Below are 144,179 nucleotides of genomic sequence, written 5' to 3' on the forward strand. Positions count from 1 at the left end.
CAGCATGGAAACAAACCCTTTGATCCAACCAGACCATGGCAAACATAATCCCAAACCAAACTAGTCCCACCAACCTGCTCCTGGCCCATATCCCTCCAACGTTTCCTATTCATGTTTCTATCCAAATGTCTTTTAAACATTGTAACTGTATCCCCCTTCCCCCACTTCCTCAGGAAGTTCATTCCACACGCGAACCACCCTCTGTGTAAAAAATATGCCTCTTTTTCAAATCCCTCTCCTCACATCTTAAAAATAAGGTTGCTTCTCATTCTTCTAGATTCTAATGAGTACAGGTCAAACCTACTCAAGCTGTCCTCATACAAAGATCCCTGCATTTCCAGGATCAACCGAATGAGCCTTCTCTGGATCGTCTCCAATGCTAGTATATATTTCCTTAAATAAGGGGAACAGAACTGTTCACAGTATTCTCGATGTAGCCTCATTAATGCCTTGCATAGTTTAGCAAGACGTTCCGATTTTTCTATTCCATCCTCTTTGAAATAAAAGACAACATTCCATTTGCCTTATAGAGCACCCACTGAAACTGTGTGCTAGCTTTTTGAGATTCATGCACGAGGTCTCCCTAATGCATTTCTACTGCAGCTTTCTGCAGTCCTTGTCCGTTAAAATAACATTCAGCACCTCTATTCATCACATAAAGAGCACAAACACACATGTTCCCACATTGTATTCCATCTGCAGAATTTTTGCCCATTTACTTAATCTGTCTATATCCCGGTACAGACTCCTTGTTATCCTCACCATTTGCCGTCCCATTATTTTTATGACACCCTCAAACTTAGCCATAGTACATTCACTTCTACCAACCAAGTCATTAATACATATCATCAATAATTGTAGCCCAAGCACTGATCTCTGTGGTACTCCACTAGTCACAGGTGACCATCTGAAAATGCCCCCTTTATCCCAACTTTTGCTAGCTAGCCAATCCTCTATCCATGCTAATATACGCTTATTAATTATCCTAACCTGTGACAGCTTATCAAATATCTTCTAAAAATCCAAATATATTACATCCTCTGTGCTCTTTTATCTGTCTGGACTATTACCTCTCACAGAAGTCTTATAAACTTGTCAGGCATGATTTCCCTTCATAAAGCCATGCTGACTCTGCTTGCTTCAGACAGGAATTGACACTGTGCCACAGAAGGAGACTTGCAATTGATGACCATAAACATTGTGAGGCAAATGTTGGCAGTTTTAAAAGAGCCATAAACAGAGGGGTTATTCCAATAATTAGGAGCTGGATGACTGAAATTACAGGTAAGAGTGGCGAGGCAGAGGATGTAGAGATGCACAGAAGGGCAGAGTCTGAGAAATGCAGTGTTGAAAGAGGTTACAACACTAGGCAGATGAGACAATGGATGGATTTAAACACGAAGGTGAGGAGTGCAGTAATTCAACCACATTGCTGTGTGACTGGAGGCACATGTAGGTAAGATCGGAACGGAAATGAGGAGACATTTCTTCAGCCAGAGAGTAGTGAGCCTGTGGAATTCATTGCCACGCAGTGCAGTGGAGGCTGGGACGTTAAATGTCTTCAAACTGGAGATTGATAAATTCTTGAGCTCACAAGGAATTAAGGGCTACGGGGAGGGTGCAGGAAAGTGGAGTTGAAATGCCCATCAGCCATGATTAAATGACGGAGTGGACTTGATGGGCCGAATGGCCTTAGTTCCACTCCTATGTCTTATAGTCTTATGGTCTTAAGATCACTTAAATACAGCAGATTTCCTTCCCTGAACCACTTTAGTGAACCAGATTGATTTTTGCAACTATCAATTATTTGGGGTGGCACAGTGGCTCAGCGGTTAGCACTGCTGCCTCATAGCACAAGGGACATGGATTTGATTCCAGCCTCAGGCGACTGTCTGTGTAGTGTTTGCACTTTCTCCGTATGTCTGTGTGCGTTCCCTCTGGGTGCACTGGCTTCCTTCCACAGTCCAAAGATGTGCAGGTTAGGTGGATTGTCTATGCTAAATTGCCCATAGAGTCTAGAGTGGGAAATGCAGGGATGGGGTAGGGGTTGAGATCCTCTTTGGCGGGTTGATGTGGGCTGCTTGGCCTGCTTCCACACTGCAGGGATTCTATGAGTTATAGTTTCATGGTCACCATTACTGAGATTATCTTCATATTCGAGGTTTAAATGATTGAATTTAAACCCCACCAGCTTTCATGACATGATTTGGATCCATGTCTCCAGTGCATTAACCAATGTTCTTTCAATAAATGTTAGACACAACAGATACTGGAGATTTGAAATGAAAGCAGAATGTGTTAGAGAAGCTCAGCAGGATGGGCAGCACCTTTGGAGAGACAAAGTTAATCTTTCAAGTCTGATATAATTCTTCTTCAGTATGGGCACCTTTTTTTTGGTATAATGTGCTGCATCACTCACCAGCTTGGCGCCTATGTTGAGACTGAAACAGAATGAATGATGGAGACATGTTCTTCAATAATAAGGTGCTCCATATCTCACTGACTGGATGTGTGAGTGCAGCCCACATCTACACGCTGTGCCACCACAGACTATTCAGCAAGCTGAGAAACTGTTTTGTTGCTTGTCCTCCCAGCAGGGTAGCACAGTGCCTCACTGGTTAGCACTGCCACCAAACAGCACCAGGGACCTGGGTTCCATTCACTTTCGGTGACAGTCTGTGTGGAGTTTGCACATTCTCACACTCCCTCCAGATGCTTCAGTTTCCTCCCACAGCCCAAAGATGTGCAAGTTAATGGATTGGCCATGCTTAAATTATCCCATAGTGTCCTGGGATATGTAGGTCGGGTGTGTTAGCCATGGGAAATGTGAATTACAGGAATGCTGGAGATGTGGCTCTACTAATTGGAGTGGTCTGTGGATAGTCGGCGTAGACTGCGCAGCATCAATGTGGCATGCTGTGCTCTGCACAACTGGACTGGGCAACAAGGTGTTGTGATAGATACTGAGGAACTTGATGAATTTGAACAGCCTTCTGAGGAGGAGAAGAAGGATAAGGACTTTGGTGAGAATGAAGTTCTCCTTGTGGATAAAAGAACTTAGCTGTGTTGGATGCTGTAAGCTAGACAGTATCTGACTGACAGCCAGCTCCCTTGATTGGATCTGAGTGCATAGGCTAGACCGTCATGGTTATTTATTGGTCATCATGCCAGCATTAGGCTTGCACTATGGGGGTGAACTGCAGCCTCTACTCATTTTGTTTGTGTTTGCTTTCTCTGGCTATAAATAAGATCCCATGTTTGGAATTGAACCTTTCTGAAGAAGGGTCTAGGCCCAAAATATCAGCCTTCCTGCTTCTCTGATGCTGCTTGGCCTGCTGTGTTCTTCCAGCTCGACACCTTGTTATCTTTGGAATTGTCTGATTGATTGCCTGTCTGAGAAAACTGCATTGTCTCTGCAAGGATGTGTCAGCAATGCAAACTATGTGCTCTGTGCAAAATGGCTCTGTGGCTGTTGTACTGTTTCATTGCTGGTGAGGGGCAACTGCAGATTGCTAACACTTCTCCGGGGGCACAGCAGCCTTCTGAAATTGGTGCAGGCTCCAGGGATGCCAGGCTTTTAGCAGCTATCCACTGAGTGGAGTGTTGTTTGGACAATAGTGCATGATAAGATGAAGCAAGCCTTAGGGAAGAGAGGTGCAATAGGGATGGGGTAGGTAGTTAATGATGTGTGTTTGGTCAGATGCTTGAGAGAACTTGCTAGGCATCATGGCAAGAAAGCCCCATGGGACTCCCTAACACTGACACAACCAAAGAAATACAAGTTTCAACCCAATAACTTTAGTCTTGGCAATGTCTAAATGAAGGAAATTTTGGATCAGCCATAAATTGAAAAGCCCGACAACATGTGAGCTGTGAAAAGGCTCAGAGGATACAATAATGAGATTGATTTTCAGAAGGTGTTTTATAAGGTACCACACATTTGGACACTGAACAAGTTTGGAGCCCATGGTGTTGGAAGTGGTAGATTAGTATGGATAACATGGATTTAGCCAAAAAATAGATGACAAAGAGTTCGGATAAGGGGAGCATTTTCAACTTTGCGGATCACACAAAAATAGGTAGGAAGGCAAGTGGTGAGAGTGACACACAGAGAGTTATAGCCAGTTAAGCAAGTTGGAAAAAAACTTGGCAAATGGAACACAGTGTTGGAAAATGTGAGTTTATGCACTTTGGTAGGAAGAAGCCAGGAGCTGAATATTATTTAAATGGAGAAGAGATGGAGCAGAAATCTACAGAGCAAAAGGATTTGGGAGTCTTCATCCATATATCACAAGAAGCTAGTATTTCAGTTCAGCAAGGTAATAGGGAAGGCAAATGGAATATTGGCCTTTATTTCAAATAGAGTATAAAAGTAGGTAAGACTGTACAAGGCACAAGGGAGACCACAGCTGGATTACTCTGAGATAACAAGGTGTAGAGTTGGACGAACATAGCAGACTTAGCATAAGCATTTCTGAAAAGGGTCTAGGCCCGAAAGGTCAGCTTTCCTGCTCCTCTGATACTGCTTGGCCTGCTGTGTTCATCCAGCTTTACAGCTTGTTATCTCAGATTCTCCAGCATCAGCAGTTCCTACTATATCTGTATTACTCTGATGTGTTTTGAACCCTTTATCTGAAGAAAGATAGACTGCACTGGAGGCAGGTTCACTGGGCTGTTACCAGTATGGAGGGAGGTTGAGTAGGTTTCGCCTATACTTGTTAAAGTTTAGAAGAATAAGATATGACTATATTGAAACATGCAAAATTCTTAGGGGATTTGACATGCTAGTTGCAGAAGCGTTGTTTCCCCTTGTGGAAGAGTCGAAATCCAGATGGCATAATCTGAGAATGAGGGGTCACGCATTTAAGACAGAGATGAGTAGGGTTTTCTTCTCTTAGATGGTAGTAAATCTGTTGGAATTCTATGTCCAAGGCTGAGACAGATAGATTTTTAACCTGTAAGGGAATCAAGGATTAAAGTGGAGTTGTGAGTTATCAAATCAGACGTGATCTCACTGTATGCTGGAACAGACTGGCCTACTTCTGTTCCTGCAGCTTAAGGTTTTGTGTTCTTGTGTGGAGATCATTAGTAACATTAGTACTTACAGAAACTGTTGTATTTTCAGGTGATTACCTAGAAGAGTAATACATAAATCAGAAATAAGAAGGAATGAAGGAAAGATCCCAAGTAAAAACTCCAAAGATGATAATTTCAGGCAGGAAGAGAAGCCATTGCAGGAGATCCTTTGTCTGTGACTATGGAGAAGGATTGGGCTGCAGTCAACTGTGTCAGAGCCTGCAAATACAGTGAATAGCAGAACAAAGATGGATAATCTACCAATTGGTCACAGTCACACAGGATGTCATCTGTGACTGTGTTTAAGATAATTTCAAGAAAGCTTAGTCTCTAACAGAAATCAAGTCGATTGCTGTGCGGTCAGTTTCAGATCAGGCATTTGAACTATTGACCAAAAACGCTGAAATTTGTTTAATTGTCAAGTAAACCACTACAGCAGGGGGAATTGGACTGTGATAGCATTGAGCATGGGAATGGGTGTGGAATTCTTTACCAGCTGTCAGATTGTCAGACCTATCCTAGCCCCAGCCATTTCCCACAAGGTAGCCAATTAAAACATGTTAAAAGGAGTTTAATTTTGTTTCAAAGAGCTGAACAACATGCCATTCTAAAGAAATGTTCTTGACCTGGACTTAACTCTGTCTTCACAGATGCTAAGTCGTTCCCACATCTTCTGTTTTGCTTATGGCATCTTAAAGACCTGCCAAGGAATTTTCCGATCTAGTTTCTGGGCCACCAGGGAGGTGGGGGAACAGGCCAGCTGCCTGGAAGGACAGTCTAACTTGGCTGAGTAGGAACCAACACTTCAGGCAGGTTTTGAACTTCCCAAACTGACAGGCTGCAGCTGCAGGCTACTATAGATCCCCCGTCACAATTTTGACCTGGCTGTTGGCCGGGAAGATTTTTTTTGGATGATACTTTAAAAAGGTGGAGAATAGATACTTCCGTCTTAATGCCCTCTTTCTCTCATACCCGAAAACATAGCCTATTGATAGTTTCACATAAGAGAGGTCTGCCTGCTTTGAAGTCTACCTCAATGCCTTCAATCTGACACCAATCCCACCTCCAGGCCAATTTAGCGGGAAATCACGGCCAGGTAATTGTTCCCCCTTTTCTGTGAGTTTTCAGCAACAAACACAAATATTCAAGTAATAATCCGGTCACTCCTGCTTGGTACTGGACAAAGGAGAAGAATCTAATCTGAGTTTGCAATGCCATTATTATTATTCATTCATAGGATGGGGGGGCGGTCACTGGTAAAGCCTACATTTATTACCCACCCCAAATGTGCTTGGGAAGGAACTGCGGCTGTCCTGGTGGTAAAGTACATCTACAATGCTGTTGGGCCAAGATTTCCAGGTTTTTGACCGCAATGGAGAAAATTGGGACTGATCAAAATTTTGATTCCAGATCTGCGCACACAGAGGGCAGATTAGAACGAAGTTGCAAAAATATCAACAATCCCAATTTGTTTTACTTTAGGCACAAAATGACCACAGTGTAGATAATTTCCTAATCAACCTATTTCAGAGATGATATAATGCAGTAGATGGGACCTGAATCTGGACAGCCTAACCCAGAGGTAAGGACACTACCACTGCATCACAAGAGCCACTTGAAAACCATGCTCTATACTTCTACAGATTAATCTATGAGCAAAATGACAGGAAAACAAATGCATGTTCCACCTCTTCCTTTTTAACAGATCTCAACATTAGATGTGTTAAGATTGATTCCATTGATTGCATTGACTGTGAGTGGGAGTTAGAAGTGGAGTGACTATGACGGAGATGACTGTTAAATTCTCTGGCTCTGTATATGGTCCAAGCAACTGCAATGATTTTGTATCTATTCCATTCTGTGTTTTAAGATATGTCCGCACCATAATTTGTGACATACATGTCAACAGAGCAACTTCGACAATCAATCTGCCAGCTCATACAGACTTAATGAATGGTAGTCTTTTCACATGTTCAGTGTTCTACATTGAAATAAGTTTTTCATCCTTTATAGGTTGGAGCAGTTGTTTTCATTTTATCTAAAGTGGATATCTCTGGCTCTATTATAGATAACGTACCCTCAAGTATTTTGCTAATATTCCCCTTGTTAGCCTTGGCTGAAAACATTGAGTCAAACTGGATTCAATTCAATTAGCCCTGCTGCACAGGCTCCTCTCTATTCTATATAGCTATATTTCACTAAGATTTCACTAAGTCTTTTAAAATGATAAGAGGGCTTATTATCATCTCAAACAAGACATTGGCTAGTTGTGTGGCCTGGGAAGGAGTGTGTATTGATACTGCTGGCGGGAGGTAGAGAATAGACCACAACATATGGTGCTGAGGCAAATTCAGTCTCTCAGTTCTGAAGAATGGTCAATGGACTCAAAATGTTAACTCTGCTTTCTCTCTCACTATGGATGGTGCCGGACCTGTTGAGTTTCTCCAGCAATTTCTGTTTGTGTTTCAGATTTCTAGCAGCTGCGGTTCTTTGTTTTATGTCTGTCTCCAATCTGTCTAGAATTAGCTGAACACAGAGAAAAGTCTTTTTTATTATTTCACAGGATACAGTCATCACTAGCTCGGCCAGCATTTGTGTAACTAAAGCAGTAACACAACCAAAATAGGTCAGGACAACACATGTAACATTCACACAGATCAATCTTATGCGAATAATTTTATCGAGAAAATATAAAACTTTGATTATGATTATTTTATTTGAATCTTGTATCTTTTTAATGACCTCACTAATTGTTAGGACCCATAGACCAAGTCTTACAGATCAGTATGTTCAAGGTTTGATTTCACCTTTATACTGAAATAGCTGGCCTTTGTTGCACAGAAGTGATTTTTTTTATTTGAAAAATATACTTTATTCTTAAAATAACTTTATATACGTTCACAGTCACTAAAGCAGTTTGATTCCATACAGTAACATATGAAGAAACAAACAAACATTGGAGTTTGACTCTGTCCAGCAAATGATCCAAAAGCATTTCTTACTTGTATGAGACTATATTTACATATATTGGAGGCAATAATGGTCACAGCTTTCAATAACTGAAGAGATCCCCCATTTAACTCCAGCAGAAAGACCTTGGATGGTGGTCTTTCCCCACTGCACCCTGGCAGTAGCCCTGGAATATGTCTTTGCAAAGGAGGTCTGGAGAAAGAAACAATGTTTTTTGCCAAGGTTCTTCCTGAGCAGCTCCTCACGAGATTCTGTGCTGTTCAGCCTGTTCCCTGGGACGCACACCAAGACAAACATCAACGGCACCTGGAGGACCATCAACTTGGTGAAAGACGCTCATTGGTGTCCTTGATACTTGTTGGTCTTCCAGACCAAGGAGTTAAGCATGACTGAGTGTTGCAGACTGGCACATTCCAAGGTCCAGGACTACATGCTGAGGGACGCACTGAAGCTTGGGACAGCTGCCACAGCACACAGAAATGGAAATACCACAGTTGTACACATTCCTCCCAAGAACAGAGGGAGAAAGACACAGTCGGGATTCCCATTCCCAAATGCTAGCCAGTGGCCTTTGGTTTGCGTGGTCTAAGAGTCACCCACCCTCCAGATTTGGCAAAGAGTCTCCAAGAATTGTAAATCAATCTACTGAACACTGCTGCAAGTCTTCATGGAGGAAAATTGGAGGATTATTAAAGAGAGATTTTATTTCCCTTTGTGACATTCTTTGAACATTTTACCAAGAATAGTAGTATTGAAAATGAGAGAAAAGGCCAACAGTCAAGCATCATCCATTTGGAAATGTGACCTTATGCTTTCTAATTGTTATAGGAAAGCAGTACATCATAGAGATTGATGTGCTGACTGATTAATGACTGAAAGGTGGAGGCAAGTCATGTGATGGAACCTCTAGGAATAGATTTAACCAGAGTTGGCAACCCTAGTGTGGAGGTCAGGTAAGAATGTTAGGGGCAACTTTTGAAAGCAATCATTTGTGTATTTAAAAATTGTATTTTCATTTTCAATTCCTTTGGACAGTTCCATTCATCAGAAACATTTGCAGGATGAAGAGAGAAAGATAGTTTTACTGAGAGAGAAGGCTGAAGCTAGGAGGTGAAACATTCAAGAAGATGGTTCAGTGGCTCACAGTGCCAGGGACCCAATTTCAATTCCACCTCAGGTGACTGTCTGTGTGGAGTTTGCACGTTCTCCTGGTGTTTGCGTGGGTTTCTTCTTGGTGCTTTGGTTCCCACCCAGAGTCCAAAGATGTGCAGGTTTGGTGGATTGGCCATGCTACAGTGTCCAGGGATGTGTAGGTTAGGTGAGTTATCCATGGGAAATGCTGTGTTATAGGAATGGGGTGGGCCTGGGTGGGATGCTGCTTGGAGGGTCAGTGTGGACTTGATGGGCTGAATGGCCTGCTTCCATGCTGTAGGGATTCTACATCCAACCAATGTTAGTCACTCTGAGGCAAAATGCTAGGGAGAATATTAGAGCAATTTTCTAACAAAGAGTTAATGTTTTTAAAGAAGATAAATGAATAATAATAGGCAAACGAACAAAGAAAACAAAATGCAGGTCAAAATAGATTTAAAGAAAAATGCTTTTGAAAGCCAGATTATTAAAAAATAGAATATTGTTGGGTTGAGCATTACTTTAATATTATTCCACATCAAAGTTCTCTTCACAGTTGAAATGCAGCAATAAAAGGCTTTATATGAGATTTTGTTGTCAAAGAATTTCTTCAGATGCAATGTACAAAGCTTTCCTCTGTACACTTCAGTCAACATGCAGTGATCCAAGCAATGCTGCTGGCCCTCTCCGTGTTAAAAGGCAGAGTGAGTTTGTCATCTTCCTCCTCAGTACACTGTGGCATGTCAACATCTGTGTCTAAGAGCTGGGTGACAACAGCTTAATTGAAAGCTGAATTTGTTCCTTTCACCAAGACCATGTTTGTCAATTTCAGGTCAATCCATTAGTTGCAAACCAGCCAACCCACGAATCCTGCATAATATATTGTTCAGAATACTAACTCAGTTGAATGGGGACAACTACAGTATTTTATTCCCTGTGTGATTCCTCTTTTCTCTTCATATGAGACATGCGATTTTGCCAGGTTTCATGAAAATTGAATGGATAAATACATTGCTCGGTGTGCAACACTTCTCAATGGACTTCTGATTCATTGTGAACCTCTTTTTTAACATTGCATATAAACATGAAAAATCAGAGTTGACAAGATAAATACAGATAACAGAGGCTATTTGACCCATCATAGTTAATCTATTCTGGAGGAACCCTAAACAAATCCAAACCTTTATGCACTAATGTATGAAGGCCATTGCCAATATTGATCCCTCTTTTATTGGAATATTTTGTTTTGGATGTCAATCACAAGCTGAATTTTTCATCCAGCGCCAATCCACCTGGACACCTTGACATGCTTTGCCTTGATAAGTACTATTCCCGGACTGATTTATGCCACTTAATATCTTACATACCTTTCTGAATGTTTCTTCTCAGTCACCTCCTATCAAAGTCCAGTTCTTCCACAGAACTCAATAGCCGCATTTCAACATTTACACTTTTCTTTTACACCGTTTTCATATCCCAGATATTGTCTTGTGTCCCTTGCTAACCAAACTGTACATATGTTTTTTAAATTCATTCACGGGACAAGGGTGTCACTGGCCTGCAGCATTCATTGCCCATCCCTAATTTCCCAGAAGGCAGTCAAGAGTCAACCACACTGCTGTGGGCCTGCAATCACATGTAGGCCAGACCAGGTAAGGATGGCAGTTTCCTTCCCTAAAAGGACATTAGTGAGCCAGATGGGATTTCTCCAGATCAAAAAAAATTGATTCAAGGTCATAATTAGACCCTTAATTCTAGGTTTTTATTGAATTCAAATTCCACCAGCTGCCATGGTGAGATACAAACCCGGGTCCCCAGAATATTATCTGGGTCTCTGGATTAACAGCCGAACAATAGTGCCACTAGGTCATTACCTCCTGTACACAGCACACCCAACATCTTCTCACTTGTACAAAACAGAGTAACTGAAACACGTGTTAGAATCCACCAGTTCAGCCTTGGTTCAGTGCGATATCCTCACCTCTAAATCATTAGGTCAAGTCCCATTTCAGAGACATGAACGTATCATATTAGTACAATTAGTGTGGACTTGATGGGTTGAATGGCCTGCTTCCATGCTGTAGGGATTCTATGCCCAACCAACATTAGCAACTCTGAGGCAAAATGCTATAGAGAATATTAGAGCAATTCTCTAACAAGGAGTAAACATTGTTAAGAAGATGAATGAATAATAATAGGCAAACGTACAAAGTGCAATATGGAGGAGATGTAGGTTTCTGAATGCAATTGTAAAACCAGGATTTTGTCTTCCCTCCCACATGGACAGAAAAAGTCTGAAGCTTAGAAAGTGTATGAGAGATTAGGGTTAGGGTTGGGCTGAATGGCATGGGCAGAGATTTCTGTCCTCTCCTTGGCATGTTCCAGGCTGCAGCATCAGACACGAGACTTAAAAGTCAATGGACAGTGCTTCAATTGCTCCAACCTCACAGCATTGTCCAACCTCAGCTCATCATCTCATCACCCCTCCTCTGGGGATGTCACTGCAGTGTTGCTACTCAAAGGTACTCCTGAAAGCTGTTCTAGCAGAGAAGGGGATTTCTTTGCCTTATAGATAGCAATTAAAGGTTATTATGATTGACAAAATCAGGCTGGACAGAGGTGGTGGTGGAGGTCAGCACCCCATGCTCATCCAACAATTATCCTACAAACACCACTAAAAACTATCATAGATTCTCAGAATCTATCTCATTGCTTTTTGTGAAAACTTACTTTTTAATGAATTACAGCCATGATTAGCTACATTATAATGTGACCTCACTTTTAATGTACCTAATTGGTTGAACAGTGCCCTAGGAAATCTGAGGATGTGGCAGCTGGCATATAAAGATCACTTTTTTTTAAAATCAGTGACAAAGAATATTAAAATATTGACTTGTACATTGGAATCTCCTTTTAATAAACATTGTGTATTTACATCAGAGTGGGGTGATGATAGGGTTAGGGTTAGGGTTAAATTTAACATTAAACTGTTAGACGTTACTTTGTAAAACCATTTCCCATCAGTGTTGGCATGTTTGGACACACTGAAATAAATGTTCAGCTATACAGATCGATTTTAAAGTGATTTCCTTTGATTAACAACAGTCAGGAGTGAATTACATAGCTCAGGACATGTGTCCAATAAAGGCAATAGGAACTGAGGTGACCTGCCTCAGATACAAAAGCAGCCTTTGCTTTGTCATACTTCCCCTGAGTAATACCAACCTTTAGCAATTTGAAATACCTGGGAAAACTCAATATGCATTGCTTTCATGATGGGACAATATTAAAGATTGTGTCAGGCACTGATGGAGCTTTGAGGAAGCACTTTATAATCTTACAGTCCACGGCATCTTGCCTGATAATATATCAGGATTAGCTGGCAAACCAATACTTAGATTGCTAATGCAGATGTTATGATAAATATGATGTTGAAATCACACTATTGCAGTGTATACAATGTGGTCTATTGTGAGGTATGCTTTCTGAAATATCTCCATGAAGGCCAGTATCGCATCATCAAGTCATCCTTTATTTACATGTTCATAGTACATGACACTGACCCAGCTAACACAGAGCCAATTCCCAGAGTGAGCGGAACTCCTGAAACTCCTGTTTATATCTGTCAGCCAGGGCTTCCTGATTGGACCAGGTTAACAGCCCCAATTAGGGAACTCATACTCTATGAGGACCCCTGGTTGTCTAGTTCCAATCACTACACTTTCATGTATTAATCAGTTTTTACGGAAAGTGCTCCAATTGGTATCAGTGATGATGGGCAGAATGTTCATTTTTTGAGACAAGAGTGTAGAGTTGGGCTGAAAAGCAAGAGTTACTTCCTCTTGAGATGGTGGGATGGAGATGGTTTCTTGTATCATTAAGTTCTTGGTTTTTTCCATACCATTTCAGGTGTAATGCCAAGTGTTACGGGGTGCCGGGAAGGAGTTCTGCCCTTGTGTTAGGACGTTCCAGGCTCCAGCATTGGGCACAATATTTAAAAGTCTGTGGACAGCACTTCACTTGCTGCAAACCAGGAGCATCATCCAACCTTTGCACATCACCCTGCACCCATCTCTGGAGATGTAGCTGCAGTGGTGCCTTCCTGAAGGTGCTCCTGAAAGCTTTCCCAGGAATTGGGAAGTGTTTTGGCCAAGGCATGGCAATAAAAGGTCATCAACATTGACATAAGCAGCCTGGACAGTGGTGTTTGTGGAGGTCAGCTCAAGAGAACCTGGCTCCACTGCGAAAGAGACAGTAGGAACTGCAGATGCTGGAGAATCCGACATAACAAGGTGTGGAGCTGGATGAACACAGCAGGCCAAGCAGCATCTTCGGAGCAGGAAAGCTGATGTTTCAGGCCTAGGTCCTTCATCAGAAATGGGGCTACTGCTCCACTGCTAAAGAGGTTGTATGATCATCTGCCCACAGACAATGTACCACTGTCTACCCAATGCATAATGCTTTAAGCTATGAGTGTAAGTTGGTGTTGTGAGGACTGCCACTGCAAAGGACTGGCATATATGTTGGGTGCCACGCATCTCCAATGTTTCACAGGCCAATATCCATACATTGAATTAGGCACCAACAGACTTACAGACATTTACAAAGGTTTTCCAGGTTAACAAAAGTTTAGTACAAACATCAGTTTCCATCTTTTCCTCCTGGATCCTTCCAGATGCCAACTCCCCACTGGGAAAGAACTTAGCTCTTTGTTTTCAGTAAAGAACCCACCACCAAATCATTCCATTAACAAATTAAAACATTAACAAATTCCAAACACTACCCACAAGGTGCAGTGCAACGAAGCAAAAGTGAAAGAAGGGTGGGGAACTCAGCTTTTTTTAAAATTAAGCCACCAAAAATCACCCATCTGACAAGTTAAACAAATACATTTTAACAATAACAAAAAGGAAGGGAAGGGAAAGTGGGAGAGGGGGTAAATCCAAATCGAATTGGATATGGAAACAATGCCCCCGAGCCCCAAGGTGTCCATCTCTCTCTAAATAGAACTCAGCTCTTAAGTACAAGTCTAAAGAATCTTATTCAGGTGTGACTATTCTGATTTACCCCTAAAGAGACATGCTTTCTGAACACTAAAATCAGCAGATGTCTTGTGTGCAATTAATGTCTGCCACTTGATTGTAGGTCCCAGGACAAGATTACATGCACCGCATTGGCACTGCCTCTCACCGACCTGCCAGGGTTCAAACTTAAAACATGAAAAGAGCTACAACACCCAGTAGCTCACACATCATCAGCTCACTGACCTTTCATCCCAACTGGGAGAACATATACCTCTGATAGCTTTTCACCACGTGGGACAAGTAATATCTCAACTCAACCCTCCTGTCTCACTGCCAACTGAGGACTTTAAATGGTCAATTAAGGGCCAATTCCTGCCGGTGATGTGGGGGTTAGGGGCTAATTATTTCAGCCAGCTGGTGAAATGAAATAGAGTTGACCCATATCTCTCGTAAGCCAGTGAGTAAGGTGATCTGGTGCATTGCATGCTAGATGGACTGGACATTGGGCATGGGGTGACCATTGAGAAGAACCTTCCCTTCACTCTTTGCTCCAACTGACTGCATTCATACCCTTTCCTCGGAATCCCCACCAACTCCACCTTCAAGATCTTGCCCCCACCTTCAAGACTCCTCTCCCTATCAACACTGTTCTGCTTCACGTTGGGAGCTTCTCATGGTGCTTCAACAGTAGCAGCCATAGCCTCTGATCAGCCTGCAGGCCTTGGGGGTGGGTCATGGTGCAAATCCCATTGGCAACTCCAGGTACCTGATTCCGGACAAACCCACGGGCTTTCAAAACCCAACAGAGTTCCTCTCATATCAGCTTGCTCACTGTCATAATTAATAAAAAAAAGTGGGAAGACACTGCCCGAGAAATTGATATTGGCCCCTAAAATTCAGCGAGGGCCCATAAAATGCAAAAACCAACGCTCCACTAGAAATGAAATAGCAAATAAAGTCAGTACAAAATATTGTTTATTTAGGGTAGGCTGCTTGAAAGAGAAACTAAACTGCATGCAAAAATATATTGTATGACGATCTTAGATTATGTTCCGGTTGATAGCTTCATTAAATTTAGGTAGTAATAAGCAAATTGAACAAAACTTCAATAGCGGATTGGAAACTTGAGTTACTTATTAGCCTGGAGATATTCAACAAGATTAGTTGAAGGGTCTAATAAGGACAAAATACTAAAGCTGGAGGTATTCAGGTGTGGTAGCAATTGTGGAGAGAAAACTGAGTTAATATTTTGAGTCCAGTTTGACTATTCTTCAGAACTGAAGTTCTGGACTTGAAACATTAACTCTGCTCCTTTCTCTGCAGATGCTGCCAGACTTAGAATCATTGAATCCTTACAGTTTCAAAGCAGACCAATCAGTCCACAAGGAACTTTCAAAGAGCATCCCACCCACCTATCATATCTTTGTATAACCCATGGATGAGCCACCTACCCTACACATCTCTGAATACTACAGACTGTGGGAGGAAACCCACACGGGTTCAGGGACAATGTGTAAACACCACACAGGCTGTCACCCAAGGCTGGAATTGAACTCAGGTCCCTGGCACTCTGAGGGAAGAGTGCTATCCACTGAGCCAGTGAGTTTATCCAGTGTTCTTACAGTGTTACCCAGTGTTTGTTTCAGTTAAAGTAGCTGTGCAAAGCTATGGAATTTGTCACAAAATCTAGCTAACCATTGACTTCGACAATTTTTTGGGAATATAAAACAAAGCTTCATTATATAAAAATTAATAGTGAAATGTAGTTCAGAATAGCAACAGAACTACTATTTTGTACCAAGTTAGCTTAGCAAGCTGCTGTGAATCTTGTTACTCTTGTTCATTTGCTCATTCAGTTACGTTAAATGAAATTTAGATTGCAATTAAAACCTAAATAACACATCTTCTGTCGTTTTTTTTTGTTGCAACTTCTTGCAGACAGCAGGAGGGCTCTGCAGATGTTAAGGTATAGAACCAGAACTAGAAACAAGTCTCAAGAGAGTATCTTGTTCATTTTCCTGGGTTTATTATCACACTAACCTAAATACTCGGGCTTGTGTGAACTTTCTTCTGAATGTAAGGAGCAAGAAGACACTTGCAACAGTAGTCAGAGACGCAGACACCAAAACTATGACAGCAATAGGCAGGATAAAAAGCCCAAATGCATAATTGTGTTTGCTGTTTGGATCAGGAGATTCTATAATCGCTGAAGAAATACTCTCTCCACAGAAAAATGGTTTGAAGGCATTGATTATGATGACAGATTCACCGCACTAGATTATAAATATATTGACCAACCAAATGTAATGTAGGCAGTTGTTATTGCTACTATAGCAATTTTGCAAATGTATATAAGTAGCTTTTGTAAATTTGAGTCTAAAGCTCCAAATCACCAAGCAATTAATGAAAGCTTCAGCATCGCAAACAGATGGTGATGGACCACAGTGGCATTCTAAATATTGTGGCTTTTCCAAGAGTTCAGAAATGGCATCTTTGACACTGTAATAGCATTCCTACTTCTGACTCAGAAGATGCAGTATCCAACCTCTGCTCCAAGCACTCCTGGCAAATAGTAGTTTTAACTCCAAATTCTAGATCAATATTCAGTGCAATATTCAAGGATGTGGACGCCAGTCCTTCATTCAACAATCTGGAAAACCCTCTCGCTGTATAATGCAAACCACAATGTCTGCTGGTATAAATGCAGCTAAAGTAGTGTGAGGCAATTTCATGTCAGACTCTGTTTTGTACTAACCAGACTGCAAATCCTTTTCTCCAAGGGAGGAGTGTGAAGAGATGACAACTACCAGGAACACACACACCAACAGGTTCAAGAACAGCTTCTTCCCAGTCATTACTAGACTGCTAAATGGATCCCTCTAACTACAAATAATGTTGATTGTGCTAAAATTGATCTTGCTTGTATGCCTCATGCTGTCTGAAAACCCCATGATCTGTATGTCCTTGTTTGGTATGATCTGCCTGTACTGCTTGTGAAACAAAACTTTTCACTGTGCTTGGGTACATATGACTACAATAAATCAATTCAAATCAAATTATGTCCAGTTTTTGCTAGTTTGACTTTCTGTTCAGCTCTTATAATATCTCTCCTTCATAATGTGATGACAAACAGACTCCATTTTTAGACTCAGGTTGCTAGGTGATTTGTTGTTCTTTCCAGAAAAATTTATGAAGTAATCAAAAACCTGATGGAATGGAGTGGCCATTAATCCAAGTGCAAATGTGAAAGCAGTTAAATCACTCATCCATTTGCTCCTTTCATAGCACTTGGACTTTGATACGATCAAAATTCCTTCATAGGCTAGTAATTTTATTGCACCTCTCTTTCCTTTTCTGATTTTTTAGGCATATGTGAAGGCAATGGCTTTTTGCTCAAGTACAGTTTTAGTAGGAGTGGCAGCTCTATCATACCGCAAGTAGCCTTTTGACATGTGACAGTTTAAAGGGGGAGAGTTGTCATTTTATTCAAGTGCTAGGGAGATCATAGTTATACTGGATTCTGATCTAATCTGCAGCTCACACATTTGCAATTCCCTATAGCGGTGAAGGAAGACCGACCGAAAGCAGCAACAATGGCTGATTTCCACTCTCCCTTGCACAGGGACACTGGGGTAAATTGTAGCATAATTACATTGACAAATACATTGCATACATTGAGATTTCACTCATTCAGGTGTATAGCTATTACTTTCTGTATGGAGCCTGTCTCTACAAGATTATTTAATTAAACTTCTGAATTATAAAACTGGTGGTGAATCTGGCACATGGCCAAATTAAAAACATCAGTAAAGTTAGATGAATACATCTGGAAAAATCACTCACCATTGTGATCCAAATCCACTCTTCTTGTGAGAGCTCATTCCTCATCTTCAATACTTCCGTGTAAAGTAATTTTGTCCACACTATTGAGTCTTCCCCTTCTGAACTTGTGTCTATGATCAGAAATGTACCATTCTTTGTGAAGAAGTCTAAGATAAGACAAATGGTGGAAGCATATCAATAAGGGAGGCACTGGCCCTGTGGTATTATTCCTAGACTGTTAGTTCAGAGACCCAGATAATGTTCTGGGGATTCAAGTTCAAATTCTGCCATAGCAGATGGTAGAATTTGAATTCAATAAAATATCTGCAATTAAGAATCTAATGATGGCCATGAATTGATTGTTTAGGAAAAAACCATCTAGTTCACTAATATCCTTTAGGGAAGGAAACCGCCATCCTTACCTGATCTGGTCTACATATGACTCCAGACCCACAGAAATGTGGTGGACTCTCAACGACCCTCTGGGCAATTAGGGATGGGCAATAAATGCTGGCCTAGCCAGCGATACCCTCATCTTGTGAATGAATGAATAAAAAGAAATGCAGGAAGATTGGATTCAGAGGCCTTTTGGTTTGAATCTTTGTCATATTGGGTAGAGTCATGCAGTTAAGAGGTCAGTGATGGTTCCTGCTCCTAGGCTTCTCACAGTGGTGCCTGACCTGCTTGCTCAATGCTGTGTAAAAGTGGCCTAGGGACTTGTTTTTCTTTCACATCCAGGACAGGCTCCAAACATGGCCTTTGCAGAGGAGAAAACCAGTAAGGCTTGTGAATGGTGCACACTGATCCAGTTCACCTTGTATATTTCAGAACTGGGCATCAGCATGTTCATAGTCATTGAATTTTTACCAGTTTTCCTTCTGGGTTAGAGGCTGCAGCTGAAATTGGAACTCAATGATATAGCCAATGTGCACGCATGGTCCACTATATCATTGACTCTTGCATCTCTTCCTTTCAACTGGGAGCAGTTAAATTGTGTTTAACTAGGCCCCTTAGTGGGGTGGGGATAGGGAGGGTGTCAGTGAGGGTGGTTGAGTCAACCAACATCAGTCATCCCAAAGGCATTAAATAATGTCCTGATGCTTGTTATCTCAGAGAACCTTGCTTCTGGTGCCCAATTATAGAGTGGCACTAATGTTACTTTGGAGAATTTTGGACACATTATACCATGAGACTTCTTATAACTTGAATTTGTAGCTTTAAACCTATAATCCAGGGTTTACAGCCCCCTTCTACTAATTAGTACTAACTTCTAAGTATTCATCCTCTATGTTTCAGCATTTCTTTGTGAGTGTAGGCAGTGTGTTCACATTGTGAATGTGAGGAACTGCGTTGCAGTCAAATTCATTCCTGCCCTTGCTGATGCCTGCCAGCTAGTCTAATTCAGTGGAGGTTACTGGATGATGAAAAGGAAATCGGCATTTACCCTCTCTGGTGTTGCCACACAAAGACCAACAATATCATCCAAACTTTGCCACCCCTGCGTCAGAATGGTGAATGTGGGCAGATGTGGTGGGTATGGTTCAAACATTTGGCACTGCATTGACTTACTGAGTAAACACAGGGACTTCAGCTTGATGGTTTAATCAAATTGCTAAGCTAATTGTACAGCATTTTCTTGCTCCCCCATGGTACTGAAAATGGATTGCCTAGATGGAAGATAATCCCAAGGAGCTAAGTGTTAACAGTGAAGTGAATAGTAGAACACACAATGCCTGAGGCTATTTCATCAGGCCTCTTATTTATGCATTACATGCACAGATATGTTATCTTGTGCTCCTCAAGGCCAGGTCTTGTCCATCAGCTCTTTACAAAACTGTATTTTATCTATGAGCCTTAAATCCTTAAAGGTACTCTGCAGAATCTAACTCAGCAATAAAACTCAGCAATAAGTCTAATTTAAACCATTTTCATTTTTCTTACCACTTACAAAGGAGTTACACTTTTATGGGGGAGGCAGGCAGAAAAGTGGAGTTATGGTTACAGCCAGATCTGGCATGTTCTTGTTGAATGATGGAGTGGGCTTGACAGGACAAATCATCTCCCCTGCTTCTATTCCTTAGGTTCTAATGTTAACCTTGAACCCTATAATTTTATCTGAACTCTTTGTATAAGCTTCAGCACAATATCCATCAACAGTAGTAATGTTTAAAAAGACAATTGAATTCCTAATGACTGATTACACAACATGTTAAATTTTGAAGATTTTTACTGTTACAAACAAACTAAAATCAACTTCAACTAAACATTATTTAGGCAGCAACACTTCTACTCAATAACAGAAAAGAGCCATTGAGTCATATAGCATAGAAACAGGCCATTTGGCCCACTTGGGTGTCAGTGGGGAAGCACTTTGGGGCCAGTGACCATGATTCTGTTAGTCTTAAAATATAGTGATGGAAATAGATGGACCAGATCTAAAAGTTAAACTTCTAAATTGGAGGAAGGTCAATTTTGATGGTATTAGGCAAGAACTTTCAAAAGTTGATTGGGGGCAGGTAAAGGGATGGCTAGAAAATGGGAAGCTTTCAAAAATGACCTAACGAGAGCCCAAAGACTATATGTTCCTGTCAGGGTGAAAGGCAAAGCTGGTAGGTATAGGGGTGTTGGATAATGAGAGAAATTGAGGTTTTGGTCAAGAAAAAGAAGGATGCTTATGTCAGATAAAGACAGCAGAGATTGAGTGAATCCCTCGCAGAGTACAAAGGCAGTAGGAGAATACTTAAGAGTGAAATCAGAAGGGCAAAAAGGGGACATGAGATATCTTTGGAAAATTGGGATAATGGGAATCCAAATGGATTTTATAAATACATTAAGGACTAAAGAGTAACTGGGAAGAGAATAAGGCCATTAATGATCAGTAAGGCAACCTATGTGTGGAACTGCAGGAGATGGAGGAGGTACTAAACAAGAATTTTAAATCAGTGTTCACTGTGGAGAAGGTATGGAAGGTATAGAACATGAGGAAATAAATAGCAATGACATGAAAAATGTCCACATTACAAAGGAGGAGGTGCTGGATGGCTCAAACTGCATAAAGATGGATAAATCCCTGGGACCTGATCAAGTGTACCCTAGAACTTTGTGGGAAGCTAGCAAAGAGATTGTTGGGTCCCTTGCTGAGATATTTGTACCATCAACAGCCACAGGTGAGGTGCTAGAAGACTGGAAGTTGGATAACGTGGTGCCACTATTTAAGGAAGGTGATAAGGAAAAGCCAGGGAAGTATAGACCAGCAAGCCTGACATTGGTGGCGGATAAATTATTGGAGGGAATCTTGAGGGGCAAGATTTACACATATTTGGAAAAGCAAGGACTGATTAGGGATAGTCATTAGGGATAGTCAACATGGCTTTGTCCATGGGAAATCATATCTCACTAACAACTTAGTTTTTGAAGAAGTACCAGAGGATTGATGCAGGCAGAGTGGTGCACATGATCCACAAGGTGTTCGACAAGTTCCTCATGATAGACTATTTAACAAGATTAGACCACATGAAACAGAAGGAGAACTAGCCATCTGGATACAGAACTGGCTCAAAGGTAGAAGACAGAGGATAGTGGTGGAGGGTTGCTTTACAGATTGGAGGCCTGTGACCAGCAGTGTACCACAAGGATTGGTGCTGGGTCCACTGTTTTTCATCATTTATACAAATAATTTGGATGTGAACATAGGAGATATGGCTATAAAATGGAGTTGCAGTAGATTGGATAGTGAAGAAGGCGGTGGTATACTTGCCTTTATTGGTCAGTGCATTGAGTATATGATTTTGGAGGTCAGGTTGCAGCTGTACAGGACATTGGTTAGGCCACTTTTGGAATCCTGCGTGCAATTCTGGTCTCCCTACTATTGGAAGGATGTTGCGAAAGTTGAAAGGGTACAGAAAAGATTTACAAGGATGTTGCCACAGTTGGAGGGTTTGAGCGATAGAGAGAGGCTGAATAGACTGGGGTATTTTCTCTAGACTGTCAGATACTGAGGGGTGACCTTATGGAGGTTTATAAACTCATAAAGGGCATGGATAGGATAAATAGACAGGGTCTTTTTCCCAGAATATGGGAGTCCAAAACTAGAGGGCATAGGTTTAAGCTGTGAGGAGAAAGATTTAAAAGGGACCTAAGTGGAACTTTTTAACACAGAGGATGGTTGTGTATGGAATGAGCCACCAGAGGAAGTGATGAACGCTGGTACAATTACAATATTTAAAAGGCATCCAGTTAGGTATGTGAATAGGAAGGGTTCAGGGGGATATGGCCAAATGCTGGCACATGGGACTAGTTTTATTTAATATATCTGATTGGCATGGGTGAGTTGGACCAAAGGATCTGTTTCTGAACTGTACATCTCTATGAATATGACTGTATGTCTAAGCTGATCAACAAACACCAAACTACACTAACCCCATTCATCCGCACTTGATTCACAGCCAGTTACTTTGAGGCATTTTAAATACTCCATCATATATTTCTTAAATGTTTGGACAGTACTTGCCTCCACCACTGTCTTAGTCAGCACATACCTACCATCCTCTGGGTTAAAAGAAATTTCCTCAGATTTCCTCTAAAGTATTTGCTCCTCACCTTAGAATTTTGCAGTCTGGCAAAGATTTTCATGATCTACTCCATCTATGCCTCTCATAATTTTGTATACTTCCATCAGCCTCCACTGATCCAAGGAAAACAATCCCAGGCTATCCAGTCTCTCCTCATAACTGAGACTTTCATCCCAGGCACCATCCCGTTGAAACAGAAACAGAAGTTGATGGAAAAGCTCAGCAGGTCTGGCAGCATCTGTGAAGAGAATTCAGTATTAACGTTTTCGGTCAAGTGATCCTTCCCCTCAATTCTTCCTCCATTGCAATCACATCTTTGTGATAGTGTGGCAACTAGAATTTCACACAGTATTCCATCTGCGGCCTAACCAACATTTTGTAAAATTGAAACAAAACTTCCTTGCTTCTATAGAAACCAAAAGAACTGTGAATCAGGAACAAAAATAAAGTTGCTGGGAAAGCTCAGCAGGTCTGGCAGCATCTGTGAAGGAAAGAACAGAGTTAACGTATTGGGTCCGGTGACCCTTCCTCTGATAAGACCTGCTGAGCTTTTCTAACAACTTTGTTTTTGTTCCTTGCTCCTATATTCTATACACCCCAACCAATAAAGGCAAGCTTTCTGCATGCCTAGTTCACCATCCTATCTACCTGTGTTGACACCTTGAGGAATCTATGGACTTGTTTCTTAATACTGTCTTGGGATGTACCATTCATTCTCTATATACTTCCCTTTTTAGACCTCCCAAAATGCATCACCTCACACTTATTGGAATTAAATTCTACCTGACTTTGCTCCGAGCAATTTACCAGCTGATCAATATCAGAGTGTAGCCTGAGACCATCCTCTTCACTTTCAACAACATCCCCAATTTTTGTGTTAGCTACAAACTTACTATTTATAACTTCTCTATAATTTATAACTTGTTCACATGCAAGTTATTAAGATACATAACAAGCATGTGAGTCATTAATGTACATAACAAACAGCAAGGGTACCAGCACCAATCCATGTGGTATGCAACTGGTCACAGGCTTCCAATTACAAAACCAATCCTCCACCATTCCTCTTTATTTTGTAACATATTCTCCACAGAATTGCAGTTTTTCCAGATACCAGTCCAAAGTTAATCCCAGTTGTTTCTCACTTTATCACTGAGTCATAATGCCGAGGATCGTGAGAAAGTCATTTCCCTCATTCTTCTGAGGATCTCTGAACAAACATATAACAGCAAAGACTACTTGGTGACTTTGTCTCCCAGTCTTGCCGCTTGCTGGCATCCCGGGATGTGGACTCACTAGCATTATTTATGAAATATTAATACTCAGTAATGAGTTTTGTCTGAAATTTAATAGAGTTCTGATGATTTAAGTAAAGAGTAAGAGATACTTAGAAGAATGCAGATAGGCCAACACGAGGAGAGGCCACTTTGGATTTGGTGCTTGGCAATGAACTGAGCCAAGTGTTAGACCTGTCAGTAGGAGAGCATTTTGGTGGAAGCGATCATAACACTGTTACTTTTGCAATAGGTATGGAGAAGGATAGGTACGTACAGCAGGGTAAGGTTTACAACTGGGGGAAAGGTAATTATAATTCTGTTTAGCAAGAACTGGGTAACATAAAATGGGAACAGATGCTGTCAGGGAAGAGCACTATTGAAATGTGGAGATTGTTTAAGGAATGCATACTTTGTGTGCTCGATATGTTTATTCCTAGTGGCATAGAGGATGCGGTCGAGTGAGGGAACCTTGGTTCTCAAGAGAGGTTGAACGTCTGGTTAAGAGGAAGAAGGATGTTTATGTATGAAAAAGGCTCTAGAGGGATATAGGTTATCCAGGAAGGAGCTGAAGAAAGAGCTTAGGACGTCTATAAGGGAGCATGAGAAAACCTTGGCAGATAGGATCAAGGAAAACTCCAAGCCTTTTTACACATACGTGAAGAAAAAGAGAATGAACAGAGAAAGGGTAGGGCTGATCAAGGGTTGTAAAGGGAACTTACGCATGGAGCCTAAAAAGGTAGGACAGGTCCTTAATGAATACTTTTCTTTTGTATTCAGAACTAAGGGGGGCCTAGTTGTGGAGGACGACAGTGTGGAACAAGCTGGTCAGCTAGAGGAGGTCGATGTTAGTAAAGAAGATGTACTAGGAATTTTGAGGAAGTTGAAGATAGATAAGTTCCCTGGGCCTGATGGGATTTATCCAAGGATTGTATGGGAAGTGAGGAAAAAGATTGCAGGGCTTTTGGCGATGATCTTTTCTTTCTCACTGTCCGCAGGTATAGCGCCGGAAGATTGGAGAGAGAGGCAATTCCTTTGTTCAAAAAAGGGAATAGGGATAACCCCGGAAATTACAAGCCAGTTAGTCTTACATCAGTGGTGGGCAAATAATCGGAAAGGGCTCTGGGAGATAGGATTTATGCTCACTTGGAAGGGAACAGTTTGATTTGTGATAGGCAGCATGGATTTGTGAGGGGTAAATCATGCTTCACAAACCTTATTGAATTTTTTGAAGAGGTGACCAAACATGTGGGTGAAGGTAGAGCAGTGGATGTGGTATACACGGATTTAAGTAAGGTGTTTGATAAGGTTCCCCATGGTAGGCTCATGCAGAAGGTAAGGAAGCATGGAATTGGAGGAAATGTGGCAGATTGGATTCAGAATTGGCTGACCCTTAGAAGACAAAGGCTGGTAGTGGACAGATAATAGTCAACATGGTGCTCAGTTACAAGTGGTGTACCACAAGGATTTGTCCTGAGTTCTCTTCTATTTGTGATTTTTGTAAATGATTTGGATGAAGGAGAGGAAGAGTGGATTAGTAAGTTTGCGAACGATACGAAGGTGGGTCACATTGTGAACAGTGCGGAGGGCTGGTCTAGGTTACAAAGGGACATTGATAGAATGCAGAGCTGGGCTGAGAAGAGGCAGACAGAGTTTAGCCCTGAAAAGTGTAAGTTGATTCATTTTCGAAGGACAAACTTGAAAGCAGAATACAGTGTTAACGGAAAGCTTCTTGGCAGTGTGGAGGAGCAGAGGGATCTCGGGGTTCATGTTCACAGTTCCATGAAAGCTGCCACCCAGGTGTATAGAGTTGTTAAGAAGGTATATGGTGTGTTAGATTTCGTTAATAGAGGGATTGAGTTCAAGAGCCGTGAAGTTACCCTCCAGCTATACAAAAGCCTGGTTCGGCCACATCTGGAGTATTGAGTCCAGTTCTGGTTGCCTCATTACAGGAAAGGTGTGGAGGCGTTACAAAAGATGCAGAGGACATTTACCAGGATGTTGCCAGGAATGGAGGGAAGGTCTTATGAGGAAGGGTTGAGAGAGCTAAGGCTTTTCTCTTTAGAACAATGAAGGATGAGAGGTGACTTGATAGAAGTGTACAAAATGATCAGAGGTATAGATAGAGTAGACAGCCAGAGATTTTTTCCTCGGATGGAGGTAGCCATTATGAGGGGGCAGAGTTTTAAAGTGAGCGGAGATGGATATGGGGGAGATGTCAGAGGCAGGTTCTTTACTCAGAGAGTGGTTGGGGCGTGGAATACATTGCCGGAGAGGGTAGTGGAGTCGGCCTCATTACGGACATTTAAGTGGCTATTGGATAGGCATGTGGATGATAGTATAAGGCACAGGTGGAGGTTAGATAGACCTTAGTATTAGGTTAAAAGTTCAGCACAACATCGTAGGCCGATGGGCCAGTACTTTGCTGTACTGTTCTGTGCTCTATGTTCTAACAAGCGATATTCTTCCCCAAATAAACCATTTGGACTTTTACAAGTGGACATTTTGTCAACATTAATTGGTGTGAGTATCACTAGTAAGGCAAGTATTCATTTCCCGTGTTTAATTAGCCTTGACAAGATGCTGGTGAGCTACCATATGGAACCGCTGCAGCCTAACTGGTATAGCTATATCCACGGTGCGGTTTCTACTGACTACAGACCTACAGCATGAACGATGTCCATAATTTGCCACTTATTTGTTACTACATATCAACAACCACAGCGCTTCATGAAGGCAACTCACTACCACCTTCTTCAGGATAATTAGGGATGGAGAATATTTGCTGGCCTAGCCAGCAACATGCATATCCCTTGAATAATTAAAACAAATTTCATCCAAAACTAGTGTTACTATTCAGCAATAAGGCAAGAGTGAAGATTGTGGAAAATTGTGCAGTAGCTAAGGGTTTTAAGATGATATGTTTGGGATCATTTTGCATCCTGATCATGCAATACCTGAACTGGGAATATTACACTTGGTCACATGAAAAATAATGGAAAGGTAAAGACAAATTGCTCCATACAACAACTTTATGCATTGTAATAGATACACTTCTCACCTACAGTTGATCAATTCATGTTGATGTATTGATGTATTCATGCATTGTAATAGATACACTTCTCACCTACAGTTGATCAATTCATGTTGATGTATATTGTGGAGGGCCATTTATTTGTTTCTCTCCCATACCAAGTTGAAAACGTTTGACAAAGGAAGAGAAATGGGAACAGTGTCTCTTCATATTCATATGATCATGGTTGATAATGCAGCTCAGTGCTCTTTCTCCCCATACCCATTGATCCCTTCCGCCCTAAGAACTGTACCTAACTCCTTCTTGAAAACATTCAATGTTTTGGCCTCAATTACTTTCTGTGACAGAGAATTCACAGGCTCACCACTCACTGGGTGAAGAAATTTCTCCTCAACTCAGTTCTAAATGGCCTACCTGTATGTGTGGTCTGTGACCCCTGGTTCTGGATTCCCTGATCATTGGGAACATCCTTCCTGTATTTACCCTATCCATAGCTTCAGGCTACAACACATGTGCATATCACCACAGCAACACAGGCTTCCTGAATGAACTGTAACAAATCCTCACATCGTTCATTGTCGGCCACAAGATAGAAAAACATTTATCACTTTCTATGGCAAGGAATCCTGTTAGACCAACTAATTAAGGTTTGTAGCTTATAAAATGTGCCTTATAGTTAAGAAATGTCATGAGATTCCATAACAAAATTGTGCTGCCAACCCTCATCCCTTTTGGGATCCTACCAGACCTGCTGAGCTTTTCCAGCAACTTTGTTTTTGTTCCTCATCCCTTTTTGTTGAGCATCAATCTGCACCATCTCCAGTCAGACAATGTAGCATGAAAACATTGAAATAAACTATTAATCAGTGGAGCCAGTGATCAGAGCTTGTAGTGTTTGGTCACACTACCTGTTGGCTAGTGCGACAACTTCTGAAGAGCAAGGAACAGGGGAGACTGTCAAGTGCGCTGAGATTTTTCTCTGCATTCTGAGTTATAATGAAAAAAGTAAAAACCAGACTACTTAGTCTGGAATGACAGCATCTGAGAGTGTTTTTTTATTCATTCACGTAATGTAGGCTTTGCTGGCTGGGACAATATTTATTGACCGTCTCCAGGTGCCATTGAGAAGGTGGCAATGGGCTGCCTTCTTGAACAGCTACAGTCCCGTGAGCTGTAGGTAGATCCATAATACCATGAAGGAAGGTATTCCAGGATTTTGACCCAGTGACACCGAAGGGATTTCCAAGCCAGGGTGGTGAATGGTTTGGAGGGGAACTTGCAGGGGCTGGCGTTCACAAGGTAAATCCTTAAGCAACAGAAAAAGAAGTAAACTGAGACTCTTTATTGCTAAAGGGAGAAATCGGATTTAAACTTGTAGGAGGTAAATTTACAACTACGTCAGGTTCCTCGTCAAATTAGACGTGATAGTTGCTATTTAGGATATTTGATGGGTATATGAATAGGAAAGGTTTCGAAGGATATGGGACAGAAGCAGGCAGCTGGGTCTCGTTTAATTTGGGGTAATGTTCTGTAAGGACTGGTTGGATTGAAGAATCTGTTTCCGTGTTGTATGACTCTACGACTCTATCCCATTGAACTCCCTTATGCGTTACTGCCAGCTTCTGGCTTTTAAGTCTATTTTGAAGGCATTAAATACTTGAAATAAAATTCTGATCCAGGGTTAAATGTTAGCTTCAGGGACGCTTGCTGTCTGATTGCACTGGGCTGCGAAGCCTTCACAGTTGATTTGCAAATTAGTAATCAGTATCTTGTACCAGCAGGAAGACTGCCCCATGGGGTTCGGAAGCAGAAGGATGGGCAGACCCTTTGCTGGAGCTTTTTCTTCAATTAAATTCCTGGGTCGAGAGCAGAAAATGGGTGAAGTTTAAAAGGGGGGTTTGTAACGTGTTCCCAGGGGAACAATCTCCAGCCATCGGGACCCCTCACATTCTCAGTCTGCACCGGGTTTTAAGAATTTGTACTTTCCTTTCTTTTGGGAGAAAGGGGTGGAGATAGCGAATTGCAACATGAATGTAACACAATAACACAATCGAGACGCAACCACTTCCTCAGAGAGGGGAGCCCGCCCCTTACAAAACCCACAGCACCTTAACTTTTAGCCCATTTCGTTGGCCTGGAAGGGGGCAATTGGATTGGCTGGGTACGTTTCACAATTTAAGCAACGGACGACCCAGGGGAATGTTTTGATGGTGCTACATGGCAAGAAATCCCGAAAATTCTCCCCCCTTCCAAACCCCGACCACCCCTCTGTGTGAGGAGGCGGTTTGGTGCTTGCCGCAGGAACACTTCCTGGAATGAAATCGATCAGCAATAAGGAGGATCGCAAAGAGACATCGGGATCAACCGGGCCAGAAGGAGAGCAGATAGATCCTCGATTGCAGTCGGATCTGAGACAACCCCCGCCACACTTTGTGCTCCTATGGCTTGCGGTCTCAAAGATGAGTTGCTCTGCTCTATCTGCCTCAGCATCTACCAGGACCCGGTGAGCTTTGGTTGTGAGCATTATTTCTGTAGGAAGTGTATCACTGAACATTGGAATAGACAGGACCACAGCTCCAGGGACTGTCCCGAGTGCAGGAGGACCTTCAGAGACCCCTTGCTCTCCCCCAGCCTCAAGCTGTCTAATATCGTCGAGAGGTACAGCGCTTTCCCCCTGGACGCCATCCTACAAGCCCAGAGAAACTCCTTCCCCTGTAAGGACCACGACAAAGTCAAGCTGTTCTGCTTGAACGATAAATGCCTGGTGTGTTTCTTTTGCGATGAGCCTGCACTGCACGAACAGCATCATGTCACCAACATCGAGGAATCCTTTGAAGAAATCCAGGTACCTCTCTGCTACTGGCTCCCTATCTTCCCTCAAATAATTGAGAGCGCTGTAATCTAAATGGGACTTTAATCCGAAGAAAGGCCAGTATGTCACATGAAAGTGGTGTGTTATTTGTAAATGACATTTGTACCAGCTGAGTGTACAATATTTACTTAACAAGAAAAAAAGCTGGCCAACTGAAGAGAGAGTTTAGAAAACTGTCTTTCTAGATAAACGTGGCAGTCAGTGCACACAGATTCCTGTTAGTCTTATGCTCTGTACCGGGTTTGGGGGGGGGGGGGGTGGTGGTGGCGACAACGGAACGAGAACATAACTCCACCATTACCAAAATATATCCTGCCAGGCAAATGTCTTTACAGAATCCCAGTTTACACCACTTGGAAAGAGGCTAGGTATTAATGAAAAAAGTCTATGCCAAATCCTCCCTCCCTTGGAGAGGTGGTTGGGAAGAAGACTTTCTGAATCAGGCCAGGGAAGGTGAGGATGATTAGCTGATGGAGAGTGACACTGCACCAACTTTGAGGCAGTTTTTCACACAGTGCTTTTATTTCTGACTTTAAAAAAGCAATAAAATCTCCACCCTCCCCAGCCCTTCCCCAGCTGGTAAGTTGCTGTGGTGCTTTTTGTACGGGAAGAAGTAAGTTTGGGCAGCTGGGAGGCACAGATGGAGAAATATTTATCTGGCATCTTGGTTCGCTGGCTGCGCTATTTTTCTTCAAGGCTGGGTCTTGACGGATTGCATCTTGAAGCGACTTTAAGATGGAGAAGCAGGAGCCCGTTCTCATTTTCGTGCTCATGTCCAGGTACCTCCATCAGGGCTCACCGCACATTGACCTTGGAGAATTCATCCTTTCCCTGACTGTAGGCAAGCTGAAGCCATTTGCAACACGTCCGCATTTGTTAACTGCCTGCATGGCCTCAGGATGTTTTAAAGTGTTTTTATAAGGCACTTCTGTTTGGAAGTGTGGTCTTTGTCGTCATATAGGAAATGAGGCAGGCAATGTGTGCACATAAACAGCAATGTGGTAATGAGCAGCTAATTGTTTTACTGTGATATTGGTCGAGAGATTAACCGTTGCCCAGGACTCCAGGGAGGTCTGCCCTGATCCTTTTCGACTAAGTGCCAAGGGATCTCTTCTTACATGTGCCCCAGAGAGCAGTGGTTGCTCAATTTAAAGTCTCCTCCAAAAGATGACCCTACTGATTGTACAGGACTCTACTGGAATTAGTCTAAATGTGATACTTCGGTCTGTGGAATGGAACATGAATCCACAACCTCCAAAGCAATATGCAATGGGGCGGCACGTTGGCTCAGTGGTTAACACTGCAGCCTCACAGCGCCAGGGACCCGGGTTTGTTTCCCTCCTCGGGTGACTGGCTGTGTGGAATTTGCACATTCTCCCCGTGTCTGCGTGGGTTTCCTCCAGGTGCTCTGGCTTCCTCCCACAATCCAAAGATGTGCAGGTTAGGTGGATTGGCCATGCTAAATTGCTCATAGTGTTCAGGAGTGTGTGGGTTACAGGGGGATGGGTCTGGGTGGGATGCTTCAAGGGGCGGTGTGGACTTGTTGGGCCGAAGGGCCTGTTTCCACACTGTGGGGAATCTAATCAATGCCACTAAGTTACAACTAATAAATTAACTGAATAATAGACTCCAATGGGATGGATAGATTCTCAGTTACACAGGGAATCAAGGGATATGGAGAGCAGCAGGAAAATGGAGTTGGGTTAGTGTTATGCCATTATTGCAGTATATGGCAGAACATGCTCAGTGGACTACATGGTCTATTTCTGCTCTTATTTTCTGCGTCATTGTAGTTCAGCACAGACTGGAAATGGAGCTGAGGAAACTACTGAGCCTCCTTGGTACAATTCTACACTGTCTCTTACCTTACTCATTTCCCAATTCAGTTTTCCACTTTTAGTTAAGAATAATAAGAGGTCAATGCATTGATGTGATTGAGTCATGGCTGTTGATGTTATCAATTATATTTCTGACTCCATCAAAGTTGTTTTTCTTAGATTTGTAAAGTGGAATGTACAGCCTGTCAGTACCTGTTGAGGACAAGCCCAAATAATATTTCATGTAGAATTTTACCTTCCCTTCACATCTCCTAAAACAAAAGTGACCAATGGAGGGATTATCCATGACTTAAAAATGGCCCCCCACATGCACAGATGCGGCCTACGACATCAGTTAGGCCGTGACAGACCACAGGATGCATTAGTGTTTATACTCACGGTGACATCACCCAGTTAGGAAAGACGGGGATGGAGGGGGTGGGGTGCGGGGTGGGGGTGGGGCGGTGAGTGGGTGTGGTATCTCTGGTAACTGACCCATGTACTAGTTTAAACAGTGTTTTCCTGTCTGGTTTGTTTTATTATTTTTTCGTGTCACATTGGCATCACTGGCTGGGCCTGCATTAATTGCCTGTCCGCAGATGTCCTTAGAAGGTGGTGGAACCACTTCAGTCCATTTGTTAGAATCCCAACAACAGTAGGTTACATGTTCCCATCTATCTGCTGCTCCTGTCCTTTGAGATGGTTGTGGATTTGGCAGGTTCTGTGTGAGGCTTCTTGGTTGATTTCTGCATTGTATCTTGTGGATGGTACACTCGGCTATTACCATGCGTTACAGCTGGACTGTGTGAATGTTTGTGAATGTGGTGCCAATCAAGTGAGCTGCTTTATCCTCGATTCTTGAGGATTTTTGGAAATGCACTTAATCAGGCAAATGGGGTGTATTCTATCACTCTGCTGACTTGTGCCTTCAGGGTGCCATTCAGGCTTTGGGGAGACAGCACGTAGGTGAATTTGTGCAGGATTCCTGGTCTTTGAATTGCTCTTGCAGCCCACACCCATAGTAGTGCTGCTGAGCCACTCTATGATGGATATTGAAGTCCTCCCAGCCAGGGTTCACTGTGTGCCCTTGCCATCCTAGGAGATCCCTCCAAATGGTGTTTAATATGGAGGAGAACTGATCTGTCAGCCAATCTGACAATAGGACATTGTGTGCAAGGTATGATTCTGTGAGTATGTCAGGCTGCTTGCCTAGTCTGTGATACATTCCTCCCAATTTACCAAAACCCATTAGAATAGGGCAGCAAGTGATCACTAGGCTTATCTGTGCTCGCTGTACCATCTGGCAATAGAAGCTCTAACATCATTCTTCCCAGTCGGAGCATCTCTTTTGTTCTGTGGGCAATGTAAAACCTAAACTTTTGTTGTGCTGTACACTGGATAAATGCAGTTCCTTATGTTGCCTAGCATATACATTCTTCTACTTCATTGTTTGAAGGCCCTGACTTGTGCAGTTACAGAAGTGTTAACTGCTGTTTATTCAATTGACCATTTTTCATGTACCAGCCTAAATAATGAGTGCTGGTAGATCATATGACAATGAGACCTTAATCCTTCGCTCTCCAACAAATGGAGCTTTGGTTATTGAATAGTTTTGCATGACATTTGCTGGATAATCCTGAGTGTGCACAGAATTATACTGACAACCAAGTCAGAATTGTCAGTCAGGCCTGCATCATGACACGTGTGTGCTTGAAGCAACATATTATATCCATAGGGACCTGTTCTTTGCAGATGGAAAGAACATGTACATTCATTAGTGATGTTTCAACTCTTCAAAATAGATGACAGCCATTCAGTGATCCATTTCTCAGGCAGTGCCATGACCAATTGTAGTCAATCTACCTGATTTGAAATCTTAATCAAGCCTGGCAGTTAACTGTCAAGCATTACCTGCTGCTTTCTCCACAGCAGCGTCTCCAACAATCAGGGTCTACTGGTCAACCAATCAATAATGTCCCTTTCTAGAGTATATGTGTTGGTTTACTTGTGTTCTTGCAAGTTGTCCTGATGAATGCGAGTCAAAAATATTCAACAAAATAACTTTTTTTTCGGAAATACTGCACCACCAGACATAATTTCCTATGAAAATAGTTCTATTGGCTGTATCTGAAACGTATTGGAGTTCCTGGCAGAGGTAAACATTTTTGTCGTGGAATATGCCATTCTTGGTTCTGACTTTATGTAGACTGAGGATTCAATGCAACTCTACTGGCCAGCAATGCATTCGTAACATCGCTGATTGTCACTGACCTTCAGCCTGACAATCAGAAGGTTTTGACAAGAGAAGACAGTTACAAATTCACTATGTAGGTGCAATTTTGTCTTATTTTTGCTAAATCCACCAACATCTGTTGTACTGTGCTTTTTGGCTAAGACATTGAACAAGTGACTACGTCAGTGGAGTTGACAGTTGGCTGCCTCAATCCACCTTCTGACCTACAGAAGTGCTAATATAAGCAGACTATTTGTAGCCGAACTCAGTTGTTTGTTGAGCTCATGTTCCATCTTAATGCTGATAATCTGGGGGTGTTTTCAACATGAAGGGAGTTTCATGTTAAAGATCTGTTTGGGATGAAGTGGCAATTTGAACTTGCTTATTTGCCAGACCTAGAAGCCACTTCTGCTACCAATTCAACACCTTCACTCATGCACTGGAGCCAAAATCTTCAAGGAATCATGTCTCGACACAATTGCAAAATGCAGATTTCTGCCATGTCTACTCACTGGATCTTTCTGAATAGTTGTAGTGAACTCACAAAAGCTGGTGTTTGTGATGCATGGGGCAATGCTGCCCTAATGACTGAGTAACCACATAAACAATTTGTGTAATTCTGCTACATTCTGCGCAGCTTCTAATAGAATTATGCATTTGCAGAAGCTCACATTGCTGTTTAGATCCACCCCTTGCACTGCAACTGTCCGAGAAGCTTCTTCAGAAATAATGGCCACAATTCATTGCTGCTGAACCCTTAACAATAATATTTCACAAATTGATGCTGGTAAAAACAGAAGCAAAGTCTGAGGGTCAAAGTGGTTGGGTCCCTGATAAAAATAGTGATGAGATTAACATGTATATCTCTCAAAGTCTTATTTATTGATGTTAAGAATAACCTTTCCTCTGCGATCCACCTCCGAAATGAAACTAAAACAGGAAAGACGAACCTGGGCAAATTTTATTGTCTAGTTCAGGTTTCTCTCACCCAAGAACATACGACTTCGACATTGTTTGATTTGCCAATTTAAGAAAAGCCAGTGTGCTGATGTTTAGCTTGACATGCAGTCAGTATTCTTTTTGAGAGAAAATGTGGCTCAGAACTTCCACCCAAAAAAAAGGGACATGCATATCTTATCTATTTCTACACTGTAGACACAGACACTCAACACACAACTTTTGGAAATCCCAACTGTTTTGTTACTTTTTTATTTAAATGAAGTACGCCAATAGGGAAAGCGAAGCTGATCACAGTCCTTTAGTTGAAATCGGGATCATATTTGGGCTGAAGACTTTAAAGGGACAGTTTATGTGAGATGCAGCTGTACTTTAGCAAAATGCCATTAAACTGGTATTTATAATCCTCTAGCTGTTGCATTTTTTTTTAAAGAAAGCCCTCCAGCTAACTGTGAGTAATACGACAAGCCATTCACCTGTAAGGAATAAGAACAGGAGTAGGCCATTCAGCCCCCTGTTCCACCATCAAAAGTTATCTTCCACTTTCTCAGCTGACTCCCCTCTCTCTTGATTTCTCAAAAAGTCCAAAATCTCATTGAATTTGTCCTTAATCTTACATAATGGCAGGACATCCACAGGCTTGGGGCTAGACAATTGAAACCCCAACCCTCAGAGTTGAAGAAATTCTTCCTCACCTCATTTCTAATTAGTTAATCTCTTATGGTGAAATATGCTAGGTGGGTAGGTTCTCGTTATTCACCGTGTTAAGCGGTCTAGATGTAGCATTCTACACTCTTAGATGATTCAATATTGTAACTACTATGCTCTGCTCATGAGTGTTGCTTGAAAGGGTTTCTCCGCAGTTTAAGTCTATCATTTAGTCCTCTTCTACTTGCTAATGATGAGAATATCTATTTGCGGAAAGGCTGGATGCATGTACCAACACGTGTGGAGAGCAGTTCAAATCTGCTTATTTATAACTGGTTGATATTGCATCAAATCAATTTCTCTTGGCAGTGAGCACTGGACACTAGGGGTGGATTAGGTAGGATTTCAGCTGTGACTGTATGCTGTCAGATAGTAAGAAAAGATCACTTGGTGCTTGTACAAAGATGAGCAGGAGAGTTATCCTTCATGTCCTGGTCAATATTTATCATTGAAATCAAAAACCTGAAACAGATTATCTCTTGAATATTTCATTTTTGGGAGTGAGCTGAGTGCAAATTAGCTGCTATGTTTCCTGAATTACAACTACAGCCATGCTACAAATACTGCCATGATTGATAAATGCTTATTTAATGGGGTTCTATGACTACAAACAAAGTCCTTAGGCTGCTGTCCAATTCCATTGCTTGGGGTGAAATGGAGAATACTTCCCATTGAAATAGTTATCAGCACAGTGGGTAAACAGTTGAAGTGCCTCAATTACTTGATAGGGTTGTTGGGAATGATTGGGTTCTAAGGTGGTTGTAGGACTGCAATACAGCACTAAGGCCTGACTATTTGACATTTGCTAAAACATTGATTTTATTCTTATAAAGTTGTAATAGCACATTTAGGAACTTCAGTGTGAAAGCAAACATCACAGTCAAATAAAGACTGAACAATCTGTGATAAGGTTAGGATCTGAAGGATCACTGCTCTGTGCTCGCTTGTCTGCTCTTGGCTAGGAAACTACAATTGATAATGGTGCTTTTGGAGTTAAGGAGCTTACCAGCTCTGCATACAGTAGTCTCTTTCTTGATGGTATACCTGTGAGGATGTCGAACCGGGACAAGATATTGGGTGTGATGTCTTTTGTAATCTACAGGACTGGAATCATGTAGACAATACCATTTGGGCAGTGCTCCAAGTCTTTGCATCTGAAACAAGAACCCACTGAGACCCAACATACCCAGGAGAAGAAGAGGGATGATAACAGGAGAGAAAGTCGATAGCGCCTTCTCCCCGTCTCTGAAATGTCACTTGACTCCAGCTGCCCCAGAACTGGCAAATTAATGCATTTTCCTTGGTTTGTAATTTTGTTTTAATTCAAAGTCCACAACAAGTAAATACCATTGAAGAAATATGTGTGCTTTGAGACTTAAATAGTGTTGTGGTGTTGATGTACCTGTTGGTCTGTGTTTGTGGACTGATTCCAGCTGTTATTGGAGGGTGCTTCTATGAGATTTCCTGATGACGTGCAGTTCTCCTGTTTAAAAATAAGCCTGATGTGTTTTATTGTCAGTGCTCCTTGATTGTTTCATAGAACATAGAACATAGAACATTACAGCTCAATGCACTCTTGTTAAATTTATTAGGGATGGAAGATGAAGCCCATAATTTATTTTAGAAAGCAATAAACTGGTTTTTCTCCTTGTTCTTTTTAATTACTTGACACTTGTAACAAAGTGCAACACAAAAATAACTGTAGGTTAAAATACTTTTTAAAATAAAAATCTACCCTTAAAACATCTCTTCACTGCCTCAGAGTGCATTAAAAATAAGTTACTTTGCAACATAATTGACTGTTATGGGTAGGCAAAACACAGTTTAATGTTTTTGGGTTACATCTTATTTTTAGGATTTGAGCCTGTACTTCCATTTCAGTGTCATACCGGGAGTGTGATGCATTCAGGAAAAAGCTTTCCCAGTAGGAAATGTTAAATTGAGACTCTGGTTGCCAGGTAAAGTGAATGTTAAGGGTCCACTGGTAATACATGTGGAGCTGGGAGAAACTTCTGATCTATCTCACATTAATCCCTTGAGCAACATCACGGAGAACAGATTAGCTAGCCATTTATGTCATTGCTGTTGGTGGACCCTTCCTGAAGACTGCTGAGCAATGGAGGGAAGAATCATGGAAAATCTGTGGTTACATCAGGAGCTTTATTTTAACAATGAGTAAAAATACTTTGTCTTTGTTTTGAGATGAAGGCATTTGTGGTAACATTTAAGAGTTGATTTGGTGCAGAGTATCTCTCACCTTTACCAGTCTGCTCTGCCAAAACTCTGGCAAGGCCACAGGATCTGGAAGAAATGTGGGAGGGAAGAAGGGGAGGACTAGCTGGCTCAGCAAGATTGCGTTTGTTTAATTTTTTTTATTTGCAAAGGCTGTACTTCTTCCTGAATATTTTTCTTGTGAAAAACAGAAAGCATTTTGGAATGTACCCTTGTTTGTTCTTGTGCACAGATCTGGGAAAGCTGACAGGAACAGGATATTCCCCAGTGTTTCATTTTTTCCTCTAATTATTTATTTCTAATTTTCTTCACTACTCTCCTGAGGCCACTGAACCATTCTTGCAGGAATGTTTCCACAGGGACACACAGTTGTTTTATTGCCTCAGCCAGGGGGCCATATGATGAAACATGGTAGTGGATATTGACTGTGCAGGGCATCGCAGCGAAGCATGATCTTCCCTGTATCAAGAGAGCACACTGTCCCATATCCTATCATGTGACAACTTACTGGTAGCCAGGTAAATGTGACTATAAATTGATGGTTCAAGGGTAGCAGACAAGGTGATCACAGCAAGAAAATGCTTGCATTCATATAGCATCCCATTGCATACTGCAGCATGGAATTGCTTTTGCAGTTTTGAAGTTAACTTTTGGAGTTACTTGTGTATAAGAAGGAAGGTGGATAATGAATCGTAGTCCATGAGAGACCATCAGTATCTCCCTTTCCCTGTTAGAGAGTGACAATGGGTTATTCAGCTTAAGGGATACCAATTCCCAGCATGTATGGTGCAAATCAGAGGTAACCTGCTTTCAGCCAGAACAGAGATCGATCCCATGCTGTTAGAGTTTTGTTGCTTAGCCCAGTTAGCTGTACAGCTGACTTATAGTGTAGAATGATGCCGACAGCACGGGTTCACTTTCTGTACTGGCTGAGATTAACATGAATAACTCTCCTTCTGAGCCTCCCTCCTTTCCTGAGCTATAGTGAACCAACTGTTTCTGTCTTATGGGAGAATCATCCTGTGGTCTATGGTGACTTTACCTTTATTCCAATCCACACACTAGCCATCTAGCCAAAAGAACTAGCCAGTTCTCTATGTAACGAGATGCAGTAGCAGCAAGTGCAGGAGAGGAAATAAATGACAAGTGTGATGGAGCTAATTTTGCTTCTATACCTTACGGTTTTTGCAGTGTTGAATATTAGCCAACGACAATGTCCTGCTGCTTTTCAAAAATACATTTTGCATCCACCAAAATGGGCAAATTAGATCTCAACTGAATGATAGGACTCTGACAACACAATACCCTCCCTCACAATTGCACTGAATTATCAGCCATTAACCTAAATAGGTTATGAAAGTGAGACAGGTGTGTTAGATTTAATGTCTAGCTCCTATTTTGGAGAATTGTTATGTCTTCTGTAGCGAAAGTGGCTTTTATTCCCTCCAAAATGCAATGCCCTTGCTAGATAAATTAAAAATTAATTGCAAAACTCAGCTACAATGCTGAGGGAACAACTGCTACTGTCTGTTACCATATTTTGCAAAGAACATGGTTTAGAATAAAAGCAGTAATTAAAACTGAAGGAGCCGCTGACATCTATAAACCATGATTGTGCAGCTTGAGTGAAATAATGGCTTCTTTTGCAACCCAGTGATTAAATTAGGGCCTTGTCTCTCGCACTCAAGCAGACATTCCCTGTGTGTGCCCAGGATCAGACACAGTGCTGTCAGTATTAAATTACTAAATGAGGGGCATTCACCAGTGTGGGAGAATGGTTAAGCAAACTGCTATTGAAATACTATTTTGTAAAGTAAGTATTTGATTGTACTGGGATTTTATCTCCTCTCTGAAGGCAGCATAGGCTTGTGGTCCAGAGCCGGGGTTTGGAAGTGGACTTTGTTTCCTGCTCTCTGACATCTCACCCTCGTGGCTATATGTATGTTCTAATACAGCGAGTGTTGGCAAGGTATTGAGCACTGAGGGCTCCATGGCCTAGTTTGATCATGTCCTCATTGAGTTCCTTCAGCATCTTTTACAGTGATGGCTGACTGGATAGAGATTGGCAGTGGGAACCATGCCAGAGTTAGTCTTCTCATAAAACTCCTACATTGCTGACTGAGGCCATTTGGTCCATCAAACCTGCAACAACTCTATGAATACCATCCCACCCAGACCCAGCTCCCCCACCCTACCCCCGTAACCCCACATTTAGCATGATAGTCCACCTAACCTGCACATCCCTCGGCTCTACGGGGCAATTTCCCATGGCCAATCCACCTAACCTGCAAATCTTTGGACTGTGGGAGGAAACTGGAGCACCCGGAGCAAACCCACGCAGACTCGGGGAGAATGTGCAAACTGCAGACAGTCGCTCGAAGCTAGAATCAAACCCAGATCCCCAGCGCTGTGAGGCAGGAGTGCTAACTGCTGTGCCACTCCATTGACATTGTGACAATGATATGGAAAGTGAATCTTTACTTATAATCTGGGTGAGGACAGGGTCAGTGCAGGTCTTGCTTGAGACAAGTGAACACTTTCTGCCTACACTGACACTGGAGAGTGATGTGTGTGAGGGGCTAGTGAGTTTACTGTGGAACCTGTACACATCAGGAGAGGGGATGAGATCTGAAGGAATGAAATGGCCAAACATGTTTATGTTTGAGAATCCACTTCCCCCTGGCAACTTGTAAACTTTTTTCACTGTACCCATTTGAGTATATGAGACAATAAAGCTAATTCAATTCAATTAAATTTAATTCTTCCACTGTTACGTAACGCAATTTAGAGAAGAAACAGAACTGCAGAGACTAATTCAACTAAGGGCTTGCCAGTGTGAAAAAATTGGCCTGGACTGTCTTCACTCTGAGTGTGAATGATATAAGGCTGAAAGAGATGGGATGAAAGTCAAAAACTCGAGGTGTTATTACTCTGCATTTCTCCAAGATTTGATGTAGCATATGGCAAGACCCTATAGACAAAGATCACTGTCACTCAGAATTCAATAAAGTGTAAAGCCGAGCAATTATAAATAATGCAGGTGCTTGAAACTGCAAACAAAAGAAACCTCCAGACAATGCTAGAATTGTTCATAAACATAGGTTCAAGTATAGGACATTGATGCCTGTTTCACCACGCACTTAGATTAGTGTTGATCTGTAGCTCAACTCCATTATCGTTAACACAAAATCTGTTGCTTGCAGTCTTGCACTCAGCAATTTGGTTAGCATCTGTGCAATCAGAAAGGGGAAGAGTAATGATTCAGACCTTTTTTTTGTCTGGGAAGGAAGATGTCACAGATGAACAGCTTATAATGAAGAACAGAAGCAGGAATTTAAAAAAAGACAAATGGTTTGTGATTAGGTGCAGGACAGGAGGTGATTAAATGAGCGACGATAGTGTAGGACCAAAGGAAGTAATGATTATCAAAATTAGAGAAACAACTAAGGGTTCAGAGGACCTGTGAATTGCTACAACAGAGAAGGAAGATTTGACAAAGCCAGGAAGACATCAGCAGCCAAGAAGTCATAGCAGTCAGATCGTAATTGCAGTTACTATGAATCACATTTGCATTAGGAGAGCTCGTTTTGATGTGCAGTTCTGATGGTTGCAGGTCTGCTGCTGACAGTGAGAATTAAACTGAGTTGATTAAAGAATATTGTGCAAGTGGCTGAAGTGTGATGTTTGGTTTGCAGGAGTGTATTGGTACCTAGATGACAAACTGGTCCAGCGGTGAGTTTGACTCATTATTAATTATAGGTCATAATGGTGAAGCTGGATGGTATGATGAGAAAGACATTGAGGTACCAGGACTACATTAGGATTCCATCAACTGTGACCATGCAAAAGCTGGAAACCTCAAAGTAGCTGCAGTAATTGCCTTTACCGTAGTATTGTGAGTGGCCTGTTCAGTACAATCATTACCCAATTATCTTATTAAACACATGTAGAAGCTTACACACTAAGTAAAGAAACTTGAACAGCATAGCACTATACAATCAAAGTTAGTCAAGGATTCAGTGTAAAATTGCTTAAAGGACTAAGGGGTTTGATTTTTATTTATTGCAGGTTTTTCCATCTCGCTCAGCTTAATTTTAAGATCAATTTCAAAAAGATACACTCTGTGCTTATTTTTCTTAGATTTATATTTTGAATGCATTCGGGTTTTCCGTACAGTATAATTTCTTTAAAGGTTACCTCAGTATTTTTCTGACATAATGACTGCTTCACTCCAGCTCTCAGATATGCTGTCAGACTGCCAATTCTTCTCCCTTCAACTCAGAAATGTACCCTTCTAAATTCTAAATTAATTCTAAATTAACATGGTTTCCCACTCCCAGCCCAGGTCATTTCTATAACACTGCTCTCAATTTACCTTGCAAATTTCACCCCATCCAAAGTGACTCCCTCAGTTTCTTCACTTACCAGCCACTTAAACTTTTATTGGTATTTTTATTCCTCATTTATCCTCATTAATTTTACCCTCCTCCCTTCCTCTTTGTTGCTCCATCCCCCTCAAGGTTGATCCTACAGAAATGATGCAGCTGACATCATTCCCAGGAGGAATGGGATTCTGCTCAGAGTCTTGTTGAGGGATCCTGGTCAGGGGTTAATGTCATCCACAAATGTAAAATGGGCTCATCAGGATGACTGTTGAATTTCTAAATGGATGCTTGGCATGCATTCTCTGCTTATATATGGAGAAAGTCCACTTGCAGGGGGTACAGGAGACAGCGTAAATGGATCAGGTCAGCCACAAAGGTGTTGGCCACAAGCCAAAGGAAACTAGATTCAGTAGGCCAATTGAGTTGAAAATTCAGGTTGTCCCCCATCTCCTGTGGTGTTCTCTGTACCTGGGGTGTTGTTTTTTTTTACATGAGATGGGTAGTCTTGAATGTGGAGTTAAGGGCATGATCAGATCAGCTATGATCTTATTGAATCGTGGAGCAGGCTCAAGGGGCAGAATGGTCTTCTCTGCTTTCTAATTTGTATGCTGTTGTGGTTGTATTCATAACTAGTAGCTTTCTAGCAAAAGAAAACCCTGGCTGATTTGTTCCCTGCTAGTGCAGAGGGCAGAGACCAACTATAATTCTCAACTATAGATCAGATAATACTATACGGCCTGGGAATCAAATCTGAGACCTTTAGATCTGCAGAACTACATTGCACAGTGCTTTTTCTCACGAAAAGTGCTTCCACTTTCTTGTTAAGCTTTGAAGGGGTTAGTTCTAACCATCATTGTTGTGCCATTCTCTTTGTGCTTTCTTCCTGGTCTTGCCCTGGAGAAATCAATCAACCCCCCAAGTCTACACTGATTCTAATGGATTTGCATGATCAATAGCTTGGCCACCATGAATACTGCCAACTCCAGCTATAAACTTTGTAATTTGTGACCTTTAGTGCACCGGGCAGTCGCTTTAAGGTTGCATTAGTTAAGGTTCCTGTGCCTTTTTCTTCTCATTAAGCTGACCAGGTTGGCGTGAAGTGCACACTGCATTAATGCTCAGTGTTTGGAGTGGGGGGAGGTGGGGGCTTCCTTTTTTAATCAGTTATAAATTCTCACACCTGAATGACTTGGCTAAATTGTCTTTTGCGAAAAGGACACATAAAGGAAGATTTAACACAATACGGCGCTATTGCTTTGTCAGCAAATCGAGTGTACCAGTGCCATTTATAATCACAGTTGAAACCCTCAGTCGCTTCAAAGATGCTGTGCTTATCAACAGTATTTTAGTTTGCATTGTCAAGCAAATAGTGAGTCATCCTAAGCGGGAAGGCCCTAATTTCAGTCCCCAGTTCACATTAGATAAACTGATCGTTTGGCTCGGTTAAAAATAGAGATGCTACCACTGGACTTTGTGTACCTGGGAAAAAATGAAGAGGAAGTGCAAGAAGGGAAATTTGTCAGGGTTCTTGATTGTTATTCTTTGATTCACTACTAGTACCTAAGCAATCAGGGAGAGGTTCAGGTGAAATGATGCTACTCCCCTTGTTTGAACAGCTTTCTGGCATTCACTGTTTTTAGAATCTTTGCTATGGCACAGTCATTTGGACCAGTTACTGGTGAGCTGTGTACCCTTGTCTGAATTAGTTATTTTGGCAATATGGAAACAGGGAAAAACATTTTGAATCAAAGATGGGTATTGGTTGCTTACAGTATTAGGTGAGATGGTATAGCTTCTTGCTTTCTCTTTTGTTATCTGTTTTGATTTCCTCTGGGTGCTCTAGTTTCCTCCAAAGATGTGCATCAGGAAATCTGGCATGTCCATCAATTTCTATGGATGCACCACTGAAATCATACTGTCTGGGTGCATAATGGCCTGGTACGGCAACTGCTCTGCCCAGGACTGTAAGAAACTACAGAATGTGGTGTGCACAGTCCACACCGTCACGGAAGCCAACCTTCCATCCATGGACTCTACTTACATAGCTCACCGCCACAGAAAGGCTGCCAACATCATCAAAGACCCATCGCTCCCGGTAATGACCTCCTACAACCTCTTCTGTCAGGGAGAAGATACGGAAGCCTGAACACACGCACAAACAGGTTCAGGGGCAGCTTCTTTCTGGCTGTTATCAGACTATTGAATGAGCTCTAGCATCAAATAATGTAACCTGCAAGCTTCTAAGTCTTTTTGATCTGTACATCCTTTGCTTGCTGTGATCTGCCTGTACTGCTCATAAACAAAGCTTTTCACTGTATTTTGGTATATGTGACAATAAAATCAATCAAAACATCAGGTAAGGTGGATTGGCCATGCTAAATTGCCCCATAGTATTCAGGGATGCGCAGGCTAGGTGGGTTAACTATGGGAAATGCAGGGTTACAGGAATAGGGCAAGAGGGTTTGTCTTGGTGTAATCATCTTCAGAGGGTTGGTGTGGACTTGATGGACCAAATAGCCTGCGTCCACACTGTAGAGCTTCTACGACCTGCCCCTTTTAATGTTTCATTTTCTTTAGAGGCGTATGTGTTTTGCCAATTGTTTAATCAACTTTGACCCATTGCTGAGTAGGCTATTCTCCTAACAAAAATTTGTTTCTTATAAATAATTGCCGATAAACAGTGTAACATTGTCAATCACACTGGGCTACAACACTGCATCATTCATGGATGTGGCTGTGGCCAAAAAAAGTCAGCTGAGGGTCTTTGCTCATGGAGGAAGGAGGAAAATAAATGGTTTTTGTCTGAATGTTTTCTGTTTCACATAGGCTTTGATCAATTGATCAAACCACTGACTGGTGTAGCAAACAACACCAGCCTTATTGCAGTGAAAGTTACCACTTGTGAGAAATAAGACTGCTGCAGTCCTTGCGTCTGTGGAGCATTTCTATGGATGCTGCTCTGTCTCAAGGCCAATCTCAATAACGTGAATTGTACCTTGGGGGAGGTTTCACATTCCATCCAGTGTTCACATTCTGGGTTTCTGCAGCTGAATCTTGTAATTGCTAAGCCTTCTCCAAAGCTGCATTCTTCCAGCATGTTTCAGGTTTGAGAGTATATTTACCTGAGATCTCCTACAGTGTTTGCCCTCTAGTTCTCAACCACTTCACACTTCCACCACAGATATGAATGGGTCCTGAAGGTACCCACTCCTGTTGATTGAAGTAAGTTGATTAGGCTTACACCTCGATAATGAGAAGCAGATATTCCATGACTGCATTGTCTATTAGTGTCATGCCCAAGCAAGAGACAACACCTTCAGGGTAAGTGATAGAAATTAGCTGCTGTCCATACCTTTGGGCCAGGAGACCTGAGTTCAAGTCTTCCACTGCTTTAGAGGTATGTATCTCTGAATTGCTTGATTACAAAATATCTAAAAACGGGTTCAGTGACATTCTTGTTAAAAGCTTGGATTTGGTTAGTTGGCTGATCTCATGGAATGAAATGGGAAACCAAAATAAAGCAGAATTATTTATGCAGAGCTTTAAAAAGCATAACCTGAAGAATGCTGATGGTATGGCAATGAAATTAGATCAATCTCATCTCAATCTGGATCTGGTCCAGGCGTTGTCATCTCTGTATTTTAAAGCACAGTTAAAGGGTGTGTTGCGCAGGTGGGTCACCTCTTGTGGTTTTAAAAATATGTCTTTATTTGGGAGAAAATGCCAGTTATGTTAGTATTTGTGCTGGCTGCAACTTGATGTATTGCTGACATTCCAGAACTAAAGGGCATTTGTTTGCCACAGTCAATAAGTAAAGAAACCTACATTATTTTAGAATGGACAGCAGGCATGCAATGCATGACTGGATAAAATGAGGAAATGGAAACAGTCCTTTCCAGCTCTTTCTATTTTGGAGCTCAGAAACCTGTGGTTGTGGGGTGGAGTTCCTTCTGAAAAGTCACCTTTTATTCTCCTCCCTGATCTCTGAGCACAAAGAAGCACAGTCGAGTCTAATCCTCCCATGTGTAGACAACCACAACACACACATGCGCACACAGGGCTGGATTTTGTGAAGCCTATTGGAGCAGGCAAAGTTGTTACTGTGGCATAGAGAATTACAATGGACCAGATTCCCAGAAGCAGGGAATCAACACAGGAGATCCACCCGTTAGAGGCATGGAGCTCATTGCTGGAATATTTTCCTAAACAAGCTGTTAACAGTGATGCCTGTACAAACTTCTGGAGCAGATGGTATTTGAACCTGGGCCTCCTGTCTCACATATGGAGACACTACCAGAAGAGAGTTTGTTGAAATGCTTAATAACCCCACCTGCATATAATTTAAATGCAATTGGACATGCATTAACGCTATTTGCCCCTCCCCCAACCCTAATTAGTAAAACTTGCGACTTCAGTAATCTGCCCCTTGAGAGCTAGTGACTTATTTGTAACTTCCCTGACCTACTGTGAGAACCCATTTGACTATTTTGCCGTGTGAAACCTTGTCGGGAGGTGCGGCAAGGCCTCAGCCCAGAACTCGGAAGCAAACTTTAAAAGCACACCGAACAACTGATGGACCGTCCCATTATAGGGATAGCACAGATCTGAGTCCCCACATTCCCCACCAAATCACTCATTTTCCTCATTTGGAACAATGTCGTTGTTCCTTAACTGTCACTGTGTCAAAATCTCGGAACTCCATAACATAAGTGTGCCAAGGTCTTCAGTGATTCAAGAAGGCAGAGCAATTAGGGACAGGCAATAAATGCTGGCTTTGCCAACGATGCCCAAATTTCATGAATAAAATAAGGAAACTGAAACATTCTTTCCCAACTCTTTCTATTTTTGAGCACTTGTGGATATCATAGAATCACAGAATCCCTACAGTGTGGAAACAGGCCCTTCAGCACATAGAAGGCTTGCTTGAAAGAGAAGAGGGAGGAACAGGAAGCAGGAAAATCATCCACCCTGTCCCTGGAGAGAATGTAAAGTTGGACTGTGACATCCTGCACTCCTGTTGAACCCATTGATGGCCCTGAATGATCTTGTACGAAGGCTGAGGGATTTTCTCCCTGGACGTTGTGTGACAGAAATTCAAATGTTAGAAATTCAAAATGCACAACTTTCTCACAACACCTGCAAGATGATCTCCTGCTCTCACAGCACCGACTGCCCTTGAAAGATGCCACCAGCTCGTCCACAGCAATAGATCGGTGTGGGCATCTTGGCATCAAAGCCAGTGCCCCCCCACCTCATCTGGTGGTATCCCCTATTCAGGAGCTTGCGCCCATGTAATTGAATTCAGCCGATCACCGTTGACCTGGACCTTATCCCTGATGATTTCCAAACCTGGTGGTGGATCAAAATCCAGGCCATGCCTTTGGAAGGTGATGGAGGGGCTCATGGGCATTATAGAGATCAGGCTCGGGATCCCTCACTAATTTATTTTTCTTTTTCCACCATTTCAATCTCCCAAGCCTTCCTTACTAACTCATTGACATTATTTTCAACTGCCTTATCCATAAGATAGTTGTCATGTAGTTAAAGCTGAACATAAAATTCAACCTTGGTTAGTGTACAGGACCAGGAGCTGACCATTCAGCCCCTCATGTATCTCTGCTCCCATGGTGATTTGTAAACCATTTTCATGCTTTCTCTGTTTCCCTTGATAGCCATATCTTACAAAAATCTATATTAAACCTAAACCTTCAACAAACTCAGCATCAATAACTATTGAGAGTTCCAGATTTCTGTTACCCTTTGTGAATGTGCATGTGGAGGTGGTGGAGGTTGAAATTGTTTCCTTTATTCTCCATTTGTATGGCTTACTTCTTATATTAAGACCGAGATGTCTTTGTTCTAGATTCTCACACCGTAAGAAATCATTTCTCTTTATCTCAGCCTTTATAATTCTGTGTCTGTAAGGTGACCTGCCAATTTGCTCTACACGGGAGATTACAAATCAAGCTTATATATGGCTTTATGAACTAACCCCGGCAGCCCTGATACGAGTCTTGCAAATCAACATTCTCTGCAAGGCCAATTCTATACATGCTGTGATGTGAAGGTAAACTGAATTTAGCATGTCAAAATGGCCAATAAAGCGTAACTTCCTCCCTGTTGTAGTCCCACTGTCTTGATAAAGGCCAGGGACTTGCTAGACATTTTCCTTCAGTAGTTTATATGGACGTCCAAATCTTTTTGCTCATCTCTAGATGCTAGTCTCTTGCCCTTTGTTTTTCCTGGATCGAGAGTTAATGACCCTCACCTCCCCATACTCCCCGTCTATCACAGTTTTGCTTAGACAATTTCTTTATGTTGCTTTGTATCTTACTGCTTCATCAATGCAATATTGCACCTCTTAGCATATTGCTGTCTGACAACTTAGAAATAAGCTCCCCTTCATTAATATGCTTTATATAGTGAAAAACCAGTATAGATCCCAAGGGAACATTTTGATAGACTGAACCAATCAAAGTACATTTTTTTAAATCTCTGCACTCTGTCAGCTGCCCTTCAATCTATGGTACAGGGTTACATTTATTTTCAGCTTTAAATCAATATTGCTATTTCTCCTTTCCATATAATCTATATAGAACATAGAATCCCTACAGTATGGAAGCAGGCCATTCAGCCCATCAAGTTTACGCTGGCCCTCTAAAGACACAGCCACACAGCCCCCACCCCTACCGTATTCCCGTAACCCTGCATTTCCCATGACTAATCCAGCTAGCCTGCACATCCCTGTGCACTACATGCAATTTAGCATGACCAATCTGGTAGGAAGCCAGAGCACCCGGAGGAAACCCATGCAGACACGGGGATAATGTAAAAACTCCACACAGACAGTTGCCCGAGGGGGGAGTCGTAACCTGGGTTGCCGGTGCTGTGAGACAGCAGTGCTAATCACTGAGCCACCGTGCCGCATCTTTTTACAAAGATCTTATATCTTGGAGTATTACTGTCGCAGTCACAACCAGCCTGTAGTCCTCTCGTACGGTGTTGGCATTTAAACTGAAGTTGCTTTTGCATTGCATTTTAGCAAACTGTACCCACCTTGACCATTTGGGCTGATGATGATTTTCTCCTACATTTTGCCCTTTCACATTTGCTGATACTTTGTGTGTTCTGACATAAGTAATTTAAACTGTTCCCAAAGTTATTTTCCTGTTTTCTATAACTTAATATGCAGCCCATGGATTTACATTGTCTGGATCACTTCTGTTAATTTTTGCTTCTCTCTTACCCATCCTTTTCTTGTCTTTAGATCATGATCATTTCCATTTCATGCCCTCCCTAGTCTGATACGTTCAAATGTTGCCCCTCCCTGTGGTATGGCTACTTCCAGTGCCAGCAGTGATGCCACGTTTCGTGAAATAAATACCGTCCTTGTTGCATTGTTTGCTCATTTACACACGTTACTTTCATAATCCATTGATCCCTATGTCAATTAGCAAGTGGCTTGTCATTCTATTGATTACCACCCTGGAGGTCCTGCATTCTAATATACTGCCTTGCTGCTGCTATTCCCTTAGCGGATCTTCCTTTCTGCACTTTCCTCTCTTATTGAGTTCCAACAGTGATTGTGATGACCAGATTGTCCTCTTCCTGTACATTAGAAGTATCTTTAAGCAACAATTGCCTGACACAACACTGGACTCAGCTCTCAACACCTTCTCTGTGGCTGTAACACCATATTCTGCACTCTGTCCTGCTACCTGATGCACTTTGTATGGTATGATCTGCCTGTATGGCAGGCAAAACAACACTTTTCACTGTATCTCGGTGCATGTGAGAACAATAAATCAAACTCAAACTCTAGTCTTTTTCTTAATTATGAAATCCTTCTGTGTGGCACTTGTATTCTGCTGTTCCCATCCTTGGACTGCCTTCTGTTCCACAGATCTTGATTAATTTTCTGGCTAGTCCCTTGCCACCTCACCACCCTCCCATTTTCTTCCCAATACACTCAGATAGGATATATCTATCTCCACCAGCTTTTCTCTACCTTGCTAACTGACAGCTGTTCCTGAAGAGAACCGCTATGTGATCTAACTGTGCTCTGGGGACAATCTATCCAGATATTCTATTCCATCCATCACACACCACAGTGCCTTTAACTGGTGCTCCAGTTTAACTGCATTTGTGTTAGCTATGACACAGACATTCTGTGGTGGCATGGTAGATCAATGTTTAGCACTGGTGCCTTACAGCGCCACAGAACTGGATTTGATTCCACCCGCGGGCAAATGTCTGTATGGAGTTTCCCTGTGTCTGCTTGGTTTTCCTCTGGATGCTCCGGTTTCCTCCCCCAGCTTTTGGGTGGATAGGCCATGCTGAATTGCTCCATAATGTCCAGGAATGTGCAGGCTAGGTGGATTAGCCATGGAAAATGCAGGGTTGCAGGGGTAGAGTAGAGGGGTGAGTCTGGGTGGGTTACCCTTCAGGGGATCAGATTGGATTTGATGGGCTGAATGGCTTGCTTCCACACTGCAGGCAGTCTATGATTCTCTCAACATGTGATTTTCTGAGACAATCTTATTTCCTGTCCATTCTCTCATTCTCTAGTTCTCACTATAGCTTTTAATAGTTTGTTTGCATCTACGTTTGATTGTGTAAGTCTGATCACTGATTCTTGTATATCACATGATTTCTTAGACCATTGTCACTGGGGATTCCGGAAATAAACTGTCAAGATGTAGAATAAAAAGCATCTCTTCAATGTTCTGAAATAAATCTGAAAAACTAACATATGAAGCAGTCCGACCCAAATAGAAAAAGTCTGTGGATGCTGGAAGTCTGAAACAAAGACTGGATTTGCAGGAGAAACTCAGCAGGTCTGGCAGCATCTGTAGAGAGAAAACAGATTTAACATTTTGGGTCCAGTGACCCTTCTTCAGAACTCAACCCAAATATGCTATAATTATCCATTCTATGTTTATTATACAGCAATTATTTATCTATTTTGAGAGCTAACTGATCCATATTTAAACTCATCTGTAGATCATAATTTAATTCCTAATTTGATTTCTTTAATCTCATTGCTTAATTTATTTTGCCTGTGTCATCTGCTGATGTCAGTTTTCATTTATTTAAATTTTATTACTTAAAGCTGCTGGTTGGATTTATGCCCTTGATTCTTTTGAAAGTCTAATAGTTTTTTTAGTTTCATATCTGAAAACGTAGTATGCAGCAAGCAGCAAATTAAATTACTGTTCCTCAGCAGATTAATTTAGTGCTTTCTTCCTTCTCTGAATCAAATATCCATTTTAAAACTCCCCATACTGCTCCCAGCTGATAATTTCACTGTCTTCACAAAGGCTATCATCTTTCTGAGTGTTGCTGTTCTTTGAAAGTGAGACTTCAAAGTCACTCAGACTTTGTGCTGTCAACAATAGCATGATAACTTTTGCTGCTGGCCTTGAAGAACACCACACATGGAAATATAGTGATCTCTGACATAATTTTTGTCTTTCCCAATTTGGTATTCAACATTAAGGGTCTGTGACATCTAATTTCAGGGCTGATTTCATGTAGCCAATCACAGCTAAGTATTGTCACAGACAGCAATCCATGAAGTTAAAAAGTTCTTATCATCCTTCATATATTAAAAATTTCACAGAGAACAAAATAAGCATTTAGGATTAAGATAGAAGCTGAGGCATCAAACCTTTAAGATGAGCAGAAAAGATGGGGAGGGGGCATGGGTACTCTGCTAATGCCTGCTGTTTTGTATCTGTGTCTGCAGGCACCATTCATGATCAGGCAGTGTTGAGAGGAGAGAAATTGGGGAAAAATGTGGGACATCAAGCCAAATCCCGAGATGATGCCAGAAAGTCCAGACGGTTGGTCACGCTGTCTGCAAAGGCTTGCTTGGGTGTGTTACCTGGGGCAGAGAATCACACACTGACAGCAATTTCTGGATTTCCACGTTGAACAGCAGACATGTCAACATCTGAGGCAGTGGTTGGTTTTACACAGTGGCGCCGATGCTTCGACATTTACAATGATGCTGAAACCATGATTTCCACGGATGTGTATCATTTCATGGTGGACATAAACTCCCTGCGCTGTTATAGAATTAATAACATGAGCTAGCATGACTCAGATCCTGTTGCTATCTCACAAGCATCTTGTATTTAATAACAGACAACATGTCAAACAGTAGGTTTACCCACATTATAAAACAAAACTACAAATGTCAGGATTTTGGGTAAACAGATTATTTCGAATCAAGGCACTGCTGTAGCAACAACTTTAATCCACAAATTGTATAACTTTTGAAATGGTTTCTCAAGCTTTCCTGATTTTTCACTCAATTTTCCGATTGCATTGACAGAAATACAGTGAGCATTGTTATTTTGGGGCTAGAATATGAAAGGTTCACTGATATCTGTTGTCTTAACGTCGTAATAGAGGTCAAATAATCTGAGTTAAAGCGACTTTGACAAGATGTTCGTAACAATAGCATCTCCCTGTGATCTCGATAAGCCGCTTGTGTCTTTCACGTGTACACTTCCAACTCTTCGGAAGTGAGATGCCACCTTACTTATACACAAGAGTTATAAAGGCATACAGCACGGAAACAGACCCTTCGATCCAACTCGTCCATTCTGACCAGATATCCTAAACTATCGCCGTAGTTGCAGTCAAATATACATTTCTAACAATGCAACTTGCCTGTGTCATATGTATATAAAGAATACGCTACGCCATCCCACTGCTGTAGGCCACCTTTACTGGATCTAGAATTAGCTTCCTATCTTAGCTCCTCTATACTGCATCCCTCTCGCAGTCCTTTGCGGCCAGACTGTCTCCCGCTATTACAGTTGGTGTGCTTTTTACACACAATGGCCAGCTGCAATGTCTCCTGTTACTGAAGCCTACCGCCTTCCCAAATTGGAAGCTGCTGTCCCTAAGTTGACAATGACCCCTACTGGACTCAAGTCAATCGAGTTGCTGCAGCGATGATGAGTGCGAAAGTTCACAGGTCAGGCTGTCTTTCATTGGCTGCAACATGCTGGGTTCAAATATCCCGTGTGAAACAAGATCTGCTCTTGTCTGTCCCCGCTACCCTGTGCGATTAACTCACTGAAAGCCAGTTTTTGCTTCACATAGATACCAGAGCTTACATCACTTCACAATCCTGCCACAGTCTGAAAATGGTGTAACAGCTAAAGAATTTCAAGCTGATTAATGTACAGTAACAGATGGTTTTTACTATAAATCACCTAGCATTACAGGCTGCCTCTCCCTGCCCTGGGTTCGCTGACTGACTTTTCAACATGAAATGCTTGAATTCGTTATCAAAGCAACATCTTCCTCCACTCTAAGATAATAAAATGTGAGGCTGGATGAACACAGCAGGCCAAGCAGCATCCCAGGAGCACAAAAGCTGACGTTTCGGGCCTAGACCCTTCATCAGAGAGGGGGATGGGGGGAGGGAACTGGAATAAATAGGGAGAGAGGGGGAGGCGGACCGAAGATGGAGAGTAAAGAAGATACCTATCTCCTGAGATGCTGCTTGGCCTGCTGTGTTCATCCAGCCTCACATTTTATTATCTTGGAATCTCCAGCATCTGCAGTTCCCATTATCTCTCATCTTCCTCCACTCCTCAGCAGTCATCTCATGAGTCAGCGTGAGTCAGAGCTGTACGATTGTTGCTGTGTTTCTCCCAGCCTCCTGTGCACTGACACTGCCAGCTGGTAACTATCTTAGATAGCCGGAGCTCCAAAGTCTGAGACCGCCCCCATTCTGAGCAAGCATCTCTTTGCTGCTCCTCAGAGTCTTGTAGCAGCTCCACTTTCTCCTGCTAGCAAAGAGCTGCCAGCCAGTAATTTCTTTGCTGTAAAAGTCACATCCAAGAACAATACGATTAGAAAGAATGCTGCACCTGTTTTATTGACAGATGAGGTTTTTATCTGAACAATGATATAAAACTAGTGATCGCCCATTGGAATCTCTTCTGATCCATTGACATCAATAGAAATAAAAATTTGGACAAATGCAAAGTTGCAGACTGCGCTAGCATCCATTTTACACTATCACCCGAAAAACAGATTTAAATCTGAAGTGTCACCACCGTCCTATAAATCGAAAGCGGAAATTGCTGGAAAATCTCAGTAGGTTGGCAGCATCGGTGGAGAGAAATTAGAGTTAACATTTTGGGTCCAGTAACCCTTCTTCAGACCTTATTTTCCCTTCTGAAGAAGTTACTGGACCCAAAACATTAACTTTGATTTCTCTCCATAGATGTTGTCAGACCTGAGCGATTCCATCAAGTTCTGTTTCTGATTTCTTGCATCCACAGTTCTTTCAGTATTTTTATCCTGCAAATCAACTTCTGTTTTTGAGCTGGCAAACAAGCTGGCCCAAGTTTACTTTGTATGCAATCCATACTTTAGATCACTTCCCGCAATGTGACAGTCTTATGTTTTTTACAGTAAGCACTTTGGGGTCTGTTCCTAATTTCCTACATTTATAGAGCTACCAACTCCTCATACCAAATTTCTGGCAATGATTGCCACTCACTGGCGGCTAGTTTAAATGTAATTCTGTGTTTGGTGGGAATATGATTGCAAACCTGATGGAGATCATTTTTGACTGGAAAGATGGAATTACACTTTCTGACGTTTCATAAACTGCTGTGTAAAATAATATGACAAAGAAACAAACATGTTGGAGTGCTAGAGCATGCTCCCGGCGATCACAACGTCAAGCATTCAAACTCCTTTTTAAGAAAAACACGACACTGAAGACTGTTATTAGACCACGACTTTCTGTACTCTCTTTACTGCACCTCCCCCAACACCGCTGGTGACAAGCAATTGAATATTGAATACTACTTAAATTACCAGCCTGTGTTCCAATGTATTTGCATACTAACAATCTGTTTTCATTTGTCAATAAGATTGCATTCAGATCTGTTGGTTGTCAGTGTTTTTTTAAGGTTAAGTTGGTCAGTTGTCAATTTCATTGATATGGCTCATCAGGTTTTACTAGTTTCTTGAGCTGTGCTGCTAGGTTAATTAGATCGCTTTCACATTTCACCATAAATACAGAATAGGGAATATTATATACTCCCATCCTCTGCAGCACCTTCCTCAACAATTTTGTCTTTATGCCTCCTTCCCTGCATTCGAAATTCTGCTAATAATCGTTCTCAACGTATTTCTCCTCTGTCCTTGTGTTCTGTGATTACATTTTAACACGAGGAATGCTATGTAATAGAGAAGATGAGTAAAGGTGAGTGAATTGACCTTTTTGGGCTGCGTTTATCTTGTAATCTAATGATGTTAGTGTTGTTGATGATCATTGCTTTCCTTGTCACCTCTAACCATCCTTTTTTATATGCATGTCTTGACTTGCTCCAGCTCCTCTATTTTCTCCTCCAACCACCTCAAAACAGTGTATTGCTCTGTGTAAATACTGCAAAGTATTGCAGCCTGGTATCCAAGCCTTGTTCAATTTGATGACGTCTGTTATTTCCAAACCATCCCTTTGAGATCCCAATCCCTATTTCTAAACTCTAGCCATTTTCTCAGTCCTCTTCAGCATCATTAACCATTGCTGGACACCAATGATTTTTTTCAGCCACACCTTTGCCCTCGGCTGTGGTTGAGAAGCAGGTAGTATTGCTCCTATCTTGCAGTTACTCAAGGAATGCTATTTCAGAATAAAGTAACAGCCAAGTCTTCTTTGTTACAAAATGCTTGTGTTAACTGAATTGGAACTATGTAGCGTAAAGTTACCACCTTCAGTCTGACAGACGGAAGGCCTGGGTCACAGCTAAAGAAAACATTTCTTACGAGCTTTCTTTTAAAAATCAGTTTAAGGACTGAATCTTTAATGAAGGAGTCAAAGAGGATTGACATAGGCAGGAAAGTGGAGTGGAGGCCACAATCAGATTAGCTATGATCTTTTTGAATGGCAGAACAGACTTGAGATGGAAATGGTATGTTTGAATGGATTCATCTTCCATTGGTACTGGAGCACAGCACACTCTCTGCACTTTCCCTTCATTTCTATTCCCCTGTGTGCATGCCTGTATCTGTCTTTTGACCAGCTACCTGTTTCTTATTTTTCTGTCACTGTTGGGGTGTTTGATTGTTTGATTCTGATGAAGGGTCTAGGCCCAAAACATCAGCTTTTGTGCTCCTGAGATGCTGCTGGGCCTGCTGTGTTCATCCAGCACCACACTTTGCTATCTTGGATTCTCCAGTATCTGCAGTTCCCATTATCAGCTGTTTTTTGCATCTATTTTGCAATTCTCCTTGGAGAATAGTGTGATCTAGTGGAAGGATTTGCAGGCTGCAATATGAACACTCCTTTAAAATAGTGACTACCTTTACAAAGGATGATTGGGTTGGTAGGTCCTAAATGGTTGATGGTTTTGTAGGCTCTCTTAGCCCAGACAATGGAAAGGTTGAAGTGTCCACACCTACTCCTGCGTGTCAAACTTGGACATGAAGCAGAATTTGTAATCCTCAGTCGATGGAATCGCCTGAAATGAGACTTGAACTCTTTGACTTCGAGAAAGGAATGCAAGCTCTAAGCCAAAGACTCCAGATCTATAGAGGCAGTGCTATTAACTGGCCATTTACTACACTGCTAGTGTTGAATAGTTTTGATACCCTAGTGTATTTGCCGTCGTGTAGACCAGTGTTGATTTTTATTATAAAATTCCATAATTCCAGATATGGGGGTGGTAAAAAAAGCCTTGGCAAAAAGCAAAAGATTTTCTGCCTGGTTTACTTCAACATAGACAAGTATAGACAGTTAACAATTCTAAAATGGTAACACATGCAAATATCATAACAAAAATGCTGCTTGGCTCTGCTTCATGTCCAAACAAAAACAATTAATCGGATTTTCAGAAAGAGAGACTCTAAATGTTTTATATCAAGGTCTATTTGTGTAACGTTTTGAGTCTAATAAAACATCCCAGGATATAAAGGGAAAAAGTTTGAAGGTTGAACACAAGCTAAGAGAGAGGTGAGGGGCAATAACAAGAAACTGGTTTGTTCTGGGAGAGGATTTTGAAAGAACAGAGAGGGCAAAGAACGTTAGTGTTACTGACACCAGCAATAGAACTGAGGAACTGGATGGTTCATTACAGTGTATCAGATGGACAGATATATTTGGGATATGCAGACACACATAGACACATACAGATACACACACATGCACACAAGCGTGCGTACACACACTCACACACACTAATAGAAATAATGAATTGTAACAACATTAGGGCCAGTCCACTTAGTCACTTCCCCTGCTCTGAGGTTAATTTAATCACTGCTGATCTGCATCTCAACTCCATTTAGCTCAATTTTGCAAATTCCTTCTCTTAAAAAAGTCTCTCTCCGTATTCATTTGAATTGAAACCTTTTTTCTTGTCAGCATTCACAGCCCTTTGTGGGGACAGGGTAAGGACTCTAGATTTCTACTGCCCTCAATGTCAAAAATTACAATCATCTGCTTAAATTAATTGCACGATTTAAAAGAAGCTTTATAAAGCCATTAATTCAAATGAAACGAAGGACTTCCACTCATGTAGCACCTCTCACAGCCATAAGATTTGATACAGCACTTTACAGCTGGTGAAATCACTTTGAAGTGGAGTCACATGATAATGACAAGATAATCTGTTTTTTTGTGATGTTTTCAGGAGTAATTACTGATCAGGATATCAGGCATAACATCCCTGCTGTTCTCAAAACTGTGCCTTGGGATTTTTTTTATCCTGCAACTGAGATGGCAGACCAAGCATTGGTTTAATTGTCTTATCCAAAAGACAGCTCTTCTGAGAGTGAAACAACACAACACAGCCTGATGTGTTTTTGTTTTGTCTTCAAGTCTTGGAATGAGATTTGAATCAATGGTCTTCTGACTCAAAGATTACTAGCTGAATCTTAGTAGTACATCAGTGTACAATGACACAGTTTGGGTTGGGGTGCTCTTGTGGTACAGTCATAGTCTCCCTACATGTGGGCCAGGAGGCTTGGGTTCAAGTCTAACCTGCTACAGCAAAATATCACAATGCTTCTGAACAATTTGATTAGAAATCTCTATTAAGACTGATTTTGTTTTGGATTGTGCAACAAAGTTAAAGAGTAATACTTAACCTTCTGAAGCGGCATTATGGAGCAGTGCCTTTTCAATTTAGTATGTGCATTTCCCCCTGCAGCTATTGGAATCCTGGCAGCTCCAATGTTAATGAGAGATAATGGGAACTGCAGATGCTGGAGAATCCAAGATAATAAAGTGTGAAGCTGGATGAACACAGCAGGCCAAGAAGCATCTCAGGAGCACAAAAGCTGACGTTTCGGGCCTAGACCCTTCATCTGAGAGGGGGATGGGGTGAGGGTTCTGGAATAAATAGGGAGAGAGGGGGAGGCGGACCGAAGATGGAGAGAAAAGAAGATATGTGGAGAGGAGAGTATAGGTGGGGATGTAGGGAGGGGATAGGTCAGTCCAGGGAAGACGGACAGGTCAAGGAGGTGGGATGAGGTTAGTAGGTAGGAAATGGAGGTGTGGCTTGGGGTGGGTGGAAGGGATGGGTGAGAGGAAGAACAGGTTAGGGAGGCAGAGACAGGCTGGGCTGGTTTTGGGGTGCAGTGGGGGGAGGGGAAGAGCTGGGCTGGTTGTGTGATGCAGTGGGGGGAGGGAGCTGATCCCAGGTGATCTTGAACGATTATTAGCGCAATCCAATGCAACTGTTTGTATCTTCCGGGGAACCACTAGCGAATATTGAGACGTTCCTCTGGAGGTCCACTGTGGTAATCTGCGGCCTCAGCTAGCCAGGTGCAAGCAATCATAAATTTTCTAGCACAGAGACTGTTGATCAGGAAATTTTCCAGGTACGGCTTTTGTTTTTCAGTTCATGAGGCCGTATGTACCATTCAATAATAATGTGAAGCTATGTAGCTGGAATGAATAGAATATTTACTTCATAGTGATCTCCTTGATGTAGAAATAATATGGTAGTTAACCCAATATATTAAAAAAATGAAAGAACAATTTTGTTAGGTTCACTGTGTAATGGACTTGATTTTACAGAGAAATGGAACAAGCTTGATGGTCCAAATGGTCTCCTTATCTGCTGTTAACTATTTTATGATTCTATCATGTGTGCATTTTGGAGGTGATGGCTTCATGGTAATGTCACTGGCTTGGTAATAGAGAACCCCAACCAAGCATTCTGGGGACATGGGTTCAAATTCCCCCATGGCAGAAGGTTGAAATATGAATTCAGTACCAATAGTTGGCCTAATAGTGACCATGTGACCACTGTCATTTCTTATGAAAACCTATAGTTCACTAATGGCCTTTAAGGAATGAAATCTGCCATACTTATATAGCCTGCCCAAATGTGACTGCAGACCAACAGCAATGTAGTTGACTCTTAACTATCCTTTGGGCAATGAGGGATGAGCAATAAATGCTAGCCTACCCAGTAATGCCCATATGTTGTGTATGAATGAAAAACATCTTGGACAGATCAACATCTCTAAACGTCACATAGCCCACTAAGATTTCCTTTGAGTATTCAGAGTTCTAAGAATTCCTATTTGAAAATCAGCACTCTACCATATACCTATAAAAAGTCCATCTCTGACTCCATCCTCTCCCACCTCTGTTGTTAATAGGAATATCCTCAGCTCTTTAGGAACTGAAGCCTGTGTTCCAATTTACCCACTACAGTCAGCCCAATGAGGAAATTCATGAGAATATTAAAATTATTGCATTTGTCATTGTATTTTCTTCTCATTACTTTTTTGTAATAAAATGTTTGCAGTGTCCCACGAAATACTCACAGTGAAGTTAGTATATGTACTGTTATAGTTCTTTCTTTCAATCACTATCCCATTCTCTGCCATTCCCTCATTCCCTTCATTCCTCACAGATCATTCCCACCCTATGCCCCATCCCAATTCAACTTTCTGTACCATTCCCATCATGCCACAGCATGCCCGCCCCTCCACATCTCAAGTGCCTGGTCAAACTTGGGCAACTTTTCTTTCTGCACAAACATTGGCAGATGCCTGTGTCTCATTTTCACTCATGTCCCTCTGTCTGGGGCTGGTGGTTTATATTGCTGCCTCAAAGTGCCCAGGATTCGATTCAGCACTTAGCAGCTGCCTATGTGGAGTTTGCACATTTTCTCCATGTCTGCGTGGGTTTCCTCTGGGTGCTCCAGTTTCCTCCCACAGTCCAAAGATGTGTTGGTTAGGTGGATTAGCCATGCTAAGTCACCCATAGTGTCCAGAGATAAGCAGGCTAGATAGATTAGCCATGGTTTCTATGGTTTTGTGACTCTATAACCCTATACATCGGGTTAGGATGAAGAGACTCATGTGTGCCCCCTATACTGCTGAGTTAAACCTAGTGGTGGTGGGATGAGGTCCTTAAGTGGTCATTGATTGTCTGCCCAAGGCCTCAATTGGTGGCAGGAGAGCAAGGTTTACCAGGAATCCTCCTGCTCTGGACTTTCTTGGAGTGGGTGTGGGAAAGTGACAGGATGTTCACCTACCATATTTACTGCCCAACTAAACTTGCTTGCTGCCTCGAAACATACCATTAGGGAACGCAGAAAATTCCATCCTGCTTAGAACTGTGCCACTGGAGAGCTAACAACACCCAAATATTCAAAAGAGACTGGACAGTAGGGGTTTTCTGATAGCAAAGCTCATGCTGTGTCTGTGTAGGTTTGCTGATTAGCTGAGCCATGCAGACTAAGAAGTCCCTAGGCTTAAGCAACCAGTCTGTGCTGAAATAGCTTACTTCAGTTGGGGAAATGTCACTGGTGCCACAGGTACCATTGGTTGCTGTGGAATAGGGAAGCAAAATTTGGCTAGGGTTCTTGTTCCTGCTTTGTGTGAATGTCTGCTGAGCTCTGACCACGTTTAGTGTTGTGTAAGGGCCCTAGAACCATCTTGCATTGAGTTGCTCCTTCCTGGCCACCCCAGTGTGGGTGGAGTTAAGAAGAGGAAGAGGGAAATACATGGAGAGCTGGACAGAAAATAGAAGTCCAGCAAGGTGAATATTCGAAACACTTACAGAGAAGCATGTGAAGTAGACTGACTGGCACGAGGTGGCTGGGATTGGAGAATAGTCTTTTGATAGTGCTGGATGAGAGCCTGGTATATCTCTGAATACCAAGCAGTGCAATATTTATTACGTTTAATGTGTTGTAAAAAAGCCCAAGCCTGAAAAAATATTCAATAACCTTGCCTACTCCTGGACCAGTTTGCCTTGAATCCAGGGTGATCGATGTGAAAGTAAACCACAAAACAAAAGGATTACATGAACCAATTTTTAAAAAAATCCTATTTGACCTTACATTCTGCTTAATTAACAGCTCAACTTTTATGATTTTAAGGGATATGCTTTCACCTTAACAGGAGAATACAACAGTATAGGTTATGATGGTATAATGTTCTCATTCTTAACATATCTTCTGATTTATTATGAGCAACCCCAAAGTAGACCCACTAATACATAAAATGTAAGAAAGTCTTGTGTCTGCTGAAGTACTGTGCCTTATATCAAAGATAGCCTTTATACAGACCAACAGCATTTTTGTTTTAGAGTTATAGAGTTGCACAGCACAGAAAAAGACCTGTCAGAAAAATTTGACCATGTGAACCAAATATTCCAAATTAATCTAGTTGCATTTGCCAGCATTTGGCCCATATGCTTCTAAGCTCTCCCTATTCATGTAGCCATCGAGATGCTTTTAAATGTTGTAATTGTACAGCCTCCACCACTTCCTCTGGGAGCTCATTCCTTTAATGCACCACCCACTACATGAAAAAGTTGCCCCTTGGCTCCCTTTTAAATCTCTCCACACCCCTGCACCTTAAACCAATGCTCTCTAGTTTGGGACTCTCCTACCTTGGTAAAAAGACCTTGGCTATTCCCCTATCCATTCCCCTCATGATTTTATGAACATCTATAAGGTCACCCCCTCAGTGTTCGACAGTCCAGGGAAAATAGCCCCAGCCTATACAGCCTCTCCCTATAGCTCAAACCCTCCAAGTCCGGCAACATCCTTGTAATCTTTTCTGCTCCCGTTTTTAGTTTAACAAAATCTTTTCTATAGCAGGGAGACCAGAATTGAATGCAGTATTCCAACAATGGCCTAACTGATATCCTGTACAGCCCCAACATGACCTCTCAACTCCGATATTCAAGGCACTGATCAATAAAGGCAAGTGTACCAAACGCCTTCTTCACTACTCTGTCCACCTGTGACTCTACCTTCAAGGAACTATGAACTTTTTAAAGAGAGAATGGAGTAATTAGCCTGGAGGCTGTAATTCTTCCCCCTCCCTCTCATGTATTTTAACCCCTCCATTCTGGATGCCATGTTTCGGATCATGGTCTTATATGTTCTAACACCATTAGGTAGCTGAGTGAGGATGGGTATTCTTCATATTAATGTGTACTCAGGGATCATAGACACACAGCTCAAATCAAGAATGAGAACTCTGTAGTTGCTCTGTAGAGCAATCTGCCCTCTCACACTGCCCAATCTTCACTTTCCAGTAGGAATCGGGGAGGAAGAGGAATTCCAGCTAATTTGACTTTCTTGCTGCCTTGTTCAAGTATTCTCTTTCTCACACAGCTCCCAAGCTGAGATTTAGCAAATCAGAGGAAGCCAGGGATGGGCCTTTCCTTTTGGCTCTGTTGCAGACTGGATTGACTAATGAACTGGAACGATTCCTTTAAAGACAATGTATAATATCCCTGGATTAATGAATAAAGGATTACTTTTATTAATTAATTTTCCCGTGCTTGCATCAACCATTTATGTTGAATCTGTAGGCATCTCCTTCAGCCAGAATATTTCAGTCGTGTTAAATGAATAACCCACCTGGGGCAATATTGCCATCACCTAATAATAAGAGATAATTTGCGGTCAAAAATCAGGAGGACTTTTCTGCCACAACAGTCAATCCTCGGGAGAAAAAACTTACATTACAAAAGAGAAAAGATTACCAATTCTAATCAGCCTTCTACAGTTTGAATATTGAAAGGTATCATGTGCCATTGGCTGTAATCCAAATAGGATGGCTGCACAGTGTTAGTTCACCAAAACAAGGATAACAGTGCATTGAAATTGGAACAGGGAAAGAGGAAGTTGTGCTAGTTAGCAAAGAAATAATTTGCATTTATATACCATCCTGTCACATTTCAGATATTCCAAAGCACTTCACAGCCAATGAATTCATTTGGGAGAGAAGCTACTGTTAAGAATAAACAATTGCAAAAAGCAAGGTCTGTAGTCAGCAGATTTGTTAGGGTCTTTTTGGATACAGGAAGAATATTGGTCAGGTTGCTAAGAAAGTTCCCATTTGAACTGTCTCATTAATTCTTTTATGTCAATTTGTGCAGGCATTTGTCAGCATTGAACTGCAGTGTTGGCCTAGTTTATACATTGAGCCGTGGGGTGCAGCATAAAAATGAAAGTCGATGTCAAAAGTCTAAACTGAGCAGAGATGTGGTGTGTCTCAACCTGCTGCAATTTCCTTGATTTTAATACTTCAGTTGGTTCTGAGGATTTGCTTTCTTGTGTTGCTTTTAAAATTTATATTTACATTTTAAAATATTTATCCATGCCTAATGGACGTTAAACTGTATCCCTCAATAACTCCTCAAGAATCTAATGAAAAATATAAACAGGATTAGGCTATTCAGCCCATTGATACAAACTTTGCTGATTTCCTATCACAGTTCCACCTTACCACACTATCTCTGAATTCTTGAAAAAGCTCTTTGCAATGGAGAATTTCATCAACAACTCTTTAAGTGTAGAAATTTCTTTTTGTCTTAGTGTTCAATGGCTGACATTTTTTCAATGACTAGCCTATGCTCTCTTAGTTCTAGGCTTTGAGACAGGGGAACTTAGAGCAGCTACTCTAGTCCCTTTAATTATTTCTGCATTCACTTGATCTCTCCCCCAGGACAACTTCTTCCAGCAATCCATCTGAGTCCAAAATTGTGCATTAAAACTGAAAATGCTGGAGATACTTAACTGGTCAGACAGCTTCTGTGAAGGCAAAACCAAAGTTTTAAGCTGATGACCTTGCATCAGAAGTGGGGAAAGCTGGAACTGTAATTTGACTTGATTTGATTTATTATGGTCACATATACGGAGATACAGTGAAAAGTACTGTTTTGCATGCTATCCAGGCCAATCACACCTTATGTAAGTACATCAGGGTAATAGAACAGAATACAGAATGTTGTGTTACAGCTACAGAGAAGGTGCAGAGAAAGAGCAACCTTAATGTATGAGAGGTCCATTTAAAAGTCAGATTACAGTGGGGAAGAAGCTGTCCTTGAATCTGCTGATACATGTTTTCAGACTTTTGTATCTTCTGCCCAATGGAAGAGGGTAGAAAAGAGTATAAGTGAGGTGGAAGCGTGTTTGATTATATTGACTGCTTTCCCAAGGCAGTGGGACTTGTTGACGGAGTCAGTGGAAGAAAGGCTGGTTTCCATGCTGGACTGGTCTGCACTCACAACTCTCTGTAATTTCTTCTGGCATTGAGCAGGGCAGTTGCCATACCAAACTGTGATGCATCTGGATAGGATGCTTTCTATAAGAGTCATCACGGACATGCCAAATTTCCTTAGTCTTCTGAGGCAGGGTTGTAGTTTCTTGATTGTAGCATCAACATGGATGGATCAGGTCAGAATGTTGGTGATATTTACTCCTAGGAGCTTGAAGCTCTTGACCATCTCCACCTCTGTAATATTGATACAGAAAAGGGCATGTGCTCCACTCTGCTTCCTGAAGTCAATGACCGGCTCCTTCATTTTGCTGACAATAAGGAAGAGATTTCACATCATGACACTAAGCTCGCTATTTCTTTCCTGTATTCTGTCTCATTGTTGATTAAGATCCAATCCACTATGGTGGTGTCATCAGCAAATTTGTAAATGGAGTTAGAGCTGAATTTGGCCACACAGTTGTGAGTGTATAAGCGTTAGAGTATGGAGCTGAGTACACAGGCTTGCATGGCACTGATATTAAGGATTATTGTGGAAGAGATGTTGTTGTATATCCTTACTGACTATGGTCTGTGGGTCAGGAAATTGACGATCCACTTGCAGAGGGGTAGCAGAGTCCTCAGTCACAGAGTTTGGAGATGGGTTTGATAGAATTATGGCATTGAAGGCTTTGAGCAAGGGGTAGTTTGGACAAGGATAAAACAAAGGTTCCTGGGTGGAGGCCAGGAGAGATTGAATGATAGAAAACTGTACCAAGTGTGCTTGCGTCAAGGACCTACTGGTTCAAAAGAAAATTCTTCCAAATTGTCCTTTGCTGTCTTCGTGATAATCATCAATGACATTTTATGATTGTGATAGGCTAATTGACATCAGGCCAACTGGGTTAGACCCAGAGAGAATAGCCACCAGGGTTCCCTGTATGGATCTTTGACCAGTAACCAGCTGAAAACTCCACTCTGCTTCACGACCAACTTCTCTGTTTTTATTGGTTTGGATTAGAGAAGGGAGTCATTTGAGATCTATCCTACAAGATCAAAGCTTCCCCAAAGCACCAATTCTGATTAGTAGAAACCCTGACTTCAAACGTTCCCTTTGCTGTTTTAACGGATATGGGACAGGAGGGCAATATTCAGGTAGATGAAGGGCCCACTTGAGAAGCAAGAGTTGATAGAAATGATACTCAGTCAATATAAATAATGAAGATGCTTTATCCTGGAATCTGGGATAATAATTAACCAGAATATTCTAGTTAAATTCTGTCAGGTGCTTACTAGTTAAATATTGGCTCGCAGAAGCCATTGTCTCAATCACTTGGCAAAGTGCTGTATAGTAGAGAATAATCTATATCAAGCACTGCAGGATGTCCTGATTACCCAGCAGGACTTTCACAGCGTGAAGCCTTGAGAGATACAGGCAGCCCATTGCACACATTCTTTTTGTCATTAATATTCCTCTTTTGGTAAACAAAACCGTATCATGTTTGTTTAGGTTTTTAAATGTTTTGAATGCTTGTTTCTGTGTGCTGAGTATTGCTGCTGTCAGTTTCGTTGGGAGGAAAGGAGAGACTTTTCCAGTTTGTTTTCCCCCGCCCCCTCCATTCTCTTCTCTTTTCTCCACTGTCTCCTTTCCCCACTCCCAACTGGAAACTTATGGTATCACTCAAGAAACTTGACACCACGCAGAACAAAGCAGCCCACTTGATTGGCACCGCATTCACAAGCATCCACTCCCTCATTAGCACTCATTAGCAGCAGTGTTTACTATATGCAATATGCACTGCAGAAATTCACCAAAGATCCTCCGACAGCACCATTCAAACCCATGACCACTTTCATCTAGAAGGATGAGGACAGCAGGTGTATGGGAACACCACCACCTTCATGGTCCCCTCTAAGCCACTCACTATCCTGAATAGGAAAGATATCGCCGTTCCTTCACTGTCGCCAGGTTGAAATCCTGGAATTCCCTCTCTAAGGGCATTGTGGGTCAACCCACAGCAGGTGGACTGCAGTGGTTCAAGAAGGCAGATTACCACCACCTTCTCAAGGGCAACTAGGGATGGACAAGAAATGCTGGCTAGCCAGTGACACCCACGTCCCACAAATGAATAAATAAAACCCAATAGGTATATGGAATTGGATATATATCAGAAAGGAGAAGATTACAGAGCTGTGGGGAAAGATCAAGGGCATGTGGTTAACTGGATAGCTCCATTCAAAAAACAATGACAGTCATGATGGGTTGAATGACCTCCCTTGGTGCCGCTTGATTCTACACAATGACTCCTGTTTGGCAAAGAGAGCCACTTTGCCTTCCCCTACAGCTATGCATCAGCCTCAGTTTGCTGCCTTTAACAGCATGTACATGTGCGTTGTGACGAATAAAACTTGCAACAGATCTCATGCCTGGGACTTATCCAGTATTGGCAGCACTGGCATATATTAATGGATGGCTGTGTTATTACTGTGAAGGAATTGACCTCTCATCTGCATTCTCTGTGGTGAGTATCAGCAGCATTCGAGCTACACACAGATTGCCTTCTGTTCTGGAAACCAGAGCGAGTTAATCATCTAAGAGCCTCTGAGACTTGCTGCAGCAAAGAATATCTGTCAAGCCTTGAATTATCGACGGGCATAAGTCTCTGCTTGAAATCCAAACAAAACAGCTGCAAAAACTGGAAATAACTGAGCAGTGGAGCCAAAAAACGTGGGGCAAATAATTTGACTTAAGAAACTTAAAAAAACAAATCCAAGCAACTAAATTTCCTCCTCTCCTTTCTTCCCTGCTCATTCCCAGCCCCAGGTCTTGGATGTGATTTTGCTGTTGGCTATATTGTTATTGATCTGAGAGCATCATTAGCCCAAACCAAACATTGCTGATTCAATACAATTGATTCTATGTCTTTTGGAAGGAAACGAGCCACCATCAATAACCTCACCTAACTGATAAATTGCTCAGATGCTGGTCACATAAATTGTGCTGCTGGCACTATTTTACTTGGTCAGAATGTATGATGTCGGGCAATGTCTTTATTTGATTGCCATCCGCTGACCATACTTTGTAAGACATGGATTATGTGCATCATTCTAGGCCCAGTATCAGTAACGTGTTAAATGTGTACACAACCAGCCAGACCTCAGCCCAGGCAGAACTCTGCAGTCTACAGCACCTTCTGGGAAAGAAAGAGGTTTAAAATTAAAAAGCAATGAGCCAGAATTTGCCCTAAAGTCTCTCCAAGAATGTGTGAGCGATTAATGATGATAGAAGTAAGGTCACTTCTCCTACTTCCCATGGTGGTAAATGAATATGACAGTGGCCCTCAACAAGACATCTGAGACATAAAAGACAGAGATGCATTTATATAGCAACTTGCATGACTAATGAATGTCTCAGAATTTCATAGCCAATGAAGCATTTCTGCAGTGTGGTTACCATTGTAGTGCGGTAGTCAATTTACACATAGCACTCTTCCACAAGCAACAATGCAGTAATGATTAGATAACCTGTTTTTGTGGTGTCAATTGAGGGATAAATATAGGTCAGCGCACTTTGCCTGCACTTCTTTGATTTAATGCCACAGGATCTTTACATCCACCTGAGCTGGCCGATGGGCCTGGTTTAACATGCCGTCTGACAGCGCTGCACTCCCTCAGTACTCAAGTGGAGTGTCAGCCTTGATCATTTTCTTTGAATACTTGAGCCCTAGGGTGGGGTTTGAACTTGGAACCTTGTGACTCTGACATGAAAGGGATATAAGTGAGTAATAGCTTGACTTGTGTTAATCAAACAGTACTGTGAGTAGGTCCATAGTCAGTGTTGGAAAGAGTAAAGTTACAGTGAACAGTAAATAAAACAGAGCCCCATTTGATTTACTAGCTCAGAGGCTTGGTCTTACGAGAAATTGAACCAAAGGAATTGGTGCCAACCCGATGATTATGTTTGTTACAGTAGCTAAGGCCAAGCTGCTGTTCAATTCATTTGTCCTCTTGCTTCATTTTCCAATGGAACTGAACCTTGAAAATGTAATGTTCTGTGGATAAAACTGGCCTCTTGGCACCTTCCATGTGTTATCCTGGATGGTAACCTTCTAACACTATTCCTGACTTTGATGGAATCACAGCCAAGCCTAATTATATGTTCCCAAAACTTCCATATTACATGTACATTCCAATTGGACAGTGTGGAGGGAGGTTTTTGAATTGCAATTTGGAATAAAATCTTGGTTCCTTTCTTTTCCATCAAGGGGCGACTGTAATAGTCCTGACATCAGCTTCGACAAGACTTGGTTTTGCTTTGCTGGCTCGGCCAACAATTTGGACATTCCTAATTATTGCGAGAAGGTAGTGGTGAGCTCCCTTCTTGAGCTCTGCAGTGCGTGTAGGGACATCCTCAACGTTGTTAGGAACAGAGTTTCATGATCTTGAACTAGCTCATTAACCAAAGACCCCCAAGTGAACCAGAGACCTTAAGCAGGTCAGCGTGGTTTGGTTGTACACCTGGTTATCCAATTATTCATTCAATGATCAGAATGCTACTCCTCTAGTTGTGATTCTAACTATGAAATAAGAGTGCTACTATTTAACCCAGCCTCATTTTGTTACAATCCCTCAAGTCTTCATTTCTCTCGATCCTTGCAATCTTTGCAAACCTCCTTTGTTTGCTGCCTTCATGCTGTACCTCTGGATGTGAAATGTGCCTTGCCCTCCCCGTGATCGTAAGTATGGCAGAGAAGTCAGTCCTATTGTTGTAGACTTCTCTCCTTTGGCCTGTTTAGCCTTTCTATTTTCCTCTTCTTGGAGATTTTTTTTGATTCCTAAACTTTGCTGCTCCTAGTCTTTCAATTTAAAATTGAGGGAGCTGGAGGGGCGATAGCTCAAAGTGCCGATAGTTAATTTAAAACTTGTGTGGCTCTGGTGCACAGCAAGTGCTTGAGGGCATTTGTGCATACAAAGAACTTCAATAACTTTTTGATCAAGAGCTCATTTCAAGTTAAATTTTGTCTTTGGGAGGAGGCAATGAATGCGTAAGGCTTACTCTTGCTGTACATTTTTTGGTGTCTAACCTTGCTTAGTTTGTGTCTGTTGCTAGGAACGTGGAGGGTTAAAATGGCACCAACTTGCAGCGAGCGGAGCAGAAATGTAGGATAATAAAATGTGAGGCTGGATGAACACAGCAGGCCCAGCAGCATCTCAGGAGCACAAAAGCTGACGTTTCGGGCCTAGACCCTTCATCAGATCTCTGTCACTCTCGTCTGATGAAGGGTCTAGGCCGGAAACGTCAGCTTTTGTGCTCCTGAGATGCTGCTGGGCCTGCTGTGTTCATCCAGCCTCACATTTTATTATCTTGGATTCTCCAGCATCTGCAGTTTCCATTATCACTGGAGCAGAAATGTAGTTTTCTTGCTTCCCACTTTTAGACAAAACCGAAGTAACAGGTTCAGGTGGTTGATTAGAAATCGAAACAAGTCACCAGAGTAATGGTTAAGCGATTGGATGACTGTGCAAGCAATAGAGATGTGCAATGAGTGCAGCACAGGAGGCACAGTCTAATTGATCCCTACTGTAACACTTGCAAATGGAAATGTCAGTAAAATTGATGATATGCAAATCCAGAAAGCCTGATACATTGGGTGGAATTTAATATCCTCCCTTGTGGTGCATTGATTGGTTGCAGGGAGCATTTAATTGCCCTGGGGGTGGGGATGTTACAGGTGCAGACCCTGTCACTTTTCCAACCTTTGCCCATGGTGGCAGAATGACCTTGCTGCCCTATTGCCAGCTTGAGGCCCTCAGGGTAAGTTAGTCTCCCTTAAGGGCTTCTCATTGCCACCGCTTTTAGTATTTCCCCCACAGGTGGGGGTGGGGGGACTGCTCTGAGGAAAACCCAAAAAGCCAACCCTGGTGTGTTTGTCTGTGGATTTCTGGGATAGGGAGCATGAGGGTCACTTCATTGGAGGAGCCCAGTGTCTGCTCGAGGGGCCTGGCATCAATATGGAGTCCACTGAGAGCCAGCATTTGCCCTGACTGCAGATGCTGTCTCACCGTGCCACTCCCATTAGTCCATATTGCCATTACTTGGTGGTTCTTGGTCTTGGATAGATATGTTGTTCGCAATATCTTCCTGGCAGCAGTGATGCCTCTGGGGTCAACAATTGGCACATACAGCTGGAGGACTTCACAAAGGTAGGGAAAACACTGTTCCCATTAGCTATTGGAACGGATTCAGGATTTTGAAAAAAAAGACTGTGAATGTGAGGAAGAAACTTTTTTTTAAAAACACAGTAAATGTTAATGAACTGGAACTCACAAACTACAAAGCTAGTGGAAAAAAAGAATGGAGGCCGGGCGAAGCACTTGAGCGGAACAAACTTGCAGGATACGGGCCAAAAGCAGGGGGAGGAGATATGGTGTAGATTTAATGGGCTCCTTCTGTGCTGTCAATGACTCGGTAACTCTCTCTACCTCATATCTGGTCTCCTCTCAGTAGGATTTATGGCACACTCGATATGATAGATGACACCATCAGGGATCTGATTTAGGGATGAGCACAAATTTCTGGGAATGTTTAATTTTAGAAATGTATGAAACTGGTTCAAAATCCAAATAAACAAACAACAGGTCCTAGTAACCATCGTTGTGTATTTCCACATTGTGAATTTGTAATTCACTGGAAGAGCACCTCCTACGTCCATGCTTTCAGTGAGTGGCAGGGCCAATCAGGGAGGCTCTTTGCTACCTGCCTGTCATACATCAGGGAACTTAAAAAAATTTTTGTGTTGGACAGGAAAGGTAAGAATTTATCAGGAGCCTCTTCACAGCCCTGGCCAGGAGTCAAGTTGGCTGATCTGGGAAATAGTTTGTTTTTAGAAAGGCCATATTTTTCCAGAGTTCACATTCCAGAATACGGTACTATCACTGACTATTAATCCAGAAATTCAGCTAATGTTCTGGGAATCTGGGTTTGAATCCTGCCATGGCAGATGGTGGATTTGGAATGAAACAAAGAATCTGGAATTAAGGGTGTACTGATGACCATGAAATCATTGTCAATTGCTGGAAAATAAAATCCATCTGGCTCACCAATATCCTTTAAGGAACAAAATCTGCCATCATTACCTGTTCTGGCCTACATGTGATTCCAGGCCCACAGCAATGTGCTTGACTCTTAACTGCCTTCCAGGCAATTAGGGATGGCAATGCTGGTGAAGCCCACATCCCATGAGTGAGTAAACAATATGGAGAATGCAGAAGATGTAGTTGCCACTGTGGAGGCTGATGGATCACACCTGAATGAGAAAGGAAGCTCACAGACCCACTTCCACTTGTATTTTCTATTAAGCATGAATTATTGTTGAACGTTGTAATTTAACACTGAATTAATGTATCAGGATGGGAGAATCTAATTATGTATTCACACACAAACAGTGAATGTGGACAGTGAATGTGTCAAACTTACGTTACATCTTGCATCCATGTTGTAATGGTGTTGGTTAGCCACTTACTGGTTAACTTTGGTAAAGTGCTTAGCAACCTCCTTGAATGTTGAGAAAAATTGAAGTTATCAGTGCTAGAATATCTGCAGCCTCTGAACTGATGTCATAGCCTCTCCACCTCCCAATCAAAGCCAACATTCTAAACCTCCCTCTAAACATCAATTATCTTTAACGTAACTGTCAGTATTAACATGAGTTTGATTTTGCTGTATCAAAGGAAAATGTAGCTCCAACTTAAATAGCAGAAAAATACATTTTGGGTTACATGTAATAATTTTTTGATAAGATTGTACCAACCAATTTATTGTAACACATCAAAAGATCTGCCAATATTAATAAAAAATTGCAGGCATAACTCCTTTCACCTGTTTCTATTTGTGTTTGAAGTATAAAGCTGCCTGTGTATGGGACTAGATGTGTAACTTTTTAGTAAATGAGAAAGATGGGGACCATGGTTGATAATTGCTCAAGGCAATTCTCTCGGAAGGGTATTTTTCTCTTTGGCATACTTTGCCCCTTCCTCCAGCATAAAATCACCACAATGTAGATCCCTCTGCTATGCTACATTGATGGCCTCAACCAGCTGCTGTTTTGATGGATAGAAAAATGGAGGACTTTCCAGTGTCCCTGATGGTGACACTGTGCCTTCCTAAAGATTGCGAGTGTGAATGTGAACATTGAGGGAGTACAGGATGGGATTTAACTATGCTATCCCTCTAATGGTCCAGACTATGCTGTTACTATCAGGTTGCACATGCGTCTGTTCACACGGTGTCTGTTCACACAAGATGCCAAGGGTGTTTGTACATGGCATTGCACTAAGGCTTTTACATTAATTCCTCAAGATAGTTGATGTGGTTTGTGGTTCACCTGCATAGTATATCCCAAAGATATTTGGGTTCTTTTTTAGATACATGACTTGAAGTTTGTTTGCAACACTATTTACAAATCTGCGTATCTAAAACTTGCACACAGCCTGGGCTCTGTTGTCGTTGTCATTGTCGTACATGACACACATATCACTGACTGACTTTATTACAGAGACAATGAATGAAGGTGAGGTAAGTCCCTTTTATACCAGAATATCACATGTCTTATTGCCGGTAGTTTAATGATGGAGTCCTGTCTTACTGCAATCTGCCCATAATTAAACAATAATTACAGCAAATTGACTTGAGTTCAATTTCAGAAGGTCCCAGATCAATTGTATTGAACATTGAGCAAATGTTGGCTTTCATTGGCATCCATGCACGAAGTTAAGAGCCTGTAGATTATGGAAGGCAGGGGAGCATGAGCGGGCTAAAGTATTTCACAACTGTATAATACTTAAGAAGAACAAGGTCTAAACAATCTTGGGTGAGATGCTAGAGCAAGAAAAACAAATAGGATTTCTTTGGATCTTGAAAGGAAGAAAAGGAGTTGAACCAGACCAGAAAAGGAGGCCATAGACTCCTTTGCAGACTACTAGCTAGCCTGCTAAATGTAGTTCTGGCACTTATTGGAGGTGGAAATATCCACTATTGTTCCTGCTGTTGATTTGTATCTTGTGTTTCTTGCCAGCATGTGCTCATTTATAAAGTTCAGTTGAGGATCAGCTGGGCCAACTTATGATTGAAGAGCCTCCCGACCACCTCCCTTCCTCAGCCCCACCACTTTATTGAGGCTCATGAATGAAAAAAAATTCTTGGATTATATAACAAACTATGATGTCCACAACTGCACGCAAACATTAATGTGAACCCCAAGTGCGTTGTGGGGGAGAAATAACGTTTTTAAAAAAACAACAAACTGAAAGAAGTTTCATTCATATTTCACCCAAACCCAGAGAAAACAACTGAGAAACTTAACTTCCTCCTCTTAAAATGCTGTGCGCACACCAGAAGCAGGTGTGGGACTAGAATAATTCTTTCATTTAAGTGTGCTTTTGGAAGGGCACTGTTTAAAGAAACAAGTTGCTGAGTGTGCATTCAGCTGTGACCACTTTTACAAAACTAATGCGCAGGAACCGGGTGCTGCCAAATTCCTAGAATTGGTCAGCGACGTTTTTTTTTAAACAAGCCCGCTGTCCAAGCATTTGGTTACAGAGTATTTTAATCTGCTGTCATATTGTAACAAAAAAAAATCATGTTCCAGTTTGAAAGATTCCGGGCAGATTGGAATCAGCAGCAGTGAGACAGGCAGTGACATATAATGTGTCACGTATCGTTCGCTTTTCCCAACAACTGTGCTGCCAAATCTTTAATGGGGTTAAAGTGAAAATTGCACCGAGTTTATTTGCAATCTGTGTGGCTTAATTCCATATCGGATTGTAGAGTTCCCAAATAAACTATTGGGAAAAGGGTCACCATGTTACCTGAAGATCTTGATTTTTAATGTAGTTGTTTTTATTTTGACATTTTGTGCTCACTCTGGGTAGTTCTGTGCATGCTGGATGCGTTCCAGTTCCGCGCTTAAACGCTCTAAATATTTTTAAGGCTTTTCATCCTGCACTCAGCAGGACGAATGCAAGATTTAAAAAAAAACGTCATTCATGGGGTTTGGGCATCGCTGGTTTGTCCAATGTGTATTACCCATCCCTCGTTGCCCGAGAGAAGGGGTTGAATAGCTGTGTTCTTGAACTCCTCCAGTCTTTTATCGAGCTACCCTAAGGCCGAAAGCAGTTGAATTTTGAAAAACAGCCAAATGCAAAATAGTCATAAAAACAGAGGTCGCTGGAAAAGCTCAACAGGTCAGGCAGCACCTGTGCAGAGAAATCAGAGTTAATATTTCAGGTCCGGTGACCCTTTCTTAGAACAGCAGAATAGTCACAGCAGTTTATGCTACAGGAAAAAGGGTGCTGATTGGTTGACAAGTTGACTTTGATTCGCTGTGGTGTTGCCATGGGGAAAGCTATGGGAAACTGTAAGCTTCCTAAACTCTTGAACACTTCAAGTAAGGCAAAAGGCTTGAATGCGTTCCTTTCTGTTGCTGAGAAAGAGTCCCCAGGCATGAATCTAGCATACTCTTAAGCAACTTTCTTAGAGTAAACTCAGGCAATGAGTATCATTCAGTTGAATCATCATGGACAACTCTAAATCCATCCTTAGAAGCATAAGTCCCTACAGTGTGGGACTACAGGCCACTTGGTCCATCAAGTCCATACTGACCCTCTGAAGAGCATCCCATCCGGACCCATCCCTGTAACCCTGCATTTCCTCTGGCTAATCCTATAGCCTGTGCATCCCTGGATACTATAGGGAAATTTAGCACTGCCAATCCAGCTAACCTGCACATCTTTGGGCCGTGGGAAGAAACCAGAGCACTGAGAGGGGAGAATGTACAAACTCCACACAGGCAATCATTTGAGGGTGGAATCAAACCCAGGTCAATGGCATTGCAAGGCAGCATCGTTAATCACTGAGCCATCATGCTGTCCTTAGTGACTGCTACAAATACACTTTCCATCAGGAGTGCAGAATGGTTAAAAAGTGGCACAGAGAGATTTATTTTGGTCCTTTTCCTAATTACAGAGGACACCACATTCATTTTTTACTGAAGGTTCAAAATGGATACTAGATCTTGGTATTTCCATATTGAAAAGTTCAAACTCCGGCTTTCAGTGTTGATGTCTTTAATCAAATTTTTCAGATGTATTATGACACACTACTGGAGCAATGATTGCAGGCCTTCTGGCCCAGAGGTAAGGGACACTACCACTGTGCCACGAGACCCCTTTGTTTAAGTGACAACACTAATGTGGGATTGGAGTCACATGTAAGGACAGCAGGTTTCTTCTCTAAATTGCATTCATGAACCAGTTGCGTTTTTATGAAAACTGACAGTAGTTTCCCGGTCATACCAGACTTTAATTGCAGTTTATTCAAATTTGAGACCATGTCCCCAGAACATACCTTAGACTCTGAATTTTGAGGTCCAGCTACATTTACACTAGGCCAGTGTAACAATGACCATTCTTGTGCCTTTATCGACAAGACAAGCTGAGTGTTTCTGGCTTGCAGTGAATGCTTGATTTCTGCCTGTTATGTTGGAGACTTAGGAAAGCGATTTCCCCAAAGAATGAAGGGTGAGAAGCACAATATCTAAGCCTTTGCCATTCTATTTCGTTCTTTCTGGTTGAAGAATGCCTCATAAAGTCTGCAATTGTCAATGTGTTTTCCTTTTTAAAAAAGAAAACATGAAATGGTCTTATATAGTTCATTCCACTCTCTTCAGAATTAATCAAATTCCTTTCTGAGCCAGAAAGGATGATTCCTTCTAATCTCACCCTTTGAGGAATGCCAACCTTATCTTCCCCAAACGACAACACTGCAGTATCCAGCTGTGAGTGGGAGTCGGTAGGACAGGCTGTGTATGCATCTGTACATATATGTCTTGATTATATCACAGGCATGTGTAGCTATCCCAGTGCACAGACCGTGGTTAAAAGCAACGCTTACCTGTTGTTTGATAAATCTCACATATTCATATTACATCTGTATTTTGAAGTAATCATGTATTTAGTGTTTGTAGATAAAAACTGGCTCATGCTGTAATGCTTCTGCTCCACGGAATGCAAATTGTTCTGGGGGGAGGGTAATTTTTGCAAATAGTTTTGCAGTATAAGGAATTTCAACTTGATAACATGCAACAGAGATCCAGCCATAAGGAACAGACACAGGTGGAAACCACAGATAGCAGGTAGCGGCACAAGGCCATGTTACCAGGAAGGAGAAATGAATGCTCCAGGATATGAGGGAGAACTGTGTACATCATAAGAGGGAGCTTAGGATTGCCAATGTGGCCCAATGGTGGGGAGAAGAAGATTGCCAATGTATCTGGGAATGGGTTCAAGGAAACAGCAACCAAAGTTATTCAGGAATAAGGAGGAAACATAATGCCTTTACAGCACCGTGACTACCCCCATTCCTTCATGGGAATTAATCACCCCCCACCGTTGCTCCTTGCCATTCCCCATGATGCACTTTAGTGGAACTTAATAACGACACCATGAGAAATGTTTGGAGGTTGAACTATTTAATTAGGTGGCATGGTTGGGGGAGCCCACCTAAATTAGGGCCGGCCTCCCTGCCCTGTGCCAATTGAGGCCCTCAATTAATGCCCACTTAAGGACCTCATCCAGACACCACTTATATTCAACTAGCGACATTGCGACAGTCGTGATGAAGGGATGAGATAAAGGTTATTGGCTTCAAGGGCAGGATTGGCAGTGTTGCTTGGTCAAGGGAGATGCCCTCAGGAAGGGGACACTGTTGGGAGCCACCCCCACCAGCCAACGATTTCCTCCTCCCAAATTTCCATGACACCACCCCACCTTCCATCACTTGGGGCCTAGGCCCTTTGCTGATGCACTGGGCTTTTGGTGAGTGCAATACTGGCAGATAAAACCATTCCTGTCGTGGTGTTGCCTGCAATGAAGAGCTGCTGACCTCTGACTGTCCGACAGCTCTTAGGATTTCTGCCTCCAGGGGTCCCTGTTCCTCACGGACACTTAATACAGTCGGCCTTCACCAGAAGAGGTGACTGAAGCTCCTTCTCTCACTGGCTTAATAGTCAGTAGATGAGTCCATTCTCACTTGGATGAAACTGTACCCTCAGTGTGCAATCTCCTTCATCTTCCTACTTGGAAAGAGTTTGCAAACTTACTCTGATGCTTAATGCAGACTGTAATAGTGATACAGGAAATGGTGTTGGTGCTGGTTTGCATGGGGTCAGCACTGTAGCTACAATCTGTTTTTCCATTCTTCAGTAGGTGAAAAAGGATCAAAAAGTCAATTTTAAACAAACATCCTTGAGAACTGCTTCTATCAGATGGGACTCTACTTGTCTGGAAGTTATGTTGCTGGCCCTGAGTAGGGGATTTAAACTTTGAGGTTTCAAGATAACAAGGTGTGGAGCTGGATGAACACAACAGGCCAAGCAGCATCTAAGGAGCACAAAAGCTGATGTTTCGGGCCTGGACCCTTCAACAGAAAAGGGGGATAGGGAGAGGATTCTGAAATAAATAGGGAGAGAGGGGGAGGCAGACCGAGATGGATAGAGGAGAAGATAGGTGGAGAGGAGAGTTTAGGTGGGGAGATAGGGAGGGGATAGGTCAGTCCGGGGAGGATGGACAAGTCAAGGGGGCGGGATGAGGTTAGTAGGTAGGAAATGGAGGTGCGGCTTGAGGTGGGAGGAGGGAGTAGGTGAGAGGAAGAACAGGTTAGGGAGGCGGGGATGAGCCGGGCTGGTATTGGGATGCGGTGGGGGGAGGGGAGATTTTGAAGCTAGTGAAAGCCACATTGATACCATTGGGCTGCAGGGTTCTCAAGCGGAATATGAATTGTTTCACTTTTCCCATTTTTAAGAAAAGGTTGAGATGTCATCAAAGCATTTTAAGAGATATCAGTAATTTAAACTGCTGTGGACCACCTCCAGTTTCATGTTTGTTATTCATAATTGAAAAACTTCTTTTTTGAATCATGTAGCACGGAAACATACCCCTTCAGTCTAAACAGTCCATGCCAACCATGTTCCCAGACTAAACTAGTCCGACCTGTCTGCGCTTGGCCCATATCCCTCCAAATTTTTTCCATTCATCTACTTATCCAAATGTCTTTGAAACTTTGTAACTGTACCTGCATCTACCACTTTCTCTGGCAGTTCATTCCACACATGAACCACTCTCTGTGTAAAAAATGTTTCCCCTCACTGTCCTTTATATATCATTTCCCCTCTCACATTAGAAGTATGCCCCCTTGTTTTGAACTCCCACCCCTCGCCAGGGAAAATCTGTAACCCTCATGATAATGAGGTCAATCTCAACCTCTTATGCTCCAGTGAGAAAAGTCCTGACATTTCCAGTCTACTTTTATATCTCAAATCCTCCAGTTCCTACAACATCCTGGTAAATCTTTTCTGGAATGGTGGGAGAGGTGGTTGGTTGTTCTGTAATCTTGCAGAATAGGGTGGGGTTGAAACTATATGAAACCCATGCCATGCAATTTCAGGTACATAAACTGCCAGATGTAAAATGAAGACTCGTATACCAGAGACATCAGCATAATTTCCAGGTTAAAACTTCTGTACAGTACTGAGATGGTGATGCTCTGTTAGAGGTGTCCAGGGTCTTTTCTGCCCTTCCAGGTAGACAAGAAAGAGCAGAGGAGGTTTCTCTTCTCTCCTAGATAATAGTTATTCTTTGACCAACAATAACAGATTATCTGATCAGTGACACATATTCTGTTTGTGGGAACTTGCAGTGCACAAATTGGTTGCTGTGTTTCCTATATTCCAACAATTATTTCAAAAACTCGTTGGTTGAAAGCAGTTTGGCCTGCCCCAAGCTCGTGAAAAGTGTGAATAACAACAAGCCATTATTTTTACAAACTGAATGATGTAAGATTATGTGTTCCTTGTGCAAAGCCCTAATTGCTGCTGTGCTAATCTCCATTTTATAGCTGTCAGCACATCTGCATGTCTGCAGTTAGTCAAAGTATATACAAACTTGGCTGTGTCATTGCAGGACTGTATCTCTCTTTTTAATGTCATTCAGCCTTAAATGATTAAACTATTAGAGCGTAGAACTGGTTTTTAGCATTTGCAAATATGTTGGTGCCTGATCTGTAACAAAGCAGATGGTTTAGATACCCTAGGTCTTCAAGCTTAGTGATTTATTTTCTAATGACCCTCTTGCTCCTTTTAGCTGCTGGACGTTACATTCAACCACTTCCTCCCATCTCTGCATTTTTTCAGGGTTGGGAGAGCCTCTCTCCCCAGCTTCTCAACTCCCTGCGGGGATTCTTTGGAGCCAGGCACCAGGCCAGCAAATCTGGCATTGCTTCCTCTGCTGTCTGCAGCTCTGAGCACTTTCTGTTTAGCATCTGCCCTGCCTTCTTGGATGTTTCTCCTACCCTATACAAAGCTGTGAACTGCAAGGAGAAGCCAGTTGTCTAGATTATTGCTTTTGCCACTTCATCTAATGATTTGTTGCACATACATTTCAGCACAGCTACCAATTCTGGAATATCCAACCTTAAATGTTCTTCTCTAAGACTTTACTGAGTGAGAGAGCAGGAGCAAGTCACTAAGCTGAACAGTTAATGGTTTCTGAAGGGGATGTATTGAGTGGATGATGGAGTCATGTCACTTCAGCTGCCTTTGTCCGAAATTGGCAGCGTTATGTCAGGATCAGAAACTCCCAGTCCAACTTGCTCTGGTGGTATTGTCTATCAGCCAATCAAACATATTTGCATTCTTTTTTCAATTGCAGAGGGAACTGAAGGATCAATACGAGGTTTTGCAGGACAGTGAGCATAGGCATGTGAAGGCTCTGCAACTACTCAAACGGCAGCTCTCGGAGACAAAGGTAAACGTGAAAACATACATTTTCACTTCCAATTTTCTCTCATCATTTCCTGAGGCTTCAGGCCTCTGCAACCACAACTGTCCTCTCAAGCTGGAGGCAATACATTGCAGCATTTTGGATAGAGCAGCACGGTGGCTCAAAGGTTTGCACTGCTGCCTCATAATGCCAAGGACCTGGGTTCAGTTCCAGCCTCAGGTGACAATCTGTGTGCAGTTTGCATGTTCTCTGCATGGGTTTCCTCCAGGTGCTCCAGTTTGCTCTCACAGTTGAAAGATGTGCAGGTTAAGTGGATTGGCCATGTTAAATTTCCTCACAGTGCCCAGGGATGTGTAGGCTAGGTAGATTAGCCATGGGAAATGTGAGGTTACACGTATTGCGTGGTGGTGCTGGTTCTGGGTGAGATACTCTTCTATGGTTTGATAGGCTGAATGGCCTCGATCTGTCCTGTAGGAGTTCCATGAGTGCTTTGCAAATTCATGCACTTGTATTTATATGGCACCTTATTAAATGCCATTACAAAATACTTAGCACCATATGAGTTTCTCTTTGTGATGGACAATCATTGTTGGTTTGCAGGCAATCTCAACAGGTTACACTGTGCTCACAAACTGTAGATAACAATTCAAACAGGATCAGGTGGAGGTCATTCAACTCCTCCAGTCAGTTCAGGCACTTGTTTAGAGTATTTACAGATCTGCCATCCAAATTTTTTGTCTTTGCCATATATCGCATGACTGAGATCCTTAACTAAGTGTCAGTTCTAACTCTGTGGTTTTATACTTAACTGTAAATCAGAAGTCTGTTGGTCACTGTCCCATACCAGAGTACAAAACTTAATTTGAAACCCCGGTGTAGTGCCAAGTATCACGCTGCCAGAGATACTGGCTCTCAGATGAACATAATAATTCCTGGTACCGGTTCTCTGGAGTCCTCTTTGATCTCTCGGCTATCATTTGCCCATTGACCCTGAAGATGAAGATCTCATCATTATCTCCTTGCTGTCTGTGGGACTTTGAATGTGGTTTGAACAATTGCAACAGGGACTGCCCTTCAAAAGTACTATTTTTCCTGAGGTCACAATAGGACCCAGTCACTGATTGTCTTTCTGTTGACAAAAATACTGAACAGCTGAACAGTCCATTTGATTGGAGATGAATGAGCACTTTTACTATACTGGTGCCAGAGGGATGAATATTGGCCAAGGCACTGAGAGGAATTGAATATTTTTTGTGGTGTTTTAATATCTGTTTGAAAAGGAATATTTAATTTAGTTTCACACTTGAAAGATAGCTTATCATCTCTCAGATAGTTCACCGGGGAAGTCAATCTAGATGATGTGCTGTGTCCTAGAATCCCTACATAGCAGAACAGGCCATCAAGTCGTACCAACCCTATCCCTGTAACCCTGCATTTCCCATGGCTATTCCATTTACCCTGTACATCATGGTCAATTTAGCATGCCCAATCCAACTAACGTGCACACCTTTGGCCTGTGGAAGAAAACCAAAACATACACAAGGAAAATGGGCAAACTCCACACAGACAGTCATCCAAGGCTGGAACTGAACCTGGGTCTTTAAGCAATGTGAGGTAGCAATGTTAACCACTGAGCCACTGTGCTACAGTTCTTGGTTTACATTGTTCTCTTCCCCTACCCCAGGTCGAAATCCAGAGCGCAGTTCACCAATTTCTGCTTGTAATATGTTACTGGTTTTTGTTATTATAATTTACAATATCATTTTTAATGAGATGACTCGTTAAACTTTTTGATGTAAAATTATTGCATTCCATTGCTTCAGGGTTCTTGGTGACTAAAATAATGAATTTCTCAAGTTACTTGGAATATAGCCTTTGGTATACATTTGATCACAAATTTCTGTTAACACATCTAACATTGTTTTTCCAAATACTTTTAGATGTTCTGTTATTACTTATTCTACGCCTGGAGCTTTTCCTGTGCTCATCAATTTCAAAGCATTCTTTCCATCTGATTCATGATTTGCCTCAAAATCTTGAGAACTCCCTTAATTTCCATCATTGTACAATTCACATGTTTTCTGTCCCTCTTTTTCATGTTTCATTCCTTTCAAACAATATCTTACCAACTCTGTCTTTGAAGGGCCAAAAGCAAAGTACTGCAGATGCTGGAAACCTGAAATAAAAAGAGTGCTGGAGAAATTCAACAGGTTCAATGGAGAGAGAAACCAAGTTAACATTTTGACTATGATTCTTCTTCAGAGCTGAAGAGAAGCAGAAATGTGATCTTGCTTCTGCTTTTAGTATTGTTTGTTACAGATGTTTGATGCCATTGTGACCTTATTAAGATATGCTGAAACTACCAAAGTATGTCTGAGGCTCACTTGATGAATGTGGAGTTGACTGAGAATGTTCTGGGTTTAATCTTCTGTCCATGTTAGGTCGTGTATCTCTTGGGATGACGCGTGGAATTTTACAATTAGCATTTTGGAGTAGAGAGGAGGAATTTTGCCAATTTCTTGCACTTGGTAATGAGTGAGTGGTCCTTGCTGAAGAGCCCATGTGTGAGGACTTTGGCTGAGGAGAGAAATTGGTTTCTCTGAGTTCCTCAGGTAATCAAGCAAACTGCCAATGCTCCTTTTTTCAAATTAGATTCCCATCTAATGCTCTGTTAGGGTTAGGTACCAGGTGATTCCTAACATCTTCAGAACCAGAAAGCAAAAATCATAAAGCCAAAGTACATAGGGATCTGGGAGTGCTAGTCCAGGATTCTCTAAAGGTTAACTTGCAGTTTGAGTCCGTGATTAAGAAAGCAAATGTAATGTTGTCACTTACCTCAAGAGGGTTGGAATTAAAAGCAGCAATGTGCTTTTGAGACTTAATAAAGCACTAGTTAGGCCCCATCTAGAATACTCTGTCAAATTTTGGGCCCCATACTCAGGAAGGACGTACTGGCACTGGAGCATGTCCAGCAGAGATTCACATGGATGACCCCTGGAATGGTAGGCCTAACATAGGATGAACGTTTGAGGATCCTGGGATTGTATTTATTAGAGTTTAGAAGGTTGAGGGGAGATCTAATAGAAACATACAAGATAATGCATGGCTTAGAAAGGGTGGATGCTGGGAGGTTGTTTCCGTTAGGTGGGGAGACTAGGACCCATGGGCACAGCCTTAGAATTAGAGGGGGTAAATTTAGAATGGAAAAGAGGAAACATTTCATTAGCCAGAGAGTGGTGGGCCTGTGGAATTCATTGCTAAGGACCGCAGTGGAGGCCGGGACGTTAAATATCTTCAAGGCAGAGATTGATAATTTCTTGATCTTGCAAGGAATTAAGGGCTACAGGGAGAGTGTGGGTAAATGGAGTTGAAATGCCCATCAGCCATGATTAAATGGCGGAGTGGACCTGATGGGCCAAATGGCCTCACTTCCACTCCTATGTCTTATGGTCTAAAATGAGCAGGAGACTTCTGGAGAAGACTGGGGGAGAAAGTTATTCGGAGATTAAGTTCTTCTTGTGAAACAGTGATTATGTAAGCCAGTGTTTTAATAATCTATATCTCTTCTATAATACTCTATTCTCCTGCTTTGGGCCAGGTCAGTTTCTTCACTGTTCATTAGCTACAATTCAGAATGCTGCAGGTATGTATTTGTGGTGAGGACTATACTGTTTTACAGAGACTGTACATGTTGCATACAAATCATCTCCATGCAAATAATCTTTACTGCTTTTCTGAAGAGGGTGACCCTGCAATGATTGGCAACCTAAAGACTCTGGTTTCCAAATGGGAGCTCCCAATTGTTTGTCTGAGCCTAGGCATAAAGAACAGAGGTCTGCTGTTGGGTATCCAAATATGGTAGAGTAGCATTACAGCTTAAAGCTGCTCCTCTCCTCTCAAGCCCTTCTCCACTATCAGTCCTCTGCTCTGCACCAGAGGGCAGTAAGAAGTTAGGAAAAAGAAGGCCTGGTTTGAGATGGAGGTGCAGGCTGGTTAGGCTGTGGCTTTCAAAATGAACTGAACAATCATCTGAAGAGAGAAAAAAAAGTTGCAGGAGAAAAGGCGAGGAATGGGACTGGCTGAATTGCTGTTGAATGCTAGTTTGATCATGACGGGCTGAATGAGCACACAAAAGAGGAATGGAAATAAGTGGAAATAAGCCATTTGTTCCCTTGCGCCTTCTCTGGCGTTCAGTAAGATGATGACTGATTCGTTTGTGTTTCAAATTCCACATTCCTATCAATGCTTAACAATCTTTTATTTGTTCGTCTAACAAAAAGCTATGCATCTGTCCCAAATAAATTCAAGGAGGCTGTTTCCACCACCTTATGAGGCAGAGAGTTTCAAAGTTACACAGCCCATTGAGAGAAAAAAAATTCTCCTCATCTCCAACTTGAAATGGCGATCCCTCATTTTATAACAGTAGTCCTGGCGCTAGACTCACGCATAAGTTGAAAAATCATTCACAAATCTATTTTATCAAGATATTAGGAACCTATAAACTTCAAACAAGTCATCCTCATTCTTCTAAACTCTAGTGAAAACCAGTCCAGTTTGTTCAACCCATAAGAAAACCCACCCATTCCAAGTATTAATCTAATAAACACCCTCTGAACCACGTAAGATACATTTGCATTCTTCCTTTACTGAGGAAATCAAAACTAGCGAGTTTTGAGGAGATTTGTAGCTCAGGTTGAGATTCTGGATGTGAGTTTGCTCACTGAGCTGGAAGGTTAGTTTTCAGATGTTTCGTCACTTTTTTTCTTTTTTTTAATTTGAAAAAATATACTTTATTCATAAGATGTACAAAAAATAAAACATATTTATACACCTACCCAGTCATGCAAGCCGCTCTGGGTTATCCGGGGGTACGTACACCGACTAAAGGAAAGGAAAACAAAAAGAAGAAAAAAAAACAAAGCAAAGGAAATACCCCGGCAGTCGTCACCCCGCACAGTCCCCGTCGCCCCCTGACCAGTTGGGGAAGGCGCCAGCTGGGCCCAGTTACCAGATAGGGCCCTTTTTACTATTCTGGACGAGGGGTTTCATACGGTGGTCTTTCCCTACTGTGCCTTGGCGGTGGCTGCCCCAAGCTTTAGCGCGTCCCTCAGCACATAGTCCTGGACCTTGGAGTGTGCCATTCTGCAACACTCGGTTGGGGTCAGTTCTTTCAGCTGGCAGACCAGCAAGTTGCGGGCAGACCAAAGAGCGTCTTTCACCGCATTGATGGTCCTCCAGGCGCAGTTGCTGTTGATCTCGGTGTGCGTCCCGGGAAACAGCCCGTAGAGCACGGAGTCCCGCGTCACGGAGCTGCTCGGGACGAACCTCGACAAATACCACTGCATTCCCCTCCAGACCTCCTGCGCATAGGCACACTCCAGAAGGAGGTGACTGACAGTCTCGTCCCCCCTGCAGCCAGCTCGAGGGCAGCGTGCGGTTGTGCAGAGATTCCGGGCATGCATAAAAGATCTCACTGGCAGAACCCCTCTCACCGCCAGCCAAGCAATGTCCTTGTGCTTGTTTGAAAGTTCTGGCCATGAGGCATTCTGCCAAACGACTTTGGCCGTCTGCGTGGGGAACCACAAGACGGGATCCACCCTCTCCTTTTCCTGAAGGGTCTCGAGGATACTACGTGCTGACCACTGCCTGACGGCTTGTGGTCAAAGGTGTTTCCTTTCAAAAATTTCTCCACGAAGGACAGGTGGTACGGAACGGTCCAACTACTCGGAGCGTTCTGCGGCAACGATGCCAGGCCCGTCCTTCGCAACACCGGGGACAGGTAGAACCTCAGTAAGAAGTGACACTTGGTGTTTGCGTACTGAGGATCTACGCACAGCTTGATGCAGCCGCACACAAAGGTAGCCGTCACGGCGAGGGTGGCGTTCGGTACGCCCATTCCCCCATTTTCCAGGTCTTTGTACATGGTGTCCCTGCGGACCCGGTCCATCCACGACCCCCAAATGAAATGGAAGATGACCCGGGTGACTGCAGCGGCGCAGGTCCAGGGAATAGGCCAGGCCTGCGCCACATACAACAGTACCAAAAGCCCCTCGCACCTGACAACCAGGTTCTTACCCGCGATGGAGAGGGAACGGAACGTCCACCTGCCCAGCTTCTGCTTCAATTTGGTGATACGCTCCTCCCAAGTTTTAGTGCACGCCCCAGCTCCACCAAACCAAACACCCAGCACCTTCAGGTAGTCTGTCCTGACAGTGAAGGGGATGAAGGAGCGGTCATCCCAGTTCCCGAAGAACATGACCTCGCTCTTACCCCTATTGACTTTGGCACCCGAGGCCAGTTCAAACTGGCCGCAGATGTCCAATAGTCTACTCACCGACCGACGATCGGTGCAGAAGACGGCGACATCGTCCATGTACAGGGAGGTCTTGACCTGAAGGCCTCCGCTGCCTGGGATAGTCATGCCCTTCAGGCTCACGTCCTTCCTGATGGAGGCGGCGAAGGGTTCCACACAGCACACGAACAAGGCAGGAGAGTGCGGGCAGCCCTGCCTGACTCCAGATCTAACAGGAAAACTGTCTGATTCCCATCCGTTGATCGAGACTGCGCTAACGATGTTCGCGTAGAGCAGCCGGATCCAATTGCGGATGCCCTCCCCGAACCCCAATTTGGAGGGGACGTCCCTTGTGTAAGCATGAGAGACCCTGTCGAAGGCCTTCTTCTGGTCCAGGCTGACGAGGCAGGTGTCCACCCGCCTGTCCTGTACGTAGGCGATCGTATCCCTGATGAGCGCGAGGCTCTCAGCGATCTTCCTGCCCGGCACAGCACAGGTTTGGTCAGGGTGAATTACTGACTCCAGGACAGACCTGACCCGGTTGGCTATGACCTTGGCCAGGATTTTGTAGTCCACGTTCAAAAGTGAAATGGGACGCCAATTCTTAATTTCTTCCCTCTCCCCCTTCCTCTTGTAAATGAGGGTGATGATGCCCTTCCTCATGGACTTGCACTTTTCCCCTGCCCGAAGCGCACTATCATACACCTCCAGCAGGTCCTGGCTGACCAGGCTCCACAGAGCAGAATACAGCTCGACCGGTAAGCCGTCGCTTCCGGGAGTCCTATTCCTCTCCAAGGACTTGAGGGCTCTGGCCAGCTCGTCCAGGGTTATCGGCCGGTCCAGCCACTCCCTCGTGCCGTCGTCTAAGACCTCCGTGATAGACGACAGGAACGACTTGGAGGCCGTGCTGTCTGTGGGCTTCGTGTCGGACAGTCCGGCATAGAAGGATCTGCTGATCCTCAAAACGTCGGGCCGAGACGACGTCACCGAGCCGTCATCCTCCTTCAGCCGGCTAAGCACAGAGCTCTCTTTGTGCACCTTCTGAAAGAAGAAACGCGAGCACGTCTCGTCCTGCTCCACAGAGCGGACCCTGGACCGGAAGATTATCCTGGAGGCCTCCGCGGCGAAGAGCGAGGCTTGCTGGCCCCTCACCTCGGAGGTCCTCCGTGACATCGACCCCCATCAACTGCAGAAGGAGCAGGTTCTGCACCCTTTTCTGGAGTCGCGACAGCTTTCCCCGCCTCTCTCTCGCCTTCCGAACACCCTTGAGGACAAAGAACCTCTTGATGTTCTCCTTCACCGTCTCCCACCAGTCGCCTGGAGACTCAAAGAGGGGTTTCACGGTTCTCCAACCGGTGTACTCCCTCTTAAGCTCCTCGACGTTCTCTGGGGTCAACAGAGTCGTGTTGAGCTTCCACGTCCCCTTGCCGGCCGGCTGGTCGTCCTGTAAGTGACAGTCGGCCAACAGGAGGCAGTGGTCAGAGAAGAACACCGGCTCGACACCAGTGGATCTGACCGAGAACGTCCGTGACACAAACAGGAAGTCTATCCTTGAGCGGATAGACCCGTCTGGCCGCGACCAGGTGTACCTCTGCTGCGCTCCGTCTGCAGGGGTGCTGAAGACGTCGAGCAGCTTGGCGTCCTTCACCGTGCCCATCAGGAATCTGGACGTGACGTCCAGTTGAATCCCCCCACCCGCTGTCCCCACGCCGGATCTTCCACCTGCATCAATGATGCAGTTGAAGTCTCCGCCTAGGATGACCGGCCTGGACGTAGCCAGCAGGGGTGGAAGCCGCTGCAGGACGTCCAACCGCTCACTCCGTACTGCTGGGGCGTACACGTTGATCAGCCTCAGGGGAGCATTCCTGTAGGTGATGTCAGCCACTAGGAGGCCCCCCCCCCCCACCACCTCCTGAACTTGAGAGATGGTGAAGTTGTGCCCCCGCAGCAGAATAGCCAGGCCCGAGGAGCGACAGTCGTTACCCCCCGACCAGATCGAAGGCCCACAGGTCCAGGCGCCGGACCATTTCCCGTACCTGCCGAGGTGCGGTATCCCGCACTCCTGCAGAAACAGGAGGTCCGCCTTGATGGTGGTCAGGTAGGCCAACGTGGACACACATCTCGCGGTTGACTTGACGCTGCGCACATTAATGCTCGCAATTCGTACCCCCATTGTGGGCAGTGACCGCAGTACCCTCCCCAAGTCCAAGGTCCAGCCCCTCCATCTGTCCCTTCATGCCCATTGCCCGCGCTAACTGCTGGACGCTCTCTGGGCTCAGGAAACCGTCTGTGCTGCCTTCCGGGTGGCATCCCCCCGCCAGGGGTGCGGAGGCAGGAGGGTCCGGCTCCGGATCAGGCTGGGGACGTGCTGTTTCCTCCTTCCCGCCTGGAAGTTCCGGGGGGCCCTCCAGTGCTCCAGCGGCACTTGACTGGGTGTCGGAGTGAGCCTCAGGACGCCTCCCGTCACCTGGAAGCGGGGTGCTGCTTTCCTTCCCCCTCGAGACCTTTAACTTCTGCTTCGGGTGGGCCCTCTCCGAATCCTCCTCGTCAGAGGAGCTCTTATAGCCCCCCTGTAGCTGCCTCTTCCCTCCTGATTGTTGCGGTTCCTGGGCCCGTCGACGCACCTTCCTCCTCGCTTTCCGGACTGTAGTCCACTCCCCTGGGTCGCCTGTCGCCGCCTCCATTGGCTCCGCGTTGTCGGGGGGGGATCGGAGCCTGCAGGGGTGCTTTGCTGGCCTCGGGCCCATCCTGCAGGGCTGGGCCCTCCTGCACGGCCTGGCCCTCCTGCACATTAGTGGGGTCCTTGCTGGGCCCTGGTGCCTTCCCCTCCTCCGGGGGGGCTGGCCCCGCATTTCCCCTGCCGGCGACCTGGGCGTAGGTGGTACCCCGCCGCGGGCATGCCCTATAGAAGTGGCCCGCTTCCCCGCAAAGGTTGTAGCTTCTCTCTCGTGGGCAATCCTTTGCAAGGTGTCCCTCCTCCCTGCAGATGGTGACTTTGCAGTCGGCCGCCATGTGACCTGACCTACCACAGGCATGGCAGACTTTAGGTTGCCCTGCATAGGTCAGGTAGCCCCTGCTCCCGCCGATCGCGAAGCTGGACGGTGGGTGTACGACATTCCCGTCCGCGCCAATCCTCAGTGTCACCTTGACCTGCCTCTTACTCGTCCAGATGCCAAATGGGTCCATGATGTCAGTTAGGTCCCCTTCCACCTTCACATACCTTCCGAGGAAGGTCAGGACATCAACTGCTGGCACATGCGGGTTGTACATATGTACAGTCACCATACGGCTCCTCTGTGCTGGCATCACAAACAGCGGGACAGCGGTCAATACAGAGAGGGGGCCCTCACCTCCTTTCTCCTTGAAAACCTCCAGGAAGCGCTCGCAAAGCTTGGCACTCCTGAAGGTCACGTCGTAAAAACCTCCTCCGGGGAAATCCTGCAGGCAGTAAATGTCCACAGCAGTGAACCCACAACAGTCCAACAGGACCCTCTTCACGAAGAAGGTGCGGTCCACAGGTGCACCTTCATCCACCTTCTTTACAGAAACACGGATGGTGTTCCAGACCCCCTGACCTGGGGCACGAGCACTTGCCGCAGCTATCGTTGCAGGTTGGCTGCTCCTCTGAACCAGCGTTAGGCCGAAGCCAGCATTAAGATCCACTGGTCGCAAGGGTGCACAGCCAACCTGACGTCCTCCTTTCACCTCCAAGACAGCACTCTCCTCCTCTCGGTCCACAAGAGAGTGGGTCTTTATTTTGTTCCGGACGTTAGCTGGTTCACTGAGCTTGAAGATTTGTTCCCAGATGTTTCATCACCTTTTTTTTTTTTTTTTTTTTATTTGAAAAAATATACTTTATTCATAGAATGTACAAAAAAATAAAACATTTATACACCTACCCAGTCATGCAAGCCACTCCGGGTTACCTGGGGGTACGTACACCAACTAAAGGGAAAAAAAAAACAAAACAGAGAAAAAAGAAACCAAGCAAAGAAACTGCCCCGGCAGTCGTCACCCCGCACAGTCCCAGTTTGCCCCCTGACCAGTTGGGGAAGGCGCCAGCTGGGCCCAGTTACCAGATAGGATTCTTTTCCCTTTTCTGGACGAGGGGGCTCATACGGTGGTCTTTCCCCACCGCGCCTTGGCGGCGGCTGCCCCAAGCTTTAGCGCGTCCCTCAGCACGTAGCCCTGGACCTTGGAGTGCGCCAGTCTGCAACACTCGGTCGGGGTCAGTTCTTTCAGCTGGCAGACCAGCAAGTTGCGGGCAGACCAAAGAGCGTCTTTCACCGCATTGATGGTCCTCCAGGCGCAGTTGATGTTGGTCTCGGTGTGCGTCCCCGGAAACAGCCCGTAGAGCACGGAGTCCCGCGTCACGGAGCTGCTCGGGACGAACCTCGACAAATACCACTGCATCCCCCTCCAGACCTCCTGCGCATAGGCACACTCCAGAAGGAGGTGATCGACAGTCTCGTCCCCCCCGCAGCCACCTCGAGGGCAGCGTGCGGTGGTGCAGAGATTCCGGGCATGCATAAAGGATCTCACTGGCAGAGCCCCTCTCACCGCCAGCCAAGCAATGTCCTTGTGCTTGTTTGAAAGTTCTGGCGATGAGGCATTCTGCCAAACGACTTTGGCAGTCTGCATGGGGAACCACACGACGGGATCCACCCTCTCCTTTTCCCGAAGGGTCCTGAGGATACTACGTGCTGACCACTGCCTGACGGCCTTGTGGTCAAAGGTGTTTCCTTTCAAAAATTTCTCCACGAAGGACAGGTGGTACGGAACGGTCCAACTACTCGGAGCGTTCCGCGGCAACGAGGCCAGGCCCATCCTTCGCAACACCGGGGACAGGTAGAACCTCAGTAAGTAGTGACACTTGGTGTTTGCGTACTGAGGATCTACGCACAGCTTGATGCAGCCACACACAAAGGTAGCCGTCAGGGTGAGGGTGGCGTTCGGTACGCCCTTTCCCCCATTTCCCAGGTCTTTGTACATGGTATCTCTGCGGACCCGGTCCATCCTCGACCCCCAAATGAAGTGGAAGATGGCCCGGGTGACCGCAGCGGCGCAGGTCCAGGTAATAGGCCAGGCCTGCGCCACATACAACAGTACCGAAAGCCCCTCGCACCTGACAACCAGGTTCTTACCCGCGATGGAGAGGGACCGGAGCGTCCACCTGCCCAGCTTCTGCTTAAATTTGGAGATACGCTCCTCCCAAGTCTTAGTGCATGCCCCAGCTCCACCAAACCAAACACCCAGCACCTTCAGGTAGTCTGTCCTGACGGTGAAGGGGATGAAGGAGCGGTCGTCCCAGTTCCCGAAGAACATGACCTCGCTCTTACCCCTATTGACTTTGGCACCCGAGGCCAGTTCAAACTGGCCGCAGATGTCCAACAGCCTACTCACCGACCGACGATCGGTGCAGAAGACGGCGACATCATCCATGTACAGGGAGGTCTTGACCTGAAGGCCTCCACTGCCTGGGATAGTCACGCCCTTCAGGCTCACGTCCTTCCTGATGGAGGCGGCGAAGGGCTCCACACAGCACACGAACAAGGCAGGAGAGAGCGGGCAGCCCTGCCTGACTCCAGATCTAACAGGAAAACTGTCTGATTCCCACCCATTGATCGAGACTGCGCTAACGATGTTGGCGTAGAGCAGCCGGATCCAATTGCAGATGCCCTCCCCGAACCCCAATTTGGAGAGGACGTCCCTCATGTAAGCATGAGAGACCCTGTCGAAGGCCTTCTCCTGGTCCAGGCTGACGAGGCAGGTGTCCACCCGCCTGTCCTGTACGTAGGCGATCGTATCCCTGATGAGCGCGAGGCTCTCAGCGATCTTCCTGCCCGGCACAGCACAGGTTTGGTCAGGGTGAATCACCGACTCCAGGACAGACCTGACCCGGTTGGCAATGACCTTGGCCAGGATTTTGTAGTCCACGTTCAAAAGTGAAATGGGACGCCAATTCTTAATTTCTTCCCTCTCCCCCTTCCTCTTGTAAATGAGGGTGATGATGCCCTTCCTCATGGACTTGCACATTTCCCCTGCCCGAAGTGCACTATCGTACACCTCCAGCAGGTCCTGGCCGACCAGGCCCCACAGAGCAGAATACAGCTCGACTGGTAAGCCATCGCTTCCGGGAGTCCTATTCCTCTGCAAGGACATGAGGGCTCTGGTCAGCTCGTCCAGGGATATCGGCCGGTCCAGCCACTCCCTCGTGCCGTCGTCTAAGACCTCCGTGATAGACGACAGGAACGACTCGCAGGCCGTGCTGTCCGTGGGCTTCGTGTCGTACAGTCCGGCATAGAAGGATCTGCTGATCCTCAAAACGTCGGGCCGAGACGACGTCACCGAGCCGTCGTCCTCCTTCAGCCGGCTAAGCACAGAGCTCTCTTTGTGCACCTTCTGAAAGAAGAAACGCGAGCACGTCTCGTCCTGCTCCACAGAGCGGACCCTGGACCGGAAGATTATCCTGGAGGCCTCCGCGGCGAAGAGCGAGGCTTGCTGGCCCCTCACCTCGCGGAGGTCCTCCGTGACATCGACCCCCATCAACTGCAGAAGGAGCAGGTTCTGCACCCTTTTCTGGAGTCGCGACGGCTTTCCCCGCCTCTCTCTTGCCTTCTGAACACCCTTGAGGACAAAGAACCTCTTGATGTTCTCCTTCACCGTCTCCCACCAGTCGCCTGGAGACTCAAAGAGGGGTTTCACGGTTCTCCAACCGGTGTACTCCCTCTTAAGCTCCTCGACATTCTCTGGGGTCAACAGAGTCGTGTTGAGCTTCCACGTCCCCTTGCCGGCCGGCTGGTCGTCCTGTAAGTGACAGTCGGCCAACAGGAGGCAGTGGTCAGAGAAGAACACCGGCTCGACACCAGTGGATCTGACCGAGAACGTCCGTGACACAAACAGGAAGTCTATCCTTGAGCGGATAGACCCGTCTGGCCGCGACCAGGTGTACCTCTGCTGCGCTCCGTCTGCAGGGGTGCTGAAGACGTCGAGCAGCTTGGCGTCCTTCACCGTGCCCATCAGGAATCTGGACGTGACGTCCAGTTGACTCCCCCCACCCGCTGTCCCCACGCCGGATCTTCCATCTGCATCAATGATGCAGTTGAAGTCTCCGCCTAGGATGACCGGCCTGGACGTAGCCAGCAGGGGTGGAAGCCGCTGCAGGACGTCCAACCGCTCACTCCGTACCACTGGGGCGTACACGTTGATCAGCCTCAGGGGAGCGTTCCTGTAGGTGATGTCAGCCACTAGGAGGCGCCCCCCCACCACCTCCTGAACTTGAGAGATGGTGAAGTTGTGCCCCCGCAGCAGAATAGCCAGGCCCGAGGAGCGACAGTCGTTACCCCCCGACCAGATCGAAGGCCCACAGGTCCAGGCGCCGGACCATTTCCCGTACCTGCCGAGGTGCGGTATCCCGCACTCCTGCAGAAACAGGAGGTCCGCCTTGATGGTGGTCAGGTAGGCCAACGTGGACACACATCTCGCGGTTGACTTGACGCTGCGCACATTAATGCTCGCAATTCGTACCCCCATTGTGGGCAGTGACCGCAGTACCCTCCCCAAGTCCAAGGTCCAGCCCCTCCATCTGTCCCTTCATGCCCATTGCCCGGGCTAACTGCTGGACGCTCTCTGGGCTCAGGAAACCGTCTGTGCTGCCTTCCGGGTGGCATCCCCCCGTCAGGGGTGCGGAGGCAGGAGGGTCCGGCTCCGGATCAGGCTGGGGACGTGCTGTTTCCTCCTTCCCGCCTGGAAGTTCCGGGGGGCCCTCCAGTGCTCCAGCGGCACTTGACTGGGTGTCGGAGTGAGCCTCAGGACGCCTCCCGTCACCTGGAAGTGGGGTGCTGCTTTCCTTCCCCCTCGAGACCTTTAACTTCTGCTTCGGGTGGGCCCTCTCCGAATCCTCCTCGTCAGAGGAGCTCTTATAGCCCCCCTGTAGCTGTCTCTTCCCTCCTGATTGTTGCGGTTCCTGGGCCCGTCGACGCACCTTCCTCCTCGCTTTCCGGACTGTAGTCCACTCCCCTGGGTCGCCTGTCGCCGCCTCCATTGGCTCCGGGTTGTCGGGGGGGATTGGAGCCTGCAGAGGTGCTTTGCTGGCCTCGGGCCCATCCTGCAGGGCTGGGCCCTCCTGCACGGCCTGGCCCTCCTGCACATTAGTGGGGTCCTTGCTGGGCCCTGGTGCCTTCCTCTCCTCCGGGGGGGCTGGCCCCGCATTTCCCCTGCCGGCGACCTGGGCGTAGGTGGTACCCCGCCGCGGGCATGCCCTATAGAAGTGGCCCGCTTCCCCGCAAAGGTTGCAGTTTCTCTCTCGTGGGCAATCCTTTGCAAGGTGTCCCTCCTCCCTGCAGTTCCTGCAGATGGTGACTTTGCAGTCGGCCGCCATGTGACCTGACCTACCACAGGCATGGCAGACTTTAGGTTGCCCTGCATAGGTCAGGTAGCCCCTGCTCCCGCCGATCGCGAAGCTGGACGGTGGGTGTGCGACATTCCCGTCTGCGCCCATCCTCAGCGTCACCTTGACCTGCCTCTTACTCGTCCAGATGCCAAAGGGGTCCACCATGTCAGTTAGGTCCCCTTCCACCTTCACATACCTTCCGAGGAAGGTCAGGACATCAACTGCTGGCACATGTGGGTTGTACATGTGTACAGTCACCATACGGCTCCTCTGTGCTGGCATCACAAACAGTGGGACAGCGGTCAATACAGAGAGGGGGCCCTCACCTCCCTTCTCCTTGAAAACCTCCAGGAAGCGCTCGCAAAGCTTGGCACTCCGGAAGGTCACATCGTAAAAACCCCCTCCGGGGAAATCCTGCAGGCAGTAAATGTCCGCAGCAGCGAACCCACAACAGTCCAACAGGACCCTCTTCACGAAGAAGGTGCGGTCCACAGGTGCACCTTCATCCACCTTCTTTACGGAAACACGGATGGTGTTCCGGACCCCCTGACCTGGGGCACGAGCACTTGCCGCAGCCATCGTTGCAGGTTGGCTGCTCCCCTGAACCAGCGTTAGGCCGAAGCCAGCATTAAGATCCACTGGTCGCAAGGGTGCACAGCCAACCTGACGTCCTCCTTTCACCTCCAAGACTGCACTCTCGTCCTCTCAGTCCACAAGAGAGTGGGTCTTTATTGTGTTCGAGATGTAAGCTGGTTCACTGAGCTGTAAGGTTTGTTCCCAGATGTTTCATCACCATTCTAGGTAACATCATCAGTGAGCCTCCGACAAAGCGCTGGTGTTATGTCCCACTTTCTATTTATCTGGTTAGGTTTCCTTGGGTTGGTGATGTCGTTTCCTGCATTGGTGATGTCATTTCCTGTTCTTGTTCTCAGGGGATGGTAGCCAATTTTGGAGCCAATCTCCCATCCCCTGAGAAAAAGAACAGGAAATGACATCACCAATGCAGGAAATGATATCACCATCCCAAGGAAACCTAACCAGATAAATAGAAAGTGGGACATAACACCAGCGCTTCGTCGGAGGCTCACTGATGATGTTACCTTGTATGGTGACGAAACGGCTGAAAATGAACCTTCCAGCTCAGCGAGCAAACTCACATCCAGAAATCAAAACTGTACACCCCATTCAATAAATGATCTCATCAAGGCCCTGTATAGCTGAAATTTAACATCCTTATTTTTATGACCTCCTCTGTGTGGCATCCTTCTGTGTCTCTGTGTGGTCATATGAATGCATTGATTAGGAACAAGAATAGGCCACTTGGTCCCTTGAGCCAGTTGTACCATTCAACAGGATCATAGCTGATCTAATTATTCCAGGTTCCCACCTACTCCTGATGGCCTTTGCTTACTGATAATGTTATTACAAATCACCTCCATGCAAATAATCTTTACTGCTTTTCTGAAGAGGGTGACCCTGCAATGACTGACAATCTAAAGACTCTGGTTTCCAAATGGTAGCTCCCAATTGTTTGTCTGAGCCTAGGCATAAAGAACAGAGGTCCGCTGTCGGGTATCCAAATGTGGTAGAGTAGCATTACAGCCTAAAGCTGCTCCTCTCCTCTCAAGCCCTTCTCCACTATCACTCCTCTGCTCTGCACCAGAGGGCAGTAAGAATTGCCTTAATAATGTTAAACTTCCACTGCCTTTTCAGGAAGACAGTTCTAAAGATTCTCGACCCTCTGACAGAAGGGAATTCTTCTCATCTCTCTGTCATCTGGGTGATCCCTTATTTTAAAATAGTGGCCTGTAGTTCTAGATTCTCCATTAAAAAGGCAGCACTGCTGCCTCACAATGCCAGGGACCCAAGTCCAATTCCAGCCTCAGGTGACTATCTGTGTGGAGTTTGCACGTCGTCCCCATGTCTGCATCAGTTTCCACCGGGCGCTCCGGCTTCTTCCAAGAGTCTAAAGATGCACAGGTTAGACAGATGGCCATGCTAAATTGCCCATAATGTCCAGTGATGTGTAGGTTTGGTGCATGAGCCAAAGGTAATGTAGGGTAAGGGGGATGGGACTGGGTGGGTTGCTTTTCAGAGGGTCGGTGTGAATTTGTTGGGCCGAATGGTTTGTTGCCACAGTGCAGGGATTATACGAAGAGGCTCTTCTCTGCATCCACCCTGCCAAGATCACTCAAGATCTTAAATATTTCAAAGAAGTCACTCTGTCTAACCTTCTAAACTCCCAGTGGATATATGCCTAGCCTGCCCAACCTTTAAGACAACCTGCTCATTCTGTCAAAAATTCCTGTCTACAATAAACAATTAACCTTGTACATGAAGAATGCAGTTGGGCAGGATGACTAATATTTATGGATCGCAACATGATTTGATAGATTTTCATTAAGTAAGTTTTCATTGGCAAATGTTGGTAACAGGAGATGAGGTACAATCAGTTATAATCAACTTAAACGGCCTACAGTCATATTCTGATTCAGTGCCTTCACGAGAAAGACCAGAGAAAATGGAAAAAAGTGACCATGTAGAGTCTGTGATACTGCCACCTAGTGCATAACACGAAGCATCAGTCTGCGGAGGTTGAGTTGGATTTTAAATAATTTGAATAGTCTGGAATAGCATGTACAGATTCCACACAAAGAATGGTGGAGTTCTGGGAACAGGCTTTTTATTCTAAAGTTTGACTTTTTTTGTGTCTTCCTGGCCTTCCAATTTATTATCTTCCCAAATGTAGTTTGATAAGTAACTAGTGCTACCTTTTCCTAATGGCCAGTCACAGCATGTGAATTGCAAATGAATCCTTGTATATCTTTAACCAAAGACTGCAAAACCTACCATCCAGTCGGGGATCACTGCATAGCAACCAGAAGCAGGATACCTGGGTGATTTTCCACTACTGGCCCTTTACTTCCTAGTATAGGTGAATGGAAGCTTACTATAGTGTTCCAATAGCTTCAACTGAAATCGGTTGACTTAGCACAAACCAGAGATTAAAGGTGGGAGTTCCAGATGTCTGTGACTCACACATAGTTGGACGAGCCAGGATATCTGGCTTGTACATGAGCCAAAAGGGAAAAGGAGCTATGTGCTTTTTTGTGTAACTGCTGTCTACTTCTTGTTGGGGCAAGTCTCTGTGAGTGGTCAGTGACTTGGAACAGCAGTTTGGATTCCTCCACATTGTGCTGTCAGTTTAACACCTTGAGAGTCACTGTACATCTGTGTGTGTGTGTGTGTGTGTGTGTGTGTGTCTGTGTATGTGTGCGCATGTGCACATGGCTGTGAAATATCTTCACCATGGGTATCCCCAGGAAGTTGGTTTCTTTGCTTGACTGCCACAAAGCTGTTGCAGGTGCCTCCTGAAACTGGTTGCAAGGAAACTATAGGAAATTAGTCTGTTATTTTATTTCTCACACAATCCCATTGGAACAGATAATGGGTTCTGCTTGGCAGCATCTTAACTGTTCAGATTGCCATCTGTGAAAGGAAGGAATCGGACTCTGGTTCTGTCTTCATCAGATTGACAATTGTCAGTGTCTTCTCCAACTGTGCAATAGTTGAACAGTTTTAATGAATATGTCACAGCATAAATGACAGATATTATTCTTGACACAAGGGAGGTGTTGGGGAAATTTGATAAGTGTACAAGATTCTGACAAGTTTAGGTAAGGTAGATAAAGTAAAACTGCTCCTATATGGCGATGGCACAAGAGTTATGGGGACACAGGGCTTTAGGCAAGAAGACCATGAATGTGTGAGGGAAAACTTGTTAATGCAATGAGTGATTAGGAGCTCACTGCTTACAAGTGGTGGTGAAAGTGGAGGAAATGAAAAGGATCTTACAAGGAAATTGTATAGATAGGTACTTTCAAGAAATAGAATTTTGGGATGACACGAAGTTATGGTAATGTCATTGGATGAGTAATCCAGAACCCCTGGCTAATTTCTAGGGCACGGGTTTGAAACCCATCATAGCAGAGGGTGAATTTGAATTCAAGAGTGAAAAATTTAGATTAAAGAACGGGCCTAATGGTGACTGTTGTCTGTTGTTACAAACACATCTGGGAGTTCACTAATATCCTGTTGACCTTTAGTGGTCTGGTCACTATGTGACCACAGACCACAGCAATGTGGTTGATTCTTAACTGCTTTTGCCCAATTACAGCTGGTGAATAAAATGCTGACCTAGCCAGTGACACTCTATATCCTAGGAATTAATTTTTTAAAAAAGCCAACGGATATAATTGTTAGACTGTTCCCCAAAGTATCAGTCAAATGATGGCAGTATGAGATAACTGATAGATTCTGGTTTTGAGATTGGGAAGAGTAGTTGATGTTTCCTTGGTTTAGATTTGTCTTCTGTTTGCTTCTATTTTGTTCAGTCTTCTGCGAAGAGTCTTCGAGCAACCATTGCAGAAGCCTTTGACCGCCTGCACCGTTTCTTGAAGGAGAAACAGAAGTCAATGCTGGAAGAGCTGGAGACTGACACAGCTCGTACCCTGAATGACATTGAACAGAAGATCCAGAGATACAGCCACCAATTGCGTGAGGTGCAGGAAGGGATGCAGATCCTGCAGGAGAAGCTTGTTGAAGCAGACAAGCTAATCTTCTTAGAAGGAATCAACACAACTTTGGAGAGGTAGAGTATACAGTAACCATTCATTATGTGGTATATTTGAGTTAATGTGGACCAGTAAAGGATTTGCAAGTCCTGCTGTGTCTTACATTTCCATTGTATTTTCAAAGTCATTGACTTATACAGCATGGAAACAGACCCTTTGATCCAACCAGTCCATAATTCCAAACTAAGCTAGTCCCACCTGCCTGCACTTGGCCCATAACCTTACAAACATTTCCGATTCATGTACGGATCTACATGTCTTTCAAACTTTATAACTGTATTTGTATCCACCACTTCCTCTGGAAGTTCATTCCACACATGAACCACTCTCTGTGCTAAAAAGAAATTGCTCCTCACGTCTTTTTAAAATCTTTCCCTCTCACTTTAAAATATGCTTCCTAGTTTTGAAATCCCCACCCTAGGAAAAAGACATATGCCATTCACCTTATCTGTACCCATCATGATTTTATAAACTTCGATAAGGTCACCTCTCAACCTCCAATGAAACATGTCTCAGCCCATCCAGCCTCATCTTATAACTCATCCCTTAATTCCTGGCAACATCCTGGGAAATCCGTTTTGAACTCTCTCCAGCTTAATAATATCCTTGCTATAAAAGGGAGACTAGAATGTAGACAGTATTCCAGAGGAGGCCTCACCAACGTCCTAACTCCTATACTCAAAGATCTGAGCAATGAAGGCAAGCATTTAAAACACTTAGTACTGACCCATTTCCAACCAATTTCTTGCTTTAGGGCCATTGCCAAGGAGGCTGCATTGCACTGCTGCGTGGAACATCATTTATTGTGCACTGCCTTCCTAATTCCACTGATCAGTATTCAAATGAAAGGCAAAAATAACCCCATCCATGGAGTGAATATAAGAACAATCATTTCATTTTAATAGAAATTTCTGCCATGGGACGTGACTATAATTTTCAAGTGCAGTATTTGTTGCTCATCTTAAATAGCCCTTGAACTGTTAAGAGTAGAGCACATTGAGTCACATCTAGGCCAATTCTGGCAAGGATGGCAGACTCCCTTTCTAATAGGGTACTATAGAGCCATGTTGTGCAATAACCAATCGTAGCTCTCATGGTCATTATTAAGGCAAGCAATATGTATGGGTTAAGAATTAAATTTAAATTCTAAATGGCAAAGTGGGATTTAAACCCTTGCTTTCAGGGCATTAGCTTGTGCCTTGTGATTACTAGTCCAGTGATATCATTACTGTGCCACGAGTACAGTGTAGACTTGATGGATCAAATGGCCTGTTTCCACACTGTATGGATTCTTTAACCTTAGAGACTGAGTAAACCTTCTTGTACACTATTATGTTTAATGTAATGCTCCTAAAATCCATCACTCATCTGGGGTTCATGAACTCTGTGCAATGGTTTACTTGAAACACATTACAAGCTGTGAAAGTTGGAGCAGCAAACCATTTGATTTGTGTATGTGTAGTGTGCAGATCACCAGCAGACTAACTGCCAGGCAGAGTCGCAACATTGCATAACACACACCACACACAGATTTTAATGGTAAATTCTTTTAAGGACAAGGTACATACACAAGATATCCTTCTTTCCCAGTGAAACTTTAACTATTTACAAATACAAGCAAGCCTAATGTGTCTCCAATGAATAGTTAATTTGCCAATCTGTCAAGACCTCATAATAGTGACTTTGCTTGGCAGTCCCATTGATTTCCAGTCATCATTGCTACTGCTTGTCATTTCTATTTGCACTGTCAAAGTTTTCTTTCATAGGCAGCAGTTACTGACCCAGAATTTACTTATCCTGGTCCATTGCTGTCAAGTTTTCTCCCATGTTAGCACTAATGGATCAAATTCCAAATAGATCAAATCTTCCTGGTATTTACTGTTTGGTCATAGTAGCTCAGTTTGAAGCTCTGGTTTTATTCCATGGACTTTTCTAATTTCTGTCAGAGCCTTCTGTTGGTCCGGTTTTCATAACATGCTCAAATAACCATCCAGCCTCCCCAGATTTTGTTTGTTTGAAGCCTGGGTCTCTTCCACTTGCTGCGTCAGTGGTTGTTCAGTTTTCTCAGTGTGCTGTTTGAATTCTTTCCCTAGAACATTATTGCTGGAGTTTATTTCTGAAAGGCATGGCTCGAGAGATTTGCAACTCATTGTTGTGTGTGCTGTGCATCTCCACCTGTTTTTTGAAGGCGTGTTATTTTCTCTAGCATTGCTGTGAGCTCAAGCTGATGTGCTTGTAGTTCCTCCTGCTGAGCCTGTGTTTTTGTGTGCGAGTTTTTTTTTACATACCTTCCTGTAAGCTGGTAACTTGTTCATTGAATTGATTGTACTGAGCTTGAAGTTCATTCTGCTTCTGTTCTTTCTTCCTTCTCTTAATTCATTTTTTTTGAGCTGAATGGAGGCTATCCTTAAAGAGCTCACTCAGTGACTGTTCTTACATTTGGATTTAGCTTGAGCTGATTTTTCAGCCATTTCTTCTTGACTTTCACTTTTCTCTCCACAGCAGAGGGCTACGATTTTATCTCCAGTAATTCAGAAGACAGTGAAGTGTTTCCTTCATCTGTTATATTTAGATGTGCAGGTATTTCTTAGGGAGTGTGCTGCAGTTTCTGTTATGTCTCTCTGATGTTTTGAAGTTTTAAAGTACTATGTACAAGGACCCCAAGGTCTCTCTGTTCCATGACATTACTCAGGGCCTGACCATTAACAGTAGAAGTCCTGTCCTTATTTGATGCAATAAATTCATTATCTTGCATTTATCCCAATTAAACTCCATCTGCCACTGCTCAGTCCACTGGTCCAATTGATCAAGATCCCTTTGTAATGTTAGATTACCTTCAATTTTGGTGTAATCTGCAAACTTACCAGCCATGTCTCCCAAATTCGCACCAAATTATTTATATAAATGACAAACAACAGCGAACCTAGCACTGATGCCTGCAGAACATGGCTGGTCACAGACCTTCTGTCCGAAAAACAACCTTCCATATTACCTTCTGTCTCCTACCATCAAGCAAATTTTGTATCTCCCTGAACCCCATGCGCTCTAACCTTACTAATTAGTCTATCATGCAGAACCTTGTCAAAGGCTTTACCAAATATCTCATTGATCTTTAAAAGGGCCCAACTATCTCCCCTAGTTGCTTTACCAAATCCAAATATAAGAACAATCACTGAGTTGAACTCTTTAGGGAAAATCTCCATTCACCTAAAAAAAATGAATTAAGAGTAGGAAGAAAGAACAGAAGCAGAATGAACTTCAAACTCAGAATAATCAATTCAATGAAAAATTTGCCAGCGTACAGAAAGATATGAAAAAAGCCCTCTGCCCTCCTCAATCATTTTAGTGACTTCCTCAAAACACTCAATCAAGTTTGTGAGACACAATGTCCTGTGCTGACAATCTCTAATCAGTCCTTGTCTCTCTAAATGCATGTAAATCCTATCTCTTGAGAAACTTCTCTAACAACTTACTCACCATTAAATGTCAGAGTCATCAGTCTGTATTTCCCAGGCTTGTCTTTGCAGCCTTTCATGAAAAATGGCATAAAAGTAGCCTCACTACACTGCACCACCACCACGCCCCCCCCCCCCCCCCCCCCCACACTGCCCTGGTCCTCCGACAATTCACCCATGACTGTAGATGATACAAACATCTCTGTTAGGGCCCCACAATTTCCTCCCAAACTTTCCACCACATCCTGGGATACACTTATTTATCCAACTTTATTTTTTAGTAAGACCTCCAGCACTTCCTCTTCTGTAATGTGGACTACTTTCAAGATGTTAATATTTATTTCCCCAAGTTTCCTGGCCTCCATGTCTTTCTGCACAGTAAATACTGATGCAAATATTCATTTAGTATCTTTCACATTTCCTATGGGTCCACACATAGACCTCCGCATTGATCTTTAAGGGGCCCAGCTGTCTCCCTAGTTGCTCTTTATGTATTTGTAGAATCTCTTTGGATTATCTTACCCTTATTTGCCAAGGCTATCTCATATCCCCCTTTTAGCCCTCCTGATTTTCCTCCTAACAATGCCTCTAGACCCCTTATATTCTTCAAAAGATTCACTTGATCCCAGTTGTCTATACCCAGCATATGCCTCTTTCTTATTCCTCAATATCTTTAATCATCCATTGTTCTCTAATCTTACCAGCCTTACCCTTCATTCTAACAGGAGCATAAATCCTCTGAACTCTTGTTATCTCACTTTTAAAAGTCTCCCACTTGTCAATTGTCCCTTTACCTGTGAACAGAGTAGTCCAAATTGCCAGTGTGAAAGCAATGTTCACAACTCTTTGGTTTATAGCATATATTGTCAGGTTCTGATTTGTCAATCACTTTATGTATACACCTGTTTGGATACTAGATTGTCTTTATTGTAGTTTAGAGGTATCCTTGTGCATTGTTTATTTGAGTCATGCATGACTCTTAATAGCTGCATCATTCTTTACCCTAGAGCAGTGCCTCTGCCAATGGGCCTTTTCTAGAACATGCCTTACAAAATCAATTGAGAGGTGGGCATTATATTAATGCATGCAGAAGGCCTCACCTTCCATATGTCTTGATATGATTAGGTGTTCCAACGATTGTGTCAGTTGATGAATTTGTACTTGAGACTTTGAGTTTTATTGACGTGCAAGGATTGCTTCGTATTTACTTCCATCCCTCAGCAGCTCTTTTTCATGCTAAGTCTTCCACTTGTGTAGGAAGTCATTCTGGAAAGCTTGCGTGGGGGTGGATGTGCCCACTAATTCAACAATTATGTTTTCTCGCAAGCCATCTAAAAAATCTCATCATGCAGCCTTTTCACTGGATCTGCTTACAAAGTGGTCTTTGCATTCTGTAAATGTTCTCTACACAACATAAATTCCTGTCGGTGAAGAGAGTTTTAATGTGACTCTGAATTGGCCTTCTAAAGTGATCCATACCTTTTGGAGACCTTTAGTTTTTTGGTTGTTAATCCTGTGTGTAGACCTCAGTTCCCAATTGCTAAGCAAATCTAAATGGATTGCTTTTCTGTACTGGACATACCTGACTCTAGAAATAATTGCTCTGAAGGCTGTTTAAGCCTTTACGTTGTGTTAGAAGGTTTGCTGTGGCCCCAATTTAAAATAAGGAATTTTGAGGACATTCTGACAAGATATCTTTGGCCTTTCCTCATTTGTTATTAATCTAGCACTTACCCTAATCACTTGCTTTTCTCAAGTGAACTAAGTAGGCCTCTTGACAACAAGCTGTGTCCAAAAATGCAACAAATGGGTTGGCTGTCACATTAACACAATTTAATACTGTTGACCATATGTTTCACATGTTGATTAACTTTCTTGTTTACTGTTGAAGCAGGAAAGGCCTCATTAACACGATATTTTCCATGGCTGTTCATCTGTTCATGTAAATGTTTATGGTCAAATAATCAATAGCTTATCGGTGGTTGATTTATTCCTTGTGTTGGTTTTTTTTTAACATAAAAAAAATTACAAGTAATGAAACAGCAATGACAGCAAACCAACCAGTTTCTATGTGTACAGTTTGCACACCCATGTCAGGCTAACTGTCAGGCAGAGTCCTAATAGTGTATACACAGAGCACATGCAATCCTTAAAATGAACTCTCTTCTACATACAACATACGCCTACTCAGAAATCAGGCAAAAGCTGACTAGAGCTTACAAAAAGCTCAAAACCTAACAGTGAAGTGCAAAAATGATAATAACTTTGTGAGTTGAATTGTCAGTTTGCACATTATTTCTTCACCTGTACCTGAGATGGGAGAAAATGTTTAATTCCATGAAAGTTGGAAAGCAGGAATCCAGAAGTTCCAGTTGCAAAATTGCTGGTACATTTCTCAGTGTCCAAATAAACGATACCTGGAAATATTGAATTTTGCCTTGAAAACATTGTGCATCCTCATGTGTTTACATTTATCTGATTAGAATTGAAGTATTTTAACCCACACTGATACATGGACTTTGATTTTTAACAAACCATTGTGTCCTCACTTCCTAAGGTTACTTTCACCCCTGTAGCCCACCTAGTCCAGTGCAATGTTTTAGGAGCGGCATGGTGGCACAATGGTTACCTTACAGCATGAGGGACCCAGCTTCAGGTGACTTTATGTGTGGAGTTTGCACTTTGTCTGAATGGTTTTCTGCCAGGTGTTCCAGTTTCCTCCCACGGTCCAGGTTAGGGGGATTGACCATGCTAAATTGCTCTGGGGATATGCAGGTTATCTGGACCAACCATGGTAACTGTGGGATTCTGAGAATAGGGTGTGGGATGATCTTCAGAGGGTTGGCACAGACTTGATGGGCCAAGTGTCCCCATCTGCACTGTAGGGATTCTATGAACACCTCCTGAGATTTGTCACTGAGACCTGTACCCAAGTTTTTGATGAAGACATTCTGGTGCCTCCTTTTATTGTTTCAATTCCTACCAGCTCCCACTTGGTGCTTTTTGCAACCTGTCAGCCCTCATTGGTTTTCAGTGTGATCTACTCCTTGAAGTTCAAAGTCATTTCATTCAATAATCTAGCAGACCCCGTCCCACTCTGCTGCTGTGTGTCGCATCATGTAATTCAAATTACTGGTAAATGAAACACGGGTGTCTAAAAATGACTGGTTATAGCCTACAGTTCATACTCCAATGAGATTTGAGGTGGGGAGTGGTGGGGGGGGGGGGGGGGAGTTGAGGGGCACAACAGGAGACTCCAGCAACTGCACACAGCTCTTGCCATACTGCTGCAATCCTGGTTTTCAGACACTACTGTCTGGTTAGAGGTGGAGATCAGTGCTTGTGCTAGTGCCATTCCCTTGCAGTGTGAGGTGTGAAATCTGGTTGTTTTATTATTTTCTGCTTTGCATATGCACTATACTAGTGGTTCAATAGGGTTGACTTAACAGGACTGGCACTCCACACTTCTCAAAAATGAGGGAGTTCTAACTCAGTGAGTGTTGACAGGACTTTTCTTTTCACATAGTCAATGGTACCTCAGTTTTATCTACTGCTTTATCAGATTGCATGTCCTGAAGTTAGTACTGTAATTGTGCAACCACTGGTTAGATTATATTGAGGCAATTTTTCACTCCGTCCTCAACAATCCCGTTAACATCCATTAGGCACAAGGTGAGAGTTTATTCTGATGCACGTGAACCAAAATCTGAGGTGACCTCATCTACCTCTGTCGTTTAAAAGGTTTGCCTTTCCTCCCCTTCTTCATCAAAGATTATTTCACTCAATGTCACACAAGTGGTTCGCTTCCTAAGTGCAGAGACTAACAATTCTGAGATCTCAACAAAGGAGCCACTATCACATCTTCACAACACTTTGGTCAAAACTAGCATTTAATGAATTCTGCAGTAGCATGAACATGTCCGGTTATAAACAAGGGAATTGTTGACGTCTGAGCAATATATAGCCTACAAGGCCTCTTCATACTTTTCTGGATATAGAATACAGTAAGACTAAGAAGCAGTTCTTCACTATCTGTTGGATTATGCCAGGTTTGGTCCAGTTTTGTACTTGGTGTTCATTTTTTGTCTAAAATGATTTTTCTCTTCTAGGTTAAAGGGAAAGATCCATGAGACCAATTTAACTTATGAGGACTTTCCAACCTCCAAGTACATGGGCCCCCTGCAGTACACCATCTGGAAATCCTTGTTTCAGGACATTCAACCAGGTGAGTTACCAACAAAGTGAAGTTTAACCAGGTCTGAGGATGGTCTCCTCCCTGCCATAGCTATTCCTGAAATGTACATGACAATCTGAGGAACTCTGGGTGATATCTCTTTGCTTTCTCATTCCTGAAAAATGCTAAACTCTATCGTGGGATGGAGTGGACTAGGTACTGACAGTCTAGTTCCATGTGACTGTTTGCAAGGGTAAGCCATGATGTGGAATGTGGCAGCGCTGTTTCACTCAGGACAGAGAGGAAAAATGCTTTGGCCAGCCAGTGGTTGAGGTCTGCAAATTTAGCCTAAACTCAGGATTGAACCAAAGACTTTGCTGGTCTGTAGGGCAGCACCTTTTCACAATTGGGCCTTTGAGAGGTTTTGTTTTATTTTAGTAGATATTTACACAAGCTAAATTCCACCATGCATTTACTTTTGCAAACCTCCACGCTAAGGAACCTCAACACCCAACCCCCAATAGCTACAAACACCCACAGACACTAGCCACCATCAACCTCAAATAGTATTCCCCAGACAACTACAGACCCATTGTAATTCCAGTGCTTTGACTGCTGCAAAAACCTCTTGCAATGTTTTGCAGGGAAAAGTGGAGGCAGTTAACCACCAAATCTTAGACTTAAGAGAGGAATGGTCAACAACATCAGTTTTGTGAAGATGTTTGATAGTTGCAAGAGGGACAGCAGGGCAGAACTGTATGGATAGAACCAGAAAAGGGGATAACTGTTTCCGTTGGTGAGAGGTTTGGGAACAAATAGACACAGATTTAAGGCAATTGGCGAAAGAAGAAATAGTGACATGAGTGGATAGAGGGTGCAGTGGAGACAGTTAAAACAGGCATTCGAAAGGGAATGGGATCATAATCTGAAAATGAAGAATGTGTAGGTTTATGGGGAGAAGGTGCGGGATTGGAATTGAGCAAATTGTTCCTTTGAAGAGCTAAAACAGACACTATGAGCTACAGGCCTGCTACTGTGCTGTAACCATCTGATAGTGTTATCACATCCTTGTAACGGTTTACATGCTTAACAAGTGGATAGTGGTCAGAGGAGGGATGCGATTGGCTGTAGAACTGAATTGCCGTCAAAATACCAAATTGTCAGCCATAATTCAAAAGCAGTATTCCCACCTTTGAAACAGGAAATCTCTAGGTCAAAATCCTTATTCTGGGCGCATGATCATAGCTAATTCTCTACTGCAGTATGAAGGGAGTGCAGCACAGATGGGCTGGTTTTCAGGTGAGATGTTAAACTGAGGCCCTTATGAACGTAAAGAATCGGACATCACTTATTTTAAATAGGAGAGGGGAGATCGTCCTGATCAAACTGTACCTCGGGGCTAGCATCCTTTTCAAGAGGATCTGTTCGTCAGCACACTGCTGTGTGTGGGAGCTTGCTATGCTTGAGTTGGTTGCTGTGCTTCCTACATCACAGCAAGGGAACATACTTAATTGACTGAGAAGAAAACCGGGGGGGGGGGGGGGGCTGCTGCAGACGGCGCTACGCAAATACAAGCGTCTTTCCGTTGTTTGAAGAGAGGGCGGTAAACAGCGGAGATGGGCATGTACCCGGCGAGGGGCATAAGACGAGTCAGAACCCAGTGATTTTGCACTTGGCAAGGATGTTGATGGTTTTAATCCCTCCTGTTTGCAGTGCCGGCGGCCCTGACGCTGGATCCCATAACGGCCCACCAGCGCCTCATCCTGTCCGACGACTGCACCATCGTGGCGTACGGGAACCTCCACCCGCAGCCATTGCAAGACTCACCCAAGCGCTTCGACGTCGAGGTGTCGGTGCTGGGTTCAGACGGCTTCGATAGCGGCGCCCACTACTGGGAGGTGATGGTGTCCGAGAAAACGCAGTGGATGATTGGCGTGGCGCTCGAGTCCGTTAACCGGAAAGGGAGCATCCAGATCCAACCTTCCAGAGGCTTCTATTGCATCGTGATGCATGATGGGAACCAGTACAGCGCCTGCACCGAGCCCTGGACCCGGCTGAACGTCAAGTCCAAGCTGGAGAAAGTCGGCGTCTATTTTGACTACGACAAAGGCCTCCTGACCTTCTACAATGCTGATGACATGTCTTGGCTTTACACTTTCCGGGAGAAATTCACCGGGAAGTTTTTCCCTTACTTTAGCCCGGGGCAGAGTCACGCCAATGGGAAAAACGTTCAGCCACTGCGAATCAACACCGTCCGCATCTGAACAAAACAAAAATGCCAGCGGAGATAATGGGAACTGCAGATGCTGGAGAATTCCAAGATAATAAAATGTGAGGCTGGATGAACACAGCAGGCCAAGCAGCATCTCAGGAGCACAAAAGCTGACGTTTCGGGCCTAGACCCTTCATCAGAGAGGGGGATGGGGTGAGGGTTCTGGAATAAATAGGGAGAGAGGGGGAGGCGGACCGAAGATGGAGAGTAAAGAAGATAGGTGGAGAGAGTGTAGGTGGGGAGGTAGGGAGGGGATAGGTCAGTCCAGGGAAGACGGACAGGTCAAGGAGGTGGGATGAGGTTAGTAGGTAGCTGGGGGTGCGGCTTGGGGTGGGAGGAAGGGATGGGTGAGAGGAAGAACCGGTTAGGGAGGCAGAGACAGGTTGGACTGGTTTTGGGATGCAGTGGGTGGAGGGGAAGAGCTGGGCTGGTTGTGTGGTGCAGTGGGGGAAGGGGACGAACTGGGCTGGTTTAGGGATGCAGTAGGGGAAGGGGAGATTTTGAAACTGGTGAAGTCCACGTTGATACCATTGGGCTGCAGGGTTCCCAGGCGGAATATGAGTTGCTGTTCCTGCAACCTTCGGGTGGCATCATTGTGGCACTGTAGGAGGCCCATGATGGACATGTCATCTAGAGAATGGGAGGGGGAGTGGAAATGGTTTGCGACTGGGAGGTGCAGTTGTTTGTTGCGAACTGAGCGGAGGTGTTCTGCAAACACCTCCGCTCAGTTCGCAGCTTTGCAGAACACCTCCGCTCAGTTCGCAACAAACAACTGCACCTCCCAGTCGCAAACCATTTCCACTCCCCCTCCCATTCTCTAGATGACATGTCCATCATGGGCCTCCTGCAGTGCCACAATGATGCCACCCGAAGGTTGCAGGAACAGCAACTCATATTCCGCCTGGGAACCCTGCAGCCATATGGTATCAATGTGGACTTCACCAGTTTCAAAATCTCCCCTTCCCCTACTGCATCCCTAAACCAGCCCAGTTCGTCCCCTCCCCCCACTGCACCACGCAACCAGCCCAGCTCTTCCCCCCCACCCACTGCATCCCAAAACCAGTCCAACCTGTCTCTGCCTCCCTAACCTGTTCTTCCTCTCACCCATCCCTTCCTCCCACCCCAAGCCGCACCCCCATCTACCTACTAACCTCATCCCACCTCCTTGACCTGTCCGTCTTCCCTGGACTGACCTATCCCCTCCCTACCTCCCCACCTACACTCTCTCCACCTATCTTCTTTACTCTCCATCTTCGGTCCGCCTCCCCCTCTCTCCCTATTTATTCCAGTTCCCTCTCCCCATCCCCCTCTCTGATGAAGGGTCTAGGCCCGAAACGTCAGCTTTTGTGCTCCTGAGATGCTGCTTGGCCTGCTGTGTTCATCCAGCCTCACATTTTATTAAAAATGCCAGCGGGTTTCGTGGATGACATCAGAGCTCCCTTCTCGATTCTTTTTCTCTCGTCCATCCCACTTCCCCTGGTTTTAATTTATGACTGAGCCCACCATTTGCCTTCTCAGCCTCTGGTCACCGTGGATCATGGCAGAAAGTGTCCAGAGGGCACAGGATTGCCACTTGCTGTCAGTGTTTATCACCGCGCCATTGACAACAGCCCTCTTGGGAAGACCATCATTATAAGCCCATGGAGCTGCTCCCTGTAACTTGTTTGCCCCCTTTCTCCCAAGTTTATTGGGAAATTTTAATTACCGATTCTCTGTCCTCACTTAGAATGACAAGATAGTGATCAGAAACTTATTGGAAAGGGCAGAAGTGCTCATTTCTTTCTATTGCATTGTGCCCCCTCATTTGATTTTATGTTTGAGTAGTTATGCATTTTCTTTGTTCCTCACGATCTCTCCTGCCTTTTGCACCCATGTCTTTGCCCATCTCACTCTTGTTCCCCATTTATCTCTCCGTCTATCACTGCTTTCCGCTGCAACTTTCTCTCTGTCTCCCTGCACCATCTCTCTCCACTGTCTCCCTCACCCTTCTCTATCTTTTCAACACTTCTTTCAATTTTCCCTCCATCACTCCCTCTGCGTCCTCACCATCTCTCTGTCTTTCCCTGTCTCTGTCTCTTCTCATCTTTCTCTTTGTCTGTTTCTTCTAACCCTTTCAGTCTGTACTCCCCATCTATCTCTTCTTCCGTCTCCCTACGTTTTTGTCTCTGTCTCTTTCTTTCTGTCTCCTTTTCCATCACTGCCTCTGGCACTCCCCACCCCACCTCTTCACTACACTTTTCTCTGTCTCTCCCCCCTGCTCCTATCTCCCCGTTTCTGTGTCTGTCTTTTTCTATCCTGCTCCATTCTTATTGGGCACAGTGCTTGAAACTTGTCACATTTTGATTGAACAGTCCAGTCACCAGCATGAGGTAAAAAGGTGGAGTTTTATGCAGCAAGTGCAGCAGATGGCTTTCGTTAAGAGTCTGTTTTGAATGCCTGTGTGAGTGTGTGTGCGAGAGAGAGAGAGAGAGAGTGTGCCTGTGTGTGTGAGAGTGTGTTTGTTTCTTTGTCCTTCCTTGCAGTTAGCTGTCTATGCCAGGGTGCATCAGTGAGAGACTAAAATGACACAAATTGATGGCAAAGCAATCAAAGGTGAAACAGACTCTAAACTGATTTGGGAAATTTCAGCTGAACTGAGAAATAAAAGTTGTGAACTACCAAATCTGGGAGGGCTTTTCACAATGACCACAGCACCTTGGCACATGGATTAGGGAATGATTTGGGACTCTCTTTCTCTTGTTTTCAGTTGATTATTTTTGAATAAGGATTTTGGTTGATGGACAAAGCAGTGAAGGAAAGGGGCTGTGGCTTCTGGGGGACATTTGTAAATAGGCATTGGAACACTGCTTCAATAACAGTTCAGTGTGTCTTCAATGAAACCGAAATTATTTATTTTGATTAGGGATTAGGTAGTGAATGCAAACTGTTCTTATCTGCCAGGAATTATTTTAGACTGCAGTTTTAATGCTGACATGAAGCAGTTACCTTGTGCTGGAAGAGTTTTGGAGTCAGATTGGGCACTGACTCTGGGCTTTCAGACTGTAACAATTGACTTGCAGCAGAATCTTGTCAGAAATGTGCACCCTCAGACTGGGTTCAAAATCTGGGCCTCAGATGGGGTGAAAGTCTTTCTCCCTCTGTGAGTTGTTTTGACTAGTCTTTTGGTCCACTTCTTCAATTGGACGTGGTTAGAAATTGCTGATTTCTGAGATAGTGAGAATGTGGCACTCGGGCCAAGGGGTTTGACAGGAATGGGGCACCGAAACTTGCACAGACGCAGCAGGGAAGCTGTTCTGAAGTTGGGACAGAGCCAAGGTGCCTTCAACATGTGCAGCTTCTGCCCTGGGGAGTAGGGGGAGGGGGTAGTGTGCTGGTCCTGTAAAACAGACTGCGCTTTGTCCCCTCTCCCCTTCAGCACTGACATCATCCAACATAAGCGTTCATTTAGAGAAAGAAAATGGTGCAATGTTTTGTAGTTGTTATGGAGACTGTGGAATGAAGTTTGCAGGGTTAGGACAGAACAAGACTTGCCACTTGGCTCACTGCATGAAATCGCTGCAACAAGCCAACTCCTTTCAGTCCTGCTGGTGTGCATTTTGTCTTTGCACCATACCATATTTCTGCACGAAATTTTCCTAAGTCAAAAGTCAAGAATAGACATTTGCTGCCTTGGGAGAAGGTCTCTCCATCATCTATTCAAAAGAAATAATATTTAACCACTTCCAACCTCTGGCCAGTCCTTTTCTGGCCAATTCTATAGAGGAGATGATGGTGCAATGGTATTACCGCTGAACAGTTAATCCAAAGACCCAGGTAATGTTCTGGGGACCTGGGTTAAAGTCCTGCCATAGCAAATGGTGGAATTTGAATTCAATTAAAAAAAAACTGGAGCAAGAGTCTAATGAAGACTGTAAATTGATTGGGGAAAAACCCATCTGGTTCACTTTATCCCCTTTAGGGAAGGAAACTGCTATTGTTACCTGACCTGGCTTACATGTGACTCCAGACCCACACCAATATAGTTGACTCTGTACTGCTCTCCGGGCAATTAGGGATGCACAATAAATGCTGGCCTAGCCAGTGATGCCCTCATCCAATTAATGAATTAAAAAAAAACTTCCCCTCCTCCTGGAGCGGATTTCTAGTTGGGGAGTGTTGCACAGACTCTAAGGCCAGTCCACTTCCTTGTGACAGCCCATAGGCGTGAGCTCTGGCAGTGGGTAGTGGGTTATTTAACTGCAGAAGGCTTCACTTTCTATCCTTGCCCAATTGCAGTACAGGTTATTGGATAGTCACATGATAGAGGTACCATGGACTGTTCCTTGTGGTTTTTTACCCCTAATCCCTGGGCTCACAGAAACCCATTGAGAGTAAAAATTTCACATTCAGCGCAACAAGAGATTAGTTCTGACACCTTTCTGATTGGTTTTGTTTAGTCTTCTAATAAACAAACTGACTGAACCAATGGGAAAAACGTGCTGTCAAATTTTGTTTTAACCAATTTAACAGCTGGACTTTGTTTTTGTAACGTGGGGTTACCATGATTTATTAGGCCCACCATTCACCTTCCCTTTTTCACTTGAGTATTTATTTTTAAAAGGTACAATTATACATTTTATTGCTTTGACTTCCACAATGCTGGCTCAAAGGAAGCTGGAACATAAAATGGTAGCTGCTATATGACATTAAATTGACTTTTTCTTGGAGTTTTATTTAATTTTAAATACTCTGATTTGTCCTGCTGTATCCAGTGATTACACTTCCTCAATCCCACAATAATGAGTCCCAGTGTGTTGCAGTTCCAGTGTGATGTGAGATCGCTGCTTCGTGCGGAGTGTGCCTCATATTCTCTGTGTTGGTACAGAGGCTGTCTTCAATTAGATGTGCCACGTAAAGGCAACAGAACCGAATCTGCTGGAAGAGAAGCAGCTGGAGTTGTAGCTAATGATGTGTCGACTCCTTTTAAGCGTGACACTCTGAGGACAATTCAGGGTTCATTAATCTGAAGTCTTTTATTTGTTCCTCGCCAGGCTGTTTCGCTGATGCGAGGTGGATTTTCCTGCTGATGAACATATCTTCATTTTTTGAGCTGGCAAAGCATGTTTCACTGCTAATTTCACCTGATTGTCTTTGTTTGGACTACAGTTCAGGGCCTAATGATATCAAAACCTGAGAATCTGAGAGCTTTTCCATATTGGATGCTGACCCTTTTCCTGTTTAAGTCCACTAGCCTGTTCATCAAATTTTGAAAATTGGCTAACTTTGTAATGCCTGATGATACATATCTTATTTTCACTTGTCCCTTGAATGGTTTTGGCTCCTTGCTGCCTTTTTCCATGGGTGCCTGTTGCAGTCCAGTACCTCGCCCAATGTTCTGTGAACCCAGAAGATGAGTGCCAGGAGACTATGAAGATTGCAGGGTGCATTGCAAATGGAGCTTGGACTTGTTTCCAGATAAACTTCATATATACATATATACACTTAAGCAAAAGGACGCATCATCCACTGATCAGGCCAATAATGGGGAGGCAATAATCTAGTGGCATCATCAAAAGAATATTAATTCAGAGACTGAAGTAATGTCCTGGGGACCTGGATTCAAATCCCACCAATGGCAGGTTGTGGAATCTGAATTCAATAAATGTCCAGAACCAGGAGTCAAGTATTAACCATGAGACTATTGTCTATGTTGGGGAGAACCTAACTGGGCCACTAACGCTCTTTAGGGAAGGAAACTGCCACCCTTACCTGGTCTGGACCGCATCTGACTCCATACGCACACAATATGGTTGACTGTTAATTGCCCTTTGGGCAATTAGGGATGGGCCATAAATATTCATCCAAACAGCGACGCCCACATCTTGACAATGAGTAAAAAGAAATCCCGAGTGAGGAATTTCTCTTATCTCACTGCCACCTTCTCTTCCCGCAGCTTGCTGCACTGAACCTTAATGTCCTATCAATGGACTAAGCACAAACCAGAAATTGAATCCTGCAACTTTCAGACTCTCTGGCTTGGTCCTCTGGGTGATACCATCGTTTGATGGACCAAAGACAGTTCCTGTTCTAGACCCCATCTCAACCAAACAGCTCTTCAATCAAATTAAAAAGAAACATTTTATGTTCATTGAGGCTTGTTGAAGAACAATTAAAGACAACAAAATCATGTCCATGAGTTGAAATCATCTTAAATAACACCACAAAATGGGAAATTTGGGTGATTAAAGCAACTCTTTAAAGCACCTTTAATTGGAGTGCAAGAATTTCTTAAATTGGTACATTATTACCATCATTAATAGTGGTTTAATGAGAATATGTGCTTTCGCACAGTGCGGAGCTAGGTTCTGGAATGCACTGCCTGAGAGTGGGGTGGAAGCAGGTTTTATCATGGGCTTTACAAGAGGATTGACTTATTGCCAGAGAAGAATGAATGCGCAGGACAGCAGGGAGAAGGTGGGGAGATGGGGCACTGATGGAACTGGTCCCTCAGAGTGTCTGCATGGACAAGATGGGTTGAAAAAGTGCTGCTGTGCTGAGATGCTACTCTAGGATTTGTCAACTGCAGACTTCTCAGAATATTCTGTCTCGCAGCCCTGACTGGTTACAAAAGCTGCACTTTTGAGGCAGTGAATGTTGTGGAACTGAGTGTGATGAGCCTACTCCGTCACTTTGGGACAAGCAGCCCCGGGACAAGCTGATTGAAGCATTCAAAAACTAGTGACCTTTTGATATTTGTGATGTTGAGAGCTCTCTGCTGGAATGAAAGCAAATGAAATGTTTCAGAAAGTTTCCTTTCCACCCAATGACTTCTAAAAGTTGGGGATCACACCCTCCTGCAGACCATGTGAAATCTAAGCATTGTATTAATGTGTCCTAATGGTGCATGGTTCACATTGTTGTGAAGTTGGATACCATGCTACCTCACATCAATACAACCTATATAACCATCCTATCCAAGAGATATCCATTCAAAAGTCCTTTCTTTTCACGAACTTTGTATTTAAAAAAAAACTTTGGGCCCATAAAATATTAAGCTGGCCTCAAGGACGTTTGAAAGTTTTCAAGTTGGTTCTGGTAGGATTGTTGGGCAGTGGGAGATGTTTAGTAGGAATCCTGCCATGGTGGTTTCAAACCTCCAAAAGGTAACATGCATAATTTGTTTCTTCCATGATTATATCTTTAATAAAATTGTGGGACGCTGCTTACATTTGTGGTACTTTTCTTATGGGCAACATCAGTGAGCATTCATTTTGTTTGAGATGTCTGTGTTTAAGATGCCTGCAAAGGATAACAAAAGATCTTAACGTCACTGAAACTCACAGCTCGCCGTCTTTAATGTTCTGTTCTTCCTACCCTAAAGGTATTGATTGTTATCAAGGTACTGTTTCTGGGGGCTAACCATCTTTCAGCTCCTCAGAGAAAAGTTGTTTAAACAGTGGGTGTCACCTGCATAATCAATCATGTCAGTCATCGAGTCCAACCTTGCTTAATGTGGCAGACGCACCACCCATCAAGTGTCACACAGTAATGAAGAAGCAGCTCAAAGGGAACCAAGGATGAAATATTACTCCTGTTGTATCAGCTCATTTGAGGTGAGAGAACTCCACTTAAATAGTAGAACAGAATCCAATCCCTTCTGCTTGGAAACGGGCGATCTGGCCCAATGAGTCCACACTGTTCCTCCAAAGAGCATCCCACCCTGACCTATCCCCCTACCCTGCTCCTGCATTTCCCAGACTAATGCACTGGGCACCATGGGTAATTTAGCATGGCCAATTTATCTAATCTGCAGATTTTTGGATTTCAGAGACATAGAGAAAGTACAAACTCCACACAGTTACCTTTGGTGGGTTTGAACCTGGATTTCGGGCACTGTGTGTTAGCAGTGCCAACCACTGAGTCACCATGCCACCCTATGGGAATTGAGCTAAGGTCTTCTTTGTGTCTATTTTAAGCCCCGTATGTTCAATGTGTGTTGTAAATACTGGCCTCACGAATAATAAAATCACCCAAGAAAACTGCGACTCTGATTTCTGATGATAATCAAGATAAATCATCTGGTACTGCCTGAGTTTCTAATCTATCCTTCAATTAAATTTGAAAGGTGATGGCAACCAAATTCTCATCAAAGCTCTACATTCTGAAGGGCTGTTTTGGCACAGTGGTAATGTCCCTGCTTCTAGGCCAGAAGGTCTATGTTCAAATCCCACCTAGCCTAGGCACATCTAATAGGTTAATTAGAGACATCTACAAGTCATTTCCCCATACTCACAAGGACTGTGTTCCTGAGATCTGCAAACATTGAAATTGGCAAGTGTGAACTCCTTAAAATGGTTAAAACTGTTCAATGAGCATTTTTGCCCACAGGTGTAAGTTTGTTCTTATTTTCTCACACGGAATGGTGATTTCACAATTTGTGATTCTGTGGATACAGAGGAATGTGCTATTGCTTAGACTCAGACCCATGAATCCAAGAGATTAGGCAAAACCAGTCGCATTACTGTTTCTAATCTTTGCCAAATGAGTCCTGCTGGTAAGTTTTCTTTGCCTCAAAAGAAAATGGGGTGGCACGGTGGCTCAGTGGCTAGCACTGATGCCTCACAGCACCCAGCACCTGGGTTTGATTCCAACCCCAGGTGACTATTTGTTTGGAGTCTGCACATGCACCCTGTGTCTGTGTGGGTCTCCTCTGGGTGCTCCAGTTTCATCCCACTGTCCAAAGATGTGCAGATTAGGCAGATTGGCCATGCTGAATTGTTCATAGTGTATAGGGAAGTGCAGGCTGGGTGGATTACCCATGAGAAACAAAGGATTACATGGAAAGAGTGATAAATAGAGATAAAAGTCTGGGTGAGATGCTCTTTGGAGGGTCACTATGGACTCAGTGGGTTGAATGGCCTGCTTCCACACTGTAGGGATTCTAAGTTTGTAGTTGGTGATTACAGGAATGACTACTATTTTCTGTGATGTTTGTGGCCTAATACTGAAAAGCATTGAGGAACTTATTCTCTCAGTGACATTCCAGGGAGCTTGATGACACCTTGTGAAATGGTACCCAGTGTAACTTAGTGCATTCAGAGTTGGGCAGGGAAAGAATACTTATACATCCTCTTTCATTCTCTTTGGCTATATGGTTCCAATTAATTGTTGGAAGTTCAGCATCAGCATTTGTCTTTTACTTTTAAAAAGATACCATTGCCCTGTTTAAAAATACCATGGTATATTTACTTGATGTGAATTGCTTTCCTGACATTGATTAATTACTGTAGAATACCCAGGGTGAGCTGAAACCAGCATTTTAATCTTAGTGATTTTAAAGAGTGCAGCAATATTCAGAAATAGTATCTAGGTTCTACAATGGAATTCACTGACAGTGACATGGAGCTTTAGCAAGAAATATCTTAGAAACTGCAGACGTAAACTGATGGGGAGCCTGGAAGGGAGAGACTGAGAGGGCTGGACAGATAGTCTATTAAATAAGTTTGTAAAGGTGAAGAGAGATTTTTAAGGTGGGGATTCCAGAGGGTGGGATTGAGGCAACTAAAATCTCGCCACAGCTGTGGGACATAGAGAGACCTAAATCCTTACGAGTGAGGTATTCAGGAATGCATAGTTAACTGGAATAAATGTTTGCAGAGATTGGGTGGAGCAAGTAAGGATTTCTATAAAACATTAAGGCTTCACTGACAGATCTGTGTGACTGAAGAGTGATTTGTGCCGAGTTAGCTGGTTGAGACCTCCGTCTCTGGTCAAGGAGTTAGGGCGTGTATCTATATGTTGGTGAAGATGTTAAAAAGAATGAGTTGTGTTTCTGGTTACCATCTGGTGATGTCTACTGGAGACTGTGAGTGTGTGACTTGAGAGCTCAAACAGTCTCAGTTGGTGAGACACAAATGACCACTTCAGCAGGATGGAAGCTGCAGTTCTGTGACGATGTCCAGCACATTCTGGCCAGAAGGCCAAAGAAACAACTGCATAGCTAAAATAATAGGTCTGGATTTCTGCTTCTTTCAAAAGGAAAAAACAAAATGATGTTAAATGGATTGCACTGTCTGTACACACAAACTGTTTCACCAATAGTTAAGATTCATGGTGTATGGGTGTCGTTGGCTAGACCAGCATTTATTGACCACCCCGAAATGCTTAGAAGATAGTAAGAGTCAACTGCAATGCTGTGGGTCTGGAGTCATATGTAGGCCAGACCATGTAAAAATGGCAGATTTCATTCCCTAAAGGACATTATTGAATCAGATGGGACGTTGGGATAATCAAACATCATAACATGGTCACCATTTGACTAGCTTTCTTTAATGATTAACACGTCAATGTTAAAATTTGTATTTTGATCACAGGATGTTTCAGAAACCGTAGAACTTGAAACAACTTGTGCACAAATGATTCTAAATCATTAAGATGAAAAGACAGTAAACTTTAGTGGGAAGTGGATGGAAGGGAGGTCAATTTACTGTAGCGAGCTGGGCACTCAGGCATTTTCCTCAGGAAGCTGGCATTAAGTTCAGTCCAGTCTTATGGGATGACCCAAATGTCTATTGGTTGTAAAGTTGAAATTAGTTTGAATAGTCACAATCCAAATGCTGGTGGGGCTTGTGTCCACAGTGACAAATTAGACTGTAAAATTACATTGGCATGAGGGCAGCACAGTGGCTCATAGCACTGCTACCTCACAGCGCTAGGGACCTGGGTTCAATTTCATCCTCAGGCAACTGTCTGTGTGGAGTTTGCATGTTCTCTTCAGGTCTGCATGGGTTTCCTGTGTATGCTCCGGTTTCTTCCTGCAGCCCAAAAATGCGCAGATTAAGTGTATTGGCCATGCTAAATTGCCCATAGTCTCCAGGGATGTGCAGACTAGGTGGATAAGCCATGGGAGATGCAGGGTTACAGGGACAGGGGTGGCAGGTATGGGTGCTCTTCAGTGGGTCAGTGTGGACTCAGTGGGCCAAATGGCCTGCTTCTGCACTGTAGAGATTCTGTGATTATTACTTATTGAAGCTGCTGGCTGTAGGAAATGGTAAACTAGCAGATTTCCAAAGTTTGGAACACTCTTCTAAGGACAGCATTAGAACAAGTTTTCTGTTTGATGATACCAGGTGTTTTAAATAAATGCATTTCTCAATATTGCCAGCATTTTATCGGGAAGAATGCAATTATAATCAAGGCGCATTATCTCACCAGTCTCTCCAATTTGTTTATTCAATTACTATTCATGGCCAATTGCTTTTCTTTACTGCTGTTACTATCCATAATAAAAGAAACATCCTCTACCCTCTGTTAATGAACTCAAAATAATCTGTACATTATGAAATAAAAATTCTTAATGCAAGTGGAAAACTCTGGCTAAAACCTAAGCTATGATCCTGAATTAAAACTTATCATCTTAGGATCATAGATGTGGGAGCAAAAGTAGGCTATTCTGCCCATTGAGTCTACTCTACCATTCAATAAGATAATGGTTGCTCAAATAATCCTCAACTCCACTTGACTGCCTTTTCTCACAACTCTCGATTGCCTAACTGATTAAAAATCTATCTAGTGTATACTTAATGACCAGCCTCTACAGCGCTCTGTCATTAAAAGTAATCCAGATTCATTACCCATAGAGTCATACAGCATAGAAAAAGACCAGTCTATGCTGACCACAATCCCAAACTAACCAATCCCACCTGCTTGCTCCTGGCCCATATCCCTCCAAATCTTTTCAATTTGTGTGCTTATCTAAACATCTTTTAAACACCGTAACTGTTCCTGCACCCACCACCTTCTCAGAAGGCTCTCTGTAAATAATTTGTCCATCATGTCTTTTTAAAATCTCCTTCCTCTCACCTTAAATACATGCACCCTAGTCTTGAAATTCCCCACCCTAAGGGAAAGATATCTACCATTAAACCTATCTACACCACTCATGATTTTATAAACCTCTACAAGGACACCTCTCAACCTCCTACGTTCTAGTGAAAAATATCTCAGCCTATCCAGCCTTTTCTTATAACTCAAACTTTCCTCACCTGGCTACATCCTGGTAAATCTCTTCTAAATCCTGTCTATCTTAACAATAGCCTTCCTACAACAGGTTGACCAGAACTGGACTCAGTACTCCAGAAGAGGCATCATCAATGTCTTCTGCAACCTCAACATGAATTTCAAACTTCTATGCTCAAAGGTCTGAGCAATGAAGGCAAACGTGCCAAATGCCTGTTTAACCACCCTGTCTATATGTGATGCAAACCTCAAAGAATTATCTAACCCTCTGTGAGAAAAAAAAATTCCTCCTCGAGTCCAGCTTAACCAGGCAAAGTCAGAGGTCATTTGACACCGGATTATAGAGTCACACAGGATGGAAATAGACCCTTCAGTCCGTCTTGTCCAAGCCGACCTGATATCATATATTAATCTAATCCCATTTGCCAGCATTTGGCCTATGTCCCTTTAAACCCTTCCTCTTCATCCAGATGCTTTTTAACTGTTGTTATTATATCAGCTTCCATCACCTTCTCTGGCTGTTCATACCATAATGATTCCCCTTAGGCGCCTTTTACTTTTTTCCTCTCTCACCCTAAACTTATGCCCTGGCTTTGTATTCCATTAGCTTGGGTAAAAGGCCTTGGCTATCAACCCTATCCATGCATCTCATGATTTTATATACCTCAGGTAAAATTCCTCAGTCTTCAATGCACCAGGGAGAATAGCCCAGCCTATTCAGACTCTCTTTATTGCTCAAACCTTTCGACCCTGGCAACATCCTTGTAAAGCTTTTCTGAACCCTTTCAAGTTTCACAATGTCCCTCTCAAAGCATGGAGACAAGAATTGCACACGGTATTCCAAAAGTGATCTGACCAATGTCCTATACAGCTGCAACATGACCTCCCAACTCCTATACTCAGTGCACTGGCCAATAAAGGCAAGCATACCAAATGCCTTCTTCGCTCTCCAGTCTACCTGCAACTCCAATTTCCAGGAACTACGAAACTGCACTCCAAGATCTCTTTGTTCAGCAACACTCCCCAGAACCTTACCATTAAGGGTAAAAGTCTTGCACTGATTTGTGTTCCAGTCCTACAGCTTTGACATCACAAGCTTTTGGTGTGCTGCTCCTTCATCAGGTACTGAGCAACGCCTCACTCTGAGATTATACCCTCTGTTCCTGCACTCCCCCACAAGAGGAAATAATCTGTCAAGTCCCCAAATAACCTTATATGCTTCAATAAGGTTGCCTCTCATTCTTGTAAACTCCAGTGAGTGCAGGCCCAATTGACTCAACCTCACCTCATAACAAAATCCCTCCATAGCTGAGATTGCATGCACAACACAAAAAAGACAACATTCTGTCGGGATGTTTTTTATAAAAAAGCAAAAAGGTGGGAAGTATAGTGGGAGTTGGGTGAAATACCCTGTAAGCCAGAAGTCTGGAAATAAAAGAACGAATGTGAAGACTTCTCATATCCAGTATTTCCTGTTGATGAAGCAGAATTTTGACAGCCGTACTTTGATTTCTAGCTCTGATTCCAATCAACCTGGATTTGAGTAGTTGGAAATTGGTCACAGTTCACAAATTCAGGGTTTTACTATGTAGACAGAAACACTAGTGTTTGGAAACTAGCATGGACAAGTTGGATTTAGAAACTAGTGTTTGGAAACTAAGTGCAGGATTTCAGGAGAGGGATTTGAGTTTCAGAGATGTGTTTGGTGGATCTACAGGACAGAAGTTTGCATTCAGGGAGGTAATTATTAGTTTAGAGATCATTACTCCTCTCAAAAGTAGATCTTCTCAGTAATTAGAACAATAATTTTTTTTAACCAGCTTGAAAGCTTTGCTTAAATGTTTCTCCAAAGTCACTTGATCTCCAGTAAAAAGCAGGCAAACCACTGCTTACATTAAATTATTGGCTTAATTTTCAAGTAATCATGTGGTAAAGAATCCTCAAATTCCCACCCTAAAGGCATCTTGAGTCAACCTACAGCATATGAACTGCAGCGGTTCAAGAAGGCAGCTCACCACCGCCATCTCAAGGCCAAATAGGAATGGGCAAGAAATACTGACCAGCCATCCATGTCCACGTCCCATGAGTGAATTAAAAAAAATCCCTTTTCAATCCAATATCCTAATAGTTGAAAAGGCATACAGCACAGAAACATTCCCTTCACTCTAACTCATCAATGCCGACCTGACATCCCAATCTGACCAAGTCCCATTTGCCAGCATTTAGCCCATATCCCTGTAAACCCATCCAGATGCCTTTTCAACATTGTAATTGTACCAGCTTCCATCACTTCCTCTGGCAGCTTGTCCAGTCACACAGCACCCTCTTTTGTGAAAATGTTACCCCTCAGGCCCTTTTAAAATCTTTCCCCTCTCACCTTAAACCTATGCCCTCCAGTTTTGGACTTCCCCACCCTGGGAGGGGGAGAAACCCTCGGCTATTGACTCTATCTGTGCCCTTCATGGTTTTACAAAGCCCTATAAAAGTTGCCTCTCAGCCTTTGAGGCTCCAGGATGTAAACAATAGTCCCAGCCTGTCTTTCAAACAGTCGTCAAATATAAATATGTATTCCCAACAATTCTGATATTATGCAATGGACACACGCAACAATTTTTAAAAAAAAGTAAACAAATGTAATTATGAAATATCAAGTTTGTGGAATTTGTGTTTTCCTAAGTTATGATGGCTAGCACTTTCAACCTATCTTATCCTAGGACAAGTGTCCCGGTACAAAGTGATGATCTTGACGTCTCCAACTTATTTTGAGCAGGCTGTGAATTTGAATCATGTTTTGCCACATCAGTGAATAGATGAAAATTTTAGAATAAGGCATATTGATGGATCAGTTAATGTAGGCTGTTCGGGAGAAGAATGGTAGGTGATTGCACTTAGTGAGAGTTACAGACTGCTCAATTTGTGGTGAGTGGGAAGTGAAAAGCCAGCAGCAGACATGGGAATTGTCAAGTCTGGAAGGAACAAAGACATGGGTGAGAATTTTAGCAGCAGATTAGCCAAAACGGGTAGAACTAGGCAGTTATGTTGATAGAAAGGATTATGGGTTCGGCTCAGGACCAAGCATGAGCGCGGGGCTGTAGTCTATCTACTTCAGTCTCAGACAGTGACTAGGGAGGGTAAATAGAGTCAGCAACTGGGGAACAGAATATGTGGTGGGGAGCAAAAGGCAATGGTGACAGTATGCTAGTAGCAGAAACAATAACACAAACACCTTGCCTGAGAGTGTTGACACAATCTTTAACTAGGAGAGGTTCACAAAAGACCTGTGACAATACATTTTAGAGAACATTATATGATGCTACTTCACAGCTTCTATAAACAATCACATTGAATGAATACTCAGCCTCACCCATAAACTGTCTGACTTCTTTATCAATGCAAGCACCAGTTTTACTTCAACCAAAAATGAGGAACGAATTTCCACAAGTTGTTTTTGTTGTGTTGCAGTACACACACGATTCCAGCATGGCAACTTAGTTAAACATAGCAACCTTAGGATGTTGCTGGAGTTAAAGCTGAGATATGTTTGTGAAGCAAAGACAGGAGCAGGGGAAAATAAAAGTCTAAATGAAATAACAATAAAAAAACCGGCATTTTCAAGGGAAGACATGCTTAAGTTTATGTTCATTATTTCTGGATAGGGCTCGGATGTCAGCCCTGACACCCAAAGTGCTCTTTGCCTCTACTCAGGCATTGGCAGGTTCAAGACTCATTTGAGAGATCTGAACACAATCTATGTTGCCACTGTAAGGCAGTACAGAGGAATTACAGCACGTGTGAAAGCATTATCTATCAAATGATAACAAGATGTAGAGCTGGATGAACACAGCAGGCCAAGCAGCATCAGGAGGAGCAGGAAAGCTGCTGTTTCAGGTCTAGACCCTTTTTCTGAAGAAGGCTCTAGGCCCAAAACGTCAGATTTCCTGCTCCTCTGATGCTGCTTGGCCTGCTGTGTTCATCCAGCTCTACACCTTGTTATCTCAGATTCTCCAGCATCGGCAGTTCCTACTATCATGTATCAAATGATAGTGTTTTTGCATGGTGCAAAATGAGAGAAGATCTTTATTCTTATCAAAATGAATGAAACTACAGCAGGATACATAAGGCACATCAGTAACATGGCTCTGGAATGACAGCTGGTTTCCATTAAGCATGAAACTGGTTTAACAGGACAGGATAGAGTTTCTGCTTTGAACGCATGGGTAATCCAAGCACACAATCTGCAACCTAAGTTTTTAAAAAATATTTTCGTTTCTTGATTTTCTACACAATTGCACTCATTTATCCCTACAAAATCCACTGAGCTAGTTGACATTAGACTGTATTTTAAAACACTGTTTAAAAATCTTTGATGATATATTTAATGGTAACTTGGTGCAGCTTGATTAACACCCGTTGGAATGATTTATCACAAAAGAAAACTACTTTTAATCAGCGTCAACCCACTTCTAGTGAGTTTTCTGATTTTAAATGACTACATCACGACCTGTTAGAACACATTACGAGGCCACATGGCCTACTGTGTCTCTGCTCACTCTCTGTAAGAGCAACTCAATTTAAACACCACCCTTGGTAGCCCACTTTTCCCTGCAGTCAGAAAATTTTGAATACAACATTAAAAAAAAGTTCTACAGAACCACTTACATTCAGATACAGTTGGCAGTTTCATTGAAATTTTAAAAACAAAGGTTACATTTAGAAGTTTTGAAAACCCTTTTAAGATGGTGTCTTTGCACCTGAAAGAACCAGTGAAATGTCTGCTGCCTTAGCAGCTGAACTTTCTAATGATCCTTTCATCCTGGGAGCATGATGTCTTGTGGAAGAGAATCTCTTTGAAATGGTGCAACTCAAGATGCAGCAAATGTAATTGTGTTAGAAGTCCACAGTATTCATTTAAAGCAAATTATGCCAACGAAACACAACAAGACAGAAATTTTAACATAAAATAACTTCACAAGTTCTTTTATTACATCGACAATGGGCAATTTACTAATGAAGTATCCCACCTAACACACTCCCAGCTGAAACTTTCTTCAAGGTCACTTCAGTGGAAGATATCATTTTCTCCAGGGCGTTGAAACAACACAAATTACAAATTACACGATAAAATCACAATAAATACAACAAAACATAAATACCAGTATATAAATAGACATCAGGAGGTGCAATGGTAGTGTCACTCTCTCATGGCCAGAAGACCTGGGTGCAAGTCCCACCTGGTCCAGAGATGTGTTATAACAAGTCTGAAAAGGTTGATCAAAAATATTTATAAATACAAATTTTCTTGAATGATGCACAATGAAAAAGTCTTGTTAGTTGAAAAATGAAGTAAAAGATGATTTAAATGTTTTCTTGAGTAAACAGCTTTGCTGGCAATTCCAGTATTTCTTACGCATCCCTGGTTGCCCTCGAACTGAATGACCTACTAGGCAAAAAGCAGTTAAGAGTTCTTCACATTCCTGTAGATCAGGAGTCAAAAATGGGGCAAGGATGGCAGTTTCTCTTCCTGAAATGACATCAGTGAACCAGATAAGATTTTGCAAGAGCTGATGATAGTTATCAGGGTCAGTGTCATAGTTCCAACCAGTCCATGCCGACCATAAACCCAAAGGAAACTAGTCCCACCTGCGTGATTTTGGCCCATATCCCCGAATATCTTTACTATTCGTGTATCTAATTGTAACCAGGACTACCTTTATATTTACTTATTGAATTCAAACCCCATCAGCTGTTGTGGGGAGTTTTGAACCCTTGCCCTCGATCCATTGGGCTGGGCCTGTGTCACATTACTACAAGTAGTACCACTACCACTAGTCACATTAGCACCATGCAAGTAGTTATCCCAATGACTCATTATTCCTGTGCTACCATTCTGAATGGCAGTCTCCAAGGAGGACTCTGGTCATTACAGCTTACATTTCAAAATCTATACAGTAAAATTGTGCTGATCCCAGCCCTCATCATAACAGGCGCTTATCTTGACTACACTGCTTCAATATTCTGTCCAAAGCAAAGGGCGAGGGTGAAAGGAAGACATCTCTGGCCTTCTCAATTGGCAGTTAAGTCAGAGTGAATGATGGAACACCATCCCTGGATGCTACCAACATTTATGCTAAGTAAAACTCTTCTGTTCAAAACAAATTCACTGACAAAGGAAGCGTTCAATTAGAGAGTTTAGGAATAATTCTCCAAACATTCTTTAAAATTTATTGACCTCAGGTGCCAATGACACAAAATGATGGATTTAAAAACCCATGGCTATTGGCACTGTGAAGTTGGAGAATGAAGTCTCATTGCTTGGCTCTGAAGTGTCCTAACTTGGGGTGCAAACTGAAGTTTCTCAGCTCTTCAGGTTTGGGAGAGTGATACCTTTGTTGAAAGCAAGTATAAAATATGAGGACACAATTATAAGCTTCACGAAGCTCAAAAAAACTGGTGGAGTAGCACGGTGGCTGTGGTCAGCACTGCTGCCTCACAGCGCCACAGACCCTGTTTGATCCCAGCCTCGGGCGACTGTCTGTGTGGAGATTGCACATTCTTCCCATATCTATGTGGGTTTCCTCTGGGTGCTCTGGTCTCCTCCCACAGTTCCAGGATATGCAGGTTAGCTGTATAAAGTGCCCAGTGTCGAGGGCTGCAAAAATAGGGTAGGGGGTGGGTCTGGGTGGGATGCCCTTCCCAGGGTTAGTGCAGACTTAATGGAAAGAATGGCCTGCACTTACATTGCATGGATTCTATACTCAATATGAGATCAGAGAAAACATTTTCTCCCCCTCCAGGATACTGCACAATTGGTAGGGACTCCTGAATGAAGAACATTCAAGTTTTGACTCAGAGTTCACCATTGAGGTTTCTGTCAAGGAGGAGGGTGTTTGTAGGTTAGAAACATACAAGCATTGCTTGATACATTTCAGGGGAGACAGCGAAGAGGAATTGTGTATTACTTATTGAGAGGTCAGCAGGAAATGGCGGTTTAGGATGGAGTCCATAATATAATAACATTGGACACTGGGGGCAGCAGCCTCAATGGTTCAAAAATCCTCTTGTTCTTCTATCCAAAGAGTTTACAGCATGATATTTAAATATAGGAACTGCACACAAAGATGATTCATCTCCGCTTACTTGAAATGGTAAATGCTGGCATCATTCTCACAGAGCTACAGAAGCTGAATCAGTATTGAAGCTCTGTTTAAAAAATCTAGATTCAGGAGAGGACATTTCCTTGGTAACTCTCTCGCAGGCCATTCATTCTTGACTTAGCTTGAGTAGAAAGTTAATGGAAAGCTATTTCAGCAAGTCATGGCAGCTGAAGTCCAGCTAGCCTTCATCCAGTATTGGCACATCCATACAGAAGCAAAATGAAACACCAGACAGAAATAAGGAGCACAACTTCAGTCGATTGCTACCCTAGCTTTACATTAACTTGAAATGTTTTAACTTGAAGGAGCATGTCAATTAGGAGTAGGCAAAAGACATTTTGACCCTTTTAACTAGCTCAGCCATTCAACAAGATCATAGCCGCTCTCATTGTGGTGTTAACTGTACTGACCTACCAAACCTTGATACTCATTCAATTGAGAATTTATCTATCTATCTATCTCTGCCTTAAAAATATTCAACAACCCTGCTTCCACTGCTTTCTGTGGAAGAGAATTTTGTCGATTAACAATCTTCTGTGGAGACAAAGTAACTCAACACGTTTTCTATTCTCCTTCCAAAACAAAAATTGTGATCCGAGACGAGTTGATTTTTTTTGCCTTAAATTTTGAAGTTGTCTTATAAGCAAAGGCCAGAATTTCTTGTTTCGAAATGTGTTGCTCTGCATTAGCATTTAGTGTTTTAAGAAACAAAATCTGCCTATTCCTGGGCTGTAGAGTGTCAAGCTATCAGTGTTGTCCACAGTCATTCTGCGACTGCATCTGTTTGCAGAAAGCCTCAAACTGTTGTTGTTCCAGCTCGGTCATTACTTTGTTCAAGGCGTAGATCTGTTGCAGAAGTGAAAACAGCACCAAGTTCAACACTATCCCAATGAAAGCAATGCAACATCAGGCAGACAAGGGTAATTTCTGAAATTCTGCAGTCCTCTTGGAGTTACCTATACTGCAGCACCACTTCTAACATGCATGATTGTTATTAGAAGCTCACCACTTGGACCAAGGGACAGATCAAACTAATCCTTTGTCAGTTTATTTATGCAGGGATTGACAAATCGGGGGGTTTTAAACACTAGGGAGAAACGGGTGGAAACTTTCTAAACTATTTTCACAGTTATGGCTTTATACCAGCCCACAGGAGAGAATTTCAACCAATCCGTCTGAACATTTATATTTTTCCAAGGCACTTAATGAATGTTGACCGAGATAAAGCTAAACCTGTGGAACTTATGAGCTAAATTGGCTAAAACCACACAGACGGTTCAAATGAATAAAAAAACCATTTTTCAAAAGCAATTCTAAATATACTATACCTCTCACAACATTTGATCGATACTGGCTTCTGTGTTGTGAAGCAGTTCCCAAAACAACACAAAAATGGAGTTTTGAAGGAGGCTCATTGGATCCGAAACATTGTAAGTTTCTCTGTTCACAGATGTTGCCAGACCTGCTGAGTTTCTCCAGCAATTTCTGTTTGTGTTACAAAATGGTAATGCAATTCTGATATGACTCAAGAGTGTGGTGGGTGTGAGAGACTCCTCCTTGGAAAGGCTGCCCTAACTCCAATAAATCGCTGTGGAGTTTATCGAGGTTGAAAAGGTGATTTAAGGCCAACCTCAAACTTAGCAGCCTGACAGGCAAATTCTTGCATGTTGAGAAATCAGATGCTCCTGTCCACACTGGCAGGCCCACCAAAAATTACTAACTGGGAGAAGATCTCTCCTCTGACAATAAGCAGATAATCGAAGCTGTAGAATCCTGGTAAAAGAAACTTCTGGAAATACTCAGCCAGGTAACATTTAATGATTTTTTAAAATCAGTCTTAAACATTAACAGTTTTCTTTCCACCATCACCACCTCATCTGCTGTATAGTTTTTGCAATTTCTGCTTTTATTTTAAATTGCAGCAGTGACCACAATGTTTTGTTTTTATGTAATCAGTTACTCTGTTAGGTGCAGTCAAGTAGCACAGGATAACCATTGCCAAAGATGGTAATTTAATCACGCATCTGATGACAAAACAAACCAGTTGAGCTCTATTCTTGTAGCAGAATCTTAGAACTGACACAGCTTGGGGTGCGGCAGGGTTAGTGGCAGCGGTGGTCATTCGGTCATCTTGTCCATGCTGACCTAAAGACACCCAAATATCCTTTCTAATCCCATCTTCTTGAACATAGCCCATATTCCTGCAGTTTAGGGGCGTCCAAACTGAGAGGTTGTAGGTTTAAGGCGAAATGAGAAAGAAATGAAAGGGGCAACGGGGCATGTATGCGTGTTTGGAATGAGCTGCCAGAGGAGGCTGGTACAATTACATTTAAAAGTCATCTGGACGAGTACATAAAGAGGAAGAGTTGAGAGGTAAATGGGCCAAATGAGACTAGATTAATTTAGGATCTCTGGTAGGCATGGATAAGTTGGACCGAAGGGTCTGTTTCTATGCTATTCAACTCTACCATTCTGCAGCACTTAAGGTGCAGATCCAGGTATTTTTAAAGAAGAGTTTAGGGTCTCTGCTTTCACCACTGACTCAGGCAGCAAGTTCCAGATACCACCCTCTGCATATCTGTTTCATCATGTCTCCTCTAATGCTCTGCCATTTAGCTTGGGTCTATGATTCCTGGTTTTTGAACTGTCTGCTAAAGAAAACAGGTCTACTATAATCGGTCCCCCCTCACCTCCCAGAACCCCTTCACAATTTTGTATACCACAAATCACGTCATTCACCAACAACCCCACCCGCGTTCCAAGGAAAACAAACCCAATCTCTCCTCTTGGCTACAATTCTCCAGCCCTGGCAACATTCTAATAAATCTTTCCTGCATTCTCCCCACAGCAATTATGTCTTGGCTTTAAATGGAGGGATCAGAACTGCACACAATCCCCATGTTGTGCCCTTAGCAGTGTCTTATACAGTTTCATCATTATATCCTAACTTTTTGTATTCTTTACCTCTGTTAGTGAATGAGGGTATTCCATATGCCTTCTTTATAACTTTAGCTGCCTGTACAACTACCTTTAGCATCTCAGCACCAGGGACCTGAGTTCAAATCCAGCCTCAGGCAACTGTGTGTGGAGCTTGCACATTGTCCCTGTGTCCGCATGGGTTTCCTCTGGGTGCTCCGGTATCCTCCCCCAGACCAAAGATGTGCAGGTTAGGTGGATTGGCCATGCTAAATTGCCTGTAGTGTTCAGGGGTGTGTAGATTAAGTGGGTTATAGGGGAGAGGTCTGGGTGGGATGCTCTGAGAGTCAGTATGGGCTTGTTGGACCAAAGGGCCTGTTTCCACACTATAGGAATTCTATGATCTATGAATTTGCCCACAAGCAACACAAGATTAACTGATCTATAATTTTATGGCATTTCCTTTGTACCTTTCAAATCACATGTAGATGCTTTTTAAATCCGTGTTTCTTGTCCTTCCGAGTCACTGACTACATCATTAACTAAGGCTCCACCTCCCATTTCCTGACCCAAATCTGATCCATCTAAGCCTACGCTTTGGTTCACAGTCCTGCGATGCTAGCTTAAAATCTCTCCAATGGATACTGGAGCAGATTGGGCATTAACCAACCCATTGTGCTCTGGCTTTATAATGCAGGGTGCTTAATTCAGGCATCAACATCAGAGCCTATACCTCAGCCCGCTGCCTCTGTTTGAGCTCTTGTAAAGCAGATTTCTGTTTGGCTTTATCCCCTCGATAGGGTGGCTCCTTTGGCTTTGGCTTCTCCTTACGACAGGATGGTTCCATCTCCTACAAAGGGAACAATTTGAAAGGAAAGATAGATCCAAATGCAACTTTGAAGGGATTGACAGAACCAAGACCACAGTGGACATACAATGACGGCTTCTATTTGATTTGATTTATTTATTGTCAGTGTATCTTGTTACATAACTAGCAGGAGAGAGTGTTGTATAGTGTCACCATTCTCTAGCACCATCTTAAAACACAGAAAGATAAACTAAAACATAGAATATAAAAGCAGAAAATGAAGAAATAAAATTAGTTAGATTTTAAAACACAGGCAACTTGAATACATGACCCCAGTGGGCGACAACCCATTTGAAAAATGCTAAATTGCTCTCTCCCTGAGCTCTTGTAAAGCAGGTTTCTGTTTGGCTTTATCCCCTCGATAGGGTGGCTCCTTTGGCTTTGGGTTCTCCTTACAACAGGATGGTTCCATCTCCTACAAAGGGAACCATTTGAAAGGAAAGATAGATCCAAATGCAGGGGGACAACTTCATAACCATCCTGTGAGTAGCCTTTTGTGTTTGTGGCTGAGCAAGAGTTCACAAAGCAAAGGGAGTGTATGGCATCGCAGCCACTCCTCACCCTGTCCTGTTTTAAAAGCTACACACATTGGAGATAGCTGAGAGTGATAATGGGAACTGCAGATGCTGGAGAATCCAAGATAATAAAATGTGAGGCTGGATGAACACAGCAGGCCCAGCAGCACAAAAGCTGACGTTTCGGGCCTAGACCCTTCATCAGAGAGGGGGATGGGGTGAGGGTTCTGGAATAAATAGGGAGGGGGAGGCAGATTGAAGATGGAGAGAAAAGAAGATAGGTGGAGAGGAGAGTATAGGTGGGGAGGTAGGGAGGGGATAGGTCAGTCCAGGGAAGACGGACAGGTCAAGGAGGTGGGATGAGGTTAGTAGGTAGGAGATGGAGGTGCGGCTTGGGGTGGGAGGAAGGGATGGGTGAGAGGAAGAACAGGTTAGGGAGGCAGAGACAGGTTGGACTGGTTTTGGGATGCAGTGGGTGGAGGGGAAGAGCGGGGCTGGTTGTGTGGTGCAGTGGGGGGAGGGGACGAACTGGGCTGGTTTAGGGATGCGGTGGGGGAAGGGGAGATTTTGAAACTGGTGAAGTCCACATTGATACCATATGGCTGCAGGGTTCCCAGGCGGAATATGAGTTGCTGTTCCTGCAACCTTCGGGTGGCATCATTGTGGCAGTGCAGGAGGCCCATGATGGACATGTCATCTAAAGAATGGGAGGGGGAGTGGAAATGGTTTGCGACTGGGAGGTGCAGTTGTTTGTTACGAACTGAGCGGAGGTGTTCTGCAAAGCGATCCCCAAGCCTCCGCTTGGTTTCCCCAATGTAGAGAAGGCCACACCGGGTAGGTGAGGGCCCTGGTGTCACTTTAATACTCCCCAACCCTCCAGAGAAACTGAGGGGAGGGAGAATCAATTGAGATGCTAATCTGGCAGAGAAACAGCTTTCATTACTCAGGAATGAATGAATCAAGGCTGGAAACTGATGGCCTTGCCCAGACTGAGAGTCAATGAAGTGGGCTATGGGGTGGAGACTCTTAACAGCTTCAGCCACAGCCTGCAACTCAATTAACAAGGGTAGGGTAGGGTAGGGTCGGGTCGGGGCGGGGGGGGGGGGGGTGGTGCTGACAGGCTCTTAGTACAAAAAACAAAACCCTTTGCAGCTCCTCTGCCCCGCGGCCGTTTCTAAAACACTCACCCGACGCCGAATTAAATAACAGCAATTAACCCCGCGGAACCTCTGTTCGCCACTCAGTGCCGCCCACAGCAGCCGAACCGAAATCACGCGCGGACACAGCCGCCCGTCGCTTACAATGATCCGGCAGAGCGTGTGGACGCAGCGATACTAACGGGAAGGAAGAGTCATGACAATTAGAGGTCGGGGTTTGAGGGGCAGCTCAGTCGCCCGCTGGAGTGTGTCTGCAGCGACACCAGGGGCTAGGAGGAGTCATGACAAAGGGGGCAGTGTGGACTCATCACACTGCAGGGAGGCTGGCCGCAGCGACTCTAGCGGTTGGGAGGAATAATAGCAAAAGTGAGGGACTGAGCAGGAGCTCTGTCACTGCAGGGAGGGTCTTTGCAATTATAGTCGATTCTACCCTGAGAGAAAGGGCTGGGGAAAGGGGACCCCCTATTTTAAAACAAAGATATCACACTTTCTTGAAAAACACAAATCAGAAGAGTTAAAATTATGTGTGAAAGTTTAACGATGACAAGTTCAACCCCCTCCCAAAATAAATTTGCATTTATATAGCACCTTTCACAACCAGAGTGGGTCTGAAATTGCACCAGAGACAAAGAAATGATTTGTTTTCAAAAAGTTGTAATACTGAAATCACAGCAGCCAATTTTCACACAGTGAGATCTCAGAGGTGTCAGCTATCAGATAATACTGACTTGTGTTGGGAGAGGGACAAATTTCAGGTAGGACATGATAGGGGACCTTCAGCACCCACTGGATTGAGAAGGCAGACAGGTTCTGGGACAGACATCTTACTGAAAAGTTGTCACCTCCAACTATGCAGCTCTCCCTCAACACTGTCATCCTGGATTTTTGTGTTTCCGTTTTGGTGTGGGATTTGAAATGAAAATGGTGAGAGATGTACTTCCATCAGGTGAAGGAGCTTGTGGCATTTTGTTAGTATCACTAGGCTAGTAATCCAAAGGTGCAAGACAGTTATGTGGGGACATGGGTTCAAATCCCACTAATGCCTTTCAGGAAATGAAAATGCCATCATTACTTAGTTTAGTCTACATGTGACTATAGATTTACAGCAATGTAGTGGACTCTGAAATGTTCTTGTAAGCCACTTAGCTTAAAGGCGCTTAGGATGGACAATGAATGCAATTTATCATTAAAAGTAAAAGTTAAAGTTCTTATTTACCATTCCATGCAGAACCTCGTCTTCCAGTGTCTCTCTCACACACACACAGCTTCTTAATCTTCACTCAGACTGAGATCAATGAAATCTTCATTTACTGAGGGTTACACATGACAGCTTCCTTGTCTGTGTGGTTCATTTTATACATGATGCCAACTAAATCATTAAGAAAGTTCAGAAAATGTTTTCAAAACACATTTAAGACCAATACCTACTTTGAATAACTATCTATAATGTAATAATACATTAATATCTGTTTGACTGGCTTTTGCATGGAAGTATTTTGTTTTCATGGTACGTGGGATGTGGATGCCACTCACTGGTTAGGACAGCATTCATTACCCATACCTAATTGCCTTATGCAAGTTGATTGTGAGCTGTCTCCTTGAACTGTTGTGGGCCCTTGGGATGTGAGGACATTGACAATGCTTTTGAAATTGATTTTGACCTAATGACATGGGAAACAGTGATATATTTCGAAGGCAGGATGTGTGTATCATGGAAGGGAACTTACAGGTGATGGAGTTCCCTTGCATTTGCTGCCCTTGTCCTTCTAGATGGTAGAAGTCACAGATTTAGTAAGTGCTGTTGAAGAAGCTATGGTTTGACAGTGGTATGGCTTTAAAGATTATTTTTGTACTGTTTGTTTTGAAGAGAGGTTGGAAAGCAGAGGTGCCAAGTAGTTGGCCATAATACAAACATCTTGGGATGTTTTTAAAAGCCTGAGTGGGTGTGGCCAGCTCTCGCAGATCCAGATTTCTGCCTTTTGGTTTTTTCAGTAGCATCAGAAGCTTTTGGGCTCTCAACAGAGTTGGAAGATTCAGTGAATGCCGCCTAGCTGGTAATGTCCCTGAATTTTCTTGTGTGTTTTTTCTCCCTGGGTGGGAGAACTGCATAAGAGAAGCTGTTTCTGAATTTTCTTTTTTGCCAAGCATTGTGTTTATTGTTCATTACCAAATTGACAAACAGTCAACTAGTAATGGTTACCGTGTCTATTATTCTGTTAAGATTTCCAATAGAGTTGTTATTCCAAATTCATCTTTCTTTGGTTGTATTTTAACAATAGTGTTGAAATGAATTGTGTTTTGCTTAACATCAAGTAGTTTGACCAATCACATTGCATCTCAAACATTGCACTTCACATTTGACTTTCAAATAAGAAAATGTTCAGGTCTAGACTACCATCTTAAAATATTTTGAGCAGGTCTGGTCAGGTCCCTAACACTGGTAAATTACTGCGTCTTCTCAATGGGACACACTGTTGCATTGTGCATCAATGGTGAAGAGCTGAATGTTTGAATATGGTGGAAATGGTACCTATCAAGTCATCTGCTTTGGCCTGGATGGTGCTGAGCTTCTTGACTGTTATTAGAACGGAACTCATTCAAACAATTAGAGGGTAGTTTTGTTACACTGCTGACTTGTGCCTTGTACAAGGTGGACAGTCTTTGCAAGCTAGGAAATTAGTTACCCGGAATTCCTTGGGTACAATATTTATGTAATTGGTTCAGTTCAGTTTCTGGTCAATCTAGATCACCCCAGGATGTTGATAATTGGGGATTTATTTCAGCAATGCCACTAAACAGCAAGGAGTGATGTTAGGTTCTCTCTTGTCAGAGACAGTCATTGCCTGGCACTTTTGTGACAAGAATATTATTTACCACTTATTAGCTCAAGCCTGGATATCGGTCAGGTCATGCTGTATTTGGCAATGGGCTGCTTCAATATCTGAGGAGTTGCGCATGGTGCTGAACATTGTGCAATCATTGGCGAACTTCCCTACTTCTTAATGATTGAAGGAAGGTCATTGAAGAAGCAGCTGAAGATTGTTGACCCTGAGGAACTCGTGCAGAGATGTTCTGGACCTGAAATGACTGGTCTTCAACAACAACCATCTTCCTTTGTGGCAGGTATGACCTGAACCAATGGGATGGTTTTCCCAAATCCCATCTCCCCAACTCCCATTTGATTCTAGCTTTGCAAGGGCTCTTTGATGCCACAATTGTCAAATGCAGTCATGGCATACCTCTTCAAATTTTCCACTCTTCCAATCATAAGGCTGCTGTGCGGTTGTTGAATTGCTCACCAAACTGGTAAGTTTGTTCGCAAACATTTCATCACCATACCAGGTACCATCATGGGAACACCTCTGGTGAAGCCTTGAACCAGACCGCCATTTTAGGGAGATACAACTGATTACAAGTTGTAGCAGGTGTGGCTCTCAGGTGTGGTGGGTAAAGATGTAGTTAGAACTGAATGCTGTATGCAGAGTCATCAGGAAAAGTGATTTCTTAGAGACATGTCACAGAGGTTTTTGAGGCCTTTAAACTCTGAGAAAGGTGAAGTAGATCTTTATCCTTCATTGTAAACATTTGTTACCCGAGAAACTAATTCTTTACTGCCTGAAAAAGACTTTGCCTTTAGGCATAAAAACAATTCCAAAGGGTTTGAGATATAAAAAGAGGCTGTATAGGCTGGCACTTTTTTCACTGGAGTGTGGGAGGTTGAGGGGTGACCTTATTGATGTTTATAAATCTTACGGGGCATAGGTAAGGCGAATGACAAGGATCTTTTCCATAAGTAGGGGAGCTCAAAAATAGGAGGCATATTTTTAAGGCGAGAGGAGAAAGATTTCAAAATGACGTGACAGACAACTTTTTTACACAAAAAGTGGTTCGTGCGTGCAATGGACTGCCTGAGGAAGTGGTGGATGCAGGTACAATTACAAAATTTAAAAGACATTCGACTAAGTTCACGACTAGGAAAGATTTGGAGGGATATGGGCAAAAGGTGGGCCTACTTTAGTTTGGGAATATGGTCTGTGTGGGCTAGTTGGATTGAAAGGTCTGTTTCCATGCTGTATGACTCTATGTTTAGCCCAAGGGTGTGATTAGCTCAGGAGCCGAGCAGTTCTGATGGAACCACAGATGTGCATTAGTGAGCAGCTCATTATTTTGCAATTGCCTCCTGATCGCCTGGTCGTGACCCCTTCTGGCACTTTGCTCATCATCTAAAGTAGATTGATGGGGCAATAATTGGACTTTTGCAGTTCAAGACGGCAGCTCACCACCAACTAGGGACCGGCGATAAATGCTGGCCCAGGCGGCTGAATACATGTCTCACCGGTGAATGAAAAAGAAATTGGCTGGGTAGATTTGTCCTGGATGGGACACAGCGAGGCTTTTTCCCATATTGCTGGATAGATGCCAATGTTGTAACTGCAACAAATAAAGTAGAAATAAGTTCCATTTGCTTCGTTTGCTGTACTTCACAGTAATGCTGCTGGTCTTGTGAAGTGATATGCATCCAGCGTAGTCTCTTTAGCAGCTGTGTAATGTACAGTAAAATGTCATTGACCTAAAGTATTAACTCTGATTCCTAGTCTGTTGGTACTATCTGAGCAGCTAAGTATTTGCATCATTTTCTCTTCCTAGTTCAGGTTGTCAGCATCAGTGTAGTTTGGTTTCATTATATGCAAAGAAATTGAGAATAATTGAGAGAAAGCATAGCAGCACCCTGAGGGTGGAATTTCTCTGGATGGTACGATTTTATGCTTGCAAGGAGGCTTTTTTGCTCAATCTGTTGGTGTGGGAATTTCACCTTGTTATTTTTCCCAGCAGTTGCAGAAATAAAACTGCTTTGCTACCAGCATGTGGCAGTGTTGCACCATGAATCCATGGTTTTACACAGTTCTGGGCTCCAGATTTGCAGAGATTTAAAAGGGAAAGGAAGTTTGCTTTGGCAGCTTTGCTTTAATGCATGGTACAATGTGAATTGGAGGCAAGAAAATGGCATGGGATCCAAGCTCTGCTTTCTTTTAAATGTACATATATTCATCTATGTGACTGTGAGGTTGCAGGGACACTGAAAGAGCAGCTCATTTGCAGAAGTCAGATGGGCACAAGTGGCACAGTGGGAGGTCAGCCTGCCTCATGTTGACAAAAAATGTAGTGCCTGTGGGATCCTGTGGGGTCCGTGGCCAATATGGAGGACCAGCACTCCTAAAATGACTTGGCCCTTCATTCTGTAGAAATACACCCCATCACTACAGTGTCGTCACTAATGGGGAGGTTCACGAGGTTGATTCCTGAGTTGAGGGTCTTCTCTCATGAGGAGATTTTGAGTAGACTGGGACTATACTTATTGGAATTTTGAAAGATGAGGTGAGATCGTATAGAAATATATAGAATTATGAAGGGAATAGATAAGAAAGAAGCAGGGAGGTTGTTTCCGCTGGCGGGTGAAACTATAATAAGGTAGTTTAGCCTCAAAATAAGGGGGAGCAGATTTAGGACTGAGTTGAGGAGGAATTTCTTCACCCAAAGGTTTATGTTTCTGTGGAATTCCCTGCCACTTGAAGCAGTTGAGGCTACCTCATTGAATGTTTTAACAGCAAAGTTGCATTGTTGAACAGTGAGGGAATTAAGGGTTATGGTGAACGGTCGCGTAAGTGGAGCTCAGTTCACAAAAGCATCAGCTATGATCTTATTGAATAATGGAGCAGGACGATGGGTCAGATGGCTGACTCCTGCTCCTATTTCTTTATGTTCTTATGTGAGCTCTAGATGTAGTGAGTCAATGCCCTGTATGAGATGGAAGGAATTTCTGCTGAAGTCCACTGCAGACTCCAGGAGTCAATTCATTTTTATGGAAATCAAATTTCTGCCCTTTTCCAGGGCCAGTCTCCTTTTCACGTAATGGTGGGAGGCCATGGGAAAATGAGCTGGCCTTTTGGAATACAGAACCTTTTTTTGAATTGTCATTTAAAGTTTTTTTTTGGAATTGGTTTGGCAAAAAGCTGTTTTCTGTATAAGAAATAAAATGACCATCAATATTGTGATGACCACAGTAAAAATGGGCTATCAATATTCAACTTCCATCATTTGATTCTAATAACTAAGGCTTTCTTTGTGCAGTATTGGAATGATCTGGGCCAGGTAGATCCCGTTGAGTATGAGATCTCCGATGAGGGTTGTTAACCTGGGCCAATCAGGGAACCCTGGCTGACAGATGTAAACAGGAGACTCAAAGAGTCTCATCAGTCTAGGGGCTGGCTCTGAGCTGGCTGATCAGAATCCATGTACTGTGCATGTGATGGGATACCGGTCTCTGTGCAGTTATTTCAGTGGTGATGAGAGAAAACAGTACGCTCCTGAAGTAAACTGTCTCTCTTGCTTGAAGAAGCCTTGTGCCTGGCATTGGCATTCCAGATGCCGTTTCATTCCACCCTCCCCCCAGGTTTAGGAAGATCAGGTTTAACCTGGTGGGGAGTGTTCTCCTCCGTAAGCAACTCTGTTAGAGCTGTCCCTGTAGTTGCATGATTCAGACAGGAACCAGGATAGTTCGGTATCAGCTGTAGGCCATCTCTTTAAGCCTGCCTTCAATGTTTGGACCAGACCTTTGAACAATGGATGATGTGGAGCTGTCCAAACCTGGAGAATGCCATTTGGCTTTAGGAAATACTTGAACTCCCTGCTGGTAAATGACATCCCATTGTCCATGACCAATGCTTCCAGGAGTCCATGTATCGTGAATGATAGTTGCAGCTTCTTGTTCATAAAACTCATGGATGTGTGTAAATAAAGGGTGACTTGGCGACATGATAGTAGCTGCTGTGCGGTTACTTCGCATTGTTTTAAAAATAATACTACTGACATAAAATGATTGCTCTGATCACCTGGCCAGGCACCACATGGTTATCACAAATAGCTGTATTAGAATTACTATCTAAATCAAGGATTGAAGGATCAAGAAATTTGCATCTCTTTTTCTCCTCACACTTGTGCAATAAATTCACATATTTAAGATGAACGATTATCTCTGGAGCGTTAAAAAAAAACACGGAGCTAGATTTGGAACACACAAGAAAAGCTATATTTCAGTAGCTGGCCGTGACTAATAAAAGAGAAGGAAGACAACAGCAGGGGAACTGAAAGCTCTTCTCTCCACCTTAGAAGCTAATGACAATTCAAAAGCAACTTGAAAAACCACCTGAGAAATCAATCTTGACCATAGGCTTTGCCACTCCTGAGGAAACAGGACAACAGCTCAACAGTTGAGACTCTAGTTTCAGTCTCACAACCGAATGATTGTAAAAACTTTAAAATGAAGCTGCCGTTGCCTTCTCTTGCACACCATCAGCATTCCCCTTATGTTTAAGCTCGTTATTTACTTTCTGTTTGTATCTAATGTCACATTTTCCATTTTTCTCAGATGCATTAGGTAGTAAAATGCCATCATTCCCTTCCCCCCAGAAACAACCTTGGCATTTATATCTCCTTCTGTCTGATCTAGTAAACTGAGTTTTAATTAAAACATATAAACTGCGTGCTAAAAAGGAAGTAGAAATATTATTGGCACTGAGCAAGAGGGGTTAAAAAGTGGAAGTTGATTACTCCTTGTTGACTGGTTATTACAAATTCAAGGGCTCAGAATGCTACAGGCGAATGACAGAATTAAAGTGGGGAAAACAAATTGTTCCTTCAAAAGCTGTTTTTAAAAACAGAAGAAACTGCGTGAAGATTGTCTTTAATTGCTAAGATTAAAGGAGCTAAGGTGCCCATATTTGATGTTCATACTTTCATAGAACAGGATGAAATAATCAACGGAAAAAATACTAGCTTTGTCTTTGGAAAAATTAGGAGCGATAGCTAAGCACTTAGAGGTGGAATTCCATCTGTGAGCCTGGAAAGCAGAAATTGCAACATGGGTGGTATTCAAATAATAAATCAATCCTGGAGCAGCAGAGATGAGAGTTGGAATTCCGACAGAGAAAAGAAGCAAGAGACTTCCAGGAACAGAAATTAGAGTCAGAGAGTCAGGAAAGGAAGGAAGAAAATAGATTCCAAGAAAGTGAAAGGGAGACGTTCAATAGAAACAATGTGAGCTTAGAAAGGAAACTGAAAGCAGCTAGACCTAACTCAGGCATAAATGCTGAAATATTCGGCTCTCTGTAAGTTTGATGAGGAAGAGGAACGAGCTTTTTAATTCCTTTTGAAAGATGAGCAGAACAGTCTAAGTGGTCAGTCCATTGTCAGAGAAAACTGTCAGGGAAAGCACGTGAGTTGATTCCACCTAACCTGAGGTTCCTTACCCATTGTTCCATTGATTTATAGAGCACCAAATGGGGCAAGTTTAAGGCTCAGCAGGGAGGTGCCAAAGGTGTACAGGCAAAACATTCATACTCTCAAGAAACAGCATGACCAGGCAGACCCAGAATATACAAAAACAAAAACATAAAATGCTGGAAAAGATCAGCAGGTCTGGCAGCATCTGTGGAGAGAAAGCAGGGTAAATGTTTTGGGTCTGGTGACCTTCCTCAGAATCCGAGAATATATTCAGCTGAAGTGGCATTTGATTCGAGGGCAGGAGAAATTAAAATGCACCCCACTGACAAAAACCATTTTGAGGTAAATTTTCTTGAGGAGGTAAAAAGCTTTGAATTTGGACCTATCTTGAGGAACAGTGCATAGCAGGGCTCAAACAAGTGACAGTTTTGGCTGAAAACCGAAAGAACTGCGGATGCTGTAAACCAGGAACAAAAACAAAGTTTCTGGAAAAGCTCAGCAGGTCTGGCAGCACCTGTGAAGGAAAAAACAGAGCTAACATTTCAGGTCTGGTGATCCTTCCTCAGAACAGCAGTTCTGGCTGCTCTACACGCAGACCCATAACTTAGGGAGCTGGGATCCAGGAGCTGTCACAGACCAGCGAGGAATAGGGCTAGCTCCATACCTCAGAGGCAGGCTATAGAGAAAAGGGAAGCCAGAAACAGATCAGAACTCTCCATGACTCTTAAAAGGATGGAACGGGATGAGAGAAAGGTGCGAAACCATCCCATGCGCTTTCCCCAGAAAACCAGGGCAAAAAAATGTTTGTACTGGTGTCTCCTAAAGCTTGTTTCTGTCTCATTAAGTCAGTGATTGTTGACTGTGAGAGCTGTTAGGAATTCACATCAATTAGAACAGTGATCTGCCTTAAACAAGCTGAGAGAGAAATTAGCAAGGCTTTTTCACTGGAGCACAGGAAGTTGAGACCTTAAAGAAGTTTATAAAATAATGAGGGTATAGATAGAGTTAATGGCAGTTATCCTTTCCCTGGGATGGGGGATTTCAAGACCAGGGGATACATTTTTAAGGTGAGAGGTGAGAGATTTAAAAAAGACATGAGAGGCAAATCTTTTACACAGAGGGTAGTTTGTATGTGGAATGAACTTCTTGCGGAAGTGGTGGATGTGGGTACAATTACAACACTTAAAAGATATTTGGATAAGTACATGAAGAGGAAAGGTTAGCAGGGATGTGAGCCAGAGCAGGCAGGTGGGACTAGTTTAGTTTGGGATTATGTTTTTCATGGACTGGTTGGACTAAAGGGTTTGTTTGCATACTCTATGACTTTTGGAGCTCATAGGCCTTGCTAGTGCAGAAAATAAATCATTTTCACCTGCAAACAAATTAAATTCTACTGTGCTGACAGAGGGGTTCAGGAAAGAACGTAGAACTGCCGTTGGTTAGAGTTTACTTGGGCAGTGAATTTTTGATTTTATTGGGGAATGCTTTTTTTTTGCTGGTGGCAAAATATACCTCTCAAACAGAGAAGGATTACCCAGAGAGTGTACGGAGAATGGTGAAAGCCAGAAGCAAGTGGCAGAAATGTGGTTCAGAAACCCTACGGGGGTCAGTACAACCCATTAGATGTGGG

The 144,179-nt window shown here is 43.4% G+C and overlaps 2 protein-coding genes across 2 annotated transcripts; one reads left to right on the plus strand and one right to left on the minus strand.

Annotated features, from left to right (window-relative positions):
* The first annotated feature begins 29,187 nt into the window (after nucleotides 1-29,187).
* Nucleotides 29,188-109,736, plus strand: trim62.1 (tripartite motif containing 62, tandem duplicate 1). Its single transcript, XM_048561850.2, has 5 exons — nucleotides 29,188-29,747; nucleotides 80,372-80,467; nucleotides 99,522-99,778; nucleotides 107,326-107,441; nucleotides 109,104-109,736. The coding sequence occupies exons 1-5, from the start codon at nucleotides 29,343-29,345 to the stop codon at nucleotides 109,652-109,654; spliced, it is 1,425 nt and encodes a 474-aa protein (XP_048417807.1). The 5' UTR covers nucleotides 29,188-29,342; the 3' UTR covers nucleotides 109,655-109,736.
* Nucleotides 109,737-126,607: 16,871 nt separating this feature from the next.
* svbp (small vasohibin binding protein) lies at nucleotides 126,608-134,478 on the minus strand. The gene is made up of 3 exons (XM_048561808.2): nucleotides 134,300-134,478; nucleotides 132,463-132,579; nucleotides 126,608-129,659 (listed from the first exon to the last, which is right to left on the minus strand). Exons 2-3 carry the CDS (start codon nucleotides 132,574-132,576, stop codon nucleotides 129,561-129,563), a joined length of 213 nt encoding a protein of 70 aa, XP_048417765.1. The 5' UTR covers nucleotides 132,577-132,579; nucleotides 134,300-134,478; the 3' UTR covers nucleotides 126,608-129,560.
* Between the last annotated feature and the right edge of the window lie 9,701 nt (nucleotides 134,479-144,179).

This window comes from Stegostoma tigrinum, chromosome 28, assembly GCF_030684315.1.
Source record: "Stegostoma tigrinum isolate sSteTig4 chromosome 28, sSteTig4.hap1, whole genome shotgun sequence".
In the NCBI taxonomy this organism is placed as follows: Eukaryota; Metazoa; Chordata; class Chondrichthyes; order Orectolobiformes; family Stegostomatidae; genus Stegostoma; species Stegostoma tigrinum.

What these genes read in the sequence shown, in the direction of transcription:
- trim62.1 (XM_048561850.2), top strand. Translation starts at nt 29,343, where the DNA reads ATGGCTTGCGGTCTCAAAGATGAGTTGCTCTGCTCTATCTGCCTCAGC. An exon ending in GGCAGCTCTCGGAGACAAAG is followed by an intron (nt 80,468 to 99,521) that starts GTAAACGTGAAA and finishes TATTTTGTTCAG; the next exon opens with TCTTCTGCGAAGAGTCTTCG. An exon ending in ATCAACACAACTTTGGAGAG is followed by an intron (nt 99,779 to 107,325) that starts GTAGAGTATACA and finishes TTTCTCTTCTAG; the next exon opens with GTTAAAGGGAAAGATCCATG.
- svbp (XM_048561808.2), bottom strand. Translation starts at nt 132,576, where the DNA reads ATGGAACCATCCTGTCGTAAGGAGAAGCCAAAGCCAAAGGAGCCACCC. An exon ending in AACAGAGGCAGCGGGCTGAG is followed by an intron (nt 129,660 to 132,462) that starts GTATAGGCTCTG and finishes CTTCTGCAACAG; the next exon opens with ATCTACGCCTTGAACAAAGT.